This window comes from Peromyscus maniculatus, chromosome 4 (assembly GCF_049852395.1).
Source record: "Peromyscus maniculatus bairdii isolate BWxNUB_F1_BW_parent chromosome 4, HU_Pman_BW_mat_3.1, whole genome shotgun sequence".
Lineage (NCBI taxonomy): Eukaryota > Metazoa > Chordata > Mammalia > Rodentia > Cricetidae > Peromyscus > Peromyscus maniculatus.
In genome coordinates, this window is record NC_134855.1 from 57,556,109 (window position 1) to 57,700,287 (window position 144,179).

The 144,179-nt window shown below is 38.1% G+C and overlaps 2 protein-coding genes across 8 annotated transcripts in view; one reads left to right on the forward strand and one right to left on the reverse strand.

Moving 5' to 3' along the window:
• The first annotated feature begins 10,851 nt into the window (after positions 1-10,851).
• On the forward strand, positions 10,852-115,821 carry Ppp1r1c (protein phosphatase 1 regulatory inhibitor subunit 1C). The gene is made up of 5 exons (XM_006997458.4): positions 10,852-11,319; positions 13,112-13,172; positions 59,625-59,662; positions 62,554-62,614; positions 114,968-115,821. Exons 1-5 carry the CDS (start codon positions 11,239-11,241, stop codon positions 115,054-115,056), a joined length of 330 nt encoding a protein of 109 aa, XP_006997520.1. The 5' UTR covers positions 10,852-11,238; the 3' UTR covers positions 115,057-115,821.
• A 17,154-nt stretch (positions 115,822-132,975) lies between these two features.
• Pde1a (phosphodiesterase 1A) overlaps positions 132,976-144,179 on the reverse strand; it is a 292,768-nt gene continuing 281,564 nt past the window's right edge. For 4 of the 7 annotated variants that reach the window (XM_076569764.1, XM_015990557.3, XM_015990558.3 and 1 more), the window contains 2 exons: positions 137,459-137,575; positions 132,976-135,479 (listed from right to left, as the gene is read on the reverse strand). In XM_076569764.1, coding sequence (XP_076425879.1) covers positions 137,502-137,575 — 74 coding nt within the window. In that variant the 3' untranslated portion in view covers positions 132,976-135,479; positions 137,459-137,501. The remainder of the gene's footprint in view (positions 135,480-137,458; positions 137,576-144,179) is intronic. The other 3 variants (XM_015990555.3, XM_076569766.1, XM_076569768.1) reach the window with 1 other exon arrangement.

A 144,179-nucleotide genomic window follows, 5' to 3' on the forward strand; every position in this document is an offset into this window, starting at 1 on the left:
GAGAATTCTCAAAGTTTTGAAAGAAAATTCTGGAACTTACAGAATTCAATTATTCAATCAAATTAACGCAAGTAGAACAGTGAAAAGTCATTTTAGATGCACAAAGATTTAGAAAGTTTAATATCTATGAGTCATCTCTAAAAAGCTTACTAAAGGGTGCATTTTGGTTGACAGAATAAATCCAAGACAAAGAAACATCCTATTGAAACAATAGTAGGTACATAGTAAGAGGTGATTTTGCTATGAGTAGTATCAGGATGAGGACATGCTAAGCATCTTGCTTGCTTGAGAGTAGATGTAGACATCAATGCATATCCACCAGTTACATTAAATATTGACATAATTTACTTTCATGTTCATGTGTGTGGGTGCACAGATGTATGTGGGTACATGTGTGCACATGTATGCATATGCATGCATATGCATGAAGAGGTAAGGGAACAATTACCTTGATTGGGTCTTGTTCTATCTTTAGTTTGAGATTTGGTCTCTCATTGGCCTGGAACTTTTCCAAATCTGCTAGACTATCTTGGCTCTTGAGTTCCATGGATCCACCATCTGCCTTCCATCTCACCAACATTGGAATGACAAGTGTGTAGTACTGGGCCCAGCAGCATTTCCTGAAGGTTCTGGGCATTCAGACTCAGTCCCTTACACTTGCAAGGCAAGTGCTTTACTGACTGGGCTATTGCTCCTGCCCCCAAATAACTTTTCAACTAGGAAAAACAAAACAAAACAGAAACATTTATGGGTAAAGTCCAGTGAAAGCTTAGAAAATAATTTAACAAAACACTTGGAGAATCTGAGATGGCAGTTTAGAATAAGGAACAGCTGAATAAGGACCTAAAGGAAGAGTGAATTGCATGAGCGGGGTGATAGGATTCTCCAAACAAATGTCTAAACACTACAATATTATGAAAGGTCTTGAGTTATTCAAAATAAAGTTCAGTAGTGGCTGAGGGATACATGATCTGAGATGTACCTGGAAAATAAAATTTTATTTTCATTTTCTACAAAGTGCAGGAAAGAATGTCAGTTGATTTCTTTATCGTATTTTCCTAAGTACCTACACCTATCATCACTTTCACTTCGTGACTCATTCCTGGAAAATAAGGCTCAGCACATTCTGACCTGTTAGAAGTTTCATACTCTTTCTACACTGAGAAGCTCTCTTTGCTTCCAAGATCCTCATGCATATATTACATAAGAGTACAGTGAGTCATACATTAATTTGCACATTTTAAAACTAGGTGGTTGGAAAAATCATAGACAGAGATGAATATTTTAAAATATCACGAAGCCGACATAATGAGATGCCACTAGGGATCCTGATAGCAGGTTGCCGGGAAGTAAATGTGATCAGGAAGCAATTTTGGCTTATTGGCCAGACCAGAGTCATGACCAACCAACTGGATGAGAAACAGGCAAACAACCCACAGACATCCAATACAGGTTCATGTCCTTATGAAGAAGACATTTGCTGTTGCTAGAAATGACTCATCCTAATCAGTAAATTATTCTACTTCTTAACATTCCATTACTTGAGCTCACTTGTAGATGTGAATAAGCCTATCTGGTGCATGGAAACACACACACACACATACACAGCTCTTTTTCAGCGATTACTCGGAGCCAGAAACTGCTGAATTGCAACATGAAGCCAAAAGTGGCAACCATGTTTTAATGATTCAACACTTATTTCAGAATTTGTAAATATACTTGAAAAATTCTTTTATTGAATCAAAGGATATGTATTTATTACTGGCAATATTCCTATTTATTAATGAAGTTAGTGCTTTAACAATTTCACGAATGTATGTAATGCATTCTAGATAGTAATCTGTTTCCACCCTTTATTGTCTCCTCCCAGCATCAAACCTGTGACTTTTCCAGAGTCTTGACCTTTGGTTTGGTTTTGTGACCATAAAAGGACGCATTTGTTTAAATATAGTTACAAGTAGGAGGATATATACCGTACAAAGCAGCTGTGGCGGTAAATGAACTGAGCAAGATAGAAGAATACTTTATAATGATAATTTTAAAAGATATATAGGTAAAAAATGGACCAAGCAAGTTATAATTAGGAATATACAAATATTATATATATATATATATATATATATATATATATAATGTATTTAGGAATATACAAATAATAAATATATGTATTTTGTATATTCCTAATATATTTTGCTATATGTATACATATACATAAGTATATATTATATCAACAATTGAAGAAAGGTCATGAATTTGAGGGAGCAAAGGGGGCTGCATAGGAGCAGTTGGAAGGAGGAAAAGGAAGGGGAAAATGATGTGATTATAATTTTAAAAAGTAAAAAGTTACAATTAAGAAAGACAAAGTAATAGATGTTTATATCAATTGCAAGTTAACAATTTGCTGATCTGTAAAGATAGAAACAGTTACTATTTTATTGTCAAATAGACCTTTTTGTGCCAGTGAAAGCACAGAAACAATTGTCTGCCTTCCTCAGAGATGGCCTAATTAAAAAACAATTTCTCTAAAAAGTAGAAATATATGCAGTGTGAACACAGCACTCATCTAATACAACACATGAATGACTCAGGGGTTTATTAATGTATTTATGAATATGTATGTGTGTAACAATGATTTTAAAAAAGACCAGGAATTTGAGAGTGAGCAAGGGGATATGCATGAGTGGGTTTTGAGGGAGGAAATGATGTAATTATATAATAATTTCAAAAATTGAAAGTATTAAAAGGTTCTTTGAAGAACTGGTCTGGAGATAGCATATTAGCTGTGGAATTAATTAGTGTCCATTTAATTTTTCCTATGATGTTTTGTCTACTATATATTTTTTTGAAAGATTTCTAAGAAGGTAAGACTGAGAACAATTTGAGGAGACTTGGTCATTGAAGTCTTTCTTATTGAGCTTACTATCAGATGGTTCAGTTTGCCAATGTCGCTAGCTGATGTATGATGATATTTTCAGAATATCTGCTAAGTAGAAGAATTGAAGGAGACCTAGGATAGAACTAAACATGAACAACAACTACAACAAAGTCAATGAAACGATTCCTAATGATATTCTGCTATACTCATAAGTTGGTACCTAGTTCAATTGTCATCAGAAGGGCTTCATCCAGCGACTGATGGGAGAAGATTCAGAGACTCACAACCAAACATTAGACAGAGCTTGGGGAGCCTCAGGGAAGAGGGCAAAAAAGGATTGTAAGAGCCAGAAGGGTTGAGGACACCACAAGGACACAGCCCACAGGATTATCTAAGCAGGCCTCATAGGGGTTCACAGAAACTGAAGTGACAATCACAGAGTCTTTATGCATCTGAGCTAAGTCTTCTCCATATATGTTTATAGCTGCACAGTCTTGTGGGAGTCCCAGTAGTGGGAGTGGGTGGTGTCTCTGATGATTTTGCCTGCTCTTAGGACACTTCTTCCTACTGGGTTGCCTCTTCCAGCCTTGACATGAGGGTTTGTGCCTTTTGTTATGCTGTGTTCAGATAATAACTTTGGAAGGCCTGCTTGTTTCTGAAGGGGAACAGAAGAGGAGTGGACCTGGGTAAGAGGGGAGGTAGCAGGGGAACTGAGAGGAATGGAGGGAAGGGAAACTGAGATGGGGATTTAATGCATGTGAAAATAATAAATTAAAAAAAAAAGTGCAGGCACTTCATCTTTCACCTGCTTTGATTCTCTTGTCTTCTCTTCAGTTTTATTATGTAAATTATGTAACTATATAAATAAAAAGGTAGAAAGAATATGATGAACTCTATATCAGAGCTTAGAAAAAGTACCAAAACACTAAATGAATAAAAGAATGACTATTTAGATGGAAACCACAAGCTTCCTGGTCTGCCATGGTGAGATTGGCCTCTACACCAGGATCCCAGTGCCATGAACTGGGCTTCTCTGTTATGCTTTCCTTGCTGTGGTAGATTGAACCTCCTAAAACTATCTTTTCTCCTTTAAGTTATCTCTATATGGTATTATGGTCATAGCAATATAAAAGTAACTGACACAAACTATTGATGCCATAGATGTGGGGACATTGCTGTGCTCAAACCAGGTCATGGGGCCCTTAAGGCTTTAGAACTGATTTGTAGAAGAAATCTGAAAGAGTTTAGGTTTGCAGGCTAGAGAAATCTGAGCACGCTGTAAGCAGAGTTTAACGGCTGGTTCTGATGGAGTTCAAAAGAAAACAATGCTAGCAGAAATATAGGCAGTGAAGGACAGACGGATGATGCTTCAGATGGGTGCAAAACTCTCTGGGATTAGATCTTAGAGACCATCCATGCTATCGTTTGTCAAATAATTTGTATATGCTCTGTCCATATCCTAAAAATGTGACTGAGGCAGAACTAGAAAGGAATGGACTAATTAATTTGTCAAGAAATTTAAGACAGTATAGCTTTCAGGCTGAAGCATTGTTATTGCTAGCTGCTTTTGGCCAGGATTACAGTGAGAATCAGGAGCAAAACTGGAGTAGAAAGATACTGAACATGTGCCATTTATATAGAAATAGAGCACAAATGGACTCAAAGCTGAGGACAAAAAGGCTGCAATTGTTACAGAGATTGGTTCTGTTAAAAAGAAGCCAAATTATTTTTGTTGGAACTATAGTCAGAAGTTTTCCTGTGTCCTGCCCAGTCCCGCAGCTGCTCAGACCCTAGGAAACACACAGAGGCTTATATTAATTATGAACTTGATAGCCTATGGCTCAAGCTTCTTGCTAGCTAGCTCTTATAACTTAGCCCATTTCTATTAATCTATAAGTTGCCATGTGGCGGTGGCATTACTGGTCTGCTGGCATCTTTCTGCTCCTTGGGCAGTGGCTGGCATCTTTTCCCACTCTGTCTTTCTTCTCTCTCTCTCTACTTGGATTTTGTGCCTGGCTATAAGCTTTCTTGCCATAAGCCAAAACAGCTTTATTTACTAACCAATGGGAACAACATATATTCACAGCATATAGAAAGACATCCCATAGCAGGAACAATTAAAACAAACAAGCAAACAAACAAAAACCAAAGAGACTTGATGAAATTTTGGGAATTAAGAAGTTGTCACTCATTGCAGGCTTCAGGTAGTAAAGCTTCAACTTCATTTAAAAGACTGCCCTTTGAGGAGACTACCCCTAGGGCTACTCAATGAGGTCTTGCACAGGTTTAACCACACAGGCACACAGAAGCTGCCTCAGCAGTGGTTCAAAATATCCCATCTACTGACTGAGCTGGCAGCAAAATTTTGCATTATCCATATGGCACCCATTTTGCAGGCATGTGACATGCAAGAGTCATAAAGTCTAGCACTGAGATTCCCAAGAAAAGCCTATGAGTTGAGGTTATGTGTAGCAGAGTTGGGTTTCCTTTGGGGATCTCCTGGTTAAGGTAAAACACTAAGCCACTAAGGTAAAATCTAAGTTTCAAAGGGAAACCCCAGAATGTGAGAGAGGCCAGGAAAATGTAATCTACCAAAGAAAGTCTTGGCACTAAATGAACACATCTCAAGAGAGATGCCATGTTGTCTGAAAATCGTAAGACCAATGGAGTGAGTAATCTAAAATTTGTTGGAGCTCAGATGATGCCACCATGTTCCCCCAAATACTGAATATAGCGATACTGACTTTAATGTTTGCATTATAGAAGTTTGATCTTACTTTACTTTCAGCTTTCATTATTATTCTTCCATTTCTCTCTTGGGGGATGAGATTATATACACTGTATCATCATATATTTAAAATATGCAACTTTCACTTTTTTTATAGGGACTCATGGTTAAGTATTTGCCCTGAGTCTCAAAAGAGAGTTTAAACTTTGGAATTTTCAACATTATTGAAATGCTAAGATGTGATGACTCTTCAAGTCAGACTAAATGTATTTCACGATATAAGTTATCCACGAACAATTGGGGACTAGCAGTGGAATGTTATAGTTTGAATATGAAATGTTCTCCACACCTACATACTCTTGTTTTGAATCCTTTGTCTTCTAGCTGATGGTGCTATGTTGAGAGGTTCTGCAGTCTTAGGAGCTGAGACCCAAGAAGAGAAATCATGCCACTGGGACAGATCCTGTGGATATATTATTCCTATCCATTTCCTGTCTGTTCTCTGATTCCTGGTCTACCATGATGTGAAAAGCTTCTGCCTTAAGCACCTGCAGCCATCATAAACTAAACTATATTGCTGTCTTCCTGGCCACAATGGATTAAAAACCCTCTGAAATTATGAGAAAAAATAAGTCATTTATCTAAAAATATAAGGACCTACAGACAACATAATTCCCCCTTTGGTGGTTTCCAATTATTATTGTAGTTCCTATAAAGTATATTGCACATATAAGGAAGGTGAAGACATGAATTTGGGGGGTGGGTAATGTGTTAGGGTGTTATGGGGAAAGTTGGAGGGAAGCAATGGGGTGTATTTGATCATCTTTCATTATGTACATATGTGAAATTCTCAAGAATAGAGGAAATTATTTTTAAAAATAGAAATTATAAGGAAAAATTTTAAAGAATGGAATAGGCATCTTTTCTTCTCCCTCTCTTCCACTTTTTCCTCCTCTCCAATTTCTTCCTTTTCCTTCTTTCTACAAATAAAGCACCATATATCAGGTGACAGTCTTCAAATAGCTGCCCTTAGTGACTATGTATCTGTAATGATTGGAGGGCAGTCAGGGTAGCAAGAAATAATAACAGCTTCAGGGTCAACTGTGTATACGATGGTACATCAGTGCTAACATGTATGGCTATAAAGTAGTAACAAAGGGTAAGTTTGTGCTCTCTCTTTGGAAAGCCATGAAATTTTAAATATATTTAAGTGCTCACTAAATATAAAAATTATAAAACATTGTACTTAAAAGATGGACTGAAGTCTTTGGGAGAATTGATTTTATTGAAATCTTTTATATTTACCTACATCATAATAAAGGTAGAGCCCAACTGATCTTACATAATGAGGAAACCCAAGACCTTGATTGTGTTTGTGTTTAAGTGTAGGATTTATAATATGAGGAGAAAAGCATACAGTAATGTAAATTGGACATAAAACACACACAATTAGATTCTCGGGGAGAAAGTAAATTGAAAAATTCCTTTCATTGTATGATTCTGAAGATCCCCTTCAGAGTATGTAGGATTGGAAGATGAATATAATTTGGTACAAATAAAGCAGGTAGGATAGGAAGTCTTCTAGAGACAAGAGGAGAGGGCACATAAGGACCAGTGATGTAGCCAGTAGAGGAACTGTGGAAAGCAGGGTAGGACAACAGCATGGAGTAAAACAAGTAAGACCCATGTTTCATTTTCTATTTCTCATCTATTCCTCACAGTAATACTTATTGGAAAAGTCACTGAAGGTTTATCTTTATTATGTTAAACATTTTTTTCATGTCTCTATTCATAGAATCTGTCTTTATTTTAAAAGAGAAAGAATAAAATTTGCCTCCAAGTCAGCTTAAAGTACAATGTCCAACTCTCTAGATGATCTCCATGATGATCAATATCCTGCAATCACCTCCTTCCATTAGCTCACGGGCCATGGTGTTTATGTTTTAGAATACAAGGTGGCTGTAGAGGTTCTGGTGGCTTCTCCCAACTGTTCCAAAGGCCTTTGCATTAGAATAGCTTTGTGATAAAAATCCAGTGCCTGCATTTGAAATATATCTATGTTTCTGCCATTCATTAGCAGGAAGAACTCTTTGTTTCTCAATGTTCTCATTTGAAGTGAGAGGCATAGATAGCAATAGGGCAAACAGCAAGTGGCCATTATCAGTATTAATACAGGCATAATACATGGATAAAGTGCTTACCATACAAGGGTAGACATTATTAGTGTTATTATTATCTCTAATGAAAATAAATATATACCTAACCATTTCATACAATCAGAGGCTCTGGTTTGTGCATATACTTCAGTGTTGGATAAATGTCATATTAAGCTGGGCGGTGGTGGCACACGCCTTTAATCTCAGCACTCAGGAGGCAGAGGCAGGCAGATCTCTGTGAGTTCGAGGCCAGCCTGGTCTCCAAAGCAAGTTTGCAGGAAAGACACAAAGCTACACAGAGAAACCCTGTCTCAAAACAAACAAAACAAAACAAAAAGTCATATTGAACTTTTTTCAATCACTTTAAATTTAGTTACATTATACGATTCTTAGACTAACAATTTAGCTTGAAAACTTTATTTGTACTTTATATGTATGGGTGTTTTGCCTATATGTGTATCTGTGCACCACATGCTTGCAATATTCTCAGAGGCTAGAAGAGGGCATCAGATCTTCTAGAACTGCAGTTACAGATTGTTATAAGCCACCATATTGGTGCCAGAAACCCAGTTCTAAGTTCTCATACCTGCTTTGGCATGTCCCCAGGCCTAGCAATTTAGCTTTAAAAGGGTTTCAAATAAGACCTTTCAGCACAATCTCTCCTCTAATGCCTTAGCAAAAAGCCTGGCAGTAAGTGTGTTGAATTGCTGTGTGAATAGGTTTTCAAAATATTAAATAATTAAGACAGAGACAGGTAGCTATTGTGCTAAGTGGAGGTATACTGAATGTTCTATGTTGACAGAAGAGATTGTTTGACTCCTTTTCCCATGCCCCAGCAACCCCTGTTTGGGTAGAAACAAATCCATAACATTTTCCTAAAAGCAAGACCACTCAGCTGAGTCCTGGTAAGTACATAGAAGCCGGTCGCACTGATGAAAGGTAGCAATCTTAAAAGGCCCAGGAAGTTTCTTTAGGTTCTATCTCTGGTCAAACTATTAAAAAGACGGCATTAAACCCAAGGAGATGCCTCATCAGGTACAGCACTTACTGAGCAATCCTGAGGACCAGAGTTCAGATCCCTATCACCTATATAAATGTCTTTGAGTGAGGTGTGGGCCTGTGCTGAGTGTGGAATGCAAAGATGGGAATCCCTGGAACAGGCTGACTAGTTAGACTAGTCTAATCATCCTGCTTCAGGCTCTAGTGGGAGACTATCTCAATATATAAAGAGGATCATGATTTAGGAAGACACCCAATGCCATCCTGTATCTCACATGCATATGCATACACATTTAGACTCACACACAGACACACACACACACACACACACACACACACACACACACACACACACACACACTGTCTGCTCATATACATATGAACATGCATACACACTTTCTGGTCTTCATCCTATAATATACTCAAAGAATTTCACTTTATTGTCTCTTCTTCTTATTGACATTAAATTTTCTAATAGGTGGAGATTCTTAGTAAGTCTTGCTATAAATGTGTCATTAAGCTCTTTGAAAAATCTAGAAAAGGTATAATTGCTATCTGCTACAGAGTGGCTAGAGGCTGATGTTGTGAGCAGCTCCTTTTAGGAGTTCACTCATCTAAACCTCACAGGAAAAAAAACAAAACAAAAAAAAACGTTCTCTCACGGCCTGAGTTGTTCATCTTGGTGAGTAGCAGAGTGAGGGTGCAAGTTTGGGCCTACCAAGTACAAGTTCTTGATGACTGCTGAGCAGATTCTGGATTAATTTCACACTAAAAAGCCTGTCTACTTTTCCATAGCATTTTGACCACTATTCAGAGGAATATCATCAGTAATGGTCTTGCTCTATGAAGGTTTAGGGGCTTCTGTAATGTCTACCATAGAATCTTTTGAGTGGTAAGTTTGCTTTCCTCTCTTCAGAGAAGAATCCTTGACAAGATTTCCTGCCATCAGCATTTTTTCTCACCTAAAATTACTTTCCCGTCAGTATCTCATTTGCTTTTCCTCTAGCGTATATAGGAAACTACTTGAATAATAGATATTACTTTCTATATACTTTCCAGAACATTGTATGATTAAATCATTGATATGTATTTCTGTTATAGAAACAGACCTTCAAAATAAAGGGAGCTTCATTTGTGAATACCTACAATTTTAGACAATATCAAAATGTGTTTAATGAATCTAAAAACATCCTAAAATCCAGTAGTCATCAAATCACACCGTTCAAATGGAAAAGTAAAGAACTGAAGTTCTCTTTTTTATTGAGGCAGGCTCATTTCCAGGCTGCTTTCAATAAGCAGTGAATTCTGTGAAAGCCATCTGGTGATATGGCCGTCCACTGTTTGATATTACTTGAGATGATCTCGTTGGCTTCTGCTGTGACCACAGCCACCCGACTCATCGGCTTTCTGAAGATGATCCTTTTTAGGCTTTTCCTCAAGTCTTCATCTTTGCACAAAACCGCATCATTGGCAACAAGCCACACTATCAGTCACCGCTGGGTTGCCACTGACATTTTCCACTCATTTCTGAATTCTTCCAAGTCAGAGGATGTAACTGGCCCCATCAGGAACAAAATAAAAGCCATAGAAACAGCAGTGACATCCAAGCTGGGTGCTAAATTTAGCTGTTCAATACTTTCTACTCAAGTTAAAAACCAAGAACTATAATTATGGAATGTTAGAACAGAATGGGAGCTTAAAGGTCATCTAATCAAACTTCCCCTTTTTTTCCAGTGTGGGGGCCTAGACATATGCTGTGATTTGCTCGGGGCCACACAGCTTATTAAGAGTGGAACTTGAACTAAGATCTGCTCAGCCCTAGGGCAGTAATGACCTAACCAGATCTTGATGGCACAGATATAGCTGATATTATTGGTTGCGGCTTATTGTTGATAGCCGCTCATCGATGTGGTGGTTGAGTGTGAAACAGCAAAGGTGTCTGACTTGTAAGTTGCTACAAAGAAATGACATGATTCTATAGTCAGGCCCTGCCCCCAGCTCTAAAAACTTCCTGCTTTATGTTCATCAATAATGAATGACCCATCCCTGTAATGCTCAGAGGGAGCTTATGCTGCACTTTCGAGCAGCCGGTTAGTAATGTACAGTGGATAGAGCCTTTCTTTTAAATCCCAGGGCAGCGGGTCCTTCAAGGTTAGCATTGCAATTTCAATTAGCTGCTGAGTGAAAGCTTGGCATGTGTATTAGTGAGTAGGGACACAATTAGCTTATTCTTCCATTCCCAATTGTGTTGAGAGGATCCAAAGGATTGGTGGGGGATCGGGCAAGCCAGGCATCACTGGATAGTGAAGAAGGGAGTTGCTCAAACCTCGATATCTTCACTTGTTCAGGCTGGAATTACAGAGATTTATTACAAAACACTGCGTGTGGCTTGGTGAAGGGTGCCTCAGGAGCACTCCGGTTCCCACTTGGGGTTTGCCTTTTTGAGTGCTTCACCTCTCTGTCTTATTCTCATCATTACTATGGAGCCCAACAGCCCCAAAAAGATACAATTTGCTGTGCCTTTATTCCAGAGTCAGATTGCTCCAGAGGCAGCAGAGCAGGTAAGGGGGAGTGGATGGGGAACAATGCCTGGATATCGGGCAGTAAGGGCATGCATTCTTGCTTGGTGAAAGGTTCTCTGCTTTCTGAATTTGCTCAATTGTGTGAATTTCTGGATGAGAAGTGAGTCTGCTTTTGTAGACCCATTTGCATTTGGGTTGCATTGGGGAGCAACTGGCCAAGATTTTAGCAGCACTACATTCTATATAAAATTAACACCAATGTATCAGACGTTCTGGTCTGAAGCACTATGTGCTGGCTTTTGATTCTTAAAGTAACAGTTTTAACGTTTAGAGAAACTTCGAAAACATTATCAAAAATTAGCAATCTTCTATTTTGTTATTTATAAAATAAAAAGAAATGTAAATATTAAAGTAGCAAATCCCAGACGAAGTTAGTATTACAGACTTCATATTTTTATGTGTTTTCATTGTGTATCACCGAACAATAGCTCTGCATTATATATGAGCAATGAATATGAAAAATACTATATTACTTTTTCCTAGGTTCCTTTTCTATGTGTGATATTGGTTTCTAAATGTATAATGTTCATATTTACTTAGACTCTGGGTGCAATGGACCCACATAAAAGATGTTCTGTGGTGTAAAAACAAATATGGAGTACTTTGGGAATAGCAAAGAAAGTTATGGGAACTCCAATCTAATTCATTAATTACTTAAAACCCAGAGTACCCCTGAATCCTCTTCCAAATAGTTGATACAAAGTCTTAAAATAAGTATTGTCTCTGGGAGTCTTGTTTTATATGATGATGCTTTGACAGTAGACCCACCCAGATTTGGACCAGATAAATATAACTTTGACCAGATCTGTTTACTGAACTGAGTATTGCTTCCATTTTGAACAACATCATTTATACATTTTATCCTTTATCCTATTGACAAGTATTCTGGGAATTTAGCTATGAACTGATACATTGAATTAATAAAGGCTACCTGAAACAAGAGAGTCTAGTCATAATATGCTTCTATAATTCCCATGACAAGGGGATGAATCCAGCAAATCTTAGTTTCAATTAAGCATACATTCATTTTTATTCTTCTACCTTTTTGAGTAACTTTTACTTATTTATATACAATTTCACACACACATATATAATGTATCTTAATCATATCTGCCCCAACTCTCCCCTCCCATTTCATTGACACCCACTAACATGCCCTCTTGCTTTCATGGTCTCTCCCTTTTATTTTTTCTAACCCACTGAGTCCAATTAGTACTGCCTGGAGGAATTAAAATTCACATTCTTGTAAGATTTGTATTTTTGGTTGACCTGCCAGTTTGGTCTAAATATTAAATTAGAAAGTATAAAGTTAATCATGCTAATTGAAATTTAAAACGTACATTGCCAATTTAATTACAGTGCATAGTAAAAATGTGAAGCTTCTGGGTTCCTTTTGCCTCATTTAGATGAGGGCAAGGGACCATGATATCATTGCCAATGTCATGGGGCTTTACCAGTCACTTAAAGTAAGTCATCCCTGTACTTTACAGTGTATTATTCTTAGTTGCATATTTTAATGGTATACAACTTTATTTTTTTCCTTTGGAAATGTAACTTTGTGGTAAAAAAAAAAAGTGTTAGTAATATCTGGCAGTTCTAGCTAGCTTCCTGTGTTCTAAAATATATAGTGAGCATACACTATGTTCCTTCTAGAAGTTTGTTCATATATGTTGGGGAAAGAGGAGGGTGGACAGCTTTTCGAGCTGTAGAATCAATGAAGGGCAGTGTCTGATTCTCACACTGACATCAGCTGTGCCTTTGCTGTTCACAGATCAGGAAAAGAAGACCCACGCCAGCATCCCTTGTGATTCTCAATGAGCATAATCCCCCAGGTAAAGAGCCATGATGTCTTTCCTATTGGTGAGGTGGAACAGGACTGTCTAAGGAGGACCAAAGAGCATGGCATTGATGACAAATTCCAGCTTAGGATTTCCAGTTAGCTAAAAAGGATCATAAACAAAATCAGAAATAAATATCACAAGGACTGTCTCAATCTTCTAGAACATGTTTTATCAGCATTGGTTGCTGTGTGTGTGTGTATGGAACCTGGGCCAGGCCTTATTGATGAAGTTGGTAAAAAGTTGCTTAATGAGGTTTCAAGGTTCAAGTTGCAGACCTGGACCTGATTATGTTTTTGCAGAGTGTGATTTTAGTTATGGTACAGGAAGGGCGACATGCCAGCACTGGCTGCAGACTTGCTGCTGATGTCATCTCTGAACGATGCAATTGACAAGGTACCAGATCAGTTTTCAGCACTGCCCATTTAAGAGCCATTCGGAATGCTGGCATCCATTTGTCGAGGTTTGAGTTTCCATTTCCTGTAAAAAGTAAAACTGCATTATTAGTCCTGATAAAGAGCTATGATCTGTAGTACACAAACAGTAAGTTTACTTATTGGATGGAGTGATTTTCATCTTACATTTAATGGCAGCCCCTGGAAATATAAGCAGACCAGGAAAGGCCATTAATTTGTAACCCAGCAGATCACAGTGAGTTTTGTTGTTGTTGTTGTTGCTGTTTTTGTTTGTTCATTTGATTGATTGTGGCTATAAATAAAGGAGGCTGAAAAGAGTTTGAATAATGGAAAGATATTAAGTCTATTTATAAGTTCTGAATGATTTGTTCTAGGAATGTCACAATAAAATAGTCCTTGACTTTTCTGGAATATTCCTAATTAGAGAAACACACAAAAAGAAAAAAAAATCTCATAGACTATTTATTATTGTGCCTAAATACAGGAAAATTAGCAGCTCACTGAAACAAGTAAGTTGTGTCTGTTGAGAACAAACATTATACTTTTTTTTTTTTCTAGACAGGGTTTCTCTGTGTAGTTTTGGTGTGTGTCCTGGAGCTCACTCTGTAGACCAGGCTGGCCTTGAACTCACAGAGATCCACCTGGCTCTGCCGCCCATGTTCTGGGATCAAAGGCGTGCACCACCACTGCCCAGCCTATGATTCTTAATCAATGAAGTGCTTAGCGTCTTAAAATCATCTTCAAATATATCACCTCAGTTAGTAAGTATTAACTTATATGCACTTGAATAAGAGGTACAAATAACACATATATGCATGCTTATAGCTTACAAATGAATATAAGCTTGTAAATTCAATGACTAAGTCTTTTCACTGTGTAAGTGATTGTATAGCAGTTTGCAATCCACACCTTGCTCATAATAGCAAACATTTCCATAGTACTCTGGGATTAGCTTCCTGATAGAATAATGTCCATACTGACCCATAGGTATCCTTCAAACCACTAGAGATTAACTATCAGAGTAGTTAACTGTTATTATGATCTAAACATAGTAAAGCCAGTCTTTGTAGCTCTCATGCAAAACTCCGCATAGTAATTGATATGTCTTGAATGCTAACTATGGGCCATTTCACACCACAGGAGAGTGGGAGAGAGGTGAAGTGGGTTTTGTGATGTTGTTCCATTGGAGATGGTGGATTCCAAAGACAAACCTGACACCAGCCTTGAGCATTGGTTTTCCCATTGCACAGAATAGACTCTTTCAGTCCCTACAAGCAGGCAAACATGGCATTTAGGTAAATTTGTCTGGACTCCTTACTTTAGCAGATGAGGAACTATATTTGATATCCCAGGAAAAGATTTTGTTTTGACTTAGTAAGCTTGTTCTTAGGAGATGTTCCAACCAGTAATTCCCTATTTCCTTTGTTGACCTTGCCCCTCTTTGTGGTTGTGAGTACCATTAGAGAGAAATAAGATGTGAGCAGCATCTTGCACAGAGCTGGGTCATCTTGGAGACATTATCTACCTGTGTCTTCATCCTTCTATTTATGGAAAGACTGGCTGTGTATAGTACTGGCATCAGTGTGTGTGTGTGAACCATGTTTAGAATGAGTGCTAGAATGCAGCAAAAGCCTTAGGTCTAAGAATTTTCCTAGTAAAAACGATATAACCCAGTATCTGTATTTACTGGGGAAAGCACTTGAAGTCAGATTTCCCAGACAAATGATGAAATCCAACTAAACTTGGCTACTGGTCTTTATTAGTCCTAAAATGCTGGGTAAGGGACCTCCCCAAGCTTTATTTTATCAAGTATTGGACAAATATGATAATGCCCATTTTTTCCATTTCATGTACTCTTTAAATGACCAAATGATTTCACATGAATATACATTAAAAACTGCAAAACAAATATTAAGGATCATTGTTGACTGATGTAGTCTAGAACTCATAATTTGCATGCCATACCTAAGATTCATTACAACAAGCACACACGCATGCTCACATCTGCCCTGAGAATTTCTATCTTAAGCAACAATTCTTTTTTTTCTATTTAATTGCCCATTTCCTGAACAATTTTTTCTTTTTTTAATTAAGAATTTTTTATTCGTTTTACATACCAATCAAAGATCCCTCTCTTCCCTCTTCCTGTCCCTCCAGCCCCCCTTCCTATCCCATCCTCTATTCCCCCCTACAAGGAGATAAGACCTCCCATGGGGAGTTACATTTAGAAGAGACAAGTCCAAGCACCTCCCCCTGCCTCAAGGCTATGCGAGGTCTTTGAGTAAACTGGGATGAGGGGTGGACAATGGAGGGTAGGGGGTAGGGGGTGTGAATATAAGGGAACTGGATGGTTGAGCTAGAACAGGGATGGAGTAGGAGAGCAATGGGAGAGATACCATGGTGGAGGGAGACATCATGAGGATAGGGAGAGGCTGGGTGCTAGGAAGATTCCCAGGAATCTCCAGGATGACCCCAGCTTAGACTACTGGCAATAGTGGAGAGAGGGCCTGAACTGGCTTACCTCAGTGATCAGATTGGTAAATACAACTTATCACAGAGCTTTTCTCCAGTGACTGATGGAGGCAGATGCAGAGATCCACAGCCAACCAGGCCAAGCTCTAGGAGTCCAGTCGAGGGGAGAGAAGAGGGATTCTATGAGTAAGGACATCAAGATCATGATGGGGAGACCTACAGAGACAACCAAACCAGACTAGTGGGAACTCATGAAGTTTAGATCAACAGCTGTGGAGACTGCATGGGACAGGACTGGACTTTCTACATAGCAAGACAGTTCTGTAGCTTGGTCTGCTTAAGGGGCCCACCGGGCAGTAGGATCAGAGTCCATCCCTGGTGCATGAGCAGGCTTTTTGGAGCCCACTACTTATACAACAATTCTTAGTTACAAATATCTGGCTACTTGAAAAGCATTTCCTAAGAGCTTCTACCTTTGCAAAGCAGCAGCGTCTCCTGGCCCTCAAAAAGCAGTGGTCTTTAGCAAACAAAGAATGGTGCAGCTTTAAATACTGGGGACTTGGAGGTGGAGGTGAGGGGGGCGGGGGACTAACACTAACAATTCTCAATTTATTGAAACAGTCCATGAAATAATTGGAGATTCTTAGAATCATATACCATTAATACTGCTTAAGATTCAAATCCCTGAAAATGTTTCTTTATGGTAAGTAAGACAAAGAAAGTTAAATTCTTTGTTATAGATAGATAATTAATGAGTCATTTTATCCGGGTGTGGTAATCCTAGCTCTTAGGAGGCTGACAAAGGATTCCTCAAGTTCCAGCTGTCCTGAACTATATAAAATGTACCTGGCCAACTTGGGTTCCAGTATTTACAATATGAAAAGTTGTCTCCAAGACTAGAACAAATGTGATGTTAGTGAATTGCAACAATGATTAAAAAGAAGGCATAGTTTTCTGTTGCTATTATTATTTACCATTTAGGTATTAGCACAAATAGTAAATGATGAAAGTATTTAAAAGAATAGATGAATTTTAGATTTAAGTATCCATATTCATTCTTCATACTGACATAATCAGAATGGAACAGTAGAACAGAAAGTTATTTTAACATGTCAGTCCAGTGGTTTCATTTTTTCACTACTTTGCATGTGATGTTCTAACCACACAGAAAAGATAGACACCCAATAGGTCAATTGTCATGGCAACCAACTCTACCTTCAGTTCTTCCCTAAAAATAAGCTAGACTTGCCCACAGTAGAAGTTCTATGAAATAGGCATACAACTATTAAGGCTATATTACCCTTTGACATTGATCAACAAAGAATTTAACCCAAAATTACAGGAGTAAGAAAGGCTAATAGCAAATGTTGTGTCTTTATTGTAGAAAAGGAGGAATCAAAGTACTTGCATTCAGAAATAACTCTGAACAGTCAAGTGGCAGTAACAAGATATCAGAAGCATGAGACCTGGGTTTAGGGAATCATCATGGACAAATGCCACCTTTTTCCCCTGTCTTCTGAGACCAGTAATTTGAGTAACTTTTGAAGGAACTGCTTTTCTTTCTGTATTTCAGTTCTCCTACTTGAGCTTATCAGTTTCTTAGAAGCTGTGTCTTGGAGTGTCATTATCTGTTCTTGTAGTAAACACAGTTAGCTTTTATTTTTTTGTGATCTGTGGTCAACTGGTGGGATCCTTATAGCTTTATCTGGACTCAAACACACATCACCTTAATGCAACAATAAATGGCAGCTGCCTTTTGAAATTTATTCCATTTCATATATGGATTTTCTTGAACATTGCTTGTCTTTAAAAATATAAGACTGTATGTTTGGCTACAGGGATGTTATGGTTTGGATGTTAAATGTCCCCTAAAGGCGCAACATACTCAAATCTTGACCATTAGCCTGTGGCACTACAGATATATGATGGAAATTTTTGGAAGGAGAACCCTCTGAAAGGAAACAGGGGGAATGCCTAGCTGTCAGGAGACAAGCCCTTATATGATGTCTTACCTAGCAGGGGCCCAAAAGAACATGGCTGGATAATCACTTTAAAGCCATGGAAGAAAATGAATCTCTCCTCACAGCAACACAAATCTGATTAGTATGCAGGATTAGAACTCCAGAGTTAGGAAAAGGAAAACATTTAGAAAATACTTCTTGTCTCATCTCACATTGTTACAGAAGGACATAAATCATCTCAGCTCCCTGAGACTGGCTCCACTTTATGTACCTCAGAGAAAAATACATAATTACATCTGAATTTCAGTTCCAAGTCTAATAATTTTAGTGGTAAAAAATAGTTTCTTATGCCAAAGTTGAATATAAATTCTCAACTGACAATAAATCTTCACTTATTCTCTTCAAGAAAAGCTTTTCACCTATTTAAATATATAAAACAAGCCCTTGTTGTTATTTTCTACATCAATATCCATTTCCCATAACCACTAAGGACTTTAGTGAACTCTTTCCAAATTCTCCTCAATCTCTCTACATTTTGAGCCCAGAGCTGGACACAGCCTTCCAGTAAAAAGCCAGTCTAGAACAGGCTTTGTGAATATTAAGGTTTGTGGCATCCATTCTTTTCCACTTACTGTTAAGCAGAGGCTGTATGGTTACAATTATATTTAATGGGCCTGAGGCCTATTAAATATGATTGAACTATAAGAGGTCTGAAGCTAAGTGAAGATTTAGGTAAGTACCCAAGACTCTAAAAGCTTATTATACATCTAAAATTGTGACTGGAAATACAACATAAAATGATTTGGAAGGGTATTTATTGAATTTACTACCAAGCCAAATTTGAGGAAATTTGGCTTTCTCATGACTATTTTACCCCCTAAGTAATCTTAGAAATAGGAATTAAAATGAAAAGATATTTTCTTATACCTCGGGGTCCTAAAAATTAGTTAATATAAAACTTATGAGCTACAACATTCACAATCATGCTGTCTCCTCTCAATCTTGATAGTGAGTTGAGAGACCTGAGAGAACTGGGATTCCCAACATCTGGGACTGTGGGTCTCTGCAAACTGAAAATAAAGCCAGTGGTGCTCCTTACACCATAGAAGGTGACTTGTAAACAAGACATACATTATATGGTTCTGAAACTGAGTCATGTGATGAGACTTTGAAATGCTCCATACATAGACTCGCAGGTAGAAAGCATGCTGCTGTTCAAACACAAAAGACTCCCAGAAAATTTGGATGATTTCTCATGAATCTCCTTGTTCAGAATTAATGAAGAGCTGTGCAGCACCATCAAGTGAAAGTATATGGTTATTTGCTGTGTTACAAGAGTCACAGGAATGAATCTCTTAATGACAATCCAATTATTTTTCAAAACGAATGACTGTGTAGTCAAAAAACAACACTGTGAATGGAAGTTCCAAAGAGACAGTGAGGATTTTCTTAGGAACTTAACTATTTGAGTAAGATGTCATACCAGACTCAGAGGGGACAGACATCCCCAAGGACCTCAAATCAACTATGTCCAAATAGAGTTATGCTGGTCTATAGTACATATGTAGTTTCATTCTAAATTTTCTTACCTTCTTCAGCAATGTGATTTTATCCTGATTCACAATCTCTACTGATTGCTCAGAAATTATTTTGCCTTATCACTATTGACTAGAGTCAATAGTGGCCCAAATCCAGTGTTTGAAGACCACTCAAGAGTTATCTGATACTAATTCCTAAGGAAATGTCAGAGTCCATGGTTTTGTTTTGTTTTTTTTTTTCCTTCAGCCTTTATTTTTATGCACTATCGGATGTCAAACCATGGGGAAAGATTTAAAGACAAATGATGTAAGTTGATTTTAAGGATCATCCACCATGCAATTGATTGACTTAGCTTTTCATAATTATTCAGCCTGCATAGCCAAATTGTACACTCAAATGGAAAGATTGAGTCAAAGACAAATGATGACTCTTAGTAATGCCAAGGTGTGTTATAGTGTGAATATTCAGATGAAGTAATATAATATTCAAATTAGGCAAAAAAATGAAAGGGTAAATAATAAAAAAAATACTTCAATTTTATTTTGACAGGATGATGGCTTTTATTGATTTTGAATAGTAGCACACACATTCACCTTTTACATGGTGTTTAAAATATAATTAGTGAAATATGATGGAATGACTATTGGCGGGATTGATATCTCTGTTTTGATGTCTGTTTTTCTGCTTGTGGCTTGAAGCAGATAAAAACACCTGTAAAGGGTACTCCATGTCATAGAGATGCCTGGCTTTGGAGTGGACCCGGGTTGAATTCCAGCTTTGCCAGTAGCTGGTAAGCCATTGGGTGTGGACTTCATCTTCCTGGGCATAGATTCTGTCTTTTATAAACAGAATACTAAAGCATGAAAAAAATGCCTTTCAGAGTGACTACTACCAAGCACATCCTGAAGATTTCCAATGCTCATTCACTGGTCACTGCTGAGAAAGCTTTTCTCATATTCATTATTAAAGAATAACTGCTGGTTTGAGTTCTCTTAAGCAATCTTATACATTACTCAAGAGATATGATCTCTTGTGGAAGAAAAAGTCTAATGCCTCACAATCTATCAGAAGTGTACACAGGTGTAGAATCATTCTATATACTATGTTGCAGTATTGATTCAACTGTGTATATCTTTGTTGGCAAACACAAGTTTCACAGAATAGAATTTGAGTTCTTAAGAACTGTTTATAAAATAAGCTTCCTACTGTTATCTACAATAATATTAAAATGGTTAGAAGCAACAACAGTCATATTTCTAACAAACTTGTGTTTGACCATAAATGAAATATATATTTCAGTAGTAAGAAGAAAGATTCAAGTATTCATTACAAAAAAGCTCTTTAGGGCCATCTCAAACCTTCTGCTGGCACATTTTTAATTTCATTCCATTAGTTCTAACTTCCTTTCATACATCATGCCCTGCCTATACTCTGGCAGGTTTTTTCTTTGATTCCTTGAAGTGATTCCTCTAAGCCAATTTTTTAAGAGTTAGTCTAGACTGACTCATTTGTTTGCCTTTGAGACTGAATCACAAATAGCCTATGCTGTCCTCAAACTCATGATGTAGCCGAGGACTATACTGAACTCCTTTTTTTTTTAAAAAAAAAAATATTCTTTTTGTTATTTTATTTTTATTTTATATGCATTGATGTTTTGCCTGCATGTATGTCTGTGTGAGAGTGTCAGATCTTGGAATTACAGACAGTTTTTATCTGCCATGTGGATGCTGGGAACTGAACCCAAATCCTCTAGAAAAGCAGTCGGTGCTCTTAACCACTGAGCTATCTCTCCAGCCTGACTTTTTGTTTGTTTGTTTGTTTTTGTTTTTTTGAGACAGTGTTTCTCTGTGTTGTTTTGGTGCCTATCCTGGATCTTGCTCAGGCTGGCCTTGACCTCATAGAGAACTGCCTGGCTCTGCCTTCTGAGTACTGGGATTAAAGACCTGTGCCACCACTGCCCCGCCCAACTGACTTATTTGTATGAATCATTCTCCATCATTTCCACCAATTTCTCCTATTTAAATTGCAGGACAGGACTCACTTAAATTTCAAAAGCTCACCTTGTCTAATTGACCCCATTGTTTGACATGTTATTTTAACACCTTCCTCCCACCTACTCTTGAAGTTTTTATTGGCTTATACTATATACTTACTTTAATTCAGTAAATATTCATCAGTCAGTCTTTAGTCCCAAATTCTCTGAGGACGTGTACTCTATATAACAGAGAGGAGTGTGTTTGGGTGAAAAAGGAAATATATAATATAAGCCCAAATTACTAAAACAGTTGTAAAATTAATTCTGGCCAAGGAATAGAAGCATTTGTTTACTATATTCACTCTTCTGGTAAGCATTTGTTTGATTTCTTTTGGTCTTTTAATTTTCAGTGTTTAAAGATGAGGCTGAAACAAAACTTTCCTGTTCATTCTAAATCACTTTAGAGTAGATGTTAAATGCTGATAAGCTAGTAAATTTACATGCACTTTGAAATCCTCAAACTTATTATAAATCTTTCCAACATTTAATAGAACACATTACTCTCTAGGGGATAAAACAGACATGTCTTTATCACTATGCTCATGAGGAAACTTGAATGAGACATACCACAATTTGACATTATGCATTTTGATAGTGAAGCTAGTAGTACAGGTCCAAATAATTCATACATGCAAAAAATGCAATATATTTCACCATGGTACAGGAGTGTCTACCATAGGACCTTCTTAGGACTGAGTTTTAAAGTTGTGAATAAGCCATGGCCATTTCCTTCAATACTATTGTATTTTACTAAGTACTGCAGATGATCATTTGAAAGAATACTGGTGTGAGTCCATTAAATAAATAGACATCCATTTTTGTGTTTGCCTGGTATCAGACATGCATGACAGCATTGTCAGGCTCCAGTATATATACTTCAAATTTCATATTCAATTTCAAGTTTAAGACTTCAATTGCTAACAGTGCATTCAAATTGCTTCAAGTTGATGGTCAAATCCACCAAACTAAAGAACAAGTGGACCTGTGACTGTGACAAGGTCTGGGGGAGCTGACAAGGGAGTGGGATCTAACCAAGCTGTTGGAGATACAACAGGAAATTAGCACTTTTTATTTCCTGTATTCTCTGGTAGCAATTTATCACGATGGGAAATAATTTTCAGAATTTTATTCTTCATTTATAAATATGTATTACCTTGCTTTCATATAGGAGGGCTTGGAGAAAGGAAAAAGAAGGGAGAAATGTTGTAATTAAAATACAGTCTAAAAAAAACGAACAAGAAGACTATGTATATGTATATGTATATGTATATGTATATGTATGTATATGAACTGACTATACAAAAGGGAAGAATTAGGACAGTTATAATGAAACCCAGTCTTAAAATAATTACCCTCAGTGATAAAGTTGCTTTGTCATTCATTTTCAAAAAATTTATTTTTCTGAGTCAAGGTCTCAAAAGTTGAAAGTCACCAATTTACTAGAGGAGCCACTGGGCCCTAGGGATGTGCCTGTCTCTGTCTGCTATACTCCAAAGAATTGTGGTTTTATGTGGAGTGCTGGGGATCCAAACTGAGTTACTCACACTACCAACTATTTGCTCAGGTGAACCCTCAGCACCCCCGTACAAAGCCAGGTGTAGATTTCATGCTCCTGCAACCCCAGTATTGTGAAGGTTTGGGATAGAAGGATCCTTGGGCTTGCTGGCTGCCAGCCTAACTCCAAGGTCAGATCCACAAGTACTGAGATTGCAAGACTGTGTCACCAGACCAAGGTCAGTAAAAGACTCTGTCTCAAGGGAAAAAATCAGAGCATGCAAGGCAAGGAGGACATCTGACATCTCCTTTTGGCCTATGCACATGATGCACAGGCTCCTGTGCCAACATAAACACACACCACACATACATACACCCAAAACCCACATAATACCACAAAGAAATGGAATGTAAAAAGAGAATTTAAAAATAAGTTGTCTTCATTGCATATTAGTACTATTTTAGGATTATGTGTCTCATTTAAATGGTTCTCACATTCCCATTTTCTTGATTGGTGAACATAATTATAACTATATATAGAAAGCTCAGGCCTTCTGAAAGTGAATGACCGATCTTATTATTTTATTTATGTTTAAATAGCACACGGTCTTTCTTATTTATTTTTCATTGGCACATGGTCTTTCTATCAGCCCAGGCTGGCCTCAAACTTGCAAGTCTTGTGCCTCTGACTCCCAAATACTGAGATGTCAGAACTGTGTCATCACCCTAACTGTACTACCACCTTTGGAGCAACTCAGTTCTCATATCAGCATACCTATAAATTAGTGCTTCTTAACCTGTGGGTGGCAACCCCTCTGGGGACTGAACAACCTTTTCACAGGGGTCGCCTAAGACTATTGGAAAACACAGATATTTACATTACGGCTCATAACAGTAGCAAGATTACAGTTATGAAGTAGCAACAAAATAATTTTATGGTTGGGAGTCACCACAACCCACAACACGAGGAACTGTATTAAAGGGTCGCAGCATTAGGAAGGTTGAGAACCACTGCTATAAATGATATCCTCATTCTTCTTAACTACAGACACCTAACCTTGAAATTATGTGGCTTTTCTCCCCCAATTGTTTCAATGAGTTTTTTTAGCCAACTCTCTTCTACAGGTAGAACCTGTGTTTTTGTTTTTGTTGTTGTTGCTTATCAACAACACTCCTTGTTCTTATGTACCTAAGATCACACATACACACACACACACACACACACACACACACACACACACACACACACACACACGGTAACTCCCAACCTAGTTGTTTGTGACTTTAACACTGAGATATATCATGTTAAGAGCCCTAAATATAGAATTAGCGATTGGAGATTTGTATCATGGCACAGACGTGAATCCTCAGTCTCATATGTCCTTGAACTGTCGTCATGCCTCTGTCATTGTTGCTGGAATTGATGAAAAACTTCAAAGCAACATTAGAGATCCCAGGCCTGCTCCTTCTTCTCTACTACGGTTTTGTGAGGCTCTGGAAGACATAATTACATAATAGGTGATTGACTGTGGAGACTCTCCTCTCATAATTCGGCTGTCACAGCTCTAATTTATGCCCCATCATTTACCCACTTCTAGCTTTTAATTAGCTATGATAAGGCACACAGGAACTTCTCGTGAAAAGCTGACATATTCCGTCACCACCTACACATTGGTCTCATTTTGACTTTTAAATGAGTCAGTCTTTTCTCCCCTAATCTATAGAATCTTTATTACATAAATGGCTGACAATTATACTAAAGCCGGGACATGATTTTAAAGAAAAAAACAAAAACAAAGGAGGAAAAATAATTATGTTCATTTATGCTTAATATTGCCACTTTGTTTCCCTTTCCATTTTGGGTGTTGGAAGAATAGAAGAATTCTGTTTATTTTACACATACCAATTCCTGCTGAAAATAAATTTCAGTATGTACAGAGACTTCAGGTCTAGTAGGGACAAGCTCGGGCTGGTTTTGCCTCCTAAAGCACAGTAAGGACTATCCATTCTTTCAGCATTATCGATTCTAAGCATTACCCACTTGCCCTTGGTGATGAAGGGTTTTTAAGAAATAATGCCAGAGACCCACTTACCATCACATTTCAGTGAAGGAGAACTGCTCAGATGATTGAGCTAAAGTGGTTCATCTCAAATTCTACCACAGGTAATTTCACTTGGTAACTATCCCAGAGTTCCTGTTTCACTCAGCCAATAAAGGACACTGGAGCCTAGAGATGGCTGAAAATACTTTCAGGCTAGGTCTACAGTCGAAGTCATTGATTCAAAGCAAATGCCAGCTGTACTCTTTATATAGATAGTTACAAAATAAGGAACATATTAAGAATGTATTTTGGAGTACATTTGGGATGTAAAGGACAAAAGTACCTCTAAGATATGAGCAAGGTAGTTTAAGAAGAAAAATGCCTAAGTTCAAAGGCAAATTTAAAAGGTCTCAGTGAGAGATCTTCCTGCCTGTTTTACTGTTTGCAAAGCTTCTTGTCTTACAGTACCTCTCCTCAACAACACTGAGAGCAATCTGTCTCCATTGAACAGAGAGACAATGATGTCCTGAGCTACTGAAGGCCCAGGAGCTGGAAAGTTAGTACATCTGAGTATAAGGAGAGATATCTATTCAAGGTTATTTCTCTTAACATTTCTCATAATATTCTTCCTTACATAAATATGCAACATCAAAATACTCTTGATATTTTATTTGTTATCCTTATGGAATAACTAATAGTAAATTCCTCATTGTACCCTGGCTACATGAGATACTTTTTAATATATTATTCTATGTCTGTATTTATTTATTTCAATGGGAATTTATATTTGAAGCAAGACATTTATACATTTTCTTTGTGATTATTAAGAAAAAGTTCTTAAAAATTATTAACAGTGGGAATTTCATTATACAACAAAACCCCACAATCAGATAGACAAAAAGAAAAAAATTAAATTGTACTCATTGTCCCTTCTTAGATTTGGACCTTGATAGCTATTTATCTGTTTAGTACCTACATTTCTAAACATATTTAAAAAATCATTGTCTTGGCTTAAAACATTGTAAATAGGAAGACTATGATTTTGCTTTGGATTTTATTTGGACAGAATAGTAATGACTTGTGAATATATTGAAAGTCATCTTTATTTCCTATTTATTATTGCTTTTACCTTAAGACTCAAACAAACCCCCTTTCTCTAGGAAGATGTACAGACCACACCAGCTAGAGAGTTTACACCTACAGACCCCAGGCTTGCTCCTTCTTCTCTGCTATGGTTTTGAAGCTCTGGAAGACATAATTACATAATAGGTGATTGACTGTGGAGACTCTCCTCTCATAATTTGGCTGTCACAGCTCTAATTTATGCCCCATCATTTATCCATTCTAGCTTTTAATTAGCTTTGATAAGGTACACAGGAATTTCTCATTAAATGCTTAATTATAAAATAAACATTTAATCCAGTAATTCTTCTAAAACCATTCCTGCCCACCCCCATAACCTCTCAGAAAATTGATAGCAACTTGGAAGTTACTACTGAAAATCCAACACATCTACTTTATACCAAAAGCATTTACAATTGCACAACTTTGCCAAGTAGTGCATTTAATTGGCTTTCAGGTAAGATTTTTATGTAAATAGATCTTAATGATTGTGAGAGAAATTATTTTAGAATGGATCATGTACTGTGTCTTTTTGGTTCACCCTTTAATGTGCAGAAACTGTAGAAACAACTAATTCTGGTCCCCATGAATTGTTGGCAAGCACACCAATATATAGCTTCCTTTAATAGAATCTCAGCTGTTGTGATTTTCTGAATGAGTCTGATAAGATTGTGTCCCATATATTCCTGATGGCTAGGTAATTATTCACATGCCTATCAATGCAGGCACACTGCTGTTATATGACATAGTAATGACCTCATTGCAGGCATCTGCTCCAGTTCCTTGATCCTAAATTAGTTTGACATTCTTCCTGTTATTCTTTTCCCATACATGGTACAACCTGCTTTCTATCAAGAAAATTGTTTCAGATTTCTATGTGGCAGCAAGAGTCTAGAATTTCTTCATTGTCTTTAGAACTTTAGCTCAGTATTTTGCATCACAAAAAAATCTGAAAAACTTTAGTTTTGAATTCTTATGAAGAAAACTGCTTCCTTAGGCAAATGATTTCAAATTGTGACATAAAGTGATCTTGGAAAAATACAATATGATTGCCTACTCCAAATCTTTTCTATAAGGAGCCGAAAACAAGACAACAACAAAATAAAAACAATTTTTTAAACACAAGTTACTAGATTTCTGTTCTATTAACAGTCATTACTATGTAGTAATGAACATTCCCTTGTTTGAGGTAGACACTGGTTTTGGTGTTTCTTATTAATGAGCTTGGTGAATGTTTGATGAAGGAAAACAAAATGATGAAACTTCATCCTAAATATGTTTCTGTGGGTGCAGATAAAGAATATATTGAGGGGTTTTGGAAGATGGCACAACTGATAATGTGTTTATTGTGCAAGCATGAGGACCTAAGTTTAAATCTCCTGCATGCAAATGCCAGGTAGAGAGGCATGAATCTGTTATCCCAACTGACTGGGTTGGGGGTGAGGTGGAAGGAGGCAGAAACAGGAAGATCCTTGTAGTTCATTGGACAGCCAGCTTTGTTGAGTCAACCAGATTCATGTTCAATGACAGAACCTGTCTCAAAAATTAAAGTGGGGAGTGAATGAGGAAGACGTCTGACATTTACCTCTGACACAGACATGGCTCTACTGGCTAGTACACCTATACATGCACGTAGGTACTCCACCTCCCCCTCTGTATTCCCCCCTCTCCCTCTCTCTCTCTCTCATTCACACACACACATACACACACACACTGGACATAGATGAGAAAGTCTGCATAGTTGGATCATTGGTCGAATTGATGATTTATTGGATGGAAAAGTGGGAAGTGGCAATAAGAAAGAGGATTGAGTTCATGTTGTAGACTCTGAGTACTTGCGGAGGAATGGCTGGGATAATAGAGTCAGAAGGAGCACAATACTCTAGATATGGAGGATAAGATAGTCCTTATTCTAATTTCCTATGAAATATTCATAGCATTCCTAGAAGTAATGCCTCAATAATGGAGTCACAGGTATTAAAGGTATTAATGCCCAATTTACTATATCCTTTTAAGAGTAAGCTCAACGTACTTATTTTAAAAAAGCATATTTACCTAGTAATTATGACTTAGATAATGCTGGCAACGTATCTATTAGAGGCTCAATATAATTACCTGAAACAATTAGAGTTCTTAATAATTAAGAGAACTGTAATAAGGCATATATCATTAGCCAGGCAAGTAAGATTAGCTACTCCCATCTGCTGATGTCTGAGTCACTAATGCGTTGCTGACTTTCTGGGGTGTGGGGTGCTATCCTGCCTTGCACAGCTGATGCATGGATGAAAGCTCTGGGGGATGGTTAAGCCTAATTGCATGACCTCAGTTCAATATTACTGATCATTTGCAAAGCCCAATGGGAACAATTATTTTCAGTCTTTTTTGATGAGTTTTATATCTTCCTCATTATTTGTTTGTTTGTTTATTATTAGAATGTGTATATGTTTATTTATGATATGGGGGATGAGCATGCCTCAGCATACATATGAATGTCAGAGGACAAGTCAGTTCTCTGCATCCACTTTACATGGCTTCTGAAGATAGAACTCGATTTGTCAGATTTGAGTAACAGGTGCCTTTACTGCCAGCTATCTCTCTGCCTCTCATAGCAAAGTGAGCTTGAATTGCCTACATGTATCCCAAGTATCTAAGTGTGGGTTCTAGTAGTTTTGAAGATTTCTAAGTCAGAAGTATGCCTTTGCTGCAGTTTATAATAAGGATATTTATTATACTCATGTACTAGCAGTAGTTATTTGTCTCACCACTTCAACAAAATACCTAGCAAAACCAGTTAGAGGAAGGGATTATTTTGGCTCATGTTTTGGGAATACCAGCTGGGAAAGCATTTAAGAGGAGCGCGTGAGCAGCTGGTAGCACCCCATCTTCAGTCAGGCAGGAGAGCAGAGAATGCTGGTTCTTAACCAGCTTTTTACTTTTCATGCAGCTAGGACCCCAGCCCAAGGAATGTTGGGTCTTTCCACCTCAATTAACCTAATCTTGTTAATTCATTACTGATGTCAGCCATGGTTAACTTAACCTAGATAATCATTTACAGGCATTCCCTGGGAGCCTGCATTGTAGTTTCTCTATCTCATCAATTTACAATCAATATCAACCTTCACACTACACAAACATATACTTTTTATATTACATGTGTTAGTCACATCACCATTTTCAGTTTTTCAAGAATGTTCAGCTTATACTATTTATTTGGTCATTCTCTTGCTCTTGGCCTCTTCTACCTTAATCTTAGAAAAATTATGTGTCTAGTAATAGTGTGGAAACTCACAACCTATAACCTTTAGAACCAAAACAATGAAGGTTTGATGGCCACAGATATGTTCTGTCATGTTAGGCAAGTTACTCAACCTCTCTTGAGCTTCAGGTGTCTCCCAGATAAAATATAATTAAGGATATCTAGTTTGTAGGGTAGTTTTGAACAGGACAGTAGTGAATAAAATGTTCAACAATAAGGCCTTACAGTAGTAGAGCCAGGAACAATAGTTGTAAACACAACATTAAAATTTTAGACATTTTTGAAATAAAGAAAATGTTCTTTTCTTTTTTCTCAGCTAGAAACTCTGCTGGGCTAGTCATTGTTCTTGCTGGTTATGTTTGATGGGAATTTTATAGATTGAGGGATGAAGTATCCTGAAAGGGAATGTGGATTAACACCTGTTACTGCTTATGATTTTACTAAGCTAAATCTTTGTGATATCTCAAGTAAGGCTTTTAAAACAAGAGATCATAGATATATATTTGATCTTCATTATAATCTTTAAAATCTCTTTAAAATTGTTGTATTTGATTTCTTAGATGAAAATGATTCAATGAAAGATCCTCAAAGCATATTTAAAGTTGATCATGTCCATACAAATAGTACTAAATGTTTGGAATAAATTCCTTTAAATACACAATGAAATGGATTTCTTTAAATACACAGAACCAAAAAATATGCCTGGCATTACAGCACACCTCTGAAATCCTGGCACTTAGAAGGCTGAGTCAGGAGAATAGTGAGTTCAAGACCAATGTGGGCTACATAAAGCATGCTATCTTAAAATTGAAAAGAGCCAAACAGTGACACATAGAGAGTCAATACATAATGGCAGGGTGTACATGTGGTTTCTCAGGACTGGCAAGTAAGTGTTATTTTTTAATGTGATTTCAATGAGGAACCAAGTCACATGCATCAACTGGAAACTTCTCTTTATAGTTTTCAGGTATCATTTCTGGCTGAGCTGTACTTTGATCAACAATGGCCTTGAGTTTTAAGTCACTTCCTCTCAAAACACAGGTGTGTTAAAACATGTGAAGTCCTTTGCCATTATGAATGAAATACAAAGAAGTTGAAACCCCACCCTACACATAAGCCATTGTAGAAATATTTGACATACTACACAGACCAAGAAGCTTAGTCTCTTGAGCTATGATCAAAGTGGAACACATGGGCAGGATAGTGTCAGGATCCGAGGGGCTTAACGTGGCTCCTTCTGGTTTGGTAACAGCCTTCAACATCACACTGTGTTGGTTTCAAAATGAGTATATAGATATATATTTCTTTGATTAAGTTATTACTTATTTTCTCATGTTTCAGTTATAAGAACTGTTTACCTTTCTTATTTGTGAAGTGACATTAAGGGTATCATAATAACAACAATAAACTGCCTACGGAAAGTCAGGAAATTTGGATTTTAATTTCAGGTCTGCTATAATCTAGCTATACAAAACATCTTATCACCTTTGATGGGTACAATTTCTTTGAAATATAGTGATTTTTTTTCATCTGAAACCAGTATAGATTTAGTTTTTATGTGAGCATTAAAGGAAGTTTGTGAGAAATAATGATATGATCATAAATATATATTAATTATCTAGCAAAATGGATTCTTTTTCTTCTTTTCATCTTATATACAAAAACAAGTTGAACTGGAATTCTTATAGAGACAATTATATATGAGTTTGAAAGAGGGACTGATTGGTTGCCTTTCACAGTTGAAAGCTGCCTACATTATAATTTCAATAAGCCATGGGTATCATTTAGTCAGACAATGAATCTCCTTTGTCCTGGTTTCTGAGAGCTGTAGGGATCTAGGTTTCCAGCTACATGGTCATCTGTTCTCATCTCACCAGTAAGTAGACATCTGTTTATGTTCATGTTGTTTTTTATAGGTGAGTCTGTGTAATTCATAGTCTAATTCCCAGCTACAGAGCTAATGTCTTAATGTTACTTTCATCCATGATCCAAGAGGAATAATTCCTTGACATCACAAATACCCGATAGCAGATAGTTTACCCATCCTAGAGGCATGTGAGCCATCTTTGAAGTCTTTGCCAAGTTCCTGAGAAGTCAACAGGTTTTATAACTTCTGTTAAAGGCAAGCATTCCATTTGGGTCAACAGCATCTCTAGCAGTTATTTATTTGTGCATTTACTTAGTGTTGGTTTAGCAACAAATCAATAAACTGATTAAGAAAAGCTCATTTGGAACAGATACATGAATATGTTTTATGCAATCACTGCATGTGAATATGTATCTGAATATATTTTGAAGCTACTCTAAGTCTGCGCTTTAACCATCTAACCATTGTTCAGCCATCTTTTCCACATTATTGAATTCTTTGTCAGAGGGACGTTTTTCCTCAATTCACTTTAAATTCATATAGCCTACTTGAAAAAAATCTATATTGCTGTGCCTGGAAGATGGTTCAGTGGATAAATGAATTTACTAACAGGCCTGACAACCTGAGTTCAATTCCAGAGACTCGTGTGCTGGAAGGAGAAGACCAACTCCTGCAAGTTGTCCTCTAACCACATTTGTGCTTTGGCATGCTATTGTGTTCTCTCTCTCTCTCTCTCTCTCTCTCTCTCTCTCTCTCTCTCTCTCTCTCTCTCTCTCTCTCTCTTTCTCTCTCTTTCTCTCTCTCTCTCTCACACACATCACACAAATAAATAAATAACGTAATAAAATTAAAAACATTCTTTAACTTTATATTAATTTCTCCTTGCTTTTGTGTCACATGGTGAAACAAAGAACTTAGAGGATGGAGCTCAGTGCAAGGATGTTTGCCTAATATGTACAAGGCTCTGGGTTGTATCACCAGTGCGGAATAAAATAAACCACACACAATAAAAATAGTAACAAGGTAAAATAAACATTTTCCCAACCACACAATTCCAGAATTGGTGTTGGTGAATTAAACTTGAGTGTAAACTTTTAAAGAGTGGGTTTGTGGGGCTAGAGAGATGTTCTCAGAAGTTAGAACACTTGCTACTGCTCTTGCAGAGGGTACAGGTTTGGTTCCCAGCAGCTTGGTCAGGTAGCTCTAGTCCAGGACATCTGATGACCTCTCCTGGCACCTTCAGGTTCTGTACTCACATAGTGCACTGTTTGCACACACACACACACACACACACACACACACACACACACACACACACACACAATATATATATATTTTTTAACCTAAGAATATTTCTGTCTCATTTCTTTTTGTGCCTGTTCCTCAGAGAGCATAGCACTGCCTTGTATTTTAGAATGCTAACATCTCAAAGTATTCATGATTTAATTGAAACTGTTTTTTATTCTCTCATTTATTCAATCAGTAAATGAATATTGAGCACCATGCTCTAACCCTTGATAAATGGTAAAGAAACCACACATGAACAATACACATCTAAGTTTGGCAGGCCAGAACAATGGACTATAAGAATTAACTTGTGCCAGCCATGATGGCACATGCCTATACTCTCAGCGTTCAGGAGACAGAGGCAGGCAGATCTCTGAGTTCAAGGCCAGCCTGGTTGTAGAGCATGCTCCAGGACAGTCGGGGCTCTAGAGAGAAACCATACCCCCATCACCCTGAAAGTAGAATTAACCTCTGAGACATTGGGCAGCATGATCAGCAGGCCCGATTATTCTCTTGATTGTTTCAATCATTGCCTAGATGGACATGAGCTAAAGATGACAGACAAGGAGGATACAAATACAAGTGTATATAATGGAGGAAATTTGTAATGAGAAAAGCATTAGTCATACACATAAATATAATAGCTACAGGGCCAACATGACACATTAAACAACTATACCTGGTGTATGCATTGCTGAAATATTATTACGACTATATGCTGGGACAAAATGCATATACACAAAAACTTTAAGTAAACATAAAATGATAGATACTTTTATTTATTTTATGTTTTTATTTGGTTTTTGAGACACAGTTCAACCTGTAACTCAGGTTGACAGTCCTCTTACCTCTGTCTTACAGGTGGTGGGATGGTAAAACCACACCACCATGAAAGAGACTTCTTGAAAAAGTAAAACTCGATATCATCACAGATGCAGCCTGAGGTTTCCTTAATATTACCAATCTTATTTCCAAGAGTTCCCATAATCTCCCTGTGTGCTACCCATTCCTTAGTTGGATCAACCCTCCATACCATGTGATCAGTTGACTCTCATCAAATGTTTTTGGGACATATTGGACACAGTATCACACATGGACCATTTTCTGCTGTTCCTACTGCCCCATTTGGCACAGCCTTATCTTTCCATGCAGGTACATGTAGGTATCAGAGCATACATTTTGATTCCCATATTATCATTGCATAGAATTAAAAGAACAAAGATTGGGAGGCAAAAATTAAAAAAAAAAAAAGATTATCTTAATTATGATATGTTTGAGGACCTGAGTCTCTAGACTGCTCACAGGCACTATGCAATTTGAGCAAAATGATTCTTTTTGGTTTTAATGCTTTAGAGGAGCCTCAAAATACTGGCAACCATATTGACAGTCTGGTAAAACGTCTAAGATTTTAGTTGCAGTGCTTTCTCCTGAGAAAATGAGTTTAAGGACAGTAAGTGACGATCCTTCTTGGCATATGGTACCAGGTGATAGAACACACAAGTGGTAGAGCTGGATAGAAACTTGGGTCCATCCACTCACAAGCTCTGTGCTCTTCAGCCAGAATTTTTATAAATGACATTCAGTTTTCATTAAGACACTTTTGAAGTAAGCTTTTATGGGCTTATCAAATCAACAAAGCAGTTAAATGGGAATCCTGGATCTAAAGCCAAGTTTACTAACTAATTTGTTGATCCATCTCCGTGACAGCAACAGGGGGACATCAGGTATTCTAAAGAAGTGCCTTGCTGAAGATGCACTTCCCTGAAAGCACAAGCCTTTAAAACTGGCTCAAACAAGTCAGCTACCTGATAACTACTACTGAAGCCTCATTAGAAACACAAATCGTTTTCAGATTAGAGCATGAGATTAAAGGCAACCTCAGGACAAATTTGCATGCCCACCTTGACAGAGGCGTATTTAAAGTACGTTATTTCAATGTTTGATTTGGTGAATTTTCAAAAACATTCATAAATATTTATAGTGCGACTCTTGGCAGGGAGGTAAACAGAATTCATTTCCATTCCCGTATCATCATTGCATAGAATCAGAAGAGAGGAGACTCTTAAATAGATAGGAATTACTGGATAATTTTGTAATTACTGCATTGGGAAGTCATAGGGAGGCAAATAAAAGATGAGAAGAACTGGACAACCCATAAAATTGATACCTCTTTCTCTCTCTGACAACCACGTGAGATGTGGCCTTGACCATGATGGGCCTAAAAGTAATTGGTGAATGATTAAGAACAACAGCAACAATAAAATGAAGGTGAAAAATGTCGTCCCATGGGCTGCTTTCTCTGAACACTCATCCTGTGCTCCTGATGCATGGGAAGGAGTCACAGCTCTTCACATGGAGTTTGTCCCTTGGTCTTCAATTTATTTTTTGCTCTTTCCATTAAGAGCACCATCCCTGTATCCAGTCTGGTACTCCCCCATCTCCTCCCTCTTCTCTGTCTTCCTTTATTTCTGCTTTTTACATCTCATGATAAGGGACCTGGTGTCCTGAACGTCACCACCCACTCCCATATGCTACTTGTTTTCATCCTGGTTGTTTATGACTCGGTTTTACAAAGGTTGGTCTGACCTTGTTTTGAGTCTCATTAGTCACTGCAGCCACTTCAATTTGGCTCTCACTAATCTCTGTAGCCACCTTATCCGACTATACTTGTCCTTTGTCTGAGCTCCTCTGTCTTCTTCCCTCAGCCCCTGTTGGGAATGCTGACAACTTCCTTCTAGGAATTCTTGTCACCTCTGTCTTTTGTGATTCCCTGCCTTCTTTTTTCTCATAGCTTGTGTGACTTTTTTCCCTAGTGGCTTCATTCCTCTGCCCTTACCCAGTGGTGTGTTCTCAGGGTACAGATGTTCATTTATTCCCTCCACTGCCAGAGTTAGTGCTATAAATCACATTAGCTACTTCTTTATAGTAGTACTCCTCTGTACCCCACCTCCCTTTATAAATTTAAAAAATTATATCATAATGCAAGCATCTATATGTTCTTATGTATTAAACTTGTTGCAATTGCTCTGGTTATTTATGTATCTGTTTTGCAAACTCTCCTACTCTAGCTTATAAATGTGTCAAGTCTGTGAAATGAATTCAAGCTTTGACTTCTTATGCCTGTCTTATTTGTGTCTAAATTTTCATGCAAACCATTCTTATATACATTATCACATTTATGTCTTTCAATGGTACTGTGAAGTAGGGAGAACATAGGTGCCTTTAATTTTTATTTTAAAGAAAAAAACCTATATGTAGAGGACTAATTGAATTTCCTGGCTGGTAGACACCAGAGTGGTATAGTATTGGTACCAAATGCCACTTTCCTTCTATTTATTATTCTGGAATGTGGATAGGTTTCTTTATAATTGCCCATGAAGATGTGCTTGCTGTATTCCAGTGGTTCTCAACCTGTGGGTCACAACCCCTCTGTAGTCACATATCAAATATCCTGCATATCAAATACTTATGTTACAATTCATAACAGTGGCAAAATTACAGTTGTGAAGTAGCAATGAGATAATTTTATGGTTGGGGGTCACCGCGACATGAGGATCTGCATTAAAGTGTCACAAAATGGGGAAAGTTGAGAACTACTACTATTATGTATCAAGCAGATTCATAGGATAAGTTTGCTCTACATATGGAGGAGAAGCACTCAGTACTTGTTGACTGTGTCTCCCCTAAAATGCCTCCAGTTATTGAGAAACAAAGACTTTATGAAATACAGTTTTATTTTTTATTAATTAATTTTTTTCATTTATTTTACATACCAACCACAGTTTCCCCTCCCTCCTCTCCTCCTGCCTCCCTCCCTCCCGTCTGCCCTCCTCCCCATCCACTCCTCCAACATCTCCCTTCACAAAGAGGCAGGCTTCCCATGGGAGTCAACAAAGCATGGCACATCAAGTTGAGGCAGGGCCAAGCTCCCCACCCTCTCTACATCAGGGCTTGACAAGGCAACCCAGCATGGGGAATAAGTTCCCAAAACCCAGCTCAAGCTCCAGGGACAGGTCCTGATCCCACTGCCAGGAGCCCCACAAACAGACCAAGCTACACAACTGTTACAGATATGCAGAAGGCCTAGGTTGGTCACATGCAGGCTCCCTAACTGTCAGTCCAGAGTGTGTGAGTTCCCAGGACCTCAGGTCAGCTGTCTCTGTGGGTTCCCCCATCATGACCTTGATCCCCCTGGCTCCCTACAATCCTTCCTCCCTGTCTTCAACAGGACTCTTAAGAGCTTGGCCCAGTGTTTGGCTGTGGATCTCTGCATCTGCTTCTATCTGGATAAAGGCTCTCTGATGACAATTAGGGTAGTCACCAAATTGATTTCACAAGGTGGCAAGTTCAGGCACCCTCTCCACTATTGCTACGAGTCTTAGGAGTCTTAGCAGGGGTCATCCTTGTGGATGCCTGGGCATTTCCCTGGCATCAGGTTTCTTCCTAACTCCGAAACATCCCCCACCCCTGTCAAGACATCTCTTTCATTACTCTAGGCCTCTGTCCCACCCTCCTGCCCAACCTGATCCCTCACATTCTCATGCTCCCATTATCCCCCTCCCCTAACCCCCATTTTACCCTGGAGTGCTCTTTTATTTCTCCTTCCCAGGAAAATCTATGCATCCCTCTTTGGGCCCTTCTTGTTACCTAGCCTCTCTGGGGCTGTAGATTGTATGTGGCCTGATTATCTTTTACTTTACACTTAATATGCACTTATGAGTGAGTACATACCATATTTGTCTTTCTGGGTCTGAGTTAGCTCACTCAGAATGATTTTTTTCTAGTTCCATCCATTTCCCTATAAATTTGATGATGTAATTGTTTTTTACAGCTGAGTAATACTCCATTGTGTAAATGTACCATGTTTTCTTTATCCATTCTTTGGTTGAGGGGCAACTAGGTTGTTTCTAGGTTCTGGCTGTTACAAATAACACTGCTATGAACATAGTTGAGCATGTGTCCTTGTGATATAATTGAGCATCCTTTGGGTATATGCCCAAGATTGATATAACTAGGTTTTGAGGTAGATTGACTCCCAATTATCCTGAAAAACTGCCATATCTATTTCCAAAGTGTCTGTGAAAGTTCACACTCCCACCAGCAGTGGAGGAGTGTTCCACTTACTCCACATCCTCTCCAACATAAGCTATCATTAGCATTTTTTATCTTAACCATTCTGACAGTATGAGATGGTATCTCAGAGTCATTTTGATTTGCATTTCCCTGATGGCTAAGGATGTTGAATAATTCTTAAAGTGTATCTCAGCCATTTGAGATTCTTCTGTTGAGAAATCTCTGTTTAAATCTATACTCCAGTTTTAATTGGATTATTTGTTATTGTGATGTCTAGTTTCTTGAGTTCTTTATATATTTTGGAGATCAGCCCTCTATCAGATGTGGGGTTGATAAAGGTCTTTCCCCATTCTGTAGGCTGCCATTTTGTCTTATTGACAGTGTCCTTTGGCTTACCAAAGCTTTCCAGTTTTTGGAGATCCCATTTATTTATTATCAATCTGTGTCTGTGCTACTGGTGTTATATTCAGGAAGTTGTCTCCTCTGCCAGAGCATTCAAGGCTACTTCCCACTTTCTCTTCTATCAGGTTCACTGTAACTGTATTTATGTTGAGGTCTTTGATCCACTTGGACTTGCGTTTTGTGCAGGGTGACAGATATGGATCTATTTGCATGCTTCTACATGCCAACATCCAGTTCAGCCAGCACCATTTGTTGAAGATGCTTTCTTTGTTCCATTGTATAATTTTGGCTTCTTTGTCAAACATCAGGTATTCATATGTGTGTGGATTTACAACTGTGTCTGATTCAATTCCATTAATCCACCTGCCTATTTTTGTGCCAATACCATTCTGTTTCTGTTCCTATAGCTCTATAGAGGAGCTTGAAGTAGATACCTTTAGAAGTTCCTTTATCATACAGGAATGTTTTAGCTATTCTGAGTTTTTTTGTTTTTCTATATGAAGTCTAGTATTGTTGTCTGGGAAGAATTGTGTTGGGATTTTGGCGAGGATTGTATTGAATATGTAGATTGCTTTTGGTAAGATTGCCATTTTACTATGTTAATCCTACCGATCCATGAGCATAGATCTTTCCATTTTCTGTTATCTTCTCTAATTTCTTTCTTCAAAAACTGAAAGTTCTTGTCATAAATGTCTATGAAACACATTTTTAATTTAGGGCTTTGTGAGTGAAAATTTGTAATTTAATTGTTTTTAAAACTTCTAAAATGTTTTAAGGATGTTCTAACACTCTAACTTGAATGCTGTCCAAAAATTCATAAGTACAAGATAGTTTTGAAATTAAAAATTTAAATCAGCCTCTTGAATCCATTTATATCATAACCATAATGGAACTTTATTTTTATTTTGACAACTTTATGGCGGCAGCAGTACATATTTTGTTCTAATAAAATCAGCACAATCTCTTAATTTTCTTATTGGTAAAAGTCAAGTGTCTGTCAGAAATGGCTCAGTAGAAAACAACAATAGGTCTGGAAAAACAAAACAAATACATTTTTAAGTTGCTTTATAGCAGTTTTGTAACAATAAAATGTAGATGAATTTCTAAATGGTCTTAGTAAATAAAAATCATGGAGCCAAATACAGGGGTGAAAGCCTTAGAGAGATCAGGGAAATAGGGAAAGCCACCAGCCAACCTTACCTCACCAATTCTGCAGCTTCCAAATGTGAGTTACTTCCTGTCTACCCATGTCTATATGCCTTGCTGTCCTGCCATCTGATTTGCTCTCTCTGTTCAGCTACATCACTTCCTCTTCCTACCCAGCTCTGTCACTTCCTGTCTGTCTGTACAGACCTCCAGACCTCCGTGGTTAAATAGTTTTGGTATTTAAGGCATTTGCAACCACACCTGGCTCTGTTTCCAGTGTGGCCTTGAACACACAGAGATCCTGCCTGCCAAGTGATAGGATTAAGGGTGTGTGTTGCTGTTGTCCGACTTCTTTGTTTACTTAAAATGGCTTGCTATTTCCTCTGATCTCCAGGCAAGCTTTATTTATTAAAGCACAAATAAAATATCACCACATTTCACCACAAATAATATATCACCACAATGAAAAGTATATAGTTTATATTAGAACAAATATTTTCATGAAGACATATGGCTTGAGGTTACAATGTCAAGTATCTTAATATAGTATGAATTATAATGTCATGGTCAAAATTCAAAGTCTGTAATGGGAATCAATGAGGTGGTGTGGAATGTATCTACTCTAATTTAGGTAGATTCCAGATATACATGTCTTGCGGATGTGGTAAGCATCCTCCATGGAGGTTTCTAACAAGTTAGGGTAAGAATCTAGTGATATGATCTAAGTCATCAAATCTTGTCTATTGAACCAATTTTTGTTCTCTTAAAATTTTAGAAACTGTAAGAAAGATGTTGGCCATTCCTGCTTCTTAAAAAAACTACTTCTCAAAATGCAGAGAGATCTAATGAGGGGGAGGAAGTCAGCTAAAGAGGGAATCAGTAAGTTCTAAAAATATCAAGGGGCCAATTCCCCACTCCCACCCAAAACAGTGGCTGTTATAAACAAAGGGCAGTCACTTCAGACTTCAGAGCTTCCACCTGTATATTGTAAGTGCTGGGTAATTATCTCCCAGTAGGAAACAGCAAGCAGAGCAGAAATCACAGTTAAAAGCCTTAAGTTAGTTCAGACTTAGACAGCAAGACACACCCTTGTTAATGAATAAGTTACAGGTGGGTGCTTCTTGTTTTTATTTTCTTAAGCAATGTTGAGCATAACTATTTAGTTAATTGATGCTATTATTTATATTAAACAAATAATTTAATTAAAGAACTCTTCTCCACAGGCTGCAGAAAACAAATTAAGGAACATATTTTAGTTAAGGCTGTCTCCACACTTAAGCCAATTTACATTTTCAATTAAACTCAGAAGGTAATCCTAGAGCAAAGGCTAACCACTGTGCAGGGCTGGCCACAGGGAGCATCAGAGGCACAGACAGGCAAGCTTGTGAGTCTGGTGTAATCAATTCTCCTTGCTCAGTTGTTACCGGCAGTACAGAAATGACTAAAGGAAACAATGCCATGAACTTTGGAGAGTCACATAGTAGGAAATAGGTGGTTTACTCCCAAATCAGTTACTCAGCCCAACTCCATCATTGTACTTCTAAGTAATACAACACAGTACTGTAAACTTTATCTAAAACACCCACTATGGAGAGAATTCTATCAAGGGAAAGTCAATAGAAATCTTGGAGGAGAAATGACACTTGGGAAGACTGGGCTGTCATCCCTGCAACATACCCTCAGGGAATATGGAGAGATCATTAGGGATCTCCCTAATCAAGCCCTTGACTCAGGGGGAAGAACACATGCATTTTTCTGATGAGTAAAATACGCTGTCAATATGAGGCCTGAGCCCTAATGTCAGGAATTGATAATATGCTGAAACTTCAGAGTGAAGACAATTCAACTCTTCTTCCTCATTCACATCAATGAGGATGAGAAGAGCAATGGGGGAGCCCACAGACAGAGTGACCCCATTACAGAACTGAGAGATGCATTTCAAACAGAATGAAACAAACCAGGTCAGCTGAAAGTAGAATTGCTGACATGATAGAAGATTCTGGGATGATTAGGGCTAATCACAAAGGATAAGACAGACTGAAACAGACAAAGGCAATTCCACAGAAGGATTATTGACCTGAGCCTGCTCTCATCAAAAGAAAAAGAGGAACAAGAAAATGAAAAAATAAACCTTAAGAATATAACACAAATATAATAAGGAGAAAAAGGGCAGGGGATTAGAATAGTATCTAATGATATAGTAAAAATATGCATGACATTATTATAATTAATTATATTAACAATTATGTTACAGTAACTAAATTGTTATAGGTTTCAAAATAGCATATAAAATATGTTGTAACATTTAACATTATGTTATTTATATTAATAATAATTCTTCAGATGCACTAGCAAAAGCAAGTTTCTCCTCCCAACAGATAAATTATAATAGATGGTTTGGCAATAGATCCTTGGAATTGAACAGATTGTGATCTATTTTAGCCACATTCTTTTCACATAGCAAAATCAAGTATCCTTAAGCATTAAGGAATTCAGAACAGAGTTACTATGAGGCTTTCTATAAATTTTATGATGAAATGAAACCCAGCCAACTTAATTAAAACAGAAATAAAGCATGAGGGAACCATGATACAAAGATCATTCATGATCATCTGTCTATCACACAACTACATTTCATAAGAGAATGTCAATCCTGAAATACAGAAATCAAAACAAAACAATTAGGATGTACAGGTGTTCTACAGCAGAGTTAATTGGTAATAGCTACACTCAAAATAATATTACTTAAGGCAACGTTCTCTGCTAATTTTTTTTTTTTTTTTTGATTTTTCGAGACAGGGTTTCTCTGTGTAGCTTTGCGCCTTTCCAGGATCTCGCTCTCTAGACCAGGCTGGCCTCGAACTCACAAAGATCCACCTGCCTCTGCCTCCCGAGTGCTGGGATTAAAGGCGTGCGCCACCACTGCCCGGCATAATTTTTATCAGAATTTTAAGTTCATCTTTAAAATGAGATTACCTCTGATAAAGACATATTTGAACTTTACCAACTTCTAAAATTTTCCTCATTATCTTTCTCCCACTAAATGGAAGGAACAGAGTGTATTTTTAATATTGGGAATATTTTAAGTGCTATAAATATCTATTCTGTGGTAGGCAACCAGAGTTGGAGGCATGGTGTGTGAGTTGGTGGAACACTTGCCTGCGTGAGTCCTGCTTTTAATCCTCAGCACTTCCTATAACAACAGTAGCACAGTCCTCTTTTCTTATGCATGTGTTTCTGCAAAGAATAACACTCAGGGTACATTTCACCAGAGTACATCTACACCCTTTCTTCATTGTAGTTGGGAGTGTGTTGATTTTTAACAAGCTTAGATTATTTTTCTGCGGAATAAAGTCTTTAAGTTGCTCAATAATCAGACCAGAAATATTCAGGAGCAAAAATAAACTATAAAATCAGAAAATATTTACACAGCTTTAGTTATACTCAGAAGGATTTATTTGGCTTAAGATATGAACATGGGTTCAAATATGATTTTAAAGAATTCATCAAAACATTAGTGCAGAAATCCAAAGATTAGCCACACTTACTCAGAAATAATTCTTGTTACAATGGGCTCTCTTCTTTTCTTGTACAATAATCATACTTTAGGCTTACGGCAACATGAATCCAAGTCCTTGACAAGACACATTGTCCTCCTACAACCAAGGTCCAGTGAGATGCTTTTATGAACCGCCATGAGTAACTTTACCATTTAACTAAATATAGCACACTTTTTGCTGAAATATTATTTGAATTAGGAAGGCTATACAATATGAATCCTGCTGTATCTTATTTTGTCCACAACTGAACATCGTGGCCTGTCTCAGACTTGGGGATTGGTGGTAACAGTTGACAATGTTTCTTTCCTTTCCTGAGAAGCCCCATTGGCTGTCAGTTTAACCTTTGAGAGGGTTCTTCTTTTTTTCCCATTGACTGAAGTCACATTATCAGTGTGCATTTAAATCTTTGGTGTCATTGATGTAACCCTGGTCTATCATTGGAGATATGTATGAAAACTGTACTAAAATGTTCACAGTTTAGCCCAAACTGCAAGGGGACATCTCTTACATCTGAGTAAATCTTAGCTCAGGAAACAATAGCATACTGACTCAACTGCAGTTGACTAAGATGCAGATTGATAAACAAAATGATTAGTTTACTGTAATCACAATAGATTCTACAAGAGGTTCATAGTTGCCATTAGAGTATATAATAAGATAGATGTAAACTAGCCTAAAGGTCAAGAAGGGCTTTTTAATGAAGTTAATATGTAAAGTACAAAATAAGAAAGGGGGTTGTATTTATGCAGAAATGAGCCTCAAGTATGGGAACAGGATGTGGCCATTTTTCAGTTCTTCAAAAGCAACATCCTTTTCCCTCAGTGAGCAGAAGTGGATGAGACAAAGGGTTTAGCATATTGAGTTGACACCACATACAGATAGACTGCCCTTTTGAGGATAGTGTTGGTCTGCTTGATCATTCATACTTGAATTCTGGGCAATACAAGTCAATTCTGAGTGACTTAAATGAGAATCTTTTTTTTTTTTTTTTGGTTTTTTCGAGACAGGGTTTCTCTGTGTAGCTTTGCGCCTTTTCCTGGAACTCACTTGGTAGCCCAGGCTGGCCTCGAACTCACAGAGATCCGCCTGGCTCTGCCTCCCGAGTGCTGGGATTAAAGGCGTGCGCCACCACCGCCCGGCTTTAAATGTGTAGTGCAGGAGAATCTTTAAATGGGGGAATTAAGAAAGTCACACATAACACAACGACAACGACAACAATGAATGGGTAGGATTCAAGTATATCCAGGTACCTAGAAGCAAAGCATAGTATTTCCAACCTTTTCAAAACAGGAAAAGTATAATTCCCCAAAGTTGCTAGTTTTATTACTAAAGAAAAAATGAGATGTTTTAGGTCACCAAAATAGGAAGCACTCATGCCACTTACCATAGTTGTTGGCACATGTGAGGACTAGAATGAAGCCTCACTGATTAGACTGTCACACTGCATTGTTGTTGTCTGTCTTTCTGCCTTTCTTTTGGATTTTTTCAGGGGCAGTTGTAGCCCTTCATTCAATCTGATTTTGCCTTAAATTCCTATTACCAAGCCCAGAGTCTGGCACCTAGTTTTGTTTCTATATGAAGGGATAAAGAGAGACTGTATGCCCATGTCCACATCTGTCTGCTGTGAATCTAGATTCACACTACCTCATTCCTTCCCAACAGGTTTACAGAGTCTATTGTGTAAAGGAATGCACACTTGGATGACAAAATGGTTGTTACTGTACAATGCTGGATTTTACATTTAAATGCCTAAGTAAAAATTATTTTATTTCAGCAACCTTTAACAACTAGTTCACCTTATTTTTCAAAAAATAGCCATCTAGTTAGTCATGTAAATACCCTAATATTTTAAAAAATTGCTGTGAGGAATTATATATATATATATATTTGGCAATAACTACTTCCTGGCATTCTTACTGCCAATTCTAAATACCCTAGGGGGAAGAAAGTTTAGTTTGTTTCCAAGTCTAGAATGGTTTCACTGTAGGAATCCATGATATATTCAATCATTTTATTATGCCTTTGATCTATTTTTCCATTTTGGGGAGAGGGAGGCAATCACATACAAGGACTGTGACTTTAAAATAGAAAATAATCTTGATTATAATGCATTTTGCAGATCACAAGTTCTTAACCACACCAGAGGATCAGTAGGAGTCCACAGTAAATTCCTTAATATTTTGTTCTTTTTCAATATTTTCTTCTCCAGATTTGTTAGATATTTTTAAAAATTTATTTATTTTTTCTTCTCTCATATATAACATTCCAACCACAGTTTCCCCTCCCTCCTCTCCTCTCACCCCCTCACTTCCCCCAGACCACTTCTCTGTTTCCCTTCAGAAAAGAGCAGGTCTTCCAGGGATATCAATCAAACATGGCATGACAAGTTACAATAAGACTAGGCACATACCTCATATCACGGCTGTACAAGTCAACCCAGTAGGAGGAAAAGGGTCCCAAAAGTAGTCAAAAGAGTCAGAGACAGCCCCATCTCCCACTTTTAAGAGTCCCACAAGAACAACAAGCTACACAATCATAACATAATGCAGAAGACCTAGGTCAGACCCATACAGTCTCTCTGATTGTTGCTTCAGTCTCTGTCAGCCCCTATGAGGACTGGTTAGTTGATTCTGTGGGCTGTGTTCTCTGGGTGTTCTTGATCCCCCTGACTCCTACAATCCTTCCTCCCCTTCTTCTGCAGATTTTCTTAGTTCTGCCTAGTGTTTGGCTTGGGGGTCTTTGTATTTGCTCCTATCAGTTGCTGGATGAAGCCTCTCTGATGACAATTATGCTAGGCTCCGGTCTATGAGTATAACAGAATATTATTAGGAATTGTTTTATTGACTTTTCTTTCTACTGTTTTCTTTTATTTTTTTTATTTATTATTATTATTATTATTATTATTATTATTATTATTATTATTATTATTATTTTTGGCTAGTAGTATTTGGTTCTATCCTAAGCTTCTGGGCTATCCAGCCTCTAGTTCCTGATCATTTAGGCAGTGTCAAGCATGGACTGTCTTGTAGTGTGGATCTCTTGTGGAGTGTGATCTAGTTGGACCAGTCATTGGGTGGCCACTCCCAGAAGTTCTGTGCCACCTTTACCCCAGCACATCTTGGAGCCAGAACAAATTGTAGGTCGAAGGTTGTGTGGCTGGATTGGTGTCCTAGTCCCTCAAGAGGAAGCCTTGCCTGGTTACAGAATATTTTTTTATTCCCAACTTTAATTCTTGATGATGCTTCAAAGGTGGAAAGGTATATTGAGACAGATTCAGAAGCAAAGTGAAAACTCACCATCTATTTACATAAGCTGAAATCCTAGAGGATAAATATGTAAGGGAAGAAGACAAGGTCCTGTGTTTAAGTGCCTAAGGCTGAATGCACAAAGGTAAGAGTTAATCCCAGGGACTTACAGGAACAGTTGGTTGCTCTGGCTGAATGTGAAATGGCTTCTGACTCAGCCTTTCTGGGTGGCAACCAGAAAGAGCTATGGACCTCATCTGGGAGGCAGAGCCTTCTAAGCAGACCACACATGTTTTCCCTGGTGTTAGACTTATCCTCCAGGAACTTCATATCTTCACATTTGCCCCTATTTCCTGATAATATCTGATTAAGTTCAGTCTGTCTTTGACAGTTTCATAATACTTAGAATTTAGTTGGCAGTGTATCCACCTGTGTCCTTTTGATAGGATGTGTGGTTTTTCATGTATTCTTGGTCCATGTTTCCCAGTTATGAACTTCTGGTAGCCCCAGCCATGGCTGACTTTTCCTTTCCTATACATGTGATTCCTTGTCTTCTACAGCACTGGATGTAGTACTCAGTACCTATGCTCAAGTTCAACTGTGATATTTTGGATGAACTAGCCATATCCACTGTAGAGGATTTGTAGAACTAGAATAAAAATATTCATTATCAGCAATATTGTGGAATATCAATGAGAGAGAGAACTGAGTAGTTCTTAGTTTAATGAAATTCAAACATACACTATTCCAGGTCACAGGTCAAATCTTTAGTATCAATTAGCTTTGAATTCTCTGGACTGAGTCAGAGAAAAGGACTTGTATGAAAGTGATTTATTTGGGGTGTAATCCTAAACAGCAAGTGAGAGCAAGACAGAGATGGGAAAGACACTGTAGCAATTTTATTGGTGTGTGAAGGCTTCATTGTGCGGAGATACTATGCGAAGCAGACAGGATTCCTTACCAGAGCTACCCAACCCAAAAAATGGAGGGCTGGGTAGCTGAAGTCCAGGTGCTTGAAGCTCTTGTCTATTGGTACAGTCCTCTGCTGGCTGCAAACTGTTCCAGGAGCATTTACTTCACCTGCATATGGTATTTTAGAGATAGGGTTCTCTCAGAAGAAAGGAAAGATGCACAGGGTTGCCATGAGTATGTGCATGGATTCTTCTGCTTCAATAACAGAATTATAGTGTCTGTGCCTTGATCTGTAATATACTTAGTTCTTATTAATATCAGTACAAAATAGCTCTCACCCTAAGAGCAAAAATGATACTTTATTCTTGAGCCAAATGTGAGTGATTGTGACTCAGGAACATGGTTTATTCAGATTACCCCAAATGCCACATTTTAATTTGGAAATAGTTTCATGAAGCTTCTATAGTTACAGAGAAAAAATGCCATCAATAAAGGCATTTGTCCAATATGTGGGTGGAAACATCAAGTTGAGTTATAGCACAGTGGGAAATGTCTGTTAAAGGTTACAGATGCTGTCTGATGACAGTATTAGCCTTTGCATTGGTGGAAACTAGATCTTTAATACATTCCAAAGGCTCCACATGATGGGGATTTTAGGACAGACAGAGAGATACACAGTGAATAGCTATTAACAGGATTGAAAAAAAATTCCTTTATTATTTTGTGCTGAATCTGCAACATCCTGACTCTACAATCCCAGAGTTCTGCTCAGTCTATCAGCTTTGCAGAATCCTAAAAATAGGTGTGGCTTTTTCCCCCCTGGGAACTTCAGTTCACACTAGCTTTTAAGATAGGGAATCAAAACGCCAAACAAGCGGGATGACAAGTCACATCAACATCACTGAGGAAACTTAAGGTTTTAGGTGAAGAAAGAGAAAGGGGATACATCCCTTTACCTGGAGATAAATCAGAGGAGGTTTTTGCAACAGTTTATTTTAGCCATGATAAAAATCTGAGAAGAGTTGAAAGATGTGAGCTATAATAAATAATCTTTAAGAAATGAAAACAAGAATATTTATCTTTTTTTTTTTTTGTTTTTTTTTTTTTGTTTGTTTTTCGAGACAGGGTTTCTCTGCGTAGCTTTGCACCTTTCCTGGATCTCGCTCTGTAGACCAGGCTGGCCTCGAATTCACAGAGATCTGCCTGGCTCTGCCTCCTGAGTGCTGGGATTAAAGGCGTGCACCACCACTGCCCGGCAAGAATATTTATCTTAAAACATTCTCTTTGACCTTAAAAGTATATAGGCAACTCCAAACAATGAATAGAGAAATTAAAAAAAAAAGAGTATTAGGGAAAATGACCAACTACTGGCAAAGCAAAACATACTACTCAGCATTTTTCTTTCAATTCAGTATTTATAGAGTTATATTTGGAGGAATGTGAAATGTGTTTGGTCAACCACTTTATGTTCAGATTCATGTGTGTGGAAGTAAATTTGGTCCATCTGTTCTTAAATTATTTTCTTAAACCACTAACATTTTATTTAGTAAGAACTAATCTCCAAAGAGTCTTATGACACCCTTGACCTTCTGCCAAACTTGCTCCAAAGATCTGAAGCATGGCTGTTATATGCTGAACCATAAAGTAAACAAGAAAACAAGCAAAAATATTGATTAACATGCTACAGTATCATTCCTGTTACCATTAAGCACAGGAAGAAGATAAAAATTAAGAGTAGATGTCTACATGGGACCTATATTTCTTATCACTTATAAACCAAGATACAGTGTCTAAATGGTCTGTGTAGACAGCAGATGCCACATAAATGTTTTGTGCATGTACCACATATTCATAAAGAGAGTGGCTGACCCAAGACAGATTCAGGGGTACTCTGGGAAATAACTTCTTATGCAGTTCATCAGTGAAGCTTCCAATATCCCTGGTGGCTACTCTATTGTCTCTTTATGGGCCTGTCTTTTGCAGTGTCTCCTTAAACTGTGTGGTTATATAGGCAAGATTTCCACCAAATCCTGTTTCTCTATCTTTCTGCCTTTGTCTTAGCTTTCGATCTTCTTTTAGCCTCATTGACCTGATGACTCCTGGATCTGTGTCTTTAGCTAGACTTTCACTCCTGAGCATGGCTATTTCTAGATTTCCTCCACTTTTATATAATCAGCAATCACCTCAAAACCAACAATTTTATGAACACTCAAAATCTGAGCCTGGCACTATTTTGATCTTTAAAATATGACTTTTTAACCCCTGTCTTTTGTTGCTGGTCCCTGTAGCCCCACTCATCCAGTCAGGGTGCAAAGCTTGTCCATTCTTTCTCTTAAATGTTCTCCAGCCTGATTCAATGATTCATCACCCATTGTCTGAATACTCCCATCTCCTCCCAAGTGGAAGACTTCTCCAGCTCAGTGTCCATTCAGGATAATTTCCTTAAAACAGAAATCTGATCATTGCTTTTCCTTAATCCCTCTCCTTTCCTTCCCTCCTTCACCCCTCCCTACTCCCCTCCTAATTCCTCTTTCTCTCTCTTTGGAAGAACACCAAAAAAAAAAAAAAAAAAAAAAAACCTACTGTTTTTGGCAAATTACCAGTATAATAGTATTAACCATGGTCTCATGTCATACCTAAGTTCTTTTGTTGTTGTTGTTTTGTATGTGTGTGTGTGTTTACTTTTTGTTTTTTCGAGACAGGGTTTCTCTGAGTAGCCCTGACTATCCTGGAACTTGCTCCATAGACCAGGTTGGCCTCAAACTCAGAGATCCACTTGCTTCTGCTTCCAGAGTTCTGGGATTAAAGGTGTGGGCCACTATTTGCTCTGCTTATACCTTAATTCTTTAAAGTCATTCCTCCTACATAATTGAGACCTTATACACTTTGTCCTACATCCTTCCTATAAAGCTGAAAAGCACCATGCTGCACCTGTGAGATATATTTGCTGTTTTTCATGTGTATGTGGAGTGTGTGTGTGTGTGTGTGTGTGTGTGTGTGTGTATGTGTGTGTGGTCACATATGTAGGTGTGCATGAGTGCTTATAGATTCTATTTATGAGTTGTAGACTCCCAAATTGTTCATCAGTTCAAATTAGAAATAGAGGTCAGAAGTTTGAGTTGGAAATTCACAACAAGAAATAAAATGTATGATATATTAAAAAGATCTTTGTGTATTTGCGTGTATGTCATTATCTTCTCTAGAAATAGAAGATGATTACTTTTAATGCAGATATCAAAGAAGGTTCAGTAAGCCACTGGCAGTGTTATTAACCTGTTGGGTGGAAAAGGAAACATTTCTATGGCATGGAAACAGAAATAATTATCCCAAATATTGGTGAGCAGCCAATTCTACTCTAAATGTGGTAACCCATGTCTCACAGGGACAATGAATGTTCTTCAAATTCCTGCATTACCATCTACATTGCTGGCCTCCTCAGCCATTTCCACTCCTAGCCAGACAGTGGACTTCATGATTCTGTTGAAAAATAATGTTGTGCTATTTTAGGTAAAAGACAGATAAAATGGTAATGATTCAAAATGTCTAAAACCAAAGTTACTCAAATTACAACTATTTAAAGGAAATTATAGCCAAAAAGGCACAAGACACATTATTGGAAGATGTTGAATGCTTATTAATAGCTACCTCATTGATTTTATATGTTTCCTAGAACATGAGAGATTGATCTTTAAGTTGACCTACACAATTAATGTGAAAATCTGTATTTTCATCATCAGTTTTCTGGATGATGCTTTCCAAAGGAGGGTTGTGGTTTTGTTTGTTTGTTTTATAGAATTATCATGTTGCTGTTTAAACTAATACTATTCAAATGAAACTGTTTTCCTGGAGGAAATGTGACAAATTCAAACTCAATCTTGCCAAACAACAACAACAAAACAAACAAACAAAACCACATTGTCAGTGACTGGAAATGAAGCCTGATGAGACAGATGACGCAACAACTTTTAGGTCCTCAAGTAACATGAGGGTGTGGGAGGGTAATGAATACCTCCTAAGAGAAGCTGGATTCATAAGAGTCAGGAAGACTCATGAAAAACATGTGCTGGGGGCTCCAGAGGCTCTGCCTCTTCTGCTCTCTTTCCTTGGGCTGGAAAGTAGCCATAGAAACTGTGAAATGTGAGCAGAAATATAATTTGGAGTCATAACACAAAAGTGGTTGAGTGTTCTCCATAACACATCTTGGGTTTTCTTTGCCATTTTCTTCTCTATTGGCAGAGACAATCCATACAATATACCCAGGTCTTATTGGATAGCCCCTAAAATGAGATGTTTTATAGAGGGCCCTGGGGAAAAATCAATTTGGTGATGAGATTATCTTCAATTTTTAAAAAAAATGGAAAGCTGGAATCGATGCTGAAAAGAGAATACAGCCCAGTGACTCTTGGCACAGCAGGCCAGAGTTAAGTTTCCAGGGTTATTTTCTCCACATCTGCCTTCCCGATGAACAGAAATTCATTGCTCTGGTGGTTTTAATTTGGACCCAGTTGTGACAAAAAAAAAAAAAAAAAAAAATCTGAGAGCATAGAGGAGAACACAGAGGAGATCATTGCCTAGTGGCTCAATTTGATGCCCCAAATAACAGGCCTCCAGCACAATGGGGCAGGCTTCCAGTCGAAGGGCTAATAGCTAAGACTGGTACTGGGAAGTGGGAGAGTTGGGGGAAGCCAGCCCAAGGGGCTTCACTCTAGTGGCCCAAAGAGAGACTGCATAGCCTCACTCCACCCAGCCCTGCCGTGAAGAAGGATCCAGCAGTCAGTTCAGTCCTCTACCACTTGTACGAAATACAGAACAAATTTCCCAGCATGTTAAGCACACTTATTCTAAACGAGGATACTAAAACCACAAGATGACAAAATCTAAAGGCATCAAGTGCGCTCAGCAATACAGCACCACTCCTCCTCTGCAAATGGTTTATTCCTAATTAGCACTAGAAGGTCACTGTGCTGATCCATCCTGAACTGGCAAGTCTGTGGCGTTCCTGCCTTTCACAGTCTCTTCCGCGTCTTGTTTGGTTGTACAGGTTAATCATTCCGGCAAGCACTAGATGTATTCCTAGCATCTTTTAGAAGGATGTCTCATCTTCAACTATGTGAAAGGAGAGTCATCTAAAAGGCAACAATTTGGATTCCATTGTTGTTTTCAGCGATCTGATGGTAAATTCCTTTAGAGACTGCCAAACCTAGCACCAGTCTCCTAGTAATGAAGCCTTTAGGGCACCAAAAGGCGGGGGAGGGGGGGGACTATAAATTACTTTTCTGAAGCACTACTCTCCTATAAAATAAAACTAATTTTTGGTCATGCTGGGAAAGATCAAAAAGAGAGAAGCTGGGGAAAATATACTGAGGATTTAGGGTCATGTCCAAGCTTGCTGCTAGCTTGGTAGCCATATTTCCTAGACAGAAAGAAGGGATCTAAAACTGAAAGATGTTCTGACCATTCTTACTAGAGCTATGCAAATGAATTTATGGCACACTTTTCCAGTCTGCAATAGTTCAGGAAGGTATTGCCATAATCTCACTCAGAGAGAAATTAGTTTATAGGATGAATGTTAATTATCCTGTGGTCCAGACTACGTCTAGATAACATCCCCCACCCCCAGCCTGTGTATATGTGCGTGTGCATGTTTTCTTTATTGCCCTCTGCCTTATTTTGTGAGACAGACTTTCTCAGTGAACCTGGTTGTATAGTGAGTTCTAAGAATCTGCCTGTCTCTGCCTCCCCAGTGCTGGGTGACAAGGGTGCTTTGCTGTGCCTTGCTGGGTGGTGGGGATCTGAACTAAGGTCCTGATGCTTCCATAGCATGCTTATTAAACCTGTGCCATCTCCTCAACCCTCTCCTAGTCTAAAACAATAGCTCTCAACCTGTGGGTTGCGACCCCTTGAGTCACATATTAAATATTCTATTTATCAGATATTTACATTACCTTTTATAACAGTAGCAAAACTGCAGTTATGAAGTAACAACAAAAATAATTTTATAGATAGGGGTCACCACAACATGAGGAACTGTATTAAAGGGTCACAGCATTAGCAAGTTTGAGAACCACTGCTCTAGGTAGAAGAAAAACTGTCTGCAACTTAGGACAACTCTAGAGGACAAGTAAAGATTTATGTTGATAAAGAAAAAAGTTTGAGGAGTTTTATAAATTCAGTTTTGACCCACATACAACTATATACACAATTATATATACATAACATATAGCACATATATACTAGGGAGTGAACATATAACTAGCACACCAGTTGAAGGATCTCCACTGACAAACACATAAAAATAATCAGACAAGAAATTTGTGGTGGAATATTATTTTAAGATGTGTTACATTTGTTTATGCTCTTCAACATTTGTTTAATGATACAAAGATGTGTTGCATTTGTTTAAATCTGTGAAGCTGTGTTACTTTGCCTGTCTAAAACACCTGCTTGGTCTAATAAAGAGCTGAACAGCCAATAGCTAAGCAGGAGAAAGGATAGGCAGGACTGACTGTCAGAGAGAATAAATACGAAAAATCTGTGAGGAAAGAGATCAAGAAATGAGAAAAGGGGCCAGCCACCCAGCAACACAGCTAGCTATGGAGTAAGAAGGAAAAAGATATACAGAAATAGAGAAAGGCAAAAGCCCAGAGGCAAAAGATAGATGGGATAATTTAAGTTAAGAAAAGCTGACTGGAAACAAGCCAAGCTAAGGTAAGGCATTCATAAGAAAGAATAAGCCTTTCTGTTTGTATTTTGGGAGCTGGGTGGTGGGTCCTCAAAGAGTAAAGAATAAAAACAAACAACAACAGAAATTATTATCTTCATTCTTTGTAAACCTACATGATTTCTATCATTTAATTCAAGCTATTAAAGTATGTAGAATTCTTGTCTTAGAAGACACTTTACAGTATTTCTTTCTTTTTTTTTTCTTTTTTGGTTTTTTTGAGACAGGGTTTCTCTGTGTAGCTTTGCACCTTTCCTGGATCTCACTATGTAGACCAGGCTAGCCTTGAACTCACAAAGATCCACCTGCCTCTGCCTCTCAAGTGCTGGGATTAAAGGCGTGTGCCACCACTGCCCGGCTCAGTATTTCTTAACTATAAATATTACTTGCTCACAGGAACAGGCATGCTTTGAGATAGTTAATGACATCCCTAAATCCATTACCATGATGTAAAGGCATTCAAACCATTTGGTTTGGGTTATAAAGATGTAAATGTAATATTCTAGATTTAGTGGAGATTGATGGCTGATGATTTAGTGGAAATTGATGGCTGATTTTTTATAAACTCTTCTTGAGATTGATGTAACATAATAATAAATATTACACATGTTTTTATGTTTTTGAGAAAATTGTAAATCATCTACTATAAAATTACGAATTATGATCTTCATGATTAATTTGGTAGAAGTCAAAGGTATTATGTGGCACTGTGTTTCACAGAAATGTTAGCAATTTAAATAAGAAGCTTAGCTTTTATTTCCACTGAAAGTCCCTCATTTCAAGAACTCATTTTATTTCTTTTGTAGGCTTAGTGTTAAAGGATAGACTCACTAGCATGTGATAGCTTTTTGGAGCCCACTACTTATGGTATGACACATTACACAGCCTTTAGGCAGGGGTAGGGGTGTGGACCTGCCTCTACTGAATGTAATGTACCAGGCTCTGCTGACTCCCCATGGGAGACCTTACCTTCTTGTAGGAGAGAATAGGGGATGGGTTGTGGGGTGGGAAGGCTGGAGGAGCAGGAGGAGGATCTGTGATTAGTATATAAAATGAATAAAAAATTTCTTAAGAAAAAAAAAAGATAAACTTATGAGAAGTGATCCAACAAAAGGATATTAGTGAAATGGGAAGAAAATAATATCCCAACAGTGTGATTTATGCTCAGATAACAGCAAGGGAATGCTATCATAAGTGTCTGTCACCTTGATCTATTGACCCTATTATCACACACACACACACACACACACACACACACACACACACACACACACACTGGTGATGGTTTTACGAAGTTCAGTCCTATTTTAGTGAATCCTGCCTATCTTGGTTATAATTAGTCATGCTATCTTCTCCTCTCCTGCCACCTGATTGTTAATGTCACATCAGTATAAGTAATAAGCAACATGGTGCCAGTTTAGCAGGGTGACATGTCTCAGTTTCAAGCAGTCATTTTGCATCTTGAAGAAAGGCAATTAAGGCAGCCTATCAGGATTGCTGTTTCTGTTTCACTTCCTCAGTAGTCAGCCATGGTAGCCTGTGCTTTGCTGTCTGTCTTGCCTTGGGTGTATATGTACGAGTCTTTCTCCAACTTAAGTAATAATTGTGCACTCCTGATTCCAGGCAGCAAGTCAGGCTTTTGTGTCTTCCTCACAGGAAGTCAGTCCTTTTACAGATGGACTGAAAATTCCAGTTGCTTCTGCCTGCTTTTGGATTCCAAAGCCTTCTGGACCCAGTTTCTCACCTGCTTATTCCATTGTATTTGTTCGTTTATTTTTAACGTTTCTGGTCCCCAGAGCTCTTTGACTGCTTTCTGAGCACGGCTTTATCCTTTCAGTCAGTTCTTTCTATGTTTAACTGTCACTGCTCTTCCCTGTGAGCAGGCAAGTCTACAGAGTATCAATTTGCAATGCTGCTTTTACTTGAAGTTCTCCATTTTTGTCTGAACTGACTTTTCCCATTGCATTTCCAAAACAGCTGCTTAAAGCAAAGGCTCAAGTGACTCTGTTTATCTAAATACATCAGAATTTTGCATCTTTTGAGTTTAGGATGAGAAATTGAATCTCTCTCCACCAGAGCATTCTATTTATAAGCTAGCGCTGTTCTGCAAGAGAAACCCTGAATAAATCGTTCATTTCTTTCATTTTATTTGGTGCATGAGGCTAATTCTGTGAGAGAATATATTAAATATGACTTTACTGTAGTTGGGTTTTTTTTTTTTTTACTCTTTGGGGTCCAGCCACCCAGCTCGCAAATAAATACACAGAGACTTATTCTTACTTATGAATGCACAGCCTTAGCTTGGCTTGTTTCTAGCCAACTTTTCTAACTTAAATTATCCCCTTTCTCTTTAACTACATTTTGCCTCTGGGCTTTTTACCTTTCTTTATTCTCTATATATCTTTCTTTCCTTCTTACTCCATTACTGGCTGTGTGGCTAGGTGGCTGACCCCTGCTGTCCTTCTCTCCTTCTCTTGTTCCTCACTCTCTTCCCTACATTTCTCCTCCTATTCATTCTCTCTGCATGCCAACCCTGCCTGTTCCTCTCTCCTGCCTAGCCATTTGCAGTTCAACTCTTTATTAGACCAATCAGGTATTATAGGCAGGCAAAGTAACACAGCGTTACAGAGTTAAACAAATGTAACATAAGAGAATGCAACACATCTTTGTATCATTAAACAAATATTCCACAGCATAAACAAATGCAACACATCTTAAACTAATATTTCACATTTACCATCTTAAAAATTTCATATACACACATGAGAATTATATGAATTTCTTATATATATTTATATACATGCATGTACATACACAGAGACACACACACCTTGATATTGATTTATTCCCAGTTTGCAGAAATTCACAGAGAAAAGTCAAACATCCTTAATTTTCCTGATTCCATTTTGAATCACTTAGCATAGTGATGTTTATGGGCATTGAGTATCTGTTGCATTTGCTTGGACTGAGTAAAACCATTTGTGAAAATAGAAGTTATGGCTTTTGCTTTAACATGTTTTCAACTCAAGCATTTGTCTATTAAAATAACATTTTAGCATTTACCATCAATGAAGAGTTGCCCTCCTGCTGCATTTTGGAATAAGGAGATGGTCTCCTTTCAATAAACATGAGCATTAGGCATCTCTGTTTGACAAGATACTATTGTGTATTCCTTATGCTGCTGTACTAAGAGCAGTGGAAGAATTAAACAGAGACTACTGTCATTGTTCTATGGGTCTTCTGCATGGAGAATGATCTATGGCAGCTGAGGATGACCTTGAAGTTCTGATCCTCCTGCCTCCACCTCCTAATTACTGGGATGATGGGTGTGAGCCATCTGTTGACCCTGTTACGTGCTACTGGAGTATTGAAGCCAGGCCTCCATGAATGCTAGGCTCTCATGCCCAAACTCCTCTGTGTCTCCAGCTCCAAAGCAAGGAATTTATTTTAGACTGAATGACTACTAAGAGAGGAGAAAATTAAAAAAAAAAAAACAACTGTAAATCTTAACTGAAAATGTATAGCTTCAACATATATATAAATTTAAAGAATTGCTTTTATTTTATTTAGTGTGTGTGTGTGTGTGTGTGTGTGTGTGTGTGTGTGTGTGTGTGTATGCATGTATGTCCATGTCCCTGTCTGTGTGAGTGCATGACTGCACCAGCCAGAACAGGATATTGGATCTCCTGGAGCTAGAGTTAACAGGAATTTGTGAGTCACCCAACATGGATGCTAGGAAATGGACTCTGATCCTCATAACAGAGCATCACATGCTCTTAACAGCTCTAATCAGCAAATATTGTAGGTTTTAATTATTAATAATCAGCTAGGAAACTTCTCACCAACTAACAAATTGATTTTGTTCAATTGTCCTCAAATATTATTATTTTTCCGGTTACTGAGAAAGTTTGACAATATTTGAATATAAGGATCTCTTCTCATATTTTATTGGGGACCCAGTATTCCTGAAAACTGCTGAAGTTGGCCTTGGGGACCACGATTTGTAGCCTGGAAGAGAACATGTGGTCACTGTAAGTGCCGTTTTGGTGTTGTAGAGAGCTGGTGAGACTTGACTGTGCTTTTATGGGTATCCTTCACTGGTGACAACGTCTATGGTACAAATGATTAAGAGCATTGTGTTTGCATTTATTCTCCTTGTAAATGTGCCCTATAAGCATGCACTGTGTGTTTATGTAAGGTGTTAGGAGCGCACAAAAGATTGTTCTTCCCAATTCAATAACAATCCAGTAAGGAAAATGAGCCATCGGTGAATTTCAGGAAAACTGTCTTTACCTCTGTCTGTGTCACTTTGATTTGAAGCTTACTGAATGTTCATTCTTCATTTTCAGGATGGGGATAGAGGACTGAGTTTTCTCCGTCTGCTTCTGTAGCAAAGTGAATTTTTATCAATATAGCACAACAAAAACAATAAAGATTTTTCTCATTGAATTATATAGTGAATATAGTCCTCATTTAGAAAGATAAGTTTTTAGGATGTCTTATGAGAGAGTACCAAATGTGCAAAGCAAACCTTTAGAGCTCATTCCAATCTTAAAATATTAGGTTAGATACAAGTTTAAATATTAAAAGGCCCTGAAGCATAAACCAAGTGTTGGTTGCTGTGGTCATTTGGGATTACAACTGATCACTGTGCTGGCATCGCTTCAGTGGATCACTTGTGGTATTTAGTAAAAATGTGATAGCAAAAGTTTCCACACTAATACATAGAAGCTTTCCAATATTGTTATTTTACAAAGAATACATAAGTGTACATAGAAAATACATACTCATAACTAGAAAGAAACCTGTTTGCTACCAATAGCTGCCTCTGGGTAACTGAATGGTACATTCTGCTCTATCTGTGCTGATATTGAATCTGTAGATTGTTTTTGGTAGGATGGCCATTTTTATTGTATTTATCCTACTGATCCATGTGGATGGGAGAACTTTCCATTTTCTGATATTTTCTTCAGTTTTTTACTTCAATATTTAAAGTTTTTAATCATACAAGTCTTTCACTTGCTTCCTTAGAGTTACCCCCCAAGATATTTTATATATTTGAGGCTGTTGTAAAAGGTGTTATTTCCTTGATTTCTTTCTCATTCCATTTGTCATTTGTATATAGGAAGGCTACTGATTTTTGGTGAATTAAATTTGTATTCAGCTACTTAAGTTGCTGATATTCATAGATAAATTCCTCTTTAAGTTTTTGACCATTGGATTAGTCTTTTGGTTTGAGGACTAATGTAAGAAGTAGGAAAGGGTCACTAGGTCAAGAAACCAAGAGATAGATCTCAAACAAAGTGAGGAGGAAAGGAAGATTCAACCCCAAACAGGCTTGTGTGAAGCGGCAGACACGAGCACCTCTTCTTCCAAACCCTCTTACAGCTTGCGAGATGGCGCTGAGCACTATCATAAGAAAGATTTGGGAGCCACTGGCTCTGTACATAGGTCCGCAGAGTCACAGAGAATACCCTGACAGGGAAAGCAGGCCTTGTCAGTGACAAATTTGCAGACCCTTGAGTAGCAATAAGCAAAAATTATTAGTAAATACAGGAAATTCAATTAAAACAGAAGGTTGCCTATGCCTGACACTGGGGAACTGATGACATCAGTCACAGCTCTGAGTCATTTCCCTGGTGTCCTTTCTGGATGCTGAAGACAGGCAATCTGGGTTGTCAAGTGCAGGGCCTTCCCATGTGTTTCCCTAAACTTTTCCTTCCTTTCAGAAGGGAACAGCCCACCCATCTCCCTGTCCTCAACTCTACCTCATAATTGTTATATAACCACATGGCAATTGTTCAAAATATTTCTATATATGTTTTTGAAAATGTTAGCATGCAATTATAAGGAAGACCATTATATTTCTAATGAATTATATCAACTTCTCTTCCAGAAATTGATGAGAAGAGGGTGAACAACACTCAAGAAGATGTAAGTTTTCCTATATTTTATATAAATTGTTAAAACACAATTAACTGTGATAACATTGCTGTGGTTTTTTTTTTCTCCTTATTGTGAGGATGAACCCCAGGTGCTAACACACAGGCATACTCTCTGCTGAGCTACATGATCAGCCTAGCATATTCTTTGGAACAGAATTCTTTGGTGCCAATTTACATTAATGTTAACTGTGTGCAGATAATACATAATAGCATAAACAGCTAATATAAATAAATATCACTGTGATATAGAAAGTATTCATGTTGTTTTTCCTGAAAAGGCAGTAAAATGGTATGATGAAAATCTCTGCCTCAGATACCTTGCTTCTTGATGAAATGCTAAGCCCTGCAAAAATTTCTAAATTAAAGCATTGATTTTAATTGTAAGATATGCAACTGATAGTTTTAATTTTCTGAGTAATTATATTTACATTGAAATTCAAGAGTAAGGGGATGGAGGCAGTGTCAGGCACATCAGAAAGCTGTTCAGCTGTTTAGAGCCAAAGTCAGTTCCATAGTATGATTCTGGGGCAAATGAGTTCCTCTAGACTCCAGAGCCTCGGTAACCAGAGCTAACGAGTTCACTAAATAACATGTTAGATGCAAACTCAGTGCCAGTGAATATTGTACATATCTTCCATTTTCCGTATCTAAATGGAGAATTTGGATAGGAAGTAGGAGGCAGCGGAGACTTGAGGAGCTGATAGAATGTATACAATATGAAGACCTTACGTAGGCCCAGTAACAAAGAGTGAATGGGTGGACTGTGGGTGTAAGCAGTTTCCATGACATGAGTAAGCATACAACACCCAAAGAGGAAATTCTAGAAAGTGCAAAATACCAAATAACATTTTTGTACAGATTTAAATAATTCACTGAGAAAGTTAATGCAAAAATGCTTTGAAAACTAAGCATTTATATAAATTTATATAAATATACCTAAGCATTACGTTTCATCGTCATCCTACTAAAAGACAACAAAACTAACTTTCTATGTATCTTAGAATGTGTATATGGAAAAGGACACAAGGAATCTCAGAGGTAGTAGCTACTTATCAAGCTCAGCCTGACATGGCTGAAGCAAGAACGGTTCCCCTGAATCATCAATTACCCACACAGTTGACATTAGTGTAGACCAGTACCAAAGAACTTTGTTACAAGAACATGCTGGACTGGGCACATGGTTCTGTGTAGAGTGTGCCTGTGTGTGAGGCCCTGAGTTTGACCCTCAGCATAAGGAGAAAAACAATTCTTGGTCAGCCTGTTCATTTGCTAAGTGTTTGGCAAGTGTTTGTTCCCATTTCCTTACCTTTATTTTTTTGATAGATATATTTTGCATCAGTATATAACCACATCTGGATGATGATTTTGAGGACAATTTAGTTTGCATAAATGTGCCTCAATTCAAATACAAATATACAAATAGTTTCTACTATCTTTCAAACTCTACACCTCGCATTCTTTCGTATATGCATGGAAAGCATAAAAACCACCCCTCAAACATATCTTGTAACTATTTATGCTTGAGGTTTTCTCAGCAAACACCACTGCAGATACCAGAACTCATTAATTGGAACCCTTTCCTTTATCACATTAAAATATAAATAATGTAATTAAAAATAAAAACTTTCCAAGTCTCGAGTAGCCTCAGTGTCACAGGATGGTAATGGTTGCCCTTGAACTTCTGACCCTCTTTCCCCCTTTCTAGTGGTAGGATTACAGACATGCACAACTATGTTTTATGAAGTGATGGAGACCAAAACACAGGCTTCATGCATGCTAGGCAACAGTACGTTTCTATTATCTCCATAAATATTATGGTAAAATATAAATAAATAATACACTGTATTGTTATATTGTATCAATAAATATAAATTGTTAAAAACAGTCATTTGGACACAATCTGATTGGTGAATGAACTATATTAAATAATGAGAACAATTAATATCTAGAATATATAGATGATTTCATATGATTATAGAATGATGGTTTTGACCATGAAATGTTATTATTTTTATCATTTTTAAAATGTGAAACCTTGTAATAACCTAATCCTGATCTGGGTGTTTAGTTAACAGTGCTACATAGCAGTTTGGATAAGAAAGGGCTTACCTTTTAGACAAACAGAAGAATATTACCTTAACATTTTCATTCTGAGTAAAAGCAGGGCTTAGATTAAATGTGACAATTCAAGAGGGTTTGGGATTTCTTTTATGAAGGAAGGACTCTAATTTTCCCTTTGGAACCCTCATTAATTACAGAGGCAGAAAAAATACATGTTGTGTGTGTCTATATCTATATTATGTATCACTGGCATATTTTTGAAGTATACTTTGTCTCAGAACCCATGTTTTTCTTGTAATTGGATTAATATCCATTTATTTCTTTAAAATTAACTAATCTGGGACAGGCAAGATGGCTTAATAGGTTAAGGCACTAGCATTTGCCACCAAGTCTGACACCCCAAGTTTGATCTCCTAGACCTATAGTGTCAAAGAAGAGAAGCAATGCTACAAATTGTCCTCTGACCTAGACACGTGCAGCATGGTATATGCATATACACACATATACACACACAAAAGACAAACAATCAAACAATAAAAAATAAGCAAATGTAATAAAATCATATACAATACTGTTAAACTAATGTTAATAATGAAAACAAAAACCATGGAGAATTTTAGGATAAAACAGGCCTTTGGCTTTATATAGCTCAGAGGTCTGTGGTATCATTGGACATGTCTATAATTCGTTAAAGCTCTGCTTCTTGACAGGGAGGCCTCAGAAAACCTTTGAGACATAGTGCAGTTTTACCTACTTCACATGTCTGGCAGCAATATACTTTTTATGTACATCTAATGCTTTCTCTTTCCTTTTCCACAGTCGAAGAATGCATCCCCTAAACAAAGGAAGCAAAGTGTGTACACACCGCCTGCCATGAAAGGTACTGTCAGGTACCGTTTCTGGGTGTCATGAGGGATGGACATCCTGACTGGCAGGCTATTGGTCCCTAAGGCTGTTCTGTAGATCATAGGCTTGTCTCAGCTCTGCCAGTCTCAACAGTGTGGTGATCAGGAAGATGCTTACACCTTGGAAGCATTGTTTTGTCGTGGGTGAACTTAAGGCAGTTGAAGAATCAATGACTGCAGGGTCCCAGAATCTTAGAATGGAAAAATCAATTTTCAAAATAATGACTTGTTTTTCTTTTGTTTCCTTATATCTTTTTTTGAAAGAATTTTTCCATAATCTTTAATTATTCCTGTTGATTGGCACGTGATTATCAGGAGTTGTTTGCCCCCCCCCCCTTAACTTAAAGCAGAAAAGCTTTAACTCAGCGGAAATGGAATGTCAAGGGTTTCCTCATTGCCTCCTGTCAGGAGCAGCTTTGCTCAATCCAATCTAGCACCAATTTGCTATACTCCTAATGGCTGCCCAAATCACAGCAGAGAATGCTAGCTCAGATGCTGGCATTTTCCCAGAATTTCTCTTCAAAATGGAACTGCCACGTAACATCTAAAAGTATCAGTCTTTTGACCAATACTAGTTCCAAGAAAGGCTTCTTTTCTTTTTCACACAAAAATGTTCCTGACATAAGCAGTGTCTGTTGAGGCCAGTATCTTGCCTTCCAGCTTGGCTCATTGACTATTGGCTCAGGGTTCATCACACAGCCCTACAGCTCTGATTCAGTGCCCAAGAAGCCAGCTGGGAAGCTTAGAAGTCTAACCCAGGAGTGAGAGTTTCCACTTTTCATTCTCTTTTCGGGGAGGTGGGATATAAATGGACCCATAGCTACTTTCAGTAAACTTCCGCCCTGAGGTTATAAAAGGCTGTGTCTGTTTATACAAGGATGAGTAAATAATGCATTCGTCTGCATTGTAGTTTATCTCAAAGTAATTATTGAAATTCCTAGGCATCTTTGTCTAAAGATTAGGGTAGCATTTTAAAGATATTTCTTCATTGCAAGTTATTTGTATTCTTCAAGACATAGCGGTTTTGGCATGAATGGACAACAATGAAAGATATACGTGCTATTGCCCAATTCTTTCCTCTGTTTTATTTTGGGATAGCTTAAGTTAAATAAAGTAGTCCTCATGTCCTCAGAGAATAACTACATTATTTTGAAAGGAAAATTTTAAACTCAAAGGCCTAAGGGGCCATGGTGCTCATTATTTTTAGCTCTCAAATATCTTAAGAATGTGGGATTCTAGCATTTAGGAAAGCTAGTTCTACTGAAGCATTTTTAATATAACTTTACACTGTGGATCCCAGAGATTGTTCTTCAACAACCACAGTCTACAGTAATGAGTTAAAGCCTCAAGGAAGTACAGCCATCCTTTCAAGAAGGCATCTGCGCATTGACACAAATCACTTAGTGAATATTTCTGTGAGTTTTCAGCTTATGATAGAAGAGAAGGCCAAATCTAAATGATTTCCTCCATCTATCTGTTCCTAAGAGCTGGAAATGTGTGTCTGAAGACCAATTTAACCAATGGTAACATATGCTCTATTGTGAGCACAGTGAGGAGATTTAATCATAAGAAGGATGGCTGAACAAAGGGTGTGTTATTGGGATGGTATACACATTAATGCAGTTGCCCCAAAATGTTAAATTCTTCAGATTGCAGTGGAACATCACAATAAGTAAGAGGAAAATGGTTTGCTGGGAGTGCAAAGCACCAACAGGGGCAATAAACAGTTGTGAAACAAACAAACAAACCAAATCAAACCAACAACAAAACGAAGAGGTGATTAGGCCTGAAATTTCCTGCATCCCTCAAAACTAATTTCTCTTAGTGCAATTGATATCTAATTAATTTTTGCTAGTATCCATATGCATTGTTGACAAACAGTAAACTGACTACAAATCTAAAATTTCTGAACCTCGTTTTGTACTGATTTACATATTCACCCATCATTTCTCACTGTAAAATTATAAGCCTTTTTTGTTTTGCTCCAGCCAAATGAAAGTCAACAACTGTCATCTCAATAGGATTTTCTGCTTTCAGAGCTGGGCTGTTGGATTGACATATCATAGTTTGTCTCCCGATTGTATCTTCCATTATGATTTCAATTATCTCAGTGGTGTGCCATCCACAGAGAATATGTTTATCTTTCATTTTCTTAATCCAAGTCCATTACAAATCTACCAAACAGAACAAAATGCAGACAGAAAGAGCACATGTGTCTTCCTCTGGTTGACACTCACTTTGACTGCCACAATTTAACAATTATCTACCAGACATAATGGAATGCTATCCCTTCAAGTCAGAGGTCCTCAGAGGTACTCTTCTTTGATGGGTTGAGGTATTTTAGATATCCTGTGATAACCACACTTTTTATAACTATACAGATCAATCATAAGTTTACGTTGTATATTGTACTTAAAAATGACAAAAGTTGACATTTTCATCAAAAACACTTACTTTTCCCTCACACTATAATCTAGTGCTTTATGATCAGATAAGTAGGAAGCTCTGAAGATTGTCATAAAAATGACAGCTGATGACTGGACATTCCTGTACACTTTCCTTGTGTTTATTTATGTGGTTGTCAGCCTGTAATTTACAGAACAGCCAATTAAATTGTTGGATTGCTTGAATTTTATTTTCAGAAAAGCAAAGTGAATTTGAATCCTGGCACAGAAAAGGCTGACTCATTTCCTCCCGTGTGTGTGTGTGTGTGTGTGTGTGTGTGTGTGTGTGTGTGTGTGTGTCTTCTACTAGAATTCAAATGTATTTTACTGCAAAGTAAGTGCTATTGATTTAAATGGAAGCCTGAACATTAAACAAAGGAGCAGATAGAAAATCCACTTAGTGTGGCAGAGCCCATTAGTATTATATTTCTACTCTTAGTGTACAGTAAGTCATAGGTTTCATTTACTTCAGGAAAACATCTTCTTTTTATTCTTTCTAATTTCTTGTAAAAGAACATTTTAGTTACTTTAGTGTCCTGTGCTAATTCTTCTGAGCTGATGTACCAGGTAGATCTTCGGATGTATAAGGCATTTTAACCCCAAGCGTTTATTTTTAATTTTTCCAAAGATGGCTGCAATCATAAATTTTTAAACTTAATTTAGCCTCTTCTCGTAAATAGAGCAATAAATGAAAATAAGAAACAACTCAGTGTAGAAATCGAATGATCTAGTACAAAGGTTAAAATAGTTTTAAGGAGTCGGGCCAAAGACTGTGGCAAGGGGTATGGAATATTACTGAAGGATGATCCATCTTATCTTATCATCAGGTGAAGTTGCTTGTCATACTGATTTCAGGGGAACCAACATGAAAGCACATGGGTTTTGAGTGACAACTCATCAGGATTCATAGCTTAGCATCCCCACTTGTGAGCTGGGCAACCTTTAGGAAACCAGGGTCAATCTTTTTGTCGTCTCACATTGATGAAATGGAGATGATCTGGCATGAATTACTAGGGAAACTGAAGCAAAATGTAAGCTGATCATACTTAAAACAGGCATATCAAATGCAGGTCCATTTGAAGTAGTTATTTGGACCCTCGATGGAGAATGAGGTGCAGCCATGTCCATTTCCATTAAGGTCTTCAGATTTCAGCAATGAGGATATGAGGAAAGCATCACTGTGGCTGGAAAAAATCCTGCTGCAGATCTGACCTTGCCCAATGGGAATGAAGTCGGCTCTAAGGGTGCCTGGTCCTTCACAGCATGGGCTTACCACATCTTGCAAGAGAGACTATGTTTTTTTCAGTTCAGCTACAGCCAAACCTAGAAAGTTTTCTTTGATATTCTGGTCCCCTTTCAACACAATCTGGTTGTAGCTTCATTTCACCCAGCGGCTCCTCATAGATGCCTTGCACCCCTTTCTCAAGTGAACCAACAGGGCAACCATACATAGTGATATGTAAGTTTCCAGAAAGCATAAGAGTGAAGTGTTGACTATGGTGAATTTGGATGCAGACACAAAATGTGCAATAAATGTCTTGTCAGGGGGCTGAATACACTATATACACACAACTTAAAGGCAGCAGAGGTAAATTAGCAATGATTGTATTGTGTGTATTGTGGTTGTGACTCAGGAAGTTCTCAGAACGAATCAGTCAGTACCCGTCTGCCTTTCCTAAGTACGGTACAGAAACTGAAGAAAAGGACAGAGGGGCAGGGCATTTGAGCTGCTTACCAGGCCATCTCTACCCCATCTGTCTCTTGAGAACAATGGTTCTCAGCCTTCCTAACACTGAGACCCTTTAATACAGTTCCTCATGCTGTGGTGACCTCCAACCATAAAATTATTTCATTGCTACTTCATAACTGTTATTTTGCTACTGTTATGAACCATAATGTAAATATCTGATATGCGACTCCAGAGGGGTTGCGACCCTCAGGTTGAGAACCACTGCTTTAGAGCATTTCTGACTTTTTGCAACTCCTCTGCAGGTGCTCATCACATCTGCTGTTCTAAATCTTGGAGGTGTTTTTTTTTTTGGTTTGTTTTGTTTTGTTGCAGGGTGTGTGTGTGTGTGTGTGTGTGTGTGTGTGTGTGTGTGTGTGTGTTGGCTTAGTTTATTTACTAAGCAGGGTTGGGTTCCCTTGTTCAATGCAAGATTTCTAGGTAACAAGGCACATTCTAAATATACACAAATCTTGCTCCTTTAAAAAAATATGCTTCTATTTCTAGACCCACTTCCTTTACAACTCTTTAATTACTTCCTCTGAGTTTTAAGTTTATCTTCCTGCATATCTTTGAAAATGGAGGGTGGATTCAGGTTGGGGAACGAAGAATGTACCATTCTCAGAAGTCAAGTTGATGCCTTTTTTTTTTCTTTCTAAGATCAACATTGAGAGAGAGTGGAGCATAGTAAGGGACCACAAACATGGACTTCTTGTTAGTAGCATTCACATCGACTACCAGCTTAAGAGGATGAAAGAATTGAGAGATGAATTAAACCTCAAAACTGAAACTTGGGATCAGCAATTTAATCAAGTTCATGATGCCCCACTTAAACATTTAAAGTGAGAATGGCATTTATCAATATATTCCCACTTATTTGTCTCTATGTTTTTACCTATTTTAAAATCAGCCTTCTTGGGCTGGAGAGATGGCTCAGCCGTTAAAGGCTAGGCTCACAACCAAAAAATCAGCCTTCTTGTATTTACATCCCTTTCAAATAAACAACATTCAACTTTTAAAATGATTTCCTGTGTAGCACGAATCTTAAAAGGTCTTATTAATAAAAGCAAACCCAGGGCCAGGTATTAGAGTGGATGCTGAAAGATCAGAGAGACAGAACAAGCCACAGCTTCCTCACCTTGCCAATTCCTCAGCTGATCCTGTTTCCATAGACTGGAATCCTTTGAGTCCTCATCCAAATGGATCTCAGCTGAACAGCTGCTAAAAGTCTAAAAGCTTAACCGGCCCTAGTTCCTGGTTTTCATGCCTTATATACCTTTCTGCTTCCTGCCATCACTTCCTAGGACTAAAGGCTCATGTCGCCATGCCTGGCTGTTTCCAGTGTGGCTTTAAACTTACAGGATCCAGGTGGATCTCTGCCTCTGGAATGCTAGTATTAAAGGCGTGTGTGCCACCATTTTCTGGCCTCTATATCTAGTGGCTGTTCTGTTTTCTGACCCCAGATAAGTTTATTAGGGTGCACAAAATTTTGGGGAACATAATATCACCACAATCTGTCTTAGAGGTGGGGGAAAGATGAGTTTCTATGTTTGGTTTGAGTAGCCAAATCAAGACCAGTATTCTAGAACTTTCTCAAATACACAAATGGTTGTGTTTAATTGGGTGACTCCTAGTACCCACTGCTTTCATCACATTCTAGCTCTGAATTCAAGTGATATGGATGGAGAGGTGAGAAAGCTCAATCCCAACCTTGCAGAAGGCTGTGAGCAGAAGCAAGCCACAATTGGACTAACCAAAGCATGGCAAGTCCTTCAATAGAGATTTAAACAAACTTACCAGGGGATTTGGAAAGACCATGTGTGACCCAGTGAGCAGGAAGCAAGGCTACTATTGAATCTCAGATTCTCAGTGATATTTATACATGTCTGGAAAGTAAAATGGAAGTGGTCATGGAACATTGAAACCCATCTTTGTCCATCTGCTCATGAAAACTTGCAAAGCATGTAAGACTACACAGTATCAGAGACAGTTCAATCCTAAATGACTGGAGGAGTCACTGGAGTCTAAAGACAAAGTTCTGGCTCTGGTGTTCCAAATTATTCGTCTTCGGCACTCATCCTGATTTGTCAGTAAAACAGATGAGCAGTGGCTAAGGACAGAGGGGAGAGATTTAATGGATGTAGCATATCCTGAAGAAAAGGTAAAGGAGGTCAGTGAGTCAAAGTCAGACCCTGGGGAACTAAAAGGAACACTGAGCAAAGAAGAGTGGGGTTTACAAAGGTGGCCAAGCTGCCCAGAGGTCTGATTGGCTGTTATCAGACTTCTAGTTCTGAAGAGAGTTCTGGGAAAAGGCCTTTTAGCTACCATCACTTTACTGGGCAGACTTGTTTCCATGAGGTGTACTCCTGTGGGGTGTGATCTCATCATAGTGTGTCTGCCTGCAAGGCTCACTGTTGTTAGGGGTAGTTCTGGTCCTTTGCTGTGAAGATATCTGTTGATCTTGTCATTCCTGAAATCTAAGAAACTACAGAAGAGGGTGACTCAGGAGAGCAAAAAGTTAAAAGAGATGGAATAAGGCCAGAGGAGAACATAATGAAGTTAATTTGGCCATCTGGTATCCATCTTTGTGACCATCCCAGCTGCTTTTGTTACCAGGCAAGTCTAAGTGGCTTCCACTAATAGGCTTATATAGACATCACCTTTTAGCAAACTAGGAAATCATTATGCATTTGAATCCTTTTGGAAAGTTCTGGTTCAAATCTGCCTTTCTTTCTTTCTTTTTTTTTTTTTTGAGACAGGGTTTCTCTGCATAGCTTTGCGCCTTTCCTAGGACTCACTTGGTAGCCCAGGCTGGCCTCGAACTCACAGAGATCCGCCTGGCTCTGCCTCCCGAGTGCTGGGATTAAAGGCATGTGCCACCACCGCCCGGCCTTGCCTTTCTTTTTAACATTACTTTTCAACCAGAGTGATTTCCAGTGTAAGTCACACACTAAAAACATGAATTATATATTTTGAAATAGTAGAATCACAGTAAAACTGGCCAATTAGTGCATATTGTTTTCATATACTGTATACTGTTATCTCTGTTACCTAAGTTTTACACGTAGCATTTCTTATTACACTCTGTAAACCAATATAGATGTTTTCTTTGTACTTGTCTGAGGTTGTTCAACATTTTGGTTTTCTTCCTGAAAGCTATTCAGGGGTTAGGCCACATGTAGACCACATTATGTGCAGTTCTCTCTAGGTTCTTCTTGTCTGTGACTTCACAGTTTCTCAGACTTTCCTTGGTTTGATAACCTTGAAACTTTTGAAAATATTGGTTGACTATTTTTCTAGGGCAAACATTTTGGCTCTGTCTGATGATTTTCTCATGATCATACCAGGGTAATGGGTTATGGTAAGGAACTTCACGAAGATAGAGACACATTGTCACCACCTGATATCAAGAACTCATACTATCAGCATGGTTCTTCACCTGGCTGAGTGTGGGGTTCTTAGGGTTTGTTTTTCCCCCATCTTAAGATTTATCCTTATTGCTCCAATGAATAGCCAAAAATACTGCAACCTTATAACTTAATGGGATTTTAAAATTATTTATTTAAAATGTATGTGTATGGGGGGGGTGCTTTGCTTGCAAGTATGTCTGCATCACATGAATGCAGTGCTCACAGAAGCCAGAGAGGGCACTATATCCCCTGGAACTGGAGTTACAGGTATTAGTGTACTGCAAGTGGGTTCTGGGACTTGAACATTGGTCCTCTGAGCCTTCTAAATGGGAATTATTTTATAGGATCTTTTCATTCTGGTTTCTACAAATTATTCAGTTTCTCTTAAAAAAAATAATCTCTGTGTTTAGTTTAAAACACGAAATGAGTTTTGCAATGCACATATGGGATAGATCCCCCTGTAATAACAATGCTCAAACTAAGTTTGCCACTAAACTTCTCTCTTCCCAGTGCACATTTCCCCCACACAACCAGCCACACAAATCCTAGGCTTGTTTCACATTCTTCCAGAGTAAGGACATTGAGTAGATCTTGTGCCCTCTTACCTGACTAGCCTCTCCGTCTGGCACAGCCTCCACCTCAGCCCCCTTTCCTTTCCTGTTCTTTCTCTCACTCCCTCTGTAGCAATGCTGAGCTTCACTTCATTCTTTGAAAATATACAAGACTATTGTTATTCATGCTTTGTCCCCCAGGCTCATTTCTGTAGAAGGCTTTTCTCCCAATTCCATTCTAAGTCATTTGAGTTATATCAACGATGAATTCTAAGCATGCCTCTATGAGGGATCTGTAATTCCCATGAGCTAGAATGAGTCTCTTCAGGATAGAAACAAGGTCAGGTATATTCTTTTTCATCTTCCATTTGTATTTCAATAACTCAGAATAAATGCTGAATCAGTGGGTAAGTAATCTTTCTGATTTAGAAATTATAATAATGACTTAATTTTGTCCATACTGAAAAAAACTATCAATTTCTTGTGTGTGTTTTATTCATTGACTCAATTACTCCTTTATGCTGCAAATTTTTATAAAATGCCTATTGTCTGCCAGGTCACAGATTAAGCTCTGGAGTCAGGATGAGCTAAACGTCATCTCTGTCTACAAGAAAAAAAAATGTCAGATGGAAATGTAAGCTGTGTGGAAGCTAATTATTGGCTGCCTAAGATGGATTTGGATAGCAGCAATAGAAGGCCGAGGAGGGAGTATCTAGCTCTGCCCACCACATCCAAGAGAGGTTTCACAGGAGAAACAAGAATTCTGTTGTCAGAGGTGGGAAGAGCAAGCTCTTGAGGAAGAGGAGTGCAGGATAGATTCCAGGCAGATGATTTGACAGAATTGGGCAGACAGAATGTGAATGGTCACCTGTGTTCTGAACACTGTGAGCTGCTGAGGGTCTTCTGTGGCCTGTACTCAGGAGCTGGGCTGTATTCTGAGACATGGCATGTTCTATTAAAACTTAGTTACTGACAATAGAAAATAATGAGTTTCATTGTAGCATTGTAGACATGTATATGGTTGTACTTTGCTCATATTTCTTGCTCATTGTCACCTTACAATCCTTTGTCTCTGCTCTTCCCCAAACAAATTCCCTTCTGCTCCCATGCCAATAGATAGATGATGCATAGTTAAGTAGACAGATTCTATTTGTTAAAAAATGGCACAACATCATGTAACATTTGTCATACTTCCCTCATTTACTTGTGTTCTTCCTCCCCCAACCTCATTTTAGACCTTGACCTCCATCCTTCATCCATATAGTTCCTTCTATGTCTTCATGTCACACACACACACACACACACACACACACACACACACACACACACTCTCTCTCTCTCTCTCTCTCTCTCTCTCTCTCTCTCTATGTAGATTTCACATATGGGAAAAATAATACACTCAGATAACATATGTGTGTGTAAGTGTATGTGTGTATGTGTTCTGTTTTCACCTTCATTTTGTTTTTGTTTTTTAAAGACAGAGTCTCCCAAAGAAACTGAAGTTCATTGAGTTAGGCTGACATGCTAATGAACTTCAGGAATCTTACCTATCTTTCCTTCCCCAGTGCTGGGATTACAGGAGCACAAGGCTGTCCCAGGCATTTTATGTGTACATTGAATTTAGGGCCTCCTGTTTGCATAGTTTTTTAGGCTGAGCCATCTTCCCAGCTCTCAAATTGACTTTTAAAATTATTATGTTACATAGTCTCCCAGTGATTTGAAAATATGGGGGTGGGGAAAGGGGACATAGGAATTGATTCACCAAACATAATTGCTTTTTCAATAAGACTACCTTCAATTATTCTAATTGCTCCAGTTTATCTGCTTGTTTCCAATACTATTGTCTGTGGAAGGATGGCTAAATAGATCCAACCCAGCTTTTGTTTCCTAAATAATAGCTGTGACTTTTGAGGAGTTGAACTACTCATCATGTTATCTTCCAAATACATTAATGGAAATCCAAGTCGAAATGTGTTATGATACAAAACCATCATAATAAATTGAGGGATTGGTTCTTTGTGGGGCAAATGTAGGATAGGATTACATTCCTTGCAAAATTGTACTGCTCTATAAAACCTGTCTAAACATGTTCCCTCTTAAAACCTTAACATTCTTGTCTGAATTTCAAAATCCAATCTGATCTGGAAGATAATTTTATGAACAGTTTCATTAATTCCTTTCCCAGCAGATCCTGTTGGTGAAACCCACATACCAGATACGGCAAAACTGACTGGGCCATTTATTTTTAAGGGAACAGTAAATGGCAATAATGAACATCAGTATTGCTGTCAACCAGGGCACATATTTCTTACACTTGAATTCTGCATAGTTCTGGTCTAGGTGAATGACCAGTGGTAGACACTGTCAGTAACATTTCAAGCAAAGTTACAATTGCAACTCTTTCACTAAGAGGTAAGATATCCAAAGGTCACCGTTGCAGGAAAACAGTAGGGCTGTAACACAAAACATGTACAATAAGCATCGAAGTTTACAACGATCTGTATTCTACACTGAGTCTCTTCTGCTCTAATTAGCAGTGGGGGCTGCACTGCACTTGTTTTGCCCTTGGCAAAGAAGCCCATCCTCTCGTTTTACTCTTTTCCCTGAATTGTGTAATGCACACCACTTTGGAGTGGCATTGTTCTACCTTATTGCAAAAGTCAAGTCTAAATGATTTCATTGACTTTCAACAATATTCCATCAAGATAACACCCCAAAGATGATTCAGCTTTACATTTAGCAGAGCTAGAATGCACAGAGGTCTTTGAGAGTGTCAAATGGCTATTGTCTTTTTCTTTCTGGATGTGAAGCTGTTTCTCAGCTCTCATATTCAGTTCTTGGATGATTGTTGGTTCTCCTGGATGTTGGTAGCTTAGGGGCAAAGACACAGAAAGTAAACAGGCATCTGTAAGAACTGGTGTCCTGACTCTGAATGCTGTCATTGAGTAGAATAATTGTGATCCAAAAATTTGGCCCAGACTTACTGAAAGCATCCACTGTTTACTGTACTTTTTAAAGCAATAAATTAAATACTGAAAGAGTTAAAGTTTCACCTTTTGAGGTGTTTGGTTTTTTTGTGTTTTTTTTTTTTTTTGCAGATTTTTTAAACTGAATATGTGGGCCCATATCCTATTAAAAGATAGCTCTAACATCCTTGGATTCTTTTTTATTAAGAGAGATTTTATTGTTTGTGTGTATGTGTGTGTTAGCTTCCTTACATGGATGCGAGAAACTAAACTTTGGTCCTCCAGAAAAGCAAGCAACACTCTTAACTTCTGGCTCACCTCTCCAGCTCCTCCTCAGGTTTTTTGTATATTTCTGAAGCTTTACAGCCTTCTCTTGATCTTTTGCAGCAGACACTGGGTGAAGACGAGAAATGGCAAGAAATAGCAGCAGTCCACAGTTGTGTTCATACATTGGTATTCTAGACAGGTTAAAGACATTATGGACACGGTAAAAACTCTCTGGGACTATATACCAATTTTCCCTGCATTTTTCTTTACCTCCTACATGTAGAACTTTTCCTTAAATGCTTTGAAATTTAAAGAAAAGAATTGATACTTCAAGATCCTTACCAAGGAGTCTATCTAGTTTCAAAAACCAAAGGATTGGCCTTAAGGCAGTAGATGGTTTTTCTTTAGAGTGGTGAGATTTTTAGCCAATTTACAGCACCATAGTTGTTCATTGTCACATACAACCACATTGCTGTGTTTTCTTACGGGCTATTTTAGAACATAGTATAGCAATAATAACTAGTCTATATTATGATGTTTGGGGAAGTATGTCACCTAGTTTTAAATTCTAGCTACCTATTAGACCTGTGAAACACTGCATCCTGAGCACCCTGCTTCAGGTATTCAAGAGGTTTTCCTTTGTAGGCTCATTTAGTGACAACTAGATGCTGAATTCTGTCTCAGTTTCTAGTAGTTCTTAGAAAAATAAGTATGTTTAATATATTGAACCCTACTACAGGATGATAGTGGCTAGTTACATTTTATTAAAATAGGCCTCACAATGGGTTTTTGAATAGACAACAATATCCACAACATTTTTTAATTTAGTTTAAAACATACTTCATTTTAGATGAATTTAAGTTTTAAATTTATACTATTTATTATATTGATATTTGATTTGCACAGATTCATTCTACCATTGTAGGAATTGGTATGAATCTTTGGAGAAAGTTCCCAATATCTCTAAAGTTTTCTATAAATCATGGATTTCGATCTAGAATAAAATGAGATAAGAAGTATCTTCCCCTTCTGTCTGTTTATATTCTATCTCCTCTTCCCTGGTGTATCTCCCTCCCTCCCTCCCTTCTTTCCTTTGTTCCTTCCTTTCTGCTTGCCTGCTTTCCATCCCCTCAAGACTGGCTTGGGCTATGGAGCAAGGTTGAACTTGCTATCTTCCTCCACATCACAATAGCACCTATCAATGCCTTTGATGTTATTGAAGACACAATATATAAAAATCATGGCAAAGGATTGGAAGGAAGGAATCGTGGACCTGCAATTTCCAACAAGGATTCTCTTTCATGCTTTGAGTCCTGATGTTTAATGAGGTCAACTCACATCTTCTAATCTTACCATTATTCCCTGAGGTAATTGCCCCTCTACACAATAAATTAATTAGCACCTGTGAAATCATTTCTTTCAAAATATTTCTCTATTGATCTTTCACAATTATGTGTGCCTGTAGCATCTTGTTTATGATATTTTCTTCAACATTCCATTTCCCCCTGCTATTAGGCAACTCTGTTAGGTTTTAAATAACACACCTGTAAATACTAGCATGAAAAAAATATGAGAGAGAGAGAGATTCATTTGGCAAAGATTCTTAGCCTGTTTGGAAACGTTGGTTTCTATAGATTCCTTTATATCAATGCTATTCATTCTAAAAATTGTGAAAACAATAAATATTTTCATTTGGATTTTCTTAGAAGATGAAAGGTAAGGGGTCATTTAGTTATGATTTAATTACTTGCTATTAGTTATTTTTTTCTCATTGCTGTGACCAAATGCCTGGCAAAAGCTCCTTGGTGGTTCACAGTTTGGAGGGTACCATGCACCTCAACCAGGAAGGCCTGGCAATTGGAGCGTTTCTGTCCATGGTGGCAGGAACAAGCTGCCGATGGTCCTGTCACTGTATCGGACAGAGAAAGAGATACCGGACCAGAAACAGGATGAGGCTACAACCTTCAAGGCCTCCCCTAGTGATGTGTGTTCCTCAGGCAGGTCTCAACAAGCCAAAGATTCTGAAGTTTTCCAAAGTCTTACCACCAGCTGCAAATCAAGTGTTTAAACACATGAACTTGTGGGGAACACTTCAGATTCAAGCCATAACATAGCAGCTTTGTGTCCTAGACGTAATGCAAACTTAAAATCTAATTGGAAGTCAAGCTGGAAGAAGTCCAATCTCTTTGTATAAGAACTAGGATTCTCTTTCATGACCACTGACTGCAAAGAATTCCAAAGTCAGGGAATGTTTCAAGATTTAGGTAGTTTAGACATTGCTACCTTATGCCACTGTGTGTGTGTGTGTGTGTGTGTGTGTGTGTGTATGTGTATGTGTGTGCTATGTAGCTAAGTATGTGTTCCTGCAGGTCTGTGTGTACCTTGCTTTTGAAGACAGAATCTCTCATTGGCCTGAAGCTCATTTATTAAACTAGCGTGTCTGGCTAAGGAATCTAGGTCTCTATCTTCTCAAACTAGGATTACACTTGTGTACTACCTCTCCTGACTTTCTTTTCTTTTTTTTAAAGATGTGTGTTTTGGGATCAAACTCAGATCATTACACTTGTGTGGCAAACATTTTATCAGCTGTTCCATCTTCTCAGCCCCAAGCTACCTGTTTTTGAGTATCATAAGATTTTAAGTACGTAAGTGAATTTTAAAAATTAAGATACATCTTCTAAGAGCTCAAAGATGACAAGGAGAAAGCTAGGAAGGTTTTGATTTTAACAAGCATCATTTTAAATTATCAATAAATTGAATTAGTTTTGAAAATATTCCAAAAGTAATTATCACAGAGCCTCAATGTCAACTCTAAAAGCTTATTTTCATTTTATTAAGATGAAGCAAAATTCTTTGCTTTTTGTATCAGCACACTTAGTTTTCTAGCAGGCATTTTAATCCCTCCTGATCTCTGAGATAAATATATATATTTTTTTCACATAATTGCGTAATTACTCAGTAGACTTGAACAGATCCCTTGGAGCCTTTCCAGCGTGGGTTGGATAAATACTGTTCCTCTCCACCTTTGGTAATTGGACAACAGATCCCCGAGGAATGTTTTGATCCCTTATACAAACACTCCAGGAGCAAGGAGCCTTGACTCAGTGTTTTCTTCACTGGCAAGGAGACCTAAAGGGCTTTGCAAACAGTTCTGGTAACATCATGTGAAAAAGAATGAACAGCTTGTGAGGAGAGCGCCCTCTGCTGGTTCACAAAATCTCAAAAGTCCATGTAGAAAGGAGGGCCTATGAATCTGAGAAAAAACGTGTCCTTTGCAGCACAAAATGGGCTTGTGCTAAATGAATAGCCAACAGAAGGAGTTCTTGTTTGTATTGTTCCTATAATGAGAAACACACTCTTACTGTGTCTCTATCCGTTCAACCATTGTGTATGCCAACTGGAGATTGCTTTGTACAGGAAAACAATACAAAACAGGCTCTAGAAATGGAAGGCAGCCCGAACTAAAGTCAGCCTCACTGTTAGATTTTTCACCCCTGAAAAGCTCTTGACTGTCACATGCCAGGGCATTATTCTCAGGAGATATTAAGTTACCAAAAAGTGGCATATAAAAGAAGCAAACCTGGGATGGTCTCTTTCAAACTGACTAATCCTGCCATCTCTCCTCTAAGACATTGGTGGCAGTCTTCATTTGGGAAGGTCACAAAAGTGGCCTAGAGTAGAAGAAACCTGAGCCTTGATGGTTCCAATGTGTCCAGCTACCTGTTCCCCCACTTTCTCATTCATTTCAATAACTAGGAGATTATAGTTTAAGGGAACCCTTATGAAAATTAAATAAAACAATGTGAAACAAAATAGTGTATACCTAGCAAGCCGCTGGTGTGTATTAACTTGACTTAATGCCATTCCATAAAGACTCAAGGTTAACAAAGATTCAGGCCGAGAGCTAATTTCCCCCTCTAAACAGTCTGCGTCGTCATGCAACACGGTCACTCATACAACTCTTTTAAAAAGTGAACATATGACTACTGTAGCAGGCTTTCTTTTGGGCCACCAACCAGCTCCCAAGTCATGACACAGAGACTTATTTTAGTTATGAATGCTCGGCCTTATGCTTGCCCCACTGGTTCTTATAACTTAATTTAACCGGTTTCTCTTCATCTACACTCTGCTTCAGAGCTCTTTACCTTTCTTTCATTCTATATGTCCTACTCCGTGTCTGGCAGGCTAGTGGTTGCCTGGTTGGCTGGTGGTTGCCTGGCTGTCTGGCCCCAGGAGTCCACCTTTCTTTCTCCCTCGTTCTCTCTTCTTATTTTCTCTTGAGCCTAGATTCCTCCTACTACTTATTCTTTCTGCTTGCCAGCCCCGCCTATCCCTTTACTACTTAGCTATTGGCTGTTCAGCTTTTTATTAGACCAAGCAGGTACCCTAGGCAAGCAAAGCAACAAATCTTTACATTGTTAAACAAATGCAGCATAAACAAATATAACACACCTTTGCCTATTTAAAGTAATATTCCACACTTACCCCTTTTTGTCTAAATAAAAAGGAAGGGTTTTAACTTTAACATAGTAACTATATATAATAAGAACAGTTATCAAGTAAGAATTGCATTTATAATATCTAGTCCATTTGTATTTGGCAAATCTGAAGAAATTACTCTATTATCTATCCTGTCTGGATGAGTCCAAAGATCTGTACCTAATTTACCATCTATCATAACTAAAGAAAACTGTAACTATAACTATCTAGTCTTCAACTCCATGAAGGACCCAATGGATAAAATATTACCTGAGTAAACAGAAAGTGCAGAGAAAGCAACTTCCAAAAATATAGAAATGACAAAGACAACTGGCTGCCTGGACAGTCAACCAAGGTTCCTCTGCAACATTGGGGCATTCATCTTCTGCCTACAGGCCTCAAATATCTGGCAAACTTTTCTATGAAATAGGAACTTTGAAGGACTATCCAGTTGTGTCTTGGCAAAGTTTAGTAGTAGCTTTCCTTTGTGTCCTATAGAATATTTGGCACAGTTTTCTATGAAGCAGAAATTTTGAAGGACTGTCTTGCCTTGTCTTGACAAAGTTCAGCAGTCTTTTTCCTTTGTATCCTGCTTGTCCGGTTTGTACAGCATACTGTCAGCAGTCAAGGCAAGAGCAGTTCCTTGTCCAAATGACTAGCTTTGCCATAATGAAAGCAAACTGTATATGGAGTTTCTTCAGTGCCCATCATCCATTTATGAAGTACATTCATGCTTCTAGGAGCAGGTGTCTTACTGTCATGAAAAAGCCTTGGGTTATTAAACATCTTAAGTGCCATATTCTGTAGGTCTCTGAAGCATTTGAAGAGCATCTATATATCTAAAATATACCTATTTAACCTTGAAAACATACCTAACATGACTACAAACTTGATTATTATAGATGACTAACTACTAACCTGCATTTCTTAGTTACACATTACATTTTTAAATGAGATACATAAGCACAATACCACAAACAAGCATAGAAACATACATGCAGTATAAAAAAAAAAAAAAAAAAAAAAAAAAAAAACCTTTAAGCCGGGCGGTGGTGGCGCACGCCTTTAATCCCAGCACTCGGGAGGCAGAGGCAGGCGGATCTTTGTGAGTTCGAGGCCAGCCTGGGCTACCAAGTGAGTTCCAGGAAAGGCGCAAAGCTACACAGAGAAACCCTGTCTCGAAAAACCAAAAAAAAAAAAAAAAAAAAAAAAAAAACCTTTAAATTTGTATCTGTATACCAAAATCCATACCAAATGTAAAATATTTGAGGTTAATAGTTGTCTTTTTATCCTATATTCCTATATCCCCTTTAGATGATAGCAAACATCCATAACCCACTAAATGACCAAAAACCACCCACTCCATCTCTTGAGAATGTGAGTATGGTGCTCCAGTCTGGGGATGACAGCATCTTTAGGGGAACCTGGGAAAATCTGAGATAATGGTCAAGTCCTGGGAAAACTACTTGAAACATTTGTTGTCTATTCTCAGAACTGTTCCCATGCAGAGGGATCAGTATATATGTCACCTGTCCTGTAGTTTGTCTTGGTTTATCTCTTTATGTCTGTAGCCAAGATTTTCAGGAGGTCTTTCCTGATCAAACCTGATCTCTAAAAACCTCGAAGGAATCCACAGCCTTTCATTTCCCATGGAAACAAAAGCATAACTTCTTTCCCAACACAATACATTTTCTGATTTCCATTTTAAAGTTAAGGTATCCCTAAAGTATCTAGGCTGGTTTAGTTCAGCAGTCCCTTTTATAGTCCAATGTCTCTCAGCAGCTATTACTCATTTATCAGCAATCAAAAAATTCAAAGTCAACACAACACCATACAGAATCCAGATTTCCTGTACATTTCCCATCTTTGCATGGCTTTTCCCCTTTATGTCACTTTACCCTCTTTTTAAAGACTTTATTATTTCCAAACTATATTTTTCCTATGACTGTCTATACCCATTTTCTTTTCTTTCTTAAGCCTACATATGTTTTTAAATACACTGTAACCTGTTTAGTTTGGGGGTCCCCCCCCCGCCCACAATCTGAACCTGTCTTTCCTGTCTAGCCTTTTCACATGAGCCAAACTTCAAACTGCTAAATGACTTTGTGCTGGCAGCTGAGACCACCTTGTCTAGATCCATGGAAGCTGAGCTTTATGCCCAGTGAGTCTGGACAAGAACTGCATTTACCTGGGAGCTGTGTCTAACAGCCCCAGCTCTAGGAAGCTGGCACCAGCACTGTGGCAGGCGTTTTTGCTTAGCGTATTATTTCTATTTTGTATATCCACTGGCTACTCAAGCGCTCACTGTACTGCAGAGCCTCTTAAAGGAGCTGTATCCATTTGTTGTGGTGTTTTTTTTTTTTCCAGCTTTCTCAGGCCCTATGTGGAAATATGGGCCCCATATTAGAATGCCAAATGCAGCAGGCTTTCTTTTGGGCCACCAAACAGCTCCCACGTCATGACACAGAGTTATGAATGCTCAGCCTTATCTTATGCTTGTCCCACTGGCTCTTATAACCTAATCTAATCTGTTTCTCTTCATCTATATTTTGCCTCAAGTTTTTTTTTTTTTTAACCTTGCTTTCATTCTGTATGTCCTACTCTGTGTCTGGGTAGCTGGCAACTGCTTGGCTGGCTAGCTCCACATGTCTCCCTCTCTTCCTTGTTCTTTCTTCCTGTTCTCTCTGGAGCCTATATTCCTCCTCCTACTTTTTCTCTCTGCCCATAAGCCCCATCTATTCCTTTACTACTTGGCTATTAGATGTTCACCTTTTTATTAGGCCAATCAGATATGCTAGGCAGGCAAAGCAACACATTTTTATATTGTTAAACAAATGCAGCATAGACAAATGTAGCACAACTTTACATAATTAAAGTAATATTCCACAACAGACTACCATAGTTATATAATTAAAACCTATTTATTTTTGATACAAAGGAAATATCTGGGGCATGGGGGTCTGGAGAGCTGGCTCAGTGGTTAAGAGCACTGGCTGCTCTTACAGAGGGCCTGGTCTTGATTCCCAACACCCATGTGCCAGCTCAAAACCTTCTGTAACTCCAGTTCCAGGGGACCCAACACCTTCTTCAGGCTTCTGCAGGCACTGAACATATGTATTACATAGACACAGATGCAGATAAAAACACCCATACACATAAAATAAAAATAAATATGTCTCAAAAAATTAAAGTGATCCAAAATACAGCAAGCCCTGCCTAAAGAATTGTGAGGCCTCAAACCATTAAATGTGGCCATAAAGGAAGGTGGGTAAACAGTTTGTTTATTCTGAGGAGCACAGTTAGGTTATGAGGATAGATGCTATTAAATTATTACAAATAAGCCCATGTCTCTGTTAGCTCTCTGTTACTACTTAGATAACAAATGTTGATTTTATTATATTAGATTTTGTCAAGACAGTACACAGTGGTTTTATTATCAAGTGGCTAGCTAGGAAAAAGTGGTTTGAACCTGATGTTGTATATGTTTAGAGGGACAATTTACCTCTGGTAACACTGTGCTCCCTAGTTCCCCATATACACGTTAGGTCACTTTTTATTACTGGGTAATAAAAAACATAATAGAGACAATGTAGTTAGAGAGTAAGTCTGAGAACCTGAAGCTGGAAAATCTGTGCTTGAGTTCTATCCTCATTCAGATCTCTGACTTTGAGAAGGCTGTTGGATGTCCTACCTAGTTTCACTGTCTTGATCTGTAAGATATATCAACAAAAAAAGAATACTTTGTATGAGCTTCCTATGGCTGTCTTAAGAATTGTCACAAACTCACGACTTAAAAGACAGTTTTATTTTCTTATACCTTGAGAGGCTTGAAATCTGAAATCAAGGTGTCAGAGGTCATGCTACCCCCCCACCCGCCCATGGGAAAGACGTCTTTCTTGCCTCTTCCAGCTTCCAGGGGACAAAGGTGTCTTCTGACATGACTTCATGTGCTGCTTGAGCTTTCCTCTAGTCTCTGCATCTCTGTTCACATGTCCTGTAGATACTTCCGAGTCTCTGGGTGAGTTCCTCTTCTATAAGATGCACTTGCTGGATCTAGGACACTGGAGAACTAATTTAACAAGATTTCATGCTAATCCCATGTATAATGGGATACTGAGATTGCACACCTGTAGTTGGAGTTTTCTCCAGTCCTGCTCAGACCTGCAGTCACTCAGACCCCAAAAGAACACACAGATGCTTATAGTATTTAAACTATTTGGCCTAATGGCTCAGGCTTCCTGCTATCTAGTTCTTATATCTTAAATTGACTCATTTCTATTAATCTATAAGTCGTCACGTGGCTTGCGGCTTATTGGTACCTCACTTCTTGCTTCTCATGGCGGCGGCAGTTGGCAGTGTCTACTGACTCAGCCTTCCACCTCCCAGAATTCTCCTCTCTCCTTATCCCACCTACACTATATTTCCTGCCTGGCTACTGGCCAATCAGCATTTTATTTATCAATCAGAGCAACACATTCACAGCATCCCCAGCACAGACCTATAGTCCCAACTATGTGGGAAGCTGAGTTGGAAGGATCACTTCTATTTATGAGTTCAAGACCGTCTGGAGAAACAAGAAAATTCATCCAAAACATTCTCTCCTCCACCCCTCTCTCATGCAGGAGCTACAAATTTTCATTTTAAAAATGCTATAATTTGTAGTCTTTTTTCCTAAGATTTACTCTATTCTTAATTACAAGCATATACGTGTGTATGCTACATGTGTGCGGTACCTGCAGATAATTCCTGGAGCTGGAGTCACAGGTGGCTGTGAGCCACATGGCATGGATGCTAGGAATTGAACTTGGTCCTCTGGAGGAGCAATACAGACTGTTAATCACTAAACCATCTCTCCAGCCCCATTAAAGATTTTCTTATTCTGCTTATGACTAATTCATTATATCCATCTATTAAGTCATAATTGTCAGAGATAGAAGCCCCATGTTCGCTCTCAGTGTGTGCATGCATGTTTGCTCAGTAGAACTTCTCAATGGCTGGCTGTGCCTCAAGCTCAGGCCATCGAAAAAGATTTCATTTTCATTCCCATAAATGAACCGCTGGTCCTCTGGAGTTTGTGAATGCTACCACTGTTCTCCATTTGCTCAGATCCAAACCCTCAGCATCCTTTTAACTACTCCTTGTTTGTTGTCCAACCCAAGCAAGACTTGATTGATCCTGCTTGACAACAGTCCATCTGTCATATCCAATTGATCTTTAGAGGAAACCTTGAATGCACCTTACTGTTGTACTCTTAATATTGTTCCAGCTTAGGCCTCTCTCAACATTCACTGAGCTGACCTATGAACACACACACACACACACACACACACACACACACACTATAAGTTATAGTAGAAAATATGGGTAAAATATGTTTCTTTTAATTTAGATGATTTAATATAATTTGCATGATTCAATGAAAATTGTTGAATATATTCCAGCGGATGATGGAAGAGGCAAGGAAAAGTCTTCCCATGGTTGATTGGAGGTGGCACGGATGTATTATATATGAATGTATGTCATGAATATATAACAAGCTAACTTTATTTACTGAGGTGGCGTATAGACTGCTTCTATTGTAGAAAAAAGATTTGGGGAGAGAGAGATGATTTCTATCATCTCTAAATTGAAGTTGTCTCTACCCATAAGGTTTTACAAAAGTTACAACAGTTAGGTGAGGAAGCAACGTGTGAACTGCTTGTGCACCCTTAAAATACTGCTGTCAGCTATTACAGAATTTTACTATCATATTGGCAAAAGTTCTCTAACACTCCATTTGGCTTATGATTTTTTTGATGGTTCATTTCATTTTAAGTATATTTATAGATCCTGTTGGGTTTTTAGCAAGACTGTGATGATTTGGGTACAGAATTTTGTTTGAACTATTAACTGCAGTTGAGAAAAATGTGTCCTTTTCCTGGTTGTAGCACCCTCTAGTGTCCATATTACAAAAATGGGATGGAATAGAATTTGAGAATTATTAGTGCATTGTACTCAATAAGGTGTGACTATCTGTATTATACACATACATACATACATACATACATACATACACACACACACACACACACACATATGTGTTGAGTTCTAGGTAAATGTGTGTGGGCCTTAAGCTCTGCTAATTCTTTTGACAAGAGGATTCAATCTATCATAGTACAGAGTTACATAAACTAACTCTGCAGAATGCATAAACACTGGGATAGACATGCATTAAGTCTGTGTGTCCACACACAAAGCATCTATTGACTTTGAGATTCTGGGGTTCTGGATCACATAACAATGATCATTAATGGAAAAGAATGAGGGAAGGTTAATTCTGGTATATAAATAGTGTTTAGTACCTCTCCCTTCCTTCTCCCTCTCCCCCTATAGTAAATAAAACTACCTTGTTATATATTTATAACATATGTTTGTGTGTTTATGTGAGTGTATGATGCAGTGTAACTTAGTGAAACTCTGGATACCACATATATGTACATGCATATATAATATATAGTATTACTAATGAGAAAGCTTTCACTTAGCAGGAGTTGTTATGTGTCTCACATATACGCTAAAACATACTAAAAACACTGTATAACCTCACATCCTATATGAGGTCATGCCCATTCAGATACAAATGTCTTTATGTCGATCTCCTTCTTCTGACCGATTTCTTGTCCTACATATTGTTACAGGTGTTAAGGAGGAAGAAACCATGTGTACCAAACAGGAAAGTAGATACCAACATATTCTAATTAAATTGGAATGTACACTTCCACACGCCATTGTATAAAGTGTCTCATTTTGTCTTGTATTTTAGAGAAATAAACCTGAAACTACTGCCTTGACAAAGTAGACACCCATATTGAGCTCTGAGCAGAGTTGGGCATTTCCTTTGCACTGTTTTCCTCAAGTGCACACAAAAACGCTTTACCTCAATCTAAAGAATCTTGTAGTCTTGGGAATTCTCACTTTATCTATGAAAAGAACAGAAGCATACTTCTATGGCAATAGATGGATGCACACATGTGAAACAAAGAATAGTCTGCACTTAAAGAAATAGAATTCAAAGAGGTGAGCAGAGGACATGCAGTCAGGCAGTGAAGGTCTCACACAGCAATAAAGTGAGTTTCAGGGTATATCTGACAAAATCCTGGGTCATTCACTATCTCTAAAACATACCTGCATGTGTGTGGCATAGAGTCACCTTTAGAAGTTGACTTCTGGAAGTCACTTCAAGAAGTCCCCTTGAAAGACAAGGGGACGAGTTTTGCTGAATTTCATCTTGCGTTGGTAAAAAAAAAAAAAAAAAAAAAAAGCCTAAGTTATTGGGGAGGCCTGTTTGTGAGCTGCAGCTCCATATGACTGCCTTTTCTGGCTCAGAAAAGCAGGGATTGAACAGTTTCTGGATGTTCTGATTAGTCTAGCCATAGAAATATAATTTTAAGATTGAAGAGATTTTTTTTTTATAAAAGCACTGTCAAGCATTGAAGCCCTCAGCAATATTAACAGAGAACTTCTCTAATCAACTGTAACCTAGAAGGAGAAAAGACATTCTTTCCTCAGTTGTCCCAGACTATCTCTCCTTAGGGGACAGAAGGACACAGTTGATGTCTTATGGAGCAAAAATGGAGTTGCTGGGGTGTGACACCCCATCAAGTCTGGTAGCAGCAGTGGAAAGTCACATGCCTGGCTGGATAAAGTTAACACATGAAGACTGAATATACTTACTTGTGACCGCAGTTACAAACATACCTTGAAAATCCATGGATGCCTTGGGACAGGGCCAGAGGATGGGTGGTTTTCAGGGGACCTTATTTGGGTCTAAGAATCTAAAGCAGAGGTCCAGGCATTTGGAATACTAAGAATGCCTGGATTTTTTTCATGTTATTAAAGTACAGAAAAAAGCAAAATTGTGAAGGAAAAACATAATGTTCATATTTTTTTAAATCTTGATAGGATCTTGGTATGAGACACAGAGGGAACTGAATGATTAAAGGTAAATTTACTTTTCCACATGGATTTATTTTTGCAAGGTTTCTGTTATGCACATCTGTCCCCACACACATAAACACACACGGCTTTCCAGGAGAGTAACTGGTTCTGAAGATACTCCCTAAAGCAGTAGGACATGGGTAGTTGTGATTTTTCCCCCCTGAAATATCCATCAGTGTTTTATGAAGCTTTACTGTTCAACCACACCCTGAAGTAAAAAAAAAAAAAATGCATCTGGGTGCCAAGGATGCTTTCTTCTACAAGATAATTAAATTCTGGTTCAATTCACTCCAGACAAAGTGGGAAATGCCTTGTCTTCCATTGCCTCTAGCTTCTCACACTAAAACAATCCCTCAAGAATTTGCTGTGTATAATGTTTCTTCTGCCTGCGGCTACTGTATAACATACTGTCTGCTCTGACTGTATGACAGAATCAACCAGGAGTATATTTGTTAAAGTTCAGATGCTTGTCATTTATTTCCAAAGAGTACATGACTCCACAACATGCCACAAGGGAGGAAACTGTTTAAGACAGGCCAAGGACAGGGAAGAAAGCTGATCACATAACATGCATGTTTGTTCTTCTTTGCCCTCCAGTATATTTTAGGTTTCTGATCAAATGAAAGTGTGTTAAGTATACACACACACACACACACACACACACACACACACACACGATAAGCAAAAAAAAAAAAAGAATAACAAAACCCTGTGAGTCCAGAGAAATTGTAGACAGAAAATTTTCAGATTACATCAATCTAAAAAACAGTGCGCATACAATTGAGCTTGGGAGTGCACATATATTTATGAAATATATTTAAAATACAATTGAAAATGTAGGTAAGATTTTATAAAGAAAAAAATGGGAGGGAGTGCCATAGGAAACAATGGAATAAAATAATTCTGAAGACCAAGTATAAATGGCATAGTGGAAAGCAAGCAACCAACCTTGTGAAATCCGAGCACAGAGAGCCATCACAAGTCAAGGAAAAACCACTGATACTTTTAAACACAGGTCAATATAAGTTGTGAACTGACATTTCTAAAAAAGACATATTAATGGCTCTCCACACACAAAAAAGCTAAGTTTGATTCATAACTTATAAAAGAAAATAAAGCAGTCTTGGAATGTATATATTTTACACATTTTATGTATTAGTGGTATATGTGTGTGCATGTGTGTGTGTGTACATGGGAGCACATATATGAGTGTACATACAATGGCATCCATGTGGAAGTCAGAAACAACTTTGGGGAGTTGGTTCTCTCTTTCTAACACAGGCTGTGGGAATTGAACTGGCTTTGTGAAAAAAACAGAGTAAAAATATTCATGATAATTATTGGTATGAGACATTGTCTTCAATCAAGAAAGAAACTGAAGGATTGGAACAATAAATCTTTATATATACACTATACCCACAAATGCATAAGACATGTGTCCACAAGTTCACACAAACACAAATTCACTAATCAACACAGTATTTCCATGCAAGGCCCCCTCTGTAACTGGAACAGTCTCTGACTGATGGCACTATCTTTATGGAATAAGCTTTTCTGTGGTTTTTTTTTTTGCCATAAAAAGAATAATAATGTTCTTCAAGCAAATTGGAAATTTGTGGTATTAAGGTATATGAAGAATTTCTTCCTTTCACTATCCAGGTTTTAAAAAAAAAGTCAACGCTAAGTCAATAATATATCACTATTATTTATACCTTTTTGAATAAACATTGTTTTTTAACATTAATGCACAAACCAAAGAGAGGTAGTAAATGTGACTGAAGTTTGGATTTGTGGAATCAGCAGGCAGAAGTCTCTATAAGGCCTATTGAGAAGGGTGTTGTGGAATATTATTTTTACTGGGCAAAGATGTGTTACACTTGATTATGCTAGAGAGTATTACTTTAACTGTGTAAAGATGTGTTACTTTTGCTTGTGCTGCATTTGCTTAACAATGTAAGGATGTAATTGTTTAATTATGTAAAGATGTGCTGTATCTGTTTCACCTTGCCTGCCTAAGGCACCTGGTTGGTCTAATAAAGAACTGAATGGCCAATAGCTAGGCAGAGAAAGGATAGGTGGCATTAGCTGGCAGAGAGAATAAATAGGAGGAGAAATCTAGGCTCAAGAAGATGTAAAAGAAGAAGAGAACATAAAAAAAATCAGCGAAAGTAAGATATACAGAAGTAAGAAAGGTAATACACCCCAAGGCAAAGGCAGATAAAGAGAAACGGGATAATTTAAGTTAAAAGAGCTAGCCAGAACATGCCTAAGCTAGGCCAAGAATTCAAAACTGATAAGAAGTCTCTATGTCATGATTTGGGAGCTGGTTCATAGCCCAAAAGAAAGAGCCTGGTACATTTTGGTGCCCAATGTTGGGCTCAAACCTATGACCCTAAGATTAAGAGTCTTATGCTCCACCTGAGCTTGCCTATTGAGAAGGATCTTTTCATCTTTAATCACATTGTTAATATTTTTCTAATCGTTTCCATACTAAACTAAATTTTATGGGGACTCCCAGTCTTGCTTTATTCAGTTGGTGTTGACATGATTTATTCCTTCTTTTTTCAGGAGAACCTTTCTTTCCTTTGGCTTTCTCTCCACACCACTCACAGCGAGTTTTCCTCCCATCCCCTTGTTGTTCAGACCTCCAAACATCGGTGTGATCCATGGGTTAGCCTGGATCCTCAGTCTACACTACTACATCTGCCAGGACCCTCTAATCCAGAGATTTCAAATATCATGGCACACACATGACGCTGAAATTCTATATACCCATATCAGACTTCCAAGGGATTCTAAGAGAGAGTCATTTGTGTATCTCATTGTCATCTTACCTTAAATTGAACTGGTCTCTAACAGACAACATCTTCTGCTCTCTATCAAATCCATTATTATAAAATAAAGACAAACAAATCCCCCAAACCACACTTGTCATGAAGTTTTCTTTCCCCTGCTTCACCTTTTCCCAAGATACTTTCATTTTTGTAGTGTATTTTTCCTTCAGTGGTAGCTCATGTTAGATGTTTATTATCTAGACTCCCTGATGAAAATACATTTCACAAGCTCAGGGGTTTTTTGTTTGTTTATTTGCATGTCCTAATGCATAGACAAATTCCCTGTACAAAGTATGTCCTCCAAAATATCAGCTGAGATGGGCTGAGGAGTTGGCTCGGAGGGCAAAATAAATGGTGTACAATCTTTTGGACCAGAGTTCAGATCCCCAACACCTATGTAAATTCTATGTTAGTGTGGCCACTTAGCTGTAAACCAGGTATAATCTGAGAGGCAGAGCATGCCCAGAGAAAACTAGTTACCCAAAGTAGCCCAATAAGCAAGGGGCAGGTTCAACGAGAGACCCTTCCTCAGTAAACAATATGGAGAGTTACAGAGGAAGATACCTCTGGTACTTCCCTGGCATACATATACATGCCCACACACATGTGAACATGCATACACACACTTGCATACCTCCACATATACATACACACACTAAAATATCTGTTAAAGAGGTGAATGGATTCTGAGTATCTGTAAACTCCACTAAATAATAAGCCTATTCACCTAACTCTCAGTAGGTACTAAAGGAAAGGTAAGGTAAAATGTAGGTTTATTAATTGTAACTTACATAACTCTGATCACACATAGTTTACAATACTGTATATTTTTCTTTGTTGGTCAGAATTTTAAGTGTTAATTTTGATGCTCGTGTGTCTTTCTAAGCTTCTTTGTATAGCCTTTAAAGGCTTTATAAGTTGCACAAAGGTAATAATTGTTAATGAGCTCTTGTGGAGTACAATAACTAAGAGACATCTGTCATCTGGTATAGTAAATGATGCTATTAAAATGACTTGGTCCAAATGTGGCACCATCCCTAAGGTGCACAGTGATCTACCTTCTATTAGATTTCCTTTTAGAAATATGGATCATTTTGTAGTTTTCAGTAGTTTTCTTTTTAAGTTTTGTGGGATTTAAAAAAACATCTTGATTTGAAAAATTAAAAGCCTAGATATATATTCACTAATTGCAGACAATATATTCTGTGATAGATTTTAAATATTGTAAGTGGGTCTGGTAGGCAATTGCTTGCTGCAACTTTTCTCCCTAGAGTTTGCTAGGAGAGTGAATAAAAGGGGGTGTGCGACTTAACATTTCCAGCTCAGAGGCCTTACTGTTGTTCAGTTTTGACCCTGGTGCCTTGACCATTAAAAACAGACACTTGGAAAATGTGCTCAAGAAACATACTGTAGATATCTAGTCTTCATTTAAATTTCCAGAGATAAAATAATTGCTATGTGGGCAACCACTCTTGGATCAATTTCGAAGGCATTGGTGTTTATCCACAGCAGACTCATGGAGTTTGGAATTGTCTGTTTGTACACCAGAGTTCAGAGGCAGCAGTCAAGGTGATGGGAACAGAGATTGTGAGCGAACCAAAGGAAGTATGTCATGACAATTAGGCACAGCTGATTCAGGCGATTTTCTTATCTCTTGATTTCCTTGGCCCTGGGTAGTTGCATAGGTATCTCAATGCCATTGGCCATTTATTTTTCTCTGCTACCTAGTAAGGCATTCTTGTTTCAGACCTCTGTTTGGTTTAATGTAATCAAGATAAAGATAAACAAATTTGCTAATAGGGTTATATGCAGAAAGCCTGCTGTAAACATGCCTGGCCTGGGTGAATCACATTACTTTTTCCTTAGTAGACAAAACATGTCTTGTCCAAATTCATTTATGCTGCCTTAATAAAACCCCAAAGGAACTAGACCCCCAGATCTTTTCAGTAGACTCAAACAGTCTCAGCTGCTGGAGGAGAGGAATGAATAAACAGCTGGATTTCCTTTTATCTAGACAGCCGGCTCAGACTCAAACCACCATTTCTGTCTTGGTTTTGTAAACGAAATTCTGCGATCACACTGAAAACCCAACTCTGAAGACGAATCTTTCAAAGGCAAGTCCAGCTGGAGCCAGAAAGGACTGAAATAGTTCCCAGCTGTTTGGATTGTCTCAACCCAAGAACAACTAAATACTGCCACAGAAAGCATGGTTGCTAGTAAATTCTGGTTTGAAGTTGTAAGGTAGCTAGAGAGCAAAATCCTTACAGACCACCCCATGAAGCGGTAGCTTAGGAAGCCTGGTGAGAGGAGAAGATTAACTGTTACTTGTGGTTTTAATTGTCCCAACATTTACGACCGATTTACGTCTCAGCACACTTTGCCAGATGTTCCTATTTCCAAGTAGCCAGAAGCCAGTGACTTTGTGGGAAACCTTTACATTTTTCCACCTTCAAGAAAAACACCTTGTGGACTTCCTCAGCATCCAAGCTGCTTGTGGAGATACTTGTTACTTTACTCATTGTGATGACCGATACCTGACAAACGCGACTCAAGGGAGGAAGGGTTTGTTTGGCTCACAGTCCTAAGATAGTCTGTCATTGTGGGCAGGTAGGAGGCTGGAGCGAGGGGCTCATTGTGGGAAGGTAGGAGGCTGCATTGTTTCTGTGACCAGGAAGCTGAGAGAGAAAAGGCTGGGGATCAGTTGGATTTCTTGATTTCTCCCTTCCTTCATTTTTATTCTGTCTGGGATTCATTCACAAGTGCTCACCCATTCACAAGTGCTCCCCGGTTCATAATTCAGAGTAGGTTCTGCCTGTTCACTCAAACTCCTCTAGAAACACTCTCACAGGCATACCCTGGAGGCTTGTCCTGTAAAACTGACAATCAAGATTAACTACCACAGGTGTGTTTTCCCTCATATTTAGATTTTCTACATTTGATCTTGGTAGCTGAATCCCATTTGCCTTGCACTGCACAAAGCAAGCTCTATGTGAACTTATAAAAATATGCAGAGAAAAAAATGGTAGATACACACAGGGCTGTTTCTTTTCCTGTTGATAATCTCCTCTACCTCGTTAATTAACCTGTAGTATTCTGTCTTAGTCACCCACTTCATTACTAATACAATAAATAACAGTGCAGATCAATCTCTGAAAATTAGATTTAATGATTTTATTCTCTGGGTACAAAAGTCTTCTATGTTTTACTCTGTTCTAGCATTATCTCCCAATACAGCAATTTTTATTCATTTTAATATACTACAGTTTTACATGATTTTAATGTATTCTCTCTTCATATTCACATATTCATAAATTATATATTTGAACTTAGTTTTCATTTGAAAGTCTAGCCAAAGGCAACTCATTTCAAATATAAATAGTCTCTTAAGAAGATATGGATTAATTTTCCTTAGTATACGTGCTGTACATTTCATTAGGATATTCTTACCCATGTAGACTTAACAAATCTCTCCTATAAAATGGCTTAGTATGAAAATGGATGCTACTTATGATTGGGTAGAAGTTTGGAGCCGAAATTCATTTTGCCACCTAATATTATGTCAAATTCCTGTTAAACAATTCTCTCAAGCTATAAATTTTGAAAGAAAGAGGGAGACCTATGTAGTTCAATATGCTCTTTTAAAACAAGACTGTAAAAAGTTAATTGGTAAGGAATTTTTTCCCAACCTTAAACAAGTAATAACTTGGATGACATTTTCTATTTATAGCAGATGGAGACCAGATGAGATTTTTTTTTTCTGTTGTAACTTTCTGAGTTGAGCATTTGAAGCCTCTGATGATCAGATAAGCTCAGTTTCCTTAAATACTGTGCTTAATATTTATGCTGACTCTTATTTGAAAAGTTAGTCAGGACGTCTAAATAAAACATTCCAGATACAATCTTCTAACAATGACACTGTAATCTTAATTTCCTTAAGAATAAATTTAAACACCATGCCAGGTTTTCAAAGTCAAGTATTTTCAGATGATAGCTAATAAGTTTCCCCCAAAAAAACTAATGCTTCTGTCTAAAATCTTGAAATTAAAAATCTCTGTTCATAGACGTACAGTCTTCCCGGTTGGATGAGGAGACAAAGCATTATTTAAAATATAAAACCTTTTGCATTTCAAAGTAAAAATAGACATCCTGCTTCCCAGGGCAGGGGAAGTTCTCCAAAGTTCTGTCTTCTTTTCCCAGAAATGCTGAAAGCAGCTAACTACAACCAGGATTAAAAGTGAGTGGAAGAGTGTATAGTTGCCGACATGTTGAGGTTATAGTTTCTGTATTAGTAAAGGGCACTTGTCCAATCCCAGCGAAGTGATGATTGGCACTGGGAGAATTCTGCCATTCAAGAGTTGCATACATAAAGCAAGGGAAGAGAGTAAGGGTGACTAGTGAGTAATTAAACACAGTATGGAAAACACCAGGACAAGTATATCTTAGAAGACAGACCAGTTGTACCTTCAAGGAAGAGCATTAAATGATCACATGACCTGAGGCATGACAAAGGAAAACACAGGGCTTTGGTGATGGTAGGGTAGGGTGGGAGTGGGGTTTGGTGAGGGTTGGGATCACACTGGAGTATGTGGGTGGGTTAGAAGAGATGAAAGGGTGGAGCTAGTGGTGGCAAGTCTCTTTTTTTTAAGGGTCAAGCTTGGTAGCAAGAAGAATACACAGCCTTAAAAGAAACTTTCTGAATTTTTGTTTACCTTCTTTTCTTTAGGCTAGAAGATAGTTGAGTATATTTCATAAATGGAGGAAAAAAGAATAGAATAGAAGAGTTCTAGACAGAAGAAAAAAGCAGATTCCCATGATGAGAATTGGAGGGGTGTGGACACCCTCCAGACGCCTGTCACACTCCAGTTAGCCCTACTCGACTCCACTTCCTCCTGGCTTGATAGCTCTGATGACAGGGTTGCATAGCTCATGTGGGTATTACATGGTTTCCTCTCTTTTCCTCTGCCTTTCCACTCTCATTCTTCTTGGGACCTTCCAGGAATGCTGCTTACTTCCTAGATATAAGGGTTCACCAAAGCTTTGGGAAGTTCAGAAGGAAGAGATTGTCATCTTTCGGTCATTCATAAATCCCAAGCCCCTAGCATGTATAGTGGCATTCAACAAATATTTGATGAATTGGAATGGAATGTTTAGCTTACTCTTGGCTGACTTTTCATGCATGGCCTCACACACTCTAGACAAGCACTGTACCACCAGGCTATATTCCCAGCCTGCAAAATGTCTTAATTTTTACACAAAATAGAGATAATTGAACTGTAAAGAAGAGTGAGCAAAGACAGACTCCATGAAAGTTACTTATTCATGACCTAGATCAATGGTTATTTGTGGAAAGCCACAGCCTCACTTAAGGAAGGTCATGGTTTATTTACAATTTGTAGTATTTTATATTTAAGTAGCTGCCAATATTAAACATTTGAATTAACATAAAATGATAGGCTCAACTTGGAAAGTATGGTGTGGGATTTTTGTGAAATGCTTGATTCATATAAGTGTCCTCGTACTTGAGTTGAGGCCCTCCCCAACCCCATCCAGGCACAGTTTCAGTAAGAGAAAGCAGAGGATTTCATGGCCAAGTTCCTACTACTCGCTGCTGTAGCCTCCAATCTGAGCTGACAGCTGCTTTTCGTGTCCGAGCTATCATGTTCTCTACTATAGCTGTTTCACCCACTTCTGGTACTTGCTTGGCCATGTTAGCTGGTAGTGAGCACAATCCATGATGCTGATGGTACTCAACTTACAAGTCAGTTGTGTCTCTGTATAGAGGAGAATGAATAGCATTTTCCTCTTACTCATCACAGGCTTCACAGCTGGCATTCCTGTAACAAAAGATGGGGCAATAAGAGGAATGCAGAATAAACTCATTGAACAAAATCATTCTGTGACCCAGCAGTCTTAAGGAAAGAGGAGCCAAAGGCCTAGGGGAAGGTGGCTTTATGTGAAGTCTGTAGAAGAAAAGACGGTTGTGGGTGTGATGTAATTGTAACAAACTGGCAGGAACACACCAGTCCTTATTGTTCAGACTTGGTTTCCAGGTCCAGGGCAGGAACCTCTGGGAAGGAGAGTCTTATGACCTACATCCACGTTACCTGACTTATCTTTGTAATTACGAATGTGACTTTATACAAACTCCTATTTTCTGTTTTCGATGATGTCATTCCTCTTCTTTAATAGGTCAAGTGACATCCAGCATTCTATTGTAATTCTCTTTTTCTGACTCTTCTACCTCTAGATGAAAAATGGTCATTTTCTTTGTCATCTCCCCTACAGAGAGTGGATGCTGTAAGCCTCTTCCCTTTAGACTGCTCCTTGTTTTTCCACATATGTGAATATTTCTTAACACACAGTTCCTTCCATCAGGACCATACACACACAGGTTATTCTGAAATTTCAATGTCTCAACCATCAGTCCGTTTAGGTTCTCTAACAAGCAAAATCCATGAAATGCTTGCACAAAAGAGATTGGACTCCACTCTGAGGAATACAGGCTATTGCTAGATTTTTTAAATACTATCTTTTCAAGAGCAAGGGTGCCAACTCAGTAACCCTAACAAACCTCTCATTTATCATAAGAAAAGACTTTTAGTGTGTTATATTCTGACTAATAAATTTCTGCTGTTGATTGGAGCTATAAAGAATACAGCTTTTCTGAAAGGAGTTTCATATTAGAATCATTCAAATACTAACTATCCTTGGGGTCCAATATTAAGCAGGAACCCCTAGGAAGTTTACTCATTTTTGAATAAGTTCATTCACTATGTAACATTCTATGTTCAGATGTCAAGCATAGGAAGCATAATGATATGAATCCCTCAAAGGTAGAACAAGGCACTTAAGAATCTTTTCTTCCACACATATTGGTTCTTAGTGCATTGATGTGGGAATAAAAGTTGCTCTTTACTAGGACTTTGAAGGTCAGGCTTTACTTTTTCCTTGGAAACAGTGAGGCCTGAAGATATTGTTTCTGTTTCTATACCTCCCACTCACTGTAACTTGAAACATATTTGGTCATAAAAACAAGGCCAGCCATGCTTGAGCTTGAACGGATCTGTTGGTTCTGAATTCCTGGATCACAATGTGATGAGGGGCACTGTAGCTTTCCCTCAAATAACCATCACAAACCCAGCTTATGTTCTTGTCTCCTTTTTACTCTTCATTTTTTTTGTGTGTGTGGCTGAATTACTGTGCACTGGTGTAAGGAAGAAATGCAGAAATTACTGACAAAATCATAGTACAAATTGAGGTTTGGGATCAAGTGCTCCTAAAGCAAATTCTTAAAGCCCTTGAGCCATCTTCCATTTCAAGGTCACTTCTACCTCCCACATTATCAAATGAGAGCTACCTTCCCCTTTCCTTCTCTCAGACATGCTCCAGTTCTACTTAATCCTCCCCTTCTCCCCTCTGAGGAAAAGCGTGCCTTTTCTTAACATCCATAATATTGCTTAATATTGTATTACAATACACACTATTCGGGCACTTTCTTTTAACACCAGATACCAGTTGACAGCAGAACCCTTGGAGTTCCAGCATGCAGGTGATTAAAAAGACTGGCTTCCCTAAGAAAAGTATAATAGCAAATGTGGGTCTTTTTTTCCAGAAGCTTTGCACTGTATCAGAGGACACAAATACAATCCCCTACATTGTAGAATCTGTACTCGTGGAAATGCAAATTGATTTTCAAACACCATGCATACTTTGGGGACATAGATACTTAGAGTTTAATTGAAGAATGGAAAGAGAAAGCATGGATTCTCTCATTCTCATTTGAAGAAACCTTTTGGAATTTCTTCAAGTATGATGGCTGTAGCTTCTTACAGAAGCATGTGGTATCTAACAAAAAGGTACAAGCTGTTTTGTCCCAACACTGTGTGTTGGGACACCACTATTTGCATAGAAAGTATTAACTTAAAAATAAAGATCTAAAAATAACAGAGATCACACTAATCTTCCCCAAAATAACTTTGTGGAGGAAAAGTTTGATTTCAGTCATCAGTTTGGAAACATATGTACTCTGTCTCCCCATGATCCATTGGCGACCATGTTTTCTAGTGGGAAAAATCAGGATTAGGAACATTTTCGGTTTTGTTATTTTGGGAGAAGAAATAGCTCATGAGATGTTGAAATTCCTAAGACATTTCCATATTTATGGGAAAATATTTCTGAGTATTTGAAATTAGTACTATCCTAGAATATGTCTGTTTTGTCCCTAAGTGACAACCTATCCTCAAATAGTCAGAGAACAGGAGGCCATCTAACTGTGATGAAAGGCAGTGTGAAGTGTTAAGATTCTGAACCATTTATGTCTGTCAGGCCTTTCCTGATATCTAGTCTAACACTGGTGTTATCTTAACCTTTCTATTGAGGTCTGAGGAAGGAATTCATATTCTTCAGGAAAGAAAAGTTATCAAAAGATTCATTAATCATGATATAGAGCAGAATGAATGGATAAGATCAGTTAGAAATAGCTTGTAACTAGAATGGGATTCTAGCCCAAAGAAAATGGATACTGTCACGATTGAGAAAATGAATTAGGATTCAGGAACTGTGAGTTTTAGAACTGATAGGGTTTTAGTCATGTTGTTCATGATGGGTCTTGAGCAATTCATTTATTCTTCAGCAGGCACAATGTCTCTCACATAAAATGGACTGAGTAGCTATAGCCCTTAGAGTTTACAGTGTTATACCATACATGGATTAATAGCATATTTTTGTTTTCTCAATTTAAAAAAATTCTACAATTAGATAAAAGAAAGAAAGGAACCCAATTTAAATTGGCAATACTAATTCTAAATGATAATATAAAATAATAGTACAAGAGTTATACATGTAGCTCAGGTAACTAGTGGAGTGCTTGTCTATCATGTACAAAGTTCAGGGTTCAGTCCCAAACATTGCATAAACCAGGCATGGTGGCATATGCGTGTAATATTAACACTCAAGAGAGAGTCAAGAGGATCAGAAGTTCAAAGTCATCCTCAGCTACATACCAAATTTGATGCCAGCCTGGGATACATGAGTCACTGTCTCAAAAGATAAAGTAAATGAAATAAAAACAAAAAAGGAAAAAGAATGAAAATTTCAAATTAATCCTATTTTTATATGAAAATTGGCTGCCCATGGGGGGATTAAGGTAAACTAGGCTTGAGCCTAAATCTCACTTTTACATCAAGTTGGTTATGGTTTGTTTTGTAAAATTTGTTTACTTTTATGTATATGAGTGTTTTGCCTGCATGTATATGTGTTCCATGTGTGTGCAGTGCCCATGGAGGCCAGATAAGTGTGTCAGATCATCAAAAACTGAAGTTACAGATGTTTGTGATCTTCCATGAGGATTTTCTGTAAGAACAAGCACTCTTAACCACTGAGCTATCTCCCTGACCCCTGGTCATGCTTGTTAATGTTAGGGTAACTTCTTTAAGTGGGAAGACACAGGTGAACAACAACAACAACAACAACAACAACAACAACAAACATAACAGCAATAATTCTATCATTCCAGAGCCTGTTCCATGTATTTTCAGAGCCAAATTGAAAGGGTGAGTTTGATAAGTGGAAGCTCAAGGACAACTCTATTTATAGTTGATATTTTCCCTGGAGACTTCAGGAGAGGATATTTAATATAAGTGCCAATGTTTCATGCAGTATTGTCCACATTTTCCAGAGGAGATTTTTAGTGAGCCATAAATGTTGGCCATAAATACTAAAGGCATTGTGATAATAAAAGAACTGAGAAAAGCACAGCAGCAGTTAATTGATTTGACCTATGGTGTTCACTCTTTTAAATGTACCTTATCTATAGGGAGATGATTGTTCATTGTTTTACCATTTTAACTTTCTGTCAATGTAGTCCGCTAACATGCATAGTTATTTTCTAACAATTTATTGTCTATTTTAAAAGAATATATGTTTAAATGAATGTGTGTATGAATGCATATGCATGTAAATGTGTGTATGTGTGTGTGCTGATATATGCATGCAAATGCAGTGTCTAAGGGGGTCAGAAGAGGGCATTGGATGTGTGTGTGTGTTGATATGTGAATGTAGTGTTCAAGGGTGTCAGAAGAAGACATTGGATCCTCTTGGGCTAGAATTATAGACAGTTGTAAGCTGACTGATGTGGGGTGGGAACCAAACTCTGGTCTTTTACAAAAACAGTAGATGTTTTTAATTCCTCAGCTATCTGCCTAGCATCACATATGCGGTTCTAAGGTTTAGTTTGTCAAGTGTCAGTCAGGATTAAAAGTGTTATGTGAAAAATTGCAAAACAGGACATTTACGTTTTAAGTAACTTACTTTAGCATGTTTTTATTGTCAATCCGTGTGCTTATTTTATAAGTGAACTTAATCATAGGTATGTATGTGCAAGAAAAATGAGCACATGCAGTGTTTCGCACGGCATGTGGCTTCAGGTGTCAGTGTGAGGTCTTGTACTATATCTTCTGTGCATGTGTGATGTGATTGTACTAGGGTTGATACAAAGAAATTTCAATTTCAGACCGTGAATTTTAAATTATTAAAACTAGATTCAAACATCTCTTTATAAACCAAAGTAGGAACCATTACAATTGACGTGTTTGTGCCAATGAGGAATAAATTTACTTATTCTTCTAGCATGAAAATCCATGAATCAAGACTTGAGGGGTTGTTAGAAAGTGTTTTCAGCATCTTGCTGGTTATAGAAGTATTTTCCCTGCAAAAAGTTTTCCAGGTTCTTAAAAAAGAGATCATTGGTTGTAGAGTTCATTTGACTATGGTAGAAGAGACAAAACGTCTTAGCCCAGTTCATTCAACTCTTGAAGTATTGATTTGGTGATACTTGGTCAGGCGTTGTCATGGAGAATAGGGCTCTTTCTGTCTTCCAATGCCAGATGCTGGCATTGCAGTCTTGGGTGCATCTTATCTACCTGTTGAGCATCCTTCTCAGATGGTTTTATGAAGGTTCAGAAAGCTGTGGGAGATCAGATCACTAACAGTAACCATGACCCCCCTCACACACACACACACACACACACACACACACACACACACACACTGGTTATAGTTTGGCCTTGTAGCTTCTTCTGTATCCAACCACTGAGGGAGTCCTCACTGGTTGTCATATGCAGTCAACTCGTTGTAGCATGTCACAGTCTTACCAGGGAATGGTTTGTTCCATTGACTAAGAGAGGACAATGGTCCAGAACAATCCTTTTTAAAAATTCAGTCAGCCCATGAATGGATGTTCATTTATTTGGGCTTTTTTAGCTTTCCAATTTGCTTCAAATGCCCAATGACCATTTAAAGTTCTGGATTACATTCTCAGGTAGCTAGCAGTAAGAGGACCAGCTTTGACAAATGCTCTCAGTTGGTCATTGTCAACTTCTAATGGCTAGGCATCAATTCCCCATTCTCAAAGTTCTCATCCCCTTCACAATACTTACAGGACTACCACCACACTGTATGCTGTTCATGATATGATCTATGATATGCTCAAATAACAAAATTGCTCAAATTTGATTTTTGTCTAACATAATTTCCATAGTAGAAAATAAACACCAACAAGTCATTAGGAAGAAATATAGTGAGAAATGCATAATAAATGATACATAATGTAGACTCATTTATTAAGAATTCCTTCCAATATCAAGCAAGTTTCAACAATGCCAAACACATGATTCCATTTGTACCAAGCTGACACTTTTACTTTTTGGTCACAAGTTAAAAGTTTCAATGCCACTTTAAGGATATTTCTGATTTATCATTTCTATCTTTGCTTTTTTATCTCAAAATCAAATTGTTTTTGTTTTGGGTTTTTTTTTTTGACAGGGTTTCTCTGTGTAGCTTTGTGCCTTTCCTGGAACTCACTCTGTAGACCAGGCTGTGGATCTCGAACTCACAGAGATCCACCTGGCTCTGCCTCCAGAGTGTTGGAATTAAAGGTGTGTGCCACCACTGCCCAGCTCAAAATCAAGTTTTAGTCAAAGCTGCATATAGAGAAGAAAACATAAAATATTCTGTGAGCTGGAGAGATTTTAGTTGGTAAAAGTTAGGTGTACAAGAATGAGGACCTGAACTCACATACAAAGTTGAGCATGATGGCACGTGGTAATAATCCAGTGCTGCAGAGGTATAAACAGGTGAGTCTCTGGGGCTTGTGGGGCAAGGCAGCCAAACCAAACAGGGGACTTCTAGGCCAAGTAAGAGACCTTGTCTCCAAAGAAGGTAGATAGATGCCTTATCAGATAAGAGAGCAGAAGTTATCCTGTGGCCTCCATCCTTACACACACACACACACACACACACACACACACACACACACACACACACACAAACGAGTTGCCTTTCCTTTTCTCTTTCCACCTCAAAAGGAGATACCAGTGAAGATGGACATTAGGGGGGAAAGAATTCAATAGATGCTTTGGGTGTCACATGTCAAATGTCAACAACCTAACAAAATTAGTTTAAGCCAAAGTGAAATATACTAGAAATTATTCACTTTTTCATGTTATTAAAGGAAATAAAACTGCTAGAGAAAAAAGCTGAGCCTCAGGAAACAGAATCAAAGACTGACTCTCATTCCCTCTCTCTTGTTTTTGCTTGCCAACTTAACCTTGTCACTAGTCCTTGTCTGTCTCCTTAAAGCAAAAACAAGTGACATCTTACCCCTATAATTCAATATTCTGTCATGGGGAACTGCTGCAGCAAGGTCATGGCGAAAGACAATGACTCACCCAGTAGTCAGAACAAGACAACATTGAAGCCAGGCAGTGGATGTTGATACACATCTCGGTGAGCCACTGAGGATTGACTTGGTGCGTGTTCAGCAAGCACTCTACCAACTTCATTACATCCCTAACATGTCACAGCTCCACACTGTATGGTGACTAGCCTTCACTGTAGTACTTGGGAGGTAGGAACAGGAGGAGGAAGAAGAACAAAGTTCAAGGTCATTGCCCACAACATAGCAAAATAAGTATAAATTTCCAAATTAAGGAGAACAGATTAGGTGCACAGTAAGTTTGAGGAATGAATTGTAATGACCTGGATCATCTGGAGATGATAAATGACAAACATGTTTGAGGAGAACTCTTCTTTCAGCTGGGATTTAAATGAAATTCTGCCTAGGATTTGAAAAGACATTAATATTCTCAATACAGTCTGAGATGTTTCTAAATGATCTTTGGGTGATGATAAACTTTTACCAACAGTACAGCACATCTACAATGAAAGCAACACAGTGTTCCTTCCCAGAAGTACTTGGGAATTCAAAATTTTGTATTTTAAAACCACAAATTTATTAGTATGATGCTTATGAGGTGGGGAACAGTTCCAATTTTGTTATTAGAAAAAATAATATGTCTGGGTATCATCCCAGTACTTGAGAGGTAGAGTAAGGATCAAGAGTTCAAGGTCATCCTTACCTACATAGTAAGTTGGAGTCCATCCTGGGCTATATGAGACCTTGTGTCAAAACGACTAAATGAATAAATTAATGATTAAAAAATCAATCCCAAATAAATGATACTAGTTTTGAAAGACCAAGCAAATGAGGCAAGTGAACACTTTCTTTCTAGTTACTACCATTGAATAACAGGAACTTCTCTTTTAAGCAGAGACTGTATTGATTTTTCCCTTCATATAGTCAATGTAAAACTACTTTTCCTCAGAAAAATTGAGTAAGAAATGCTGTATCAAATATACTTAAATCTTACAAAAGAAAAGAACAAAGGCACGAGCTCATGGGGGGTGGTTAAAGATCGTTCTGAAAGGAAGGGGAGCTGTGCTTTTGTGTGTGGAAGGTAAATAAGGAATCGGGCCAATGAAGGGCAGCAAACCACAGAGGGAAGCGGGTCAGGGAGAACAGTGGGTTGCTGTGATGGAGAGGGCTAGCCAGGGAGCCAGCCTGCCCGGGAACAGCTGTAAATCTGGCAGAAGAGACAGGTCAGCCAAGCAGCTGCCTGACCTGTGTACCCATAGGTCAGACAAAGGACAAAAAGCAGAACAATCTGCTCATTCAGAAGTTTCCAGGGGGTCAGCAGGCCCGGGAAGGAGAGATCCGCTGAGCTGAAGCAGCCACCACGGAGAACGGAGGAAAATAGCCCCGGGATACGGAGAGAACTGGGGAGATATTGAGACTAGTGCATCAGGGTTCACTTTCCAGTGAAAGGGTTTTAAGTAATGGGAGAATTGTGGAGGTGACCAAACACTTAGATTCATTTACATCACTTCTCTGGAAAAGGCCATATATACAATGAGATTAATTGTGCTTAGTGATCAAAGCAAAAATAAATACAGGGAAAGTATTATTTCTTGTTTGCAGCTTTAAGACTCTCTCTCTCTCTCTCTCTCTCTCTCTCTCTCTCTCTCTCTCTCTCTCTCTCTCTCTCTCTCTCTCTCCCCCTCTCTCCCTCTCTCCCTCTCTCCCTCACTATCTCTTGCCACCAAATAGAAGTACAGAGAAGGTCTGGATTGGTGAACTAAAATTATATGGGAACCTAACATGAATAAGCTAAATACAGGCAAGACATCTATCCTATTCTATATGCAGATAACTAGTTGAGCAAGATTGAATTAATTGGAAAGAAGTTTACTCACTGGAAAAAAAAGACTTCATTTAAATCTATCCATACTTAGAATAGGAGAAAATTTCAATGATAAAATTGAAGCTAGTCATTCCATCAGTTAAAATGTCACGGGCACTTATGATCTTCAGTCATTCATCTAGACTGTTGGAGCCCATCGAGGTTTCCTAGTGCCTTTACCCAGCAGAATTGTGTAAGAGGATGATTGGGCCATGGGCCTGGGTACAGGTGTTTGGGAGGGTCTACACTTGGTTGTATCCAGCAGGGGGAGGTCTTTTTGCCTCACCCCTTGGCATTGTTTTAAAAAGCCCTTTTGAATAAATTTCTGGGCTGGTGGGTTTTGACCCAGGCCCTCCCGAGGTAATCCTGTGTTTCTGTCTTTCCTCTCGTCATCTAGGTATCTCTTTCTATCTAAATATTTCCCACTTCTCCTTGCACAAGAGTACCCTGGTTATAAAAGTGGGTGCTGGACTCCCACACTACACTCTATCTGATCTAGTTGGGGAATAAAAGAATGCATTGGTTCTGATCACATCTTGCTAACATTTTGAGGGAGGGAGGCATGTTCTACAGGTTCCCAAATAAGCACATACGATATACAGACATAGAGACTGGGGAAAATTCAGTATGGGAGGTGTGTAGGTATTTGTGCTCATGGACTAAGGGGAGCCAAGAATGTTAAATACACAGGGCTATCTCTTCAAAGGGAGAAATGTGTAATCTGTTTTCTCCCCAGAAAGATGGGAGTAGATGCGGTTAATAGCCCAGTGATCTATGCACTATGTGTGTGTCCAAGATCATCCTGAGTTCTCTCACAGAGGATCTTGAGCTTGTCTCAGCCAATCTACAGAACCTAATGTTATGACAAATGTCACATGTACTTTACAAAGAATTTTTTTGTAGTCATGTCTTAAGCTCTGTTGTGTACACGGGATTGAGTTATCACTAGGAAATATGTGTTTGTGTTTAATTCATGCTGTTTAAATATGCCTTAAGTAAACTACTCAGGGTCTGACTCTCAGAATGTGAACCAACCTCAGCTACTGAATCATGTTGACCCAAACTGTCTTCTTGCCACCTGCAGATTATTACTCTGCTGGCCATGGTGGTCTCAAAGACCCTCACAGAGCAAAACATGTTTTTAGATGAGATGTTTAGGGAGGTCACACTGAAATGATGAGCTGCCTACTTGGATAAGGAACACACCATGGGTCCCTCAGAAGGAGCATTGAGTGGGAGGGCACAGGGAAACATGGCCCCAAGACTAGAGAAGGTCTATGTGTGAAAAGTCAGTGACTCACCAAGTGAGTGGAGGTTGATTCGTCAGGAGACAGAGCCTAATTAGGAAGATTCTTAAGTCTCTGATAAGGAACCTGGCTCTAATTCTCAAGATAATGAGAATTCATCAGAGTTTTCTTCAATATAAAGTATCTTTTCATACCATACACAGTATTATAAAATGAGAATCAGTAATTAGAGCAATTTTGGAAAATTAACAAATATGTGGAAATTAAATTATTTTATCAACCTATAAATTCAAGAAGGGGTTAAATGGAAATCTAATGGTTTGTTGATAAAAATAATACTGGAAATATATATATACCAAACTGTTGGGATACAGAAAAAAACAATTGTAAAAGGTGAGTTTAAAGGAATAAAAGCCTACATTAAGAAAAAGATAAGTTCAAATAGCCGGGCGGTGGTGGCACATGCCTGTAATCCCAGCACTCGGGAGGCAGAGGCAGGTGGATCTCTGTGAGTTCAAGGCCAGCCTGGTCTACAGAGCTAGTTCAGGACAGGCTCCAAAGCTACAGAGAAACCCTGTCTCGAAACCCCCTCAAAAAGAGAAGAGTTCAAATAGACAGCCCAATGGTACATCTCAAACAACTAGAAAAATAAAAAAAACCAAAAACTAAATCCAAAGCAAACAGAAGGAAAGAAATAATAAAGAGCAAAGCAGAAATAATTGCAATCAAGACTATACACACAGAAGTCAAGATTTGCAGAAAGAAGTGCTGGTTTTTGAGAAGATAAATCAATACATCTTTGTATTAACTCAGATTAAAAGCAATAGGACTCACTCAGGTAAACTTATAAATGAAAAAGGAGACATTATAAATGGTACTGTACGAATACAGCAGACAAAAAATAGAATAGTTAATTCAACAGATTGTATGATCAAGAAGAGAAGAATAAATTCCCAGAAATATACAGATTGCCAAGACTGAATTATAAAAATATGAAAAACACGGCAAAAGTAAAAAGACTGAGTTAGCAATGAATGACCTCACATCAATGAGAAACCTTCATGTAAAAATGAGGCTCAGTGCTGACTCCCAAGCTCCCTCTGCAACAGACTCTCAAATCTTCGCCTCACAGCACACTATTCTTAACATCAAGTCTACTGTAATTTTTAAATCACTAAACAAATTTTAGAGTAGTACTAGGCTTACAGAAATAATGAGCAGAAAGTATAGAGTCCCCTATAGCCTTCTTCCTACACCTGGACCATATTCCCTGTTATCAACATCCTGTACTGCAGTAATGCCTCAGTTACAGTTGATGAGCTTACATTGACCTTGGCATTGCATGGAGCCCATGGGATAAATTAGGGCTACGCTTGTGTGCATGTTATGAATCTGGAACAATGTATATTATATGTATCTACTAGTGGAATGTGGTACAGGCTAGTTTAACTGGCATAAATGCTTTGTCTGTCTTTCCCCCTTTATTCCTGTCTTTGTAGTCTTGTTTATTTCCAGAATGTCATATAGTTGAAATCCTATAGTGTGTTGTACTTTCTTATTGGATCTTTTCACTTATTAATAATATCCTTACAATTTTATCCTTTGTCTTTTGTGGCATTTTTTCTTCTTTGTCTTTTGTAACAGGGCACAGTGTTCTATTGCCTGACTATATCACAGATTATTTATCTACCAAAGGATCTCTTGATAATTCCATATTTCAGCTATTTGTGTGTGTTTGTGGACACAAGGTTTTTAATCCATTTCAGTAGATAACTCAGAGAAATTTCTGCATGATATGGTAAGATATGGATAGAATTTATTTTATTTATTAATTTAAAATTGTTATTTTTTTGTGCTTGGATGTTTTGCCAGCACATGTGTCTGTGTATCACATGTGTGCCTGGTGCATGCTGAGGTCAGAAGAACTTTGAATCCCCTGGAATTGAAGTTAAAGACAGTTATGAGCATCCATGTGCATGTTTGGAATTGAACTCAGGTCATTTGGAAGCTCGATAAGTGTTCTTAATTGGTAGGACATCTCTCCAGCCAAAAGAGTATGATTAGTTTCTGAAACATGTCACTTAAAATGTCTTGCAATGTGTGTACCAGTTTTCATTTCTTCCAGTGAAGAATGGACCTCCTTCTATGTAATCTCCACCATTATCATTATCAGTAATCTCAGTGTTTGCCAGCCTTGTGTATGTGTAGTGGCATCCCACTGTTTTAGTCTGAAGTTTCCTAATGGCATGTAATATGGAATATCTTTGGGTATGCTCATGAGCTGTCTGTATATTTTCTTGTGAGGGTCCATTTAAGTACTTATCTATTTTTAGTTATGTTGCTCTGTTTCTTATTGTTGGGGTTCAGGGGTCCTTTGTGTATTTATGCAATAGACTTTTAACAGATGTGTCTTTGTTACACTTTCTATTTACACAGTCTGTAGCTTGTCTTCTTTTCCCGGACTTTGAATCTACAAAGTAGAATTTCCTAATTGTAATGAAGACCAGATTATCAAGTGTTTTCCTCTCAGAGACCATGTCTCTGGTGTTGTGTCTAAAGTCATTGCTAGACTGAAGACTTTCTCCTGTTATTTTCTAGAACTTTTAAAATTTTGCATTTCATATTAAGTTTGGAATATTTTGAATATGGGTGTTCAGTTGTTTGAGATGATCTGTTGGAAAAACTGTCTTTGCTGCATTTTGTTGCCCTTTTCTCCTTTTGTCAAAGGTAGTTGACCACACTTATATCAAGCCATTTCTGTTCCACAGTTCTATGTATTAGTTTTCAAAACTACTGCACAGTCTCGGTTGCTATAGATTTACAGTAAGCATTGAATCAGGTAATATTAACTTCCTCATTCCAGAGATCTTTCCATGTTGCCACATTGACAAATTCCAGATCAAAATCATCCTTTCAGATAGACAGGTTCTCAGAATGCCTCTTCTCCATGGTATCTGAATCAGTTGAACTAGGGATATTCATATTCAATAAAAGGTACACCAGTGATATAAGACTTTAACACACACACAAAAAAAAGACTTTAACACTAGAATGAAAAAAATTATTAATTCAAAATCAGAAAATTTATCATTGAAGACATTTGTAGCCTAATCAGTGACTTCCCTCCTTGAGATCAGGTTACCAAGGGGCTCCCTCAGCAAGCTTCAGTTCAAAGCTTAGTGATCTGACTCAACTGGGGTATCCATTGATATGAGGCTGTGGCAAACAGTGTTCTAGTAGGAAAGGGCCTTGCCTGGAAGACACTGCCAGCACTAGATGTCCTTCCCTGAACACCATTGCAGCTGTGGCTCTAACTGAAGTTCTCCTTTTTCTGTTTTGTTAATAATGCTTTGGAGGCTAACCACCATCTCCTGCTCACCGATTCGTTCTTTTTTAATTGTAGGTATCTTATTGCACTCAATAAGTCCCAAGAAAGTCATACAGAAATGGGAGCTCTTTTGTCTCTTTCTAAAGTGAAATTGCCTAATACTGTTCAGCACCATTATGTGTAGGCTTAAAAATTTATGTCTACTTTTAAATTCATGGGGGAACCCATTAGCTTTAGAGGGAAAAGGGTATCAGATGAGCACTTAACTATGGAAGGCATAAAAGGCTTTCAGTCTATCAAAGTGGTTTTCTCCCTAGACTGGGCAGCAGAATCACCACAAAATGAAATATATATATATATATATATATATATATATATATATATATATATATATGTGTGTGTGTGTGTGTGTGTGTGTGTGTGTGTGTGTGTGTGTGTGTGTATAATATTTTGTATCTCTGTGTTAATTTTTTTTTCTTTAACTGAGGCAAAATACCTGACCAAAAACAACTTAGGAAGGAAGGGTCTATTTTGGTTTATAGTTTGGGATATAGTTCATCATGGAAGTGAAGTCCCAGTGGCAGGAGGTGAGGTCATTGGTTGCATTGCATCCACTGAAAGGAAGTTGAGAGAAACAATGCTCACTTTCCCCTTTGATTCTGTCCAGGCCTCTAGTCTACTGTAGAGTCCTGCTCATGTTCAGTGTGGAGTTCCACACTCAGCTAAACCTCCCTAGAAATGTCTTCACAGGCACAACAAGCGTATGTCTTCTAGGTAATTCTAAGTTCTTTCATATCAACAAGGTTAACCTTATATATGTTAAAAAAGCACACACACACACATTTATATATACATATGAGGGTCATAGGCTCTCAAAAACACATATATATGTTCACTTTCATATTCTTGCCTGACCCCAGCCTCAGTCTTGCTGATAAATATGTGGCTCTTCACATTTTGCTAAGTGATACCAGGTTTTGTCCAGAGGAGTGATCTGAGATCACACCTGACAGTGGTTTATGGAGCATGTTCTTCACTGGTTTCACACTATTTACTGCTAACCTTATCATTTTGGCTTTACTTTTGTCCAATGGCTTTGGCAAAGTACACGATAGGTGAAAAATATGCATAAATATATAAATATGTCCCTATCCCCATGTGACATGGAAAACCATTTTCCACATTTATTCTGCAGAGAAGTGTGCCCTTAAGTGATGGAGAGTTAAATAATGGTCCTGCCTTGACCTGCAGTTTATGCTGTGAGGTTTGCATTGTATTGGAACAGAGGTTGACTATGTTGCCTTTGTTGTATTAAAGCAGCAGTTGACTATGTCACCTATACCAGGTTTACTTAAAAAAACGTAGGAGGGTACAGATTTGCAGTCAGTCTAAGACATGATACATAAATGTTTCGGGGGAATAATATAAATATATCCCTTGATCTCTGTGACCTTAGTATATTAATATATACCTGTTATAATGAATGGTAAAGTATTAAACAAAATAAAGAATATATGAACACATCTTAGGAAAGTCAAAACACATTTCCAATCTAAGAAATGATAGGACTTTACTGAGAGGCCATTCTGAGTGCCACATTAGAGATTAAAGAGACTCTATCTAACATTACATTTTAAATAAGCTGAACCATTAGTAAGTGGTCTTGCTAAGCCTACAGAAATCATTCCTTTGTACACAGCAGGCTTTTAGAAAACTAAATCTTGTTCAATATATTTTGCAAGTACTGTTTGCATAGACACCACGCTTGCTGTTAACCAGCCCATTGCTCTATAAATGGCTGTCTAAATTCCTATTTCTCAAGTTTGAGCACTGTTTTACTCATCAGCATGGCTTGTTCTACTCGTCTGTAATGCTTTTCCACTAAATTAAATCATGTGCACATCATCACTCCTAATCTCATATCCTATCTATTCTCTAGTTTTGTCTCTTTCCCAGATGGGGCTTATTATATTTAAATCAAACTGCTTGGTCCTGTCTATGAATATTAAATGACCACATTTTTCATGTCAAGAGTCCAGTCCAAAGTTTTGTATACAACAGACAGAAAGCTTCCTCTTTTCTCATGACTTGATCATTATTTGAAACCTGATTATGTTTAAAGAGTGTCTGCAAGTTAGATTAAATTCAACACCTTTGATTCCTCTAAAACCAATAGTATGGGGTAGGTTACATCTAAATCTAGTTTGATGATGAAAAGAGACCCATAATCTTGCATCACTGTATTTTCTTTCTGGTTCTCACTTTGTAAAAGATCATTGATAGTGGAGGATTACACTCTAGTTACCCAGGCAAAGAGATCCCAGTAGGAGCAAGGGGCTAAAGTTTGTGCCCTGGTTCACTCAATAGTTTCTCAGTGAATATAACAGGAAACTTCACTTTCTTCTTTAAACCAGAGAGATTAGATTGGTTAATATTCATATTTATAATCATTTGGAGATAAGAGATCTAGCCAAGATCTGTTGAAAATTGTGGGGCTCTTTCATTGAAAAGGCACAAATATAATAAAAAATATAGACTTCTTATGGAGTGATGGGTTCTCCAAAATACACCCACAGATTCCCCCAAGGACTTTAGGGTGATTGCTAAGACCTAAAGAATATGCTTTTACCAAAAAAGAAAATCTAATTTTACATTTACCCAATGCATTTGTGAATTTGTTTTAAAAAATGTGCATTTGAGCCAAGCATTTGTTCAAGTCTACAATCCCAGCCTTCTTCACAAGGACATTGTAGAATGATTCCATGAGTTTAAAGTCAACTTGGGTTACAAAATGAGTTCCTGATCAGCATGAACTACATATAATATGGTGCCCTTGCTCAAAATAACAAAAGAAACAAAAATCATATGTATTTCTTGCTAAACAAACAGGAGATTTGGGAGCTATCTTTCCTATATTGAACTCAACCCACTTCTTACCTCATTGTCGACCCTTGTCCCTATTTTTGCTCATAGGAGCTACATGGATCGGTTTTAATTGACCTTCACTATTTTAGAAATTCAGAGTCTCTGTGATCTTTTGTTGATTTCCTATATCCCAAACTTTCCATTTTCATATATTATTCCTATAGAATAGTTCTTCTGATACATACAGCCTGCAGGAAAGCATTCAAATCTCTTTCCTAAACTGCTGCTGTCATTGGGAATATCCCAATAAAGCCACATGTTTGGATCCAGGCAAGAGAAGCTCCTATAGCGTCATGTGTAAACTAGTCATATAATTACAATCAACCAAAGTGACTTCATAATGTGTGTGTGTGAGAGAGAGAGAAACAGAGAGAGAGAGAGAGAGAGAGAGAGAGAGAGAGAGAGAGAGAGAGAGAGAATCACTTTGCTCTTTTGCTCTATGTCCTTAGCTAGCCTGCAACTCACTATGTAGACCAAGCTGAGGATAAACTGTGGCAGTTCTCCTATCTGTCTGCCAAACCACCTGCTTTACAGAGTTAAGAGGGAGCACATACCCAAGTCTGCCTGTGGGCATTGCTCATTCTCTCTCTCTCTCTCTCTCTCTCTCTCTCTCTCTCTCTCTCTCTCTCTCTCTCTCTATCTCATTCTGTTTTCTCCTTTGACCCAGCCTACTTGGTCTGCCCTCAACTCCATTTTCTTCATATTTTTACAGATGCATGCTATATAGCCTGGCCTTCTGTGTGCCCCCTTTTCTGTGTGTTTATGTTATTGTGGGAAAGGTACCTCCATTGTGCTTTCTGGGTTTCCTTTGTCTCCTGCCAGTGTGCAGTCATAACTGAGTCTACACTTGCCCTGGATTCTGACTGAAATGTGAGCCATCATAGACCAAGTATAGGGGAATGGCTTTTCTCACACATCTATGAGGGAGGAGTCTTAGAATTTCATCAATGCCTCCAGAATAGTTTACTCTCTGTCTATGGGATTACTCAAATATTGAATATGCATTTTTAAAAAATTGAAACCAAAACATAAATTAAAGCTGTGTATAGAAAGACATTATAAAATCTACATAAACAAACTGTATACTTTAGTTTCAACATCATTGGGCCTATAACCAAATGAATATTGCTGATGGATAAAGGGAAAATAGTGGTTCATAAAGGTTTCAGGACTAAATTAATCAACTATACATTCTTCAACTACAAGAAGGCATTAGGGCAAACTGCTTTAGAAACAAAAGAAGTTGTGGTAAGTGTTCTGCGGGACATCTCTGTGGTAACATGTTACCAGCTCTGCCTCATCAAAGCTTTTCCCTTGAAAATATTTCATTTCAGAGTGGCTTTATTTCAGAAAATTTATGTCTCGTGTAAATTTATGGTAGGTGATTGTTATTATAAAAAGAAATACAATTCGAATGAGGATAAGAAACAGGCCTGTACTCAAATGTGGCAAAAGACTGGCTAATGCTTAAGTATGTGGCATTTTTCTTTCTAGTGTTCTTACATTTACCAAAATTAATATCAACATTCCTCATTTAAATTCTCAAACACAATTTCACTACCTTGTAGTTGAATAGAAAGAGTGCTAGAGTCAATGTGACTTTAACAAACTTGGAGAGGAACCGTCAGCCTCTGCTCAGGAAAATGAGTGCAGCATGGCAGCATGAAATGCAACAATGTCAAAAGGACCCTAAGAGCATCCCGCACCAGGGTGGTATTGGTGCTGCAAACCTAGGACATGTCTTAGAGAATGGCTAGAGTGTGTGGATTGGTATCTTAAATGTTGAAGTAGAAATCCAGCTGAGATACCTTGAGAGTGGAACACTGTGGTTTATACACCCAGCACACACATTAGGATATGCTAGAACTCCCGTTGGCACCATACTACCCTTAAAGTTGAAAGCAAATTACTTGTGTTTTCAGAATCTCAACACCCCACCAGGTATTTACATCATGGACTTTTGATGAGCTATGCAAGCAAAATTCTAGCACAGTGCCTGGTTGGATTCAATAAGCTCCCTTTCTTTCCTCTCAGTATTTAAACCTCTTTTCAACTTAGTTAGTGTAATATGAAGTAAGTTTCAATTCCCAATAATAATTTCTCTCTACAGTCTTATGTCAAAAAACTGTGAGTGATCTGTATATGCATATTAAAATATTTAAATATTATTACACCTGCTCAAATATTGTGGCAAGATAATGCACCAAGTCCAGATATCATTTCTTGCCAAATTGCACTAAGCATGGTGGTAGCAGTGCCCAAAAACTCATGTATCTATTGAGTCTTGGTTTTACTGAAAACATGAGCCAGATCTTGCTTTTATTTTTCAGTTCTAACTTGAACATTTTTCATGATTCTTAGAAATATCTCATAAAACATTTGTCCAAAGTATAAAAATGCATGAAAATCGTCACACATTAAGATATCAGCTGGCATATTGTCTTAGCAGATCATAGTCAAGGGGACTTGAAGATAAGTCTTCAGGTTAAATGTGGGTGGAGTGGTGATCTTCTAATATTGTACTTCAGATATGGAATAACAAAATAAACCTGAAGATGAATGATTTTGAAATTGGCAGGGCACATACTGAAGTATTTCCTCATTAATTCAGTCAATCAGTTAGACTAAAACTGTTGGGTACACATCCTTCCTGGAACTGCAAAGTGAAATTACATATTCTCTGACATCAATGAGTTTTGTCTAATTAGAAAGATGTAAACAAAGTTCTTTAATGTAACTGACACAAAGTGTCAGCAGCTAGTAGATATGGGAAGCAACTTTCTAACTCTATGTGGGGATTGTGCTTTCCTTCAGGAGAGACAAGCTGATACCTGCAGGGTATGTGGAAGATGGTGAGACATGTGAAGAGGAGAAAGAGGTTTAGCATTGACTACAAAAGGAGAAAAGCTTAGAGGTTTAAGTGAGCCTAGGGTGGTTAGAAGAAACTTAGAGCAGAAATTACTACCAAAGGTGGAAATAAAGCCCTGTGAAAATGAAACCCACTAGGCAAGGACAGACCAAGCCAATGGAGCAGCAGCTATAGGTAAACATATGCCTAGGCTCTTTCACTCTGTAGGCATACTTATTGAAGAATTTTGAATAAAAGAATTCCATTATCCAATGAGTATGTTATGGGTCCAAAAATATGGCTAACAATATTGTGACTGTTGCTTTTTTGTTTATACGTTACATAAATGGCACACATCCCTTTTGGTATTATGACTCTGAAAGGCCTTCCTTGTAATTGAGTTCAGTGATGCCAAAAGCAATATTTTCACTAAATGATACATCAGAGTTATACTAAGGGCCTCTGAGCAGATCTTTAGTTAACAGGGTTTTAATAGACTGTGATGCAATCCTTAATGGAGAAGATGTAATTATAAAAGATACCCTGTCTCTAATGGAAATTTTTCTGGGTGTATTTTTACTGCTCAGTGAATGAAAAGGTTTATATAGGGATCCATTGTTTAGATTCTTGGAGAAAACACACACACACAAAGTGAAAAGTTTTCCACTTCACCTTTTCATTAACTCTTTCAGCAGTGGATCTACCAGAAATAAAATTCACTTGAATTTTGCACAATTTTTATAATTTCAGGGGTTAAGCATCTGAAAGGCCAGAACGGATCAGCATTCCCTGAAGAAGAAGAAAGTGCAAGTGAAAGAGAAGAGAAGTGGGACCATTAATTACCCTCTGCAGCAAGAGGACCTCTTGGGAATAACTGGACTGTACACTCTTCTGAATATCCAATGGTACTCCCAAGCCCCGTCTCCAGCAGCCTCTCCTGCTCATCCCCCACACTCACAGCAGCTGTGATCCTCCTGGAAGGCTCCTTAACTGAACTGTGAAACCGAGTGCAGATTGTTGTGTACCACTTGCAGTAAAGAACAGGCACTTATTTTACAGCAATTTTTCTTTTAAACTCACAATACCTAGGGATCTGCTACCATATGTATGTTCTCACTTTGATACTGCCAAAGCTGAACTCCTCCTGGCCTACTAATATGATTTACTTTCTGAAGTCAATGTAGAGAGCATTACTCTGAGAGTACAAAATAAATACTAAATGCACTTGGAATGAATGTGAGTGAGGATTAATGGAAGAGGAATATCTGTGGAAGCTTCTAAGTTAATACCTGCATTTAGCATGCTTCTGTATATAGATCAAACCAGAGTTTACTTCAACAAGACAATGATAGGTAGATGTCAGTTGTCTTGATTCAAAACACCACATCAAATATGAAACGTTTTTCATCTAGTAGTGTGTTGATGGTTAATTAAAGAAACAAATGTCTTTTCATTTTCTAAGCTGTACAATCTTGGTTTCTCAGCATCACCTAATCAATTGAAAAGGAAATGCTAAATTTATAATAAAACATGGCAAATCTCGTCTGAGCTCTCCTTTTTAACTATTTCAAGTTAAGCCATCTATTATGTATTGCTTGTTGCTTGTCTGGGTTGTTTTGTTCCTTCTTTTTCTTTTCTTGGTGCTAGAGAATGAAGCCAGGGCTTTGTATATGCAAATATTCATCCACTAGGCTCTGTCTTCAGTCATATTGCATTTTAATAAATCCTTAGTGTTTTATCATTCTTCTCTGTGACAGAATAAAAAGAAAATCTCATTAATTCAGCCATAGACTCACCCATTAATTTGACAACTGCTTTTTTGTGGAGCTTTAATTTTTTCTGTTTTTTTAAAGATTAATATTACATCATCTCCCCTTTCATTTCCTCTCTGTAAACCTGCCCATACACCACTCCTCACTCCCTTTCAAATTTGTGGTCTCTTTTTTCCTTAGTTGTTGTTACATGCTTACCAACAACTGTTTTGAAATAAGTTGTTTCCTAGGAAATTAATATTTTGAAAATTATGAAAGTAAAAGAAAACTAATTTCTTTTCTGGAGTTGAATTACTGCAAGCCTTTGGAAGACAGTTGTTATCTGGTAGTATGACTTTTACTCAGAGTTCTGGCCTTTGACTAATTTTAATTATTCATGATATATGAAAGCACAATTAAGTGGGGATAGGTAATTTTGCTCCTACACTGTTGGTTTTAATGAGGTTCAAATGTTTCATGAATGTTTCTTTATGAAGATTTCTCAGAAACCATTAAAGGAAGGACTTGTGACATAGATCAGGGGGTAAGAGCACCTGACAGCTAACCTTGGTAGATCCCTGGAACCTATGTGACAGGAGGAGAGAACCAACTCTCTCACTTTGGGAGAGGTATTGTTTTCTCACTTAGACAGACAGACAGACAGACAGACACACACACACACACACACACACACACACACACAGAGAGAAACCATAAAATATCATTAAGAGAAAATTAAGAATAGGGAGAAAATAAAATGTACAATTTACTATAAAATTTTAAGATGCAAATCCAAAGGAGTAAAACGACTTTAATTTGAATATGAATTTTATAATATAACAATTAAGAGAGCTATGTGAAAATATTAATAAATGCAGTGAAAATAAGAGTTTCACTCAGTGAGAGGCATCCCAAGACTATGAATACTCTTCTCCTGCTTCCTGGTTTCTGCCTTTTTGCCCTTCCCTCCCCTTCTCTTCCTTTCCCTTCCTTCACCCCTTCCCTTTCCCTTTATCCCCTTCCTCCTCCTCTTCTTCTCTTTCTGTCCCCCTCTCTGTTGTTGCTAAATCAGTTTTTCCCAAACCTTTAGAGTTTATTACTGCCTGCTATGACTATTTGTCTTCTTAAGTTTCTCTCTACTGAAAACATCATTAAGGTCCATATTTCTTGTAAATGCTTTTGAGTTATTTATGTTTCAAAACATCCCTTACACCCTTTGAGAGTGTTTGAGACTCCCTGATGTACTGACAAAATAAAAACCACCCTTTCATTTTACTTGAATAGACATTTTTATAAATGCAACACACACACACACACACACACACACACACACACACACACACACACACACAAACACACTTAGGCAAGCAAGAAGGATCCAAACCTCAGGCTGATTTTGTATCCTCATTTTTGGAAATAAGCAGCATGACTTCTGAATTATTTTCTTTCACTGTCTGTTCTTAAAGCCATAACAGTATCAATCCTTAAGGTGCAGTTTTGCTTGGGAATGTTGTTTCCTTCTGTTCCTTTGTCCACTCTCAAAACCAATCAATGACAACTTAAACTTAAGTTTGAGTGGCATTCTCAGAGATCAGAAGAAAACCAGAGCCAAGATAATGGGTTTTCAACTTCCTTTTCACACAATTATAGTCTACCATGAAAGCTTTTTTCTTGTTGTTTTGGTTTCCTCGAGGAGACAGTGTGGCTTTAGTTTGGTTGAATGGGCAAAGAAAGTTTCTGACCAGAACTCCCTCAAATTTTACATTTGCCAAAGCTCATTCATAAGATGAAGTTATGGTTAATAGACAGGCTTTGAGTCATGCTGACTTAGATTCAAATTTAGTCCCTCCCAAATCGTAGTCCCAGTTTCTCCATTTGCAAAATAAGTGTTCATTTTGAACCTACATTGTTCTTGAGATTCGAGTGATGGAAGATCTATGAAATGCCTAGGTTAGCCAAGTGGTCAATGTTCCCAGTTACAAAAGATCCAAAAAGCATCTGCCTAAACCTCACACAGTGTGTGGCCTTTTTCTGGATGTCAGGGTAAAGTGATCAGCTCTCTTCAACAACTCTGGTGGCCATGTCCCAACAGACCGAAGAATTGTAGTTGCTCCTCTGTGCTAGACTGACCATTTTCTGCACACCTGCACCCCTGAAGACCCAGCATCCCCAATCTCCTTTCCTTTGTCAGCCATTAAGACATCAGGAAATCATCTCCTAGATGGTTTCTGTTTTTTGATAAAACCTCATCATTCCTTCCCAAACTGTCCTCAGCATCCTTGCCACTCACTTCAGGATACCTGGTTGTTTGTGCTGGATGTAGGAAAGGTTAAAGGTTACAGATTATATTTTCAATCTCAAACAGGAAAAAATGAGGCAAAGACTGTCATAGACTAGACAACTAGTCAGAGTACTTACTACTGGATAATACATTTGTAGTATCCTAATAGTGGTCTGAGTTAAGGAGCTGTACTCCAAAACAGAATCCTAAACTAATTTCTATGCCTATACAAATTTTCATCATTTCACTTTGAATTTCCAATGTTTTCTACATTGTGGGATAAATAGTTTTAGGCTAGCTATGATCAAGTTATGTTTATTTTATGCATAGGATCAGAATATCTATAAAATATTCACATCCATGATTTTTATAGTGGTTATTGTTTAGGATGGGGCAATTTAAAGTGAAGATGTATTTCAAGTCTACTTTAAAATATGTTCAATGACTGTAGTATTATCCCAAATCATAAACATAAGACATATTATACAACTGAGTGAACTTTAAGAAGCATTTGCTTTGAATATTGTTGTAACAAGCAATTTAAGTATGTCTTTCAGAGTCTATTAAATTGCAATATAGATTTATTAACTCATAAACAAGCCAAATACTTTATGTGCTTCTCATCTGCATCTAAAAAGGAAAGTTCAAGTGCAAAATGAATAAAAGGAAAGGCAGATCTGCTTATATGAAAGTGTTTGTGCCATTATACAATTTGGAGTAGAGTTGATACAGGAAGAAATACTCTTTTTTATTATACATGTCACTGATCCCAAAAGAAAAATTCCTCAGATTCATCATGTTTATTGATTAATAAATATGTTGCTGGACTATGAAATATCTTAAATAAATTAAATAATTGTGTTTCAGAATGTTATGCAATCTGAATAACTAAATATAAACAAAAGAGAAATTAAATGGGATGTCTCCATTAAATCCCTTCCCTCAGAACTCAGGGAACCCCAAGGAAGAAGAAACAGAAAGACTGTAACAGCTAGAGGGGATGGGGAATACCAGGAGAACATGGTCTTCTGAATCAACTAAGGAAGCATCTTATGAACTCAGAAACTGGAGCAGCAAGCACAGGGCCTACATGATTCTGCACCAGGTTCTCTTTGTATATATTATAGCTTTTTATCTTAGTGTTTTTATGGGACTCCTGAATATGAGAAAGAGTGGGTCTCTGATTCTTGAGTCTGCTCTTTTCCTCCTGTTGCGTTTCCCTGTCCGATTTTGATATGACGGTTTTTGCTTGATCTTATTATATTTTTATGTTGCCATGTTTGGTTATTATGTCTTAGAGACCTGTTCTTTTCTAATGAGCAAAAGAAAGGGAGTAGATCCAGAGGGGAGGAGAAGGGATGAAGAACTGGGAGGGGAGAACAAAGGGAAAACTATAATCAGGATATGTTGTATGAGAGGAGAATCTATTTTCAAGCAAAGGAAAAGAAAGGGGAAAAAAGACTGAAGGGATATCTACTTTACAACATTTCTTGATTATACTCATTCCACTCCTTCCCTGACTCCTCCAGGTCCACTCCCTCCTCTCCTTTTATTTTATGAGACTACCTTACTTACAACAGCTGCCCCACCCTCTCTGGCTCTTACAATCTCCCCACTCCCTCTTCTGCTTAGATTGAAATGACATCATGAATAATGATGAGACTGGGTTTTGCAAATATCCTTATCATATATCATAACTGGAGAGCTGTGGGGACAGAGTTTTCTGCCCCTCAGCAGTAAGTGAAAGTGGTGAAATAATCTGCATAAGTGAATAAGCACATTTAGAAAGAGGCTGCATTAACTATGGGTCTTTTTCTGACATTCATTTTGTCACTCAAATGTTGATTTAGTCATTTCACCATTGCATTTAACTGTCTTGTTTTATATGGACAACAGAGATTCGATCTAGACAGAGCGCAAGGACATTAAAGACAAAAGTGTATGAAGGAGAATTATTGAAGCCTAAAGAACAACTTGTAAGACAATCAAAATGACACTGGATTCATCTTCATTTTTAAGTCTTACTCTTCTAATAAGGCTGCACTTTCTTCCTTTCTCTAACTTTTAATGTTGATGAACTAATCTGAGGGGATGAGGATGGTGAATTCAAGTCTGTGATGCTACTATGATATCAGAGTCCTCAAACATATCAGAACAGTAGGAAGTATTCAGCACATGGCTTTTTGGGACAGGTGTTAACATACAAAGGCAGAAAGACCAGAAGAAAGAGAGAGAGAGAGAGAGAGAGAGAGAGAGAGAGAGAGAGAGAGAGAGAAGAAGGAGGAGGAGGAGGAGGAGGAGGAGGAGGAGGAGGAGGAGGAGGAGGAGGAGGGAGGGAGAGAGGGAGGGAGGGAGGAAGGGAGGGAGGGAGGGAGGGAGGAAAGAAGGAAGGAAGGAAGAGAGAGAGAGAGGGAGGGGGAGGGAGGGAGGAGGTAAGGAAGAAAGGAAGGAGAGAAGAAAGAAAGAAAAAAGAAAGAAAGAAAGAAAGAAGGAAAGAAAGAAAGAAAGAAAGAAAGAAAGAAAGAAAGAAAGAAAGAAAGAAAGAAAGAAAGAAAGAAAGAGAAAAAGAGTCAAAGAAAAGAGTGAGAGCCTCAGAATACCTGGACAGCACATGAATTTGCCCTTGTATTCCAGACATGACACCACTGGGGAATTTTGAATTAGAAAACATCACTGAGTTCTGGTTTGCATCCTTCATGTAAAAAATGGGAAAAGTTGGGCATGGAACTTTTCCTCAGATATATATCTCACTCGAGTTCAAAAAAGTCAGGAAAGGAAGCACTTGGGAGCAAATGACAGAATAATCAACACAGGATGATACCCCAGCTGGTTTTGCCAAGCAGTGGAATGCCTGGGATGGAAGTAGAGTGAGGGGCTCTCATTTGCCTTAATATCCTCTTCAATTAGAAAGAGTAGTGAGACTAAGAAGTGAGGGAAGCCACAGAAGGGAAAGCCTCAGCTATTGTCCAATGGCCAGAATACTGTCACACCTTGGTAGAAAGGGGTTTTAGAAAGTAAAAGGTTTTAATTGAATTTCTTCATTTTTTTTTTTGTCTTTTCCTTTTCTTTTTTGGATTTTGAGATAAGAGTTTCTCTGTGTAACAGTTCTGACTGTCCTGGAACTCACTGTAGACCAGGCTGGCCTCAAACTCATGGAGATCTGCCTACCTCTACCTCTTTAGTGCTAGGATTAAAGGTGTGTGCCACCGCTTAATTGGATTTCTTTCTTCATTCCAACTAAATTTGGTTTCTCGTGGTGTTGGTAAAATGCCAGCGGTATCTGGTTCCTAATGAACATAACTTCTAGACTTACCTCACCCCCAAAGATTGGAAAACTCACAGGGTGCTTGTGAGTGAAGGGGAGTTGAACATGTTACTAATTGCCAGATCTTTGCATTAACTAAATATGCATAAGTGAGGTAACGTTTAATCCAGATCCATAGCTGGATAAAACTGTTTAGATAATCTTAATCAGTCCATACTGTTCACACAAGATTGTTTGGTATAATTTTTAAAAGTATATTTTGTAACCAAAATTCTAGTTCATTTTTCTACAAATACATACAAAAGTTTCTGAAATTCTCCACATTTATTACACATTGAGAACATAGGTACTAATAATATTGCTTAGCTCTTTCAATATATTGCTGTATATTTAAGTGGTTGAGACAGTCAACATACATAATGACATACATAATACATAAATGACATCATTTCAAGTAATGATAAGTTACAGGAAAAACTGGTGGTATCGTCTCTTCAAAGTGTTCGGTGGCATTAGGTCAACCCCTTACGCACTGTGGAACTCCATACGCCTGGGAGATGAATCCATGACCAGGTGCCATTTCTTCTGACCCTGAGTTACATATTTCTCACCTCTAATTCTTTTACAGGAACAAGAAACCAAGGAGAAAAGAAGAGATGGGAATAGCTAAGAGGAGACTGCATTAGGGGAAGATGGAATCAGAAAAGGGATGTCCACCTGTGACTACATGACAATCAACAGACTAAAACTGTGTTCTGAGTCAGTGATGTATGAATGCATATAGCATGTAACGACATGAGAAGTGTAACTGAGTACTTTGTTTTAAAAACTTGTCTTTAGAAAATGACCTCTAAAAATCTGCTTTTTTGTTTGTTTTTGCTCTTTAATTTGGAACTTTCTCCAGGAAAACTATTCAGCCACAAATCACTACCTGGATAATTTACTCTGCCTAGTGTGTGAATTGTTACTATAAAGTGTCACATACCAGGTTTTTTCTTTTACAGAGATTTATGGGATGTGGTACTACATTCTCTGGAATGCTTCCACCGTGTTCTGGGGTATTTTCTTTTGCTCCTCCAGGTGCAAAATCAAGTTGATAAAAAACGAGAAGCAGGCTTGTCAGTGCTCTGCTCCTGCCTGAGCTTGGAAAAGTACAGCACAAACCCACACGCCCCGGCACCCCCACCTGCTCCCCAAGTGCTATCAACAGCAAGCTGGACTGCCTCCTGAAGTGCTTTTGATATTTTATGCATAATGTGGACATGCTTTTCAGACATAGTTTGTTAATTTTTTTTTGCTATTTGTCAAGCTCTTTTCCTCGATTTTATTTCCCTCTAAAACTAGAAGGAAGAACTTGAATTTGGGTAAATTTTAACTGAATTATTTTAATTCTTCTACTTGTGAAACCTGAGACTTCTCTTACAATAGGGAGGTTTTCAAACACATTCCCTTTGTTTCTGTTTCCAACTCCACTGTGTTTATTTATCCCCTGGTTGCTTTTTCAAATTCCACTGGTCCTGATTCAGTTTACTTCCACGGATCTTTTGGAAGTTTACATAACTGAGCCCTTGGGATTCTAACAGTGAAAGGGATAGTATTGTCCTTACTGTAAATATAGCTTGTAAACTATGCTAGTTAATATTGGTTCAATTCTTTACAATTCATGAGGTGGCTTCACTTAGGTTTCTCAGTTAGCAAGCTCATTAAATGTGTCTAATTGGTAAGTTTCACTTTATAGATACAGACTTAACTTCACAGATAAGAAGTGAACTCATAATTCAACAAGCCTTTCTATTAGCTTACGTCCATGTGTGAAACTGTCAGAGCTGTGAGGACAGAAGAGCCTACTTCCTTAGGAAATAGGCTCCCATGTTTCCTGCAATGGCCTATAGAGTGATTCATAACTAAATCTCTGGAGTTGAAAGAATAAAACACAAGATAATTTTCCTCATGTGGCTAAGGTGAGGAAAAGATTCTTAGTTCTTGAGTTATTCAGCATTGACTTAAACTAAGGTGATTTGTGCAAAACCAAACAAGTGAAGCAACCCTCCAAGTAGCTGGGCAGTTCGTTTTTTTTTCTGTTTTTCCTCCCTCTTGTCCTCCTCCTCTTCCTCCTTCTGCTCTTCCTCCTCCTACTTTTTCTCCTCGTGCTCTTCCTCCTCTTCTTCTTCTTTTGGCTTTTGACACAGGGTCTCACTCTGTAGCCTTAGCTGGCCTGGAACTCATTACATAGACCAGGCTGGCTTCGAAGTCATTGAGATCCACCTGCCTCTCCAGTGGAGTACTGAAATTAAAGGTATGCACCACATGCCTTGCTTAGTATTTCATTTTAAAAATATTGTCTAGTTTTAGAAGGCTGGAGAGATGGGTCAGTGGGTAATAGTACTTGCTTTGCAAGCATGAAGACCTGAGTTCAAATCCCAGCATGCAAGTAAAAAGTCAAGCATGGCTGTATATATCTGCAATGCCAACATTTAGGGGAACAGAGACAAGTGGATTCTCAAAACTGGTTGGCCAGCTAACCGATAGTAAATGGTGAGCTTCTAGTTTAGTGAAAGACCCAGTCTCAAGGCAGTAAGGCTGAAACAACAGAGGAAAACACCTGAGGTCATGTTCTGGCCTCTTGCACGTGTGTCCATGGGCACCTCCCCTAACCCCCATCATTCACATACCTATAGCCATACACTAACATCAACACATAACCACAAACATTTCAAAATTTATTCTTAAAAATAAACTGCTATCTCTGGGATGGCTTATTGGTTAAGAGCACTGGCTGCTCTTCCAGAGGACCCAGGTTCAATTCTCAGCACCTACATGGCAACTCACACCTGTCTGTAACTCCAGTTCCAGGGGATCTGACATCCGCACACCAATGCACACAAAATAAAATTTAACTACTATCTCAAAATGAAAGTATTACCAAGTTTGTGCCAATATGTGATAAAGATAACATATTATAAATTACAAAATAGACATGAAGATTGTTTCAAACATCGCCACGTTTAGTATTTCTTTCACCTTCTCTGCCCAGGACATGAGACATGATAGATTTCATTTACTTCTCTTAGAACTTGGACTTCAAAATACCATATTTCTCAAAAGTACCAAAGGTATGGCTTTCTTTACATGAACCACAGCAACAAGACAATGAGAACTCTAAATACAAATAGCTGGCAGATGGCTGGAGAGTTCTTCAATTGTTTTAGGTGGTTGTCTTTTCCCTCTTTCTTCATTGTTTCAAGAAGCATGTTCCAAGACATGACACGGACAGGCAGGCTTCTCACTTCAGTGGACCTGCAATGCAGTCTCTGTGGGTGGGATTCCCTAGCCACACTAATTACATTACCATATGCTGCTGTCCGCTTTCTTCTTTTGCCCTAATGGGACATAGATTTCTTGGTTTAAATATGTTACTCAGTTATTACATTTGCCAAGTGTTTGAAACACTTAGGAGCCTCTTTATTTGATTTTGAGGATATATGGTCTAAGACCTGAGCCTTGGCATGAAGGTCAATGAGATCAAAATAGGAGTTGTCCCACTAAATATTGCTTTTGTATGTCAGCTTAAGCTTGGTTGTTAAAAATTAGAGTTCACATTGGAAATAGATGATAAAAAATATTTTTGTTGAAATCACAGGAAAATATTAAAAATTAGGCATTGCCATTAATTGCCAAGCTATATCTGTTTAAATAATATTCACAATATTCAATAATTGAATCACAATATTCAAGAGAAGACACAGTCACCAAAGTCAATTTCTTTGTTTATATAATGTGAAATTTAGATGTGTGTCTATTGAGAAATAGTAATTGTCCATGTATTGTATTTATGTATGCAAATATACATATAAATACAGTGAATAAGTGAAATGGTTTTCAACAGTGAAATAAAAATAAAACCCTTTTAAAGAAAAGAAATAGCCTGTTCTCTATTAAGTAAAAAACAGAGGTAATTATTTGTTAATAAATACTTCTCAATTATTTCCAATCTTCTGTGTTGAAGTAGTCCAGAAAAGAATGGCATGAGAGAGCTGAGGGGAGGCAAGGCTAATCTTTTCTCTCTGCTGGTTCCTTGACACATGCTGCCTCTTGGTAGATTTCTGCCCCCAGGTTATCCCCACATGAGGGTGTCTGCTGCTCTGAGGCTGCTTATAATAGCACGTGCTCTCTGGTGAGTTTGAAGATTATGATGACATTGACTCATTTGGTTTCTAGACTGTGTCTAACTCATGAGTCACAACATGTTTGTTCCTCTTACATGGTGCCTTCTATATCATGAATTACCTTCTGCTTTCTTGTTTGGGTAATGGGAAATTTGGCAGATAGGATTCAACTGGAGTGTGTATGTGTGTGTGTGTGTGTGTGTGTGTGTGTGTGTGTACATGCACGTGTATATATTTGTAGTTCAGCAGTTCTTAACCTGTGGGTCATGACCCCTTTGTGGACTGCATATCAGATATCCTGTATATCAAATATTTACATTATGATTCATGATAGCAGCAGAATTACAATTATGAGGTAGCAATGAAATACTTACAGGGTTGGGGGTCACCACAACACGAGGAACTGTATTAAAGGGTCGCAACATTAGGAAGGTTGAGATCCACTGTTGTAGTTGTGTGTTTGCTTGTTTTCTCGGGTAGGGTGTGGCCTGGTAACAGCTATGTAGATCGGGCTAAGCTTTAATTTGTGGTGTTCCTCTGTGTCTGCATCCCAATTTCTGAGATTATAGGCAGGTACCACTGTACCCACCAGGTCAGCAACCTTGCTTTTGTTGTGATAGTTGGGGAAATTTCAATTTTTGTTGCTTCTTGGGCACTCTAATCACCAATAATGTGTTTTATTTAACAAGCCATTAAGGAACAATAAAGGCCTTTGCTATTTTAGCTTTATGTTACTATCTATCTCTTCAATGGTTGTATTAAATTTTTTAATTCTAAAATTAGATTTGTCTGCATGATATACCAGCTGGTAATCGATCAACATTTTCATCTCTACTTATTTATTTGTACATGCACATCAGCCTGTATCTCACTCTCAACATATCCATATCATTTTCATCTATATCACATATGCCTTTGTTATGCTTTGAGTTATTGATAATTTGATCTTGATTGCAGAATGGCTGGCCTATACTTTTCATGGAACAACTCTCCCCCATCGTGTGAGCCTTTAGAATATTGCTCCTAAGTTAAATCTAGGCTATATTATTGAAATTATAAACATCAAGAGACTTTATTGGAAGTGGGTACAGCCTCTAGAATGTTATATCTTTTATAATTCCTATCATTTCAGCGTTCTCCTACATGCCACATAATGTTTTCAGCATCTTACATTTAATCATTTCAATAACCCTAAAAGAGAAATATTTTTACTATCTCCATTTTAAAAATGAGGAGAAGAAAAAGCTTGTACAAAACCACCAAGTGAGTAAATGACAAGCCCAAAATTGATTCTGGGGCCACATTTCAGTAGTAGGTAAAGAATTTCTTGCCTTGGGTCTTCCATACAAAACTCAAAAAAAAAAAAAAAAAAAAAAGTAAGTGTCTGGAAAAATACCAACTAATATTCATTTCTGTTCACTGTGGATCAGCAGTGTTTCAAGCACTCTTTTGACCCTTAAAATATTCTTCATTATTATTTTACCATTTCATCAATATCTTTATGACTAAAGGTTAGGAAATGTCAGTGTTAATTGCTAGCAGCCACCAGTGATTGAGAATTAAAGTCATTCTGCCTGAAAATCCAATAAGGTTCCCATACTTAATCACTAAGTTTACAAGACATCACTAGGAAATGTGAGCTTGGCTCCTGAACAGTGTTATAGGATCCATTGTTATTGCTAAGCATGTGCAGCAGCAGATGTGTTTCCCCAGGGTAGACAGGGCCATGGAGAAGCCATAATGTTTCTCCTGTATAATTCATGTTCGCTTTTAGTAAGCTATTAAGAATTAAGAATTAATGCACTCTCCATTTGTCTGCTCTGAGAAAAACAAGAATGTTTAGGGATTCTGTAGATCTGTAGGACTTCTGAAACAGGCCTCATTTTGACTGAATCAGCTAGTAAGGTAATTCGGAAATTAACTCAATCTGATATCAATCGGGAAAAATAAAAATAAATCCCTTCAAACATTTGTACACATGTATCTATTCAATAACATGCACCAAGTACCAACAGTGTTCAGCACTTTCTAACCATCAAATCCAGCAGTGAGAATAGCTCCGTGGGAGAACTCATCTGTGTAGATCTTTGGAGAAGGAGCAGGGGCGGGGCAGGTTAAGATGGCCCAGAGAACAGCAAGACCAGGCAAGGGAGACATTGCCTATAAAGGCCTGGCAGAGACCCACAGCAGCATACCCCGTGAAGAAGGCCATCAGTATGAAGACAGGCTGTACTGAGACAGTGAGGGTATTACATGTAATGCAGACAGGTCCAGGGGTGCTCAATATGAGGTCTGTAGCACAAGTTATGTTATCTTCATCTGAGATGGAGGACTTTGGAGAAGATGTGCATGTTGCTTGATAAAGGTTGGGGTCCATGTATAACTCAAGCCAATTGAAGTGCTGATAACTAAGCAAGTCCTCTACTTGCCTCTCTCACGGGGCACAGGGTCTTTGTCTTGAGGCAGCCCCATGTGTTCCCTGGGCTCAATATGTCATATGGCCAGACTTTCTAGACACTGACTCAACCAAGATGAAAATGGACTGAACTTTGTAATTGATTAAAAAAAAAACAGAGAGGAAGAATATTAAGTGAAGAAAAAGATGGGGAGGTTGCAAGAGGAAGAAAGCGAAAGGGAAGAGAAACAAGATGAGGTAATGTGATGAAATTAGGGCTACAAAGCCTAAAATCTTTACTTATGGAAAAATTTGCTGACATCTGATGTAGAAGAGAAATTTTTATGAAGAGGAATGAGGGGTTCAGTGAACAAGGGTTCCAATCTCAGCACTCACCTAATAATTCTACCCCAATTGTGCCTGTACCTCTAAGACTGGCAGATCCAATGCTACCTTCTGGCCTCCACGAACAAAAGCTTGTTCACACACACAAAGAGAGGGGGGTATAAATACCTTAAAAAGAGGACGAGGAACAGTAGGGAGATTTAATTTATTAACAGAAAAGAGTGAGGGGATCTGAAACTGGGAAGCAGCCAAATATTCACCACAATTAAGGTATAAATATATAAGCAATGGAAAGCTCTATCAGGTCTATCAACCTTCAGCATTAGTATCATTTAATTTTAAAGTGATCCACACTGTGGTAAGTTTCTCAGCAACTGAAGAAACCAGAGAGCATGCCCAGTTCAGTCATGGACTCTTTCTTGGGAGCTCAGTTTGATGTAGCTTTGAATTGACGCTGGGATTGAACCCCATACCTCACGCATGTTAAGTGCGTGTTGTTCAATGAGCTGTGCTACTGGCATGATTTGATTTTGAGAGAGCAGGAGGGTTAAGGGGGCTTTAGTTCTGGAGCCTGTATCTTAAGTCTGGGTCTTCTAATATAGAAGACACTTGAACATACTCTTTTGCTGTTCATTTTCATCCCTTTATAGACGGTGTGGTGTTACAATAATAGTTACCTCTTACAGTTCCTGTTAGAATTAATAAGTTGTTAAAGGTAAAGAGTAAAGAACTTCACAGATCTATGTGTGTACTCAGTGCTTAGAAGGTATTATGTGTTCACATATATTTGCACTGCAACCATAAACAAATACTACTATAAATGGATACACTGTAGCTAATACTTTTAGTATTGAATCAATAGATTCTACATTCCAGTCCCACCTGGGGATAAAGGTATAAAAAATACCATTAATCTTCTTCCACCTGCCAGTGAACAAATTACCTAAATCTGTGTACTCAATCCTCACCAGAACTCAAAGAAATAAATCCTGAAGGCATTCAGGAAAGGACAGTAGAATTCAACACATCAACTTCCACCCCAATGAGTTAGGACATAATGTCTGCAAGATTTGTTAAACTACAGGAGAAGAAAGTAACAAGAAATAAACCTCCTCTTTCATGTCATGTTTAGTCTACTTGGAAGCAAAGTGAAGAATTCTATTTTGATTAATGGTCTGTATAATAAAAAATGGAACTGGTTTAAAAGCAAGTGAACTACATGTACATTTTTTTTATCAAAAAGCTTTCTTGTAAAAGGAAGTACTTTCATATAGTTACATCTTCCAAAAGGGAAAGTGTGGCTTCAATTAATTGGAGGAGGGGATATAAAACATAGTTTGTAAGTTGTGTGTGTGTGTGTGTGTGTGTGTGTGTGTGTGTGTATGTGTGTAATATGTTCTTGTGGGTGCATATGTGTCAGGGTTCATGTACACATATATGTACATATGTGAAGAAGTCCAAGTTCAGCATTGACTGCCTTGTTTTTTGAGACAGGATTTTTGATTGGCCTTACAGGCTAGACTGGATGGTTAGTGAGCCCAAGGGATCTGCCTTTCTTACTTCGGCAACACTGGGATCACAAATGCAAGCCACCATGCATGACTCATTTCCTTTACTTGGGGTCTGGGGATTGAACTTAGATCCTCAAGCTTGCACAGCAAGCATTTTACCAACTGAGCCATCTCCCCAGCCTGAGTCCTGAAATTTTAAGTCTCTAATATTTTATCTGGTCATTAGGCTCCATACACTCAAACAAACACAAATGCACACTACACATAGATACAGGACAGTAAAATGCATTCACACACAATGCACAGATTCTTATTTCCAAATGGACTCTATCTTAACTTATTTACAAATGTGTATGGTGTTTATGATAAAAGTCATTTCTAACAAGTGAGCTCTGGTATAGTTTAATGTCTTCAGGATGAGCATGCAAGAAACTGTAGATGATGACTTATTTCTACATCTGATAATAATTTAGACATGAATGAAGGTTTTCCAAATAAATTGAAGAGGAAAAAAATCAGAACTTCCTGTCATCTTCCAGAGCCAAAGACTTGGAAAATTAAACAAGAGCAGTAACTTCCTTTTCCTGGGGGTTGGGGGGGCGCTATCCTTCCTGTACTCTCTAATTGTGATCTAGAGAATGCTATCCTCAGCAAACTCTCTTTCTTGGGAAAGGAGATTTTAACTCACTGCACTAACAAACTACTACTGGTCATGAACCTTCATCATATTACATTGTCCTCAAGATATGCATACTTGGCTTTATTTATTTCAAGATGTAATAGTATTTAGTGACTGCTATTAGAAATTCTCGGCTGGGCGGTGGTGGGGCACGCCTTTAATCCCAGCACTCGGGAGGCAGAGCCAGGCGGATCTCTGTGAGTTCGAGGCCAGCCTGGACTACCAAGTGAGTCCCAGGAAAGGCACAAAGCTACACAGAGAAACCCTGTCTCAAAAAACCAAAAAAAGCAAAAGAAATTTTCTGGGAGTTTATACAATGCATCTCTGCTATTTTGAAATTCAAATTGACCATACATGGAATAACCATGATTTTGTCCCTCCTCCAAGACCTACTTTGAGGAGAATTGAGTGCTATGTAGGTTTTGTATTCAGCTAGAATGATTTTTTTTCTTAATGAGTAAACAGACCATACATATTATCAACAGGAGACAGGGACCACTATCACCCACCAGGCATGGAAATCTTCTGAAACTCTAAAACCAAGGGCAAACAGAAGCCCAGAAAAGAGACTTAAAGAACAAAATCAGAGTGTAAGCTGTGGTGAGTTCTTCTTGCTGTTTTGAAATATTTTCTTTGATTTTTAATCATGTGTATAAGTGTGTGTCTGGTGGGTGGTGTATGCACATGATGACAGTCTGACAATAGTGATGCCACTAGATGGCGAGAATGAGGGGGTGAGTCTGCGCATGGCAGGGACAGTGTACCAGACATCAATATTGAAGGAAACACAGCAGGGCTGAGAGTGTGGTGGACAGAGATGCTTGGGAAAGTCAAGGAAGAAAAGGGAAGTGAAGGGGTGTCATAAAGGAACTGTTTCTTTTTCAGTCCATGGAGCACTGAATGACATGTTAGAATGTGCCTGAGGAGAAACGGGCCTAGAAGCACTTTTAGAGGATAAGGATGAATCAGAAACAGAAAAGCAGTCAAAGTTGGCACGAAAAGACTTATCATTCTGAAGACTCATCTGATGCTCACACACAGGAGCAGGCTTCCCCGCCTTTTCCCTACCCCTCAATGAAAGCACTTCCCATAGTAGGACCACTATGTCATGGATCAATCCTTTCTCTACCTCTCTGGCCTCCTGATCTACCTACTGGTCTTCCTCCGGGACATCTTCGATGTCTCCTCCATTTCTGAGAACACCTGGGATGTCAGAAATCTGTGTGCTTTTGCTATTATTTTTACCTCCAGGACTACTCCCAAACTTACCTCACTTGCCTTGCCTCCCTGTCAAACTCCATCTATGCCTCCTGATACTCCTTCTTGGGCACCCCACTAAGGCCACACCACTTATATTCCCAGTTATCTTTTTATCTCATCCTGGGAAGATGAACTCACTTTTGGTGGCTTCACTTAGGCCCCTGGACCTGCCACACCTGATCCTTTCCCTTGAGTTCCCCAGCTGAGTTCAGAGGTATAAGTTCCTCCAAGCAATTGCTTCGGTGTCACAAGGTGGATGGTACCAGTGCAGCCATTATTGAGGGAAAGCCACAGCAACCATCAGTACCACACCACAGGCCACAATATCTAAGGCAGAGATACCTTAATTGCTGCCCACCACATAGAAAGTGCTGCTAGAGAATAAAAGACCCACTGCTACCCACGAGAAAAGTGTGCTCTTCTGCTGTGCCCCATGCTGAAGTGGTCCTGACTTAGTATCTACTAAGGATGTTGCATTGGATGCTTTCATGAAAAAGATGGAAGGGCTGCTGTGCCAGCTTTTGATTCCAGAACAGGCTTCTGCAGGACTTTGGTTCATGGAACCACAAAAGGGCTTTTTATTGAGCTTAGATAAAGAGTTATTCCCCTCTCAGGGTACTTTTAAATATCAGGGCAAGGCACAGCCTACAAAGGTCAACTCTGTTTGGAAGTTACTGGACAGACAAGGTATTTTCAAAAGTGTGAACATCTAATCCCTTCTGTGCCACATTTTATCCAAGGTCTTGCAGAGAGAACATGTCTTGTGTTTTCTCTCTTCTTGGAAGCACCTAGAATGGAAATGGCTACCTTTGCGTGTGGCATTTTGAATACTACATATAAATTACAGTGGATCTGGATGGCTCATCTATAAAACTTGAGGTTTCTAGAAAAGAGACTCTCATTTCCATATTTATATGTGAGCTATGCTTTTTGGCAGGCATTTGCATCTAGTGATATAATGATCAAAGATCATTTCCTTTCTAGAACCAAGTCATGTTCTGAACAAACTCAGATCATTTTATTTGCTCCCCGTTTCTCCATATTTCCCCAAGCTTTCAACATTCCACTAAAATAAATTAAACTGAACACTAAATGAGTCAGGATATTTTCCATCAAATGTGATTTATTTAGCAATCATGTATAGTAGGAAATACAGAGAGTTACAGCATAATAAAAACACAAGAGTTGTAGGCTGCCATGTTAAAAATGTAAAGTTCTGGTTAAATGAAAAGGCATATGAACTTGCAAGTATATGGTGGGTAGCTGTGAGTGAAAATGCAAAGCAGTTGCAGCAGCCTATGGAAGGAGACCGTCCTGCCTCACAGTGTGGACTCACACACCAATATCTGCAGAGGGACAGCACATGTGACCTCCCGTCTGAGCCCTGCTTACTAGTGCCCAGTAGGAGTGGTCTTGCAGAGAGAGCAAGGAAGGAAGGATGGGGTGTGGAAGGCCAAAGGCAAAATGGGAGACAAGGTAGGGAGAGTGGAGATAGGAAGAGAGAGAGGTGAGGAGAAGGGTAAGTGTGACAGCTCTGAACAGTGTGTCTCCCCAAGTCCCCCTGCAAGTCAGTCACAGTGCTCTCTAAGTCACATAACTTTGACATTTTGGGTAGCACGTAGACACTGACCAATGTGTGTATTCCTCCATTTATATTAACAAAGCATGGAGATCAAAGGAACAAAGTGGGTATATTTTCTATGCCATGAGCAGAGCAGGCTTACAATTTATTCTTCTCTCCAGAGATTCTAGCTTTACTTAAAGACAACTGGCTCAATTAGGAACAATAGCAATTAAATTTATTAGACTCTCAGATTCTACTTTGAAAGCAGAATATTATTCTAGATGGTAAATATCTCAATTTTTAAAAAAGAAGACATTAAGAGCAGTAGTTACCGTTTCTCCATAAATAGAAATAAAAAGTCCATTTCAAAGGACAAAGGCTATGATGCACATTTCTATAAATCTTCTCAACACATTATTATAGAGCAATCTTTACTGCTGACATTTAAAATATTCATCACATTATAATGTCTATGATACAATTCGATTATTTAGCTGTGCTCAGCACAAGATCTAGACAATACAAACACTAAGAATCTAATTCACAGAACATTTAAAAGCATTTTATACAGTCTACACACAAATATATTTTAAATTACAATAATGCATACTAAATATGCATAGAGAATATGGCTTACACATTAAAGTAGATCTAAGTTGTGAGTTATAAAGACCTCACTACTTAGGCTTGGGGCTTAAAAGCTTCCGGTCATGTCCTTCTCTGAAATATTGCTTAGCCTTGTGGAACCTGGGGGGCAAGAAGCAGGTGCAAGAAGCAACTCATTAGGATGGACAAAACCTTCTGCACATCATTTAATTGACAGTTACTCCTGATTCTTTCCATCCAATTTCCACCTTTCACGATGCTCACCATCCCTGAAAGGTATGTACAGTGAAAAGCTACAATATCTAATTGGGCTTGACCATTCTTGTTAGCCAAAGCAAGTAAAGGCCCTTAGGCAAGGAAAGACTTCACACATGCTCAGGCAAAACATGGCAAAGAAGCAGAGCCTCTGAGGGTTGCAGTTCATTCTGTTCAGTAAAATTAAAAAGTTACATCAAATAATGTTAGCTGTACAGAAAAGCATGGGTTTCCATTTCCATATACACAACTGAGCATGAATACACACACTTAGATCACACACACACATATACACACACACACACACACATTCTCTCTCTCTCTCTCTCTCTCTCTCTCTCTCTCTCTCTCTCTCTCTCTCTTTCTCTCTCTCTCCTCTTATCCTTCAGCCTGTAATATATTCTTATATTCTAATAGGATCAAATCCCAGAAGGAAAAATCTGCTTTCCCTTCAAGTGCCTGTCTCCTGCAATGGCTGATGCCCCTTGCAACTGTGGACCTAGAGCAAGCTGTGACCTGTAATGTGGCCACACACAGGAGTGATACATTAGTGCCTTAGAACCACAAGGATGGTTGCAGGATGATCCTCTGACTTCAGGGGGAAGGTAGCACTGTGGCTTCCCAGCTGGAGACACAGTGAGGTGTACATCCAGTCACTGTGTGGCAGCTCTCATGGTCGGTGTTGCTGGGACTTCACGAACAACTGGGCAACCTTGAGGCTCCGTCTGTTCCCATGCATTTAAAAGAAGACAGTTTCACCACACCAGCAGTGCAAGAAAACCCCGTTTTCCATCATTTGGATTTGCTATTCTTTTGCCGCCCCCCATTTAAAATTTTGTTGTAGCAGCACTCTGAATAACACAGTGCAAGAAGCACACTGGGAAACGATTTATCTTCTGCACAAATTAAACGTGACAAAAGTTTGAAACTGTCCGACCTTCAGTGTTAAGAGATTTTTCTGGCTTGATTGAAGATGACCAAATTACTGAGAGAAAACAGTGGCAGAAACAGTGGCCAGAATCCTAGTCACAATTCACGGTACTTCTTTGCCCAGTTACTCAATTGAAATTTATGTTCTTATTCCTTACAGAGGAGTCCACTAAACTGGCCTGAGCCAACTGTATGTTCAAAGAGGAGATTATAATATTTTAGAAAGCCAAGGACTTTGCATGGTTTTCATTTCCCTGAAATAAAAATCAAATAAAAATGAGATCAGAGAAGAGATGGGAAGGTAGGCTGGATAGATGTTGGTTAGAAGACACAAACTTTCAATTAGAACACAGAAATAAACTCAAAAGATGTATTTACAAGTTGCAGTAAATAATAATGTATTATATTCTTTAAAAATGTTGAGAGCAGCTCTTCCCCTAGCCAGCAAAAAGTGATAAGTATGGAAGGTTATACATTTAATATTTGGTTTAATTTAATCATTCCATGAAGACTACAGGCTTCAAAGCATGTTGTGTGCATTAAATACAAGTTTGGGCAATTAAAAATAAATTAGGAAGAGATAGAAAGTATCAATTTAGTCTACAAAGGTGTCTGCCACTGAGTGGCCATTTCACATAGGACTTATACACTCTACCAGAAGTAAGAGATTTACCACTATGAGTAGCAATTGGTTTATCTGAATTATAATTCCTTCCTAGATCTACTCTACATGTCTGTGTTTGCAGTTTCCAATTGTAGTAGGTCTTTTTCATACACTGAACAGTCATTTCAGTAAACACACTGTTAGCTTGTATTCCCTACATAATTTTGGGAAAATGTTCATAAATATTGTAGACCTATACCATAAATGTTTAAAAATGCTGACCCAAAAATTTTTCTGTGTGTGTGTGTGTGTGTGTGTGTGTGTGTGTGTGTGTGTGTGTGTATGTGATGATATATAGTAAACACTGGGTTGCAAATGTTCTATTGGAAAAAAATATTGCTTAATTATGCTTTAGTCAGTTTTTTTTATGATAGTTAAATTCCAACAGAACTTTTTGTTACTTAAAATATCTATAATAGTCTACTGTGTTTGTTTTCTCAAAAAATATACTTTAAAGTTCTGTCAGGCATCAGCAGGACCCAATAATTCATCTTTTAAAATAGCACTCTTATTTTATTAATTCTTTGAGAATTTCATGCAATGTATTTTGATCATATTCACCTTAGATGGCCAGGATCATTAAAGGTAATAAATGAGCAACCTGTGTGGAATGTGGAGAGTCATTATAACTGTTGCTATTAGTGTTAAATATAGAGACGGGCATGAAATGCTAAAGAGCCACTTGGTGATTTGATTTATTTTCAAGCTTCTTGTATAAAACAGGAATCACAACCACCATGGGATACTTGACGTAACATATCTAAGATTTTTCACCAGTGAGAATCCTTGCACAAATATTGATGAATGACCTTAAAAGCCAAATCAGATTTTAATTCTTTCAAACCAGCATCTGAAGAGGCAATGGCAACATCTCAAGGGTGTGGTATGGCATCTTCAGCCTTTTCCCTTGTCTACATTACTACACCAACATCAGTCCTCCTTACAACACTTGGGATTTGTTTCATATGCATTTTCTTGTAAACTTTAAGACATCTCCACTATATATGCCATCCTTTCTAATTTGCTGTTTCTTGTGTGTCCTTCTGAGGCAATAGTTCTTTTTTAATGGACATCAATTTTATATATCAGCTCATTAAAACTTCATATTTCTACAGCATCATTCCTAGAGTTATCAGTCTGTCAGACTGAAAGCAAGTCCTAGAGGCAAACTTTAAAAACAAGTACCATGATTGTCTATAGATTTCTACCAAACATGAGATTTGTGTTTATTGTCAGGAACAGTTTATATTTCCTATATAAAATAAAAATAGAAATCAGCATATAAATAGTTCCTATGTATCAAAGAAAAAGTAATTCTCCATCTTCTCCCATTGTAGAGATTTCTTTACTGGAATTTTCCTCATAAACCCTATAAAATATAGCTTACTGTCCTTAAAGTATTAAAACTTATACTCAGTAAATAAAAATTGTGTTGATATTTTAAATTTAGTTGATGAAAGAAAGGGATATTTAAAAAACATAGAATATTTAAATGAGGTCCTTTGCTCTAATGGTGTTAGAAATTAGGTGCGGTTTTTGTTTTTTGTTTTGTCTAAAAAGTAAGATTACCTCTTATGTTTAAAACAACTGAACTCTTAAAGTTTGTGCAGACCTATGGATGTGTGTCAGCATGCTTTTCTTCAGCATTTCCTAAGTCTTCCGAGTTCTTATGAAGATCAAGTTCACCTAAAACATCAAACAACAAACAGGTAAGACAAAATTAGCCTTTGGGGGAAAAAAAACTAGCATGCCAGGAGCTAGCACTTCATGAAGTGCTAAAGGGTGGGCTTCATAATAGATTCTTCAGTGCATTTCTCCGAGGAGAGGACTCTGCTTGTCTTTTCAGCCTGTGAGTTTACAGAATGCAACAACGTGTCTTCTCATGGTTATTTAACCTTTGAAGTTGCAGCCTAGTCTGGGAACACAGAAATGAAACACATGAGAGAAGCATCTGTGAAATCGCACATGGGACTGCATGATTTTTGTGGATATTTCTTTTACTGAAACTAAGTTTAAACAAATCCTAATGGCCAATGTCTTTAACCACTGACTGATTAGCTGCTATGAATTTAAAACAAATTAAATGAATATGAGAGACTAGTAAAGTTTCAGATAAAATAGCCTGCCAAAACAAATTAATGGAATTTATAGTCTTGGAACTTTATATAAACTCCAGCTTTATATAAACCCTGAAGATAAGGAGAGCATTAGTGTGGAAACTGTTCTAATGCTTCCTAAGACATTGAAGAGAATTGATCAAAACTTGAATAGTGAAGTTCTGATGAACACAAATGGAGGCTCATGAGCTTCCAGGACCAGTACCAGTGCAGTACCATTTGCACTCAATGGACAGGGCAGGTATGTAGACTGACTCTTTATCCTGTGAGTTCATGGGTGGTGTGTTCAGATATTTCTCACTAAGGACCCTAGCTGAATTCTTCACCCCAGCCTGTTCACAGAATAAAAACAGCTGGCTGCCTTACAACTGGCCAGAAATTTGCTGCTATATTTCCAGTTTTTGTTACATTCAAATATGTTCACATGCAACCCTCATGAGGCATTGGCTCCCAAAATGCACTGGAGGAAAATCTCAGTCTTCTCCACATTGGCTCACTTAACTCTTCACTCTCTCAGGTAAGATTCGATTCCATTCCCAGTGTGCCCTGAGCTACAAACTCTCTCTTTCCCAAAAAACTTTCTTCCATTTATTTGGGGGAGGAGGAAGCAATTCTACATCTCCATTGTAGGGATCTCATGCATGGAATTTTCTTCATAAACCCATTTCTATTTTCAGCAATTTAATATTTCGTTTATTTGAACTGAGACTAAAAAGTTTATAACTGGGTCTTGAATCTTCTTCGACATTGTTCCTTACAGCTTGGTTTGCTCTCTGACATTCATCATCTTGGAGCCTTGGTTTAAACTTCAGTCTCAATATTCTGTTATTTAAGACCATGTTTATTTAAGATTAGAAGACCAAACAGCCTTCACCAGAAAGGAGAAACGACCGTGAAAAGAATGGAAGGACTTAAAAGAAAGTGGCATAAATATTTATCTCATAAAAAAAAAATGGAGAGAACATTTTATAATGTGTCAGGACACTAAAGTCTACTTCAACCAGATAATTTTATCTCTAGTGAAATCTTATCAGTAAAAAAAAAATGGAAGATGGACAAAATAATAAAATGGCAACAATGCAGCAATTGAAAAAGATAGCTCTTATAACGATGTGCAAAGTACATCTAAGACAATCGTGTGTGCAGTTAGAAAGGCAGTAAGTATTACGGCCAAGCCCATGCTTTGGCAGTACCAAAGGCGTGTCCTTCTTCCAAACTGTAAGGTTCTGGTGTTTACATGCACACACACACACACACACACACACACACACACACACACACACACACACTTGCCAAGTGATTTCATTGAAGCTGGGTTGCTCATGAAAATTACAAACCTCATATATCTAAATCACATTATTTTAAATGCATCTTTAGTCACAAGAATCCTTTGTAATTCATTTGGGTATTTTATTTGTAATTCACTCTTAGGCATATCATTTGACGTCATCCTTTCAGGAAGGAGGAAATAACTGGGAACCTTCATTCCAGTCATTTTAAATAGCCTCAGTTGAAGGCTGGTCTCTGTAAAAGAACTTGGAAACCATCCATGGAATCCAAGCTTTCAGACTTTCCTAAGGTGATCTGGCCCCTTCTTATAGTCTGATCAAATGTATGTTCTTCTTTGTAAAATAAAATATATGAATAAAATACATGCAATTCAGAAGGAATTCTATTTACACTACAATACAATGTCAGCATAGTAAGGGATAGAGTGACACACAGTGGTACTACATGTACCTCTTTGGAAATTCTGTGAATGGCAAGGACTACCTGCACATACTACTACCATATATTTTGTGTTACCTCAGCCCAAACTAACAATTTAATTGACCTTGGACTAAAATTGCTGAAATAATGACTCAATAAACTTTCCTTTTTTTTTTTTAATATGGGAGTGAAACACTGACTGACAAAGAAAATTGGTATCAGAGGAGGGGAGCTAGGATTCTGACTATTCCCAACAGTGTGAGTTAGAAGACTTTAGTATGGTTTGTAAGGGTGAGTTTGGAACAGAGGAAAACTATGAGGTGGAAAAGATCTACAGTGATGTAGGCACACATTAACAAGAGATTCTAGTGAGAAGTTGGAAGAGAAAATGCCAATAGGAATGAAGAACTTAAAGAGTACTCAGAAGCTTTCAGACGGAAATGAATATTCTTTGGTGAGGAAATAGAGACCACTTGTGTTACACTGTGAAGAACTTGTCCACATTCTGGTCATGCCCTAAGGTTTTGTAGGAAATTAACTTTAAAAATGAATGGAAGAAATTTCAATGCATTTAGTCTGTAGTTTAAATATTGCTAGCTGCTTTTAGCCTTTTTACATTGAAACCTAGAAACAAAAACCAAATCTGAAGGATTATAAAAACTTGAAAATTTCCCAGAAAATTATTATGTTCAAAGTTAAGATCAAGGAAGGTGTGTTTGCTAAGGAGATGGGTAAACTAGAAAGAAGCTGCCAAAGAGCTTGAGATGTAACAGAGAGGCAGAACTAACATATACAACGCCCTAGATCCAATCCTCAGTACTGCAAAATTAAGAAGAAGGAAAAATAAGAAACAAGGAGAATGAGGAGGGATTAGATTAACAATACGAGTAACAAGAAGCCACCACCACCAAATATTTTGTACTGAGCCCACAGAATAAGAATAGCATCTTGAGCAGGTCAAAGGTCTAAAGGCATAAACTTAATTGAAAGATTAATTGCACATTGTAGATTGTTCTTCTAGCTTAGGGTGACCTGGGGAAGTGTTTCACCTGGCTCATCACTCAGGCACTCAGAAACTTCTGCAGACATAGTTCATGGGACCCTAGCTGCTTCCTGAGCTGATAGCAAATCTCTTCATTGTCCATATGACGATGGCTTTTCAAGCATGTAGAACAGAGGAGTTTAGGGGTCATGGAGGATTGTCAAGTGCATGCAGTGTGACATGGTTTAAGTCCTTAGGTGCTGGCCCTCAAAGTGTAATGTCTGAGACTGTGAGAATGAAGATAAAGATGCTTTGAAGACTTCAGGAAGTTAGAGATGCCAGAAACATGAAACATATACTAAAGAAAGTTTTAGGCACTTAGTAGAGCCAGTCCCAAAGAGAGGCCAAATTACCAAGGGTATAAGAACAGGGCTTTACACATTTCAATGTGCTCCTCAGAAACCAGATATAGAGCTATAGAATTTAGCATTTTTCCTCTTGGGTTTTGGTCTTGCTTTGGTTTTAGCTCTCCTTTTACTTTTAATCCCCCATTCATCATTCTTTGGGATGGCTTATTTACTGTGTCATTATATTTTGGAAGATGTAAGCTTCTTTGTAAATTTCATAGGAATTATTGGTAAAGTTTAGCCTGACTCTCTAAGGAGACAGCTAGCCAGGGGCTGAACATCTGAAACTGAGCCAAAATAAATCCTCCTCTGAGGATTATTTTCTCCATAATTTTTGTCACAGAGACGAGGAACCTGCTGAACACAAGTATGTCATTTCATAAAGTGGTACATAAACTTTAAATTAATAAATTGCCAAATGGTCTTACCATTGAGTTCTGGATAGTAACCAACAATATTGGAAACAGCCTATAATATTTGAGGGACTATAAGATCCCATTGACTGCAGAGTCAAAAAGAAGTAACCCTTTCCCAGTTGTGGGGTTTTATTTGCCAACACGTGGTGTCTAGTTGGGGCTCTGTCCCTGTGCTATATAGTACCTCCCATTTAAACTCTTGTTATATGTGTATATGTGTATATTTTAGGAAACTTCCACAGTAGTAGGCTTCCATATGGCTTTTCAGAAGGGCTTTAGTGTTAGTTGTCCATAGCCTCCTCTACCCATCCCTGCATTTGACCCTTCCTGTTCCATTACTCCTCTTTATTCCCTTCTATCACTGTGCTTGATCTCCCCCATTTGGAAAGATTCCTCCCCCCAAGGCCCCTTACTATTTTCCTAACCTCTATGGGTATTTCCAATGAAAGACACATATCTAGAGTTTCAAAGCTACTTACTATCCACATGTGAAAGAAAGCATGTAATGTCTGTGTTCCTGGGTCTGGTTTACCTCACTAATGATGATTGTTTCCAGTTCCATCCATTTCCCTGAAAGTTTCATAATTTCATTTTTCTTAATAGTGGACTGTCATCTCCGTAGTGAAAACACATCACATGTTCATTAACCATTCATCAGTGGAGGACATCTGCACTGTTTCCATTACCGGGCTGAGAGAGCAGCAGGGGACATTTGTGAGCAAGTATCTCTGTGGTCCTTTCGGAATATTCCCAAGTTGTATAGCTTGATTATGCAGTAGGTCTCTTTGTAGCTTTTTGATGAACCACTACGCTGATTTCCACAATGGCTGCATAAGTTTACACTCCCACGGCTGCTGCACGTATCACAGAGACTGTGATAGTGTGAAAAAATCATGTACAAGCTCAAGCCAGAAAAATAGGCCAGCATGCGGAGAAGGGAGGTTGATACAAAGTCCCTCCCTGAGCGTAGGTATTGCGGGCACTTGAGAACAGCTGGAGAAGAAGTGTTGGTTTTCTTTAAGGGTGTGGTCCCTGGTAGGTCAACTGGGCTCCAGGGAAGACTCCACCCCCAGGAATGTTTGGGAATCACATATTGGACTGGGGAACTTAATTTTTATCAGAATCAAATGATAGGCTAAAAATCGAGTATGAAAGTGGTGCTAATATTTTTATCTTTTCTTTTTCTTTTATAGGCAGAACAGTTGTTTGTGTTATTGTTTTATGTACATTCATCTAAATCAGTTTCAGGAATTGAAACTTGGAAATAATAATGCGCAAAGGGTGGCAATGTTTTGGCTGTGCTGGAAGTACTCTGATAGCTGGGAATGTGAAGGTGGGGGTGAATAGGAATCACATCTTTAATGGAAGAGGCATAGCAGAATCATGCAGACATAATTGCCCAAATTTTGAAAGTAAAAAAAAAAAAAAATGAGGGGTTTGATTTCAGTGTGGCACTTCATAACACAGTGTTACTACCATAAAGAACCATTTCCCAAACTGCTATACTTAAACAGTATCAGAATGTAAAATCCAATGATGAATTCACATCTGTAACCTTACTAATTATCTACAGCATATATATATATATATATATATATATATATATATATATATATATACATACATACATATATGTGTAAAATTATGTGTGTGTGTATGTATTTACTTACTTGGGGCAAGGGCATGTAGCGGTCACAAGACAACTTACAGGAGTCAGGTTTTCCCTTTCACCATGTGGATTCTCGGGATCAAATATGAGTCATCAGGCGTGGCAGTGAGTGCTCTTACCCAGAGTCATCTGACGAGCCCTGGGTCCATGTACTTTAAAGGAAGCTCCAGATGGTATAATAATGATATAGTTAAATTTTAAATTCAGAAATGCTTATGAGTAGCTAATATGTGATAGCCTTTCTATCTTAAGTTCTTGATGAAATCTACTTGTTCTTTAGCACAAATGTATCAATATGTCTTAATTTATGAAATCATGGAAAATCTGAGTAAGAAAGGGCACAAAAGCATAAACTGGTAAGAATGACATGTTAATATTAGTAATCACAGCAACAGCAAAAACAAGTCACAGAGAATGTCCACGGAATGCCAAATCTATGCTTATTGAGGTCAAATCTATGCTTATTGAGGCATCTTTTTTTTTGTTTTGTTTTTTGAGACAGGGTTTCTCCGTGTAGCTTTGCACCTTTTCTGGAACTCATTCTGTAGTCCAGGCTGGCCTCAAACTCACGGAGATCCACCTGGCTCTGCCTCCCAAGTGCTGGGATTAAAGGCAAGCACCACCAACACCCGGCTGAGGCATACTTCTTACCACTTAATCAATTTCATTTTGCCCAAAGTCTCATCTATGTGTGGGGTAGATCTGAGCCTTCTACTTCAGAGCTACTAGCTGCTTCACAAACCTGAAAATGTTGCTCACACAAGCTGACTCCCTGAACCAAGAGGGTAAGTGTACACTACCTTGAAAGAGCAAGAATATTCTTAGTTTTCTGAAAAGAAATGTTGCTTTTAAGTTTCAAGATGAGAAGGAAATAAATGTGATATTTTTCAATTCCATGCTAAGAAAATCTAAAAAGATTTCAAACTCAGTTCTTTGGGGATGATAGAGCTGTTTGACAGCAAGAAATGTGAACAGCATTTTGTTCAAAG

Bases quoted from the DNA above. Each gene is read 5' to 3' on its own strand.
- Ppp1r1c (XM_006997458.4), top strand. From the start codon at position 11,239: ATGGAGCCCAACAGCCCCAAAAAGATACAATTTGCTGTGCCTTTATTC. The intron at 59,663-62,553 runs GTAAGTTTTCCT...CCTTTTCCACAG, and splicing joins TGAACAACACTCAAGAAGAT to TCGAAGAATGCATCCCCTAA. The intron at 62,615-114,967 runs GTACTGTCAGGT...TTATAATTTCAG, and splicing joins CACACCGCCTGCCATGAAAG to GGGTTAAGCATCTGAAAGGC.